This window comes from Ptychodera flava, chromosome 5 (assembly GCF_041260155.1).
Source record: "Ptychodera flava strain L36383 chromosome 5, AS_Pfla_20210202, whole genome shotgun sequence".
Taxonomy (NCBI): Eukaryota; Metazoa; Hemichordata; class Enteropneusta; family Ptychoderidae; genus Ptychodera; species Ptychodera flava.
The window spans coordinates 14,823,785-14,963,133 of record NC_091932.1 but is presented as its reverse complement, the minus strand read 5'-3'; the positions used below and the strand labels follow the sequence as shown (position 1 = coordinate 14,963,133).

At 38.5% G+C, this 139,349-nt stretch overlaps 3 protein-coding genes across 4 annotated transcripts; all 3 read right to left on the bottom strand.

Annotated features, from left to right (window-relative positions):
- Positions 1-78,926: 78,926 nt before the first annotated feature.
- On the bottom strand, positions 78,927-94,158 carry LOC139133107 (fibroblast growth factor receptor-like 1). The gene is made up of 6 exons (XM_070699528.1): positions 93,632-94,158; positions 90,032-90,218; positions 86,507-86,875; positions 85,766-86,128; positions 80,031-80,414; positions 78,927-79,494 (listed from the first exon to the last, which is right to left on the bottom strand). The coding sequence occupies exons 1-6, from the start codon at positions 93,689-93,691 to the stop codon at positions 79,331-79,333; spliced, it is 1,527 nt and encodes a 508-aa protein (XP_070555629.1). The 5' UTR covers positions 93,692-94,158; the 3' UTR covers positions 78,927-79,330.
- A 1,365-nt stretch (positions 94,159-95,523) lies between these two features.
- LOC139133109 (uncharacterized) lies at positions 95,524-109,625 on the bottom strand. Its single transcript, XM_070699529.1, has 5 exons — positions 109,393-109,625; positions 108,376-108,605; positions 98,128-98,157; positions 97,139-97,229; positions 95,524-96,384 (listed from the first exon to the last, which is right to left on the bottom strand). The coding sequence occupies exons 2-5, from the start codon at positions 108,440-108,442 to the stop codon at positions 95,883-95,885; spliced, it is 690 nt and encodes a 229-aa protein (XP_070555630.1). The 5' UTR covers positions 108,443-108,605; positions 109,393-109,625; the 3' UTR covers positions 95,524-95,882.
- A 7,788-nt stretch (positions 109,626-117,413) lies between these two features.
- LOC139133106 (protein TsetseEP-like) lies at positions 117,414-134,393 on the bottom strand. 2 transcript variants are annotated; one of them, XM_070699526.1, is made up of 6 exons: positions 134,108-134,393; positions 125,108-125,167; positions 124,743-124,808; positions 123,121-123,168; positions 121,038-121,391; positions 117,414-119,155 (listed from the first exon to the last, which is right to left on the bottom strand). In XM_070699526.1, exons 1-6 carry the CDS (start codon positions 134,223-134,225, stop codon positions 119,121-119,123), a joined length of 681 nt encoding a protein of 226 aa, XP_070555627.1. In that variant the 5' UTR covers positions 134,226-134,393; the 3' UTR covers positions 117,414-119,120. The 2 variants fall into 2 exon arrangements, with proteins under 2 accessions (XP_070555627.1, XP_070555628.1); XM_070699527.1 differs by lacking the exon at positions 124,743-124,808 and having other exon boundaries at positions 134,108-134,392.
- Between the last annotated feature and the right edge of the window lie 4,956 nt (positions 134,394-139,349).

Sequence of the window (139,349 nt, the reverse complement as noted above, 5' to 3'; positions counted from 1 at the left end):
TATGTTTTCAATATAAATATCAAAATATTTCAGTAAAATTTAATTTAAATATCTTTTGAATATCTATTTTATATTCTACATTCAAATACCTTTTATTTATATATATCAATCGAAAGTTTAAAAGCATGTTATATATCACATTTGAATACGCATGTAAATTATGCAAATTACGGATTTATGGTTCTACTTAGGAATTCCACATCGTCAATTTTCTTGAAGTAGAGATAATAAGCTTTCAAATGATGTATGATGTGGCTTTATGTAAGGTGGGTACATTAAGTGTGAAACATAGGTGAGCCTGAGTGTGAAACATAGGTGATTCCGTCCTCAGGCTGGTACTAACTTGTGATACACATTCCCTTCTGCATACTTTCTTCGGGTTTCAGCAAATCTAACACATGTTAGCATTTTTCACAGAAGTTCTCCCTCGTTTTACTATCAATGACCTTACTTTTACCCGTCACATCGTTCTATATCAATCTATTGGTGGAAAGTAACGCTTTCGTCTCCAAGTTTAATTTTTATCTCGTCAGTCATGTCATTTCCACTGCAAGGATGGCATTTCGCACAACCAGAAAAAATACGTTTAGCAGTCCATCAGATTTCGCACTGGAAATCTTCAAACATGTTTGCGATCAAGAATTCACCTTGAATATAAATAATTCGTAATACAGCAAGGCTTCAGTTTTGGTCCACTGTTGTTCACATTCTATGTAGATGATCTACCTTTTACTTTATGTATACAGATGTGAACATAATTAAAGACCTTTGAATGCAGATTTAGAATACCCCACCTTGGTCGTTGACAGGTACTTCACATTCTGATGGTAATATATCAGGGTGACATTGGTTTTTGGCAAGTATAAATCAAAACATCCTCTCAAAGTCTCAAAGAAGATGAGCACAGTGTATAAAAGTTGAAACCAACTTCGTAATTGTATGGCACTATCTAAGACACTCTACAAGTCTGTCGTGCTCTACAGTCCTCGGGCTCAGACGACGCTAATTAAATAATAACACATGAGAGCGAGGGCAAGATCACGATTTATTGCCTGCCCAAGGGATGGTGGTCATGATCGAAATATTGATGATGCCCGAGCCGTAATTACGGCGAGGGCATCATCAATATTTCGATCATGACCACCAGCCCGAGGGCAGGCAAATAATCGTGATCTTGCCCTAGCTCTCATGTGTTATTATTTTTATTACACCTAACAAACTTCTTCGAGTACAGTTCGCCTTTCTGCATGAGCCCGGACCTCAGCGCAAAATGTTGTCAGTGCCAAGTCTCAGGTTGCCGCTGAAAGTTTGCCGATCTCATCGGTGGCGTATCCAAATTTGTCGCTTGCATAGTCGCTGAACACAGAAATTGCATTCCGTGTTGCTATTTTCGTTCGTTTGATGTTTACTTGCATCAAAATATCGTCTAACTGTGCCCGGTGACAGCTCTGCATGACGTTTCGCAGCCATAGCTGCCGACTGCAAGTAGGCCTACAAGCGAACGACAATTTGTTACGCGCAGAAAGGTTGCGCAGTAAGTAAACTGACGTCATCCATGTAATTTCAAATGCAGAGGGCATCATCAAGTTCGCAGAGGGCATCATCACGTCCTTTTACATGTCACGTGAGTCATGTTTAACCAATGGCAGTGCACGCTGAATGAGTGAGGTGTAATAAAGTAGTATTTTGCCTAGGCGCTGCAAAACATACGTCCGCTACAACAATTATGATAACTGTTCGAGAACATCTGTTCAAGAACATAATAAATATCCTCAACAAGAAGCAATTGACTCTCGACATTTCTTTTCCTGATTAAAACGCTTACACAGTCCGGCTGAAGATGAAGAAAATTTACAAGTAGACTCTCTTAAGACACCTAACACTTCAGAAACTACCAAGAGCATCCTCCTGTACGAATCAATATCCTTGAATTTGACAGCAAACACGGGAAAGTATGTGACAGATGCCCCTGCTCCATCCTCAATGTCAGTCCTCAACATCAATAAGGAGCAATATGTCTCCGATTGTGGCGTAAAACGCGAGTGCCCGAGAATTTCTGAGACAATAAACGAAAATAAGTCATTTGACTGTGCCATAGAGGAAAATCCAATTATATATAATGTTCTCGTTTGGAACCCTCCCTCAACAAAAAGAATGAGTGTACACGCAACTAACCACGTTGCGTTACAGTTAATTTGTCATTAGCGTGATTAAGACAAGATATGTACTTGAAAGAGAGGACTTGGGAGAGTCTCTGCAATTGTTGAGCGTCCACGATTCGTGATGATCACCACGACAGTTGCTGATTCTCTTATACGTTTTAAGTAACTAGTCGATGACTTTGAAATATTATTCGAAACATTACTGCTTGAGCCATATGGTTAAAGCATTACAATTACGAAAAGCAATAGACGAATATCAACACACGGAGATACTACAAACATCACTCTCCGTATCATTACGCCGTAAGTTGTATGACATTATTAAAGAATAGATGTCGTTTTACGATAACATATATTCGTTAGAAGTTGGTATGCAAGAAATGTCATGAAAAAAGATACTACAGCCAAATTGTACTTTTACTTCAGGAGTACAGATGATGACAACTAGTGGGTAACTAATTAAGTAAAGGAAGATACAAATCGATGACTGTATGAATTGAAAATAAAGTCTGAAATGTCCTTTGATTAACGACGCATATGCTACCATGATATTCTTAATATTCAGGACGGTGACAGTAATTTGGAAAATATTTAGAATTCTTATCACAAAATCTCCTCTAAGCGTGCCAATAACCTGACAGTATTTAAAGGGCGTTTCTTAGATTTTTGCGTACACGTCACTGGAATGAACTTACAATTTACAGTGGATGCGTACTTTTAACATTAAACCCAACACAATATAGTTGTCATTACTGGCTAATAAAATGTTTACAAATTTTTAAACATTGGTCACGCATGACCTCAGCATATAATGTGGACAATGGCACTGATATAGCGTAAAAACTGTTACAAGCAATTTTGGAATAGAGTGCAGTCTAAAAAATCTCCCCTTGAGCTAGTATAGAGGTAGAACTGTTAATTTCTGCATAATGTTGGTAATGATTGCCTTTCAAATTCAATTTTAATGTTCATTGGAACAAAAGTGATATTTCATTTCTTTCAAAGTCAAATTGATGTGTTACTTGACTAATGTGAAATCGGCAATAAATATAATTTATTAGGTCCGAATAAAATCAATTGAAGCTTAACAAAAAAGTTGAACATTATGACTCTCGAAGCCGATGTATTCTGAAGTCAAGCCTAGCTATACGAAGAAGGAAGGCGAATACAAATAAATATTCATTAAGAAAAAAGAACGATATACACACATGACGGGTTGAGCTAGCCAATTGCTTGAGCCAGCTCAGGTGGTTCTTCCTTGAGTAAAAGCCGTTGACTTTCAAGGGTATCACGTGACATTAGGTTTTCACATGGCCTATGTAAGTCAGATAGATTTACGTCCCAATAAATGCGCCAGATGTCCACAACTTCCGAAGCGACAGGTGAATAACTGCCTTTACCAAACTGGGTGAGAATATCAGCTTACAAAGAAGGGTAAGTTACCTTAAGCAGTGTGTTATCTTACTGCAGAATATGAGGAAAGAAAAACTGTTCGTTTTTGTAAGCACATTTTGTACATCGGAGTATTCGCATTTCCATAAAAATGCATATGTCTACTGTTCAAGAAACCTTACCATCAATAATGGAAGTGTTAAGTATGTAGAGAGCTTAAGTTTTAGTAATGTCAGCTTATCTTTTCTAAACATGTAGTTTGCTTAAGAGCTGCCGGTTTGGAGACTGATACAATCATGTCTCTTGATACATGCAACAATGTAGCTTTACAGTTTTCATGATAACAACTGAATGTTTTATACCTGAATTTAACAATTTAAATGATTTGAAATTTCTGAATTTTTAGAGTGTTGTCTTCTAGAGCAACAAAACCAGAATAGTCTTGCGTCTTCCTTGTTACAAGTTTTGCCATTGCGAGCTTGATTTTACAAGATCATTAGCTGTATTTCGTGTCACTGGAGCAAATTTGACGGAACACGGGTGTCGGATATTTATCTTCCGGGACATATATGAGACTATGCCAAAACCCAGTAGCTCGGTGACAATTCTATGACATTTTTGCTCTTCACGTGTTTTTGAAAGCGATTATACCACAACAGGAGAATCACGGGCATCGCCGCTGTTGCACTGGAATTCACCTCATCTGATTCTAATAATTGAACTCGTATCTTACAACGCCATCCTTCTAGCTCTTTAAATTTGCTTTTTGTGTTTTGCGCTATAGTAAACAAATCGCCAACAATTGCGTAAAACATTACGGTGAGGATTAGTACAATTGAATTACAATCCTCAATAGTGTATTTCGTTTTGTTTGTATCAGAGACAAATGCGATCGTTATTCCCTACCGTCCGTCGCCTTTCGCTTCCTATATTACATTGTATAAAATATCAAAATATTGATTACAATAGCAGTCTATGCCAACTTGTGCTTGTTCTGTCCCTACCTTATTCGCTCGGATATCCGTGTAGCTTCGGACAATGATTGACTTACATATCTAGTCCGTGTGACAAACTTTAACTGTACGAATAGTATGTTTGGCATACGGTGTTTGATATGATCCTATACATGAAAGTAATTTTACTTATTTGCATAATACTGGGATTGTGAACCTCTTTTCTCGCAGTCTAGAAAAATCCTAAATCTTTGGACAAGCAGATAAGAAAAAAAGTGGTATGATTAGGGTGGATTAATATATAATTTTACAAACATTGCATATTTTGACGTCATCATCAGTTTGTTTAGTAGACTGTTCTTAGCTCAAAGTTTGTGACTCCATCACAAACGTTTCTGTCAAATTGACGACGGCAAGCTAGCATATGACAGAATTAATTTCATTTGATAATGTACTGGCATTTATTTCGATGTAAAACTGTATTTTGATTCTTGCTTGGTGTTGGAAATACAGGATGAAGGCCGTGTGGTGTTTCCTGTGCATTGTCATGATTCACTATGGAAAGGAAAGAATGATTGTGTGGAGTGACGTCACCACCACTCGGAAGACCTCCAAGTCTAGGGAAGAGTTTCCAATCTCCCAGTGTCTCTAGAAGAGGCCACGAACGGAGACGAAAAACTCGAGATTCTGCCTTGCATCAGCCAACTGCGTCATTTCAAACCAACTCATTCGAGAGACCAGCGACTACGTGGCCGCCGCCCAGAATACCTAACAATCCGACGACTTTGCAGTGCCGTACCATGTACACAGACCGACTGATCGCCTCATGTTTATCCTACAATGCCATAAACTGCGTGTCGGATGTACAAGTACGTGCAATCATCGAAACCATGACTATGTGCAGCTGCAGGCCTGAGTGCGTCATTTATGGCGGCTGCTGCCGCGACTACCAAGAAGTGTGCCCCGGCAAATCGAAGGAGTTTGAAAATCTTGCTGACACTAAGCGGTGCATGGAATCTGGTTCGAAATATAGTGGCATGATGGTGACTTACAGATGTCCAAAAGATTGGCATGATGACGTCGTGAGATCTAAATGTGAAGATAGTACAGGTAAGAACAATTTATATTCCTATGTGTTTTTTCAAACATAAACTGTTCCGGATGATCTGCTCTTCCAAACAAAATAGTAGAAACTGAACCACAGGAATGGGGAATAACTTAGTGAAGAAGCGATTTTATCCTAGTCCGGTTTGTACGTTAATAAATGGTACAATTCGCTTTCATCTAAGTGTGAAAGGAATGTCATGTAGGTCATACATTTTAAATTATAAAACTGACAGTATACTTCAAGCTAATGTCAATGTATGGCGCGCAGCTATTACTGTAAGTATACGGGAACATTGATATCGCGCAACAAATAACACTTGCCAATTGTAAATATATATATATATATATATATATATATATATATATATATATATATATATATATATATATATATATATATATATATATATATATATATATATGCTGACATTGTTTTGTGATGCGACTCTAATGGGAGAAATATGGAAGTCAAGGCAGCAGCTTATTATATATTATGAAAATAAAGATGGTAACACTTGGGTAAAATCACAATAAAGGCTTTCAAAGATTGCCTTGCCGTATTCGTTTTCATTACTATTTTATTGCCTTAGTATTGCAACTTACATTTTTTCTAATTCTGATAACGTGTAGTGTACCATCATGTCCTGTCTCTACGTACTACCTTTGCGTTAGTATGACGGATGTAATGAGTTCCTGTAAATAAACATATAGTTTTTATATTGAATCAGCATAGAGATTTGACTGCAACCTTTTGGAGATATCTAACAGGCACATTGCATAATGTTTTCCTTATTACAGGCGAGACCATTCTTGGAGCAACTTTAGCAGTCAAGGCCGACGGAAGTGACAAAGCATTATACAGGAACATCTACTGTGGTATTTGCCATGGGGTCAACGTGACTGATTTATGGTTCGGAGAACTTAAAGCCCCCGTTCAATTATCAGATTTATCTAATATAAATATTATTTCCTTGATAAAATATTCAATGGAAAACAAAAGAATGACAATTTGAAACTGTTAATGGGCTGTTGACACATTCGCAAATGCGAGAACCTGGGATTGAGAAGGGCGCCTTTAAGTGGGAGTGTCTACCGGATGTGCAAAATGTTATACACTTTTCTTAAACAGATATTAATAGTGTAATTTCAAAATTAAGAGCATTGCCTTCTTGCAAACTGTTACCTGTATTACCCGAGTCACATGATAAAATCAATTTCTATTGCCAGTATTACGTAAATACTTGCCCAGAGGGTAGTGACGGTACCCTCGTAAAGCTTTGTCAAAATCACACAGCGAAGGTTTCACGGTTTAGCGTCAGACGTAATGTGTTTTATAAAAATATATATTGTGCTTTGTGCAATAATCTCGACTTTAACAAGGATTTATGTTTTTTGGGGTTCCTCAGTCTTTGGAAATTCCAATAAGACTTTTTACATTTGACGTGGTGCTTGATATTGTTGTACAAGGTAATTATAATATGACAGTAGATGGGACACTCTCGAGACATCAATTCATCAATAAAGTATTTGATGTCTTTACGGAGAATTGTATTTCTGTCGATCCACTACGCCCTCAGCAAAGCAACCTAACACGACCAATACAAACAAATGACACCGGTGTTTTGTCTGCATCATAGAGTTTTCATCGCCAAACAACTTTTTGCCAATTGGCAAGTTGGAGTCGAGCGCAGAAATGATTATCAATATCCTATACCAAAATTCAACAATCAGTCTTGCAATGCTTGAACTTAAAATGTTGCCATCATCCTCCGGTACTTGGGTAGCATTATTAGAATATTCTGTTCTTGTCGACTCTGTAACAATAGGGGTAATTCTACGGGACACATGCGCAGAGACATGGCAAGAAATAGCGTCCTCGTTTCTCGAACTGCAAATCACTGCCATGGGCATTTCTCTCAAGCAAGAATGGAGTAATCTATGTAACGATAAGAGGGACCAAATTGTACTGAATACAACAAATGTGATTCACTACAACGGGACCTTTCTTACAAGTCCTCGTTCAAACTTCTCTCAGCAATCGCCATATAACCATAGACAATTGAAATATGGGGCCTGTCATTATGAAGAAGCCGGTGGTGGTCTAGTAAGTATCACGTCTACATTAAAGCTATGTTCAAGTATTCATTCGAATATGAATTTTCCAAAAGGCGTGATTATTAAAGTGAGAAAACAAGATTTGCAAATAGTTGGTGAGGACATTGTTTACAGGTCATTACGGTACATCACGAAGGAATACTTTCTCTCTGAAGAGGGCCTCCATGCGTTTCTATGTCATATTGACAAGAAGCGCTCATTTCTTTGGGATGTAAACATCAAGACATATCCTAAGAAGCTATTGGTATTCAGCAGTTTTGTGCTGTCAATCGGATGCTTACTTGCAACCACAGTTGTCATTGCGCTGTGTAAGGATATGAGAGATAGTGCCGGAAAGATCAGTATACTGAACCTGACAATTGCTCTGTTGATTGCACATGTCATGTTCATAACTGTTGTTGACCTTGCCAAATTTAAGGCGATATGTTACGCAGCATCGATCTTGTCACATTATATCTGGCTAGTGGCATTCTGTTGGGTGGGTGTTCTGTCATTTGATCTTGCATACCTAACAAAACAGCAAACGGCAAAGAAAAGTGATCGGGGAAAGACGTTTAAAAGTTGTTCAACGTCCTGTGCAATGGAATTCTTGTAGTAGTGTCAAAGTAATTGAATGATAACAAATTTTGGAATTTTTACAAAAGTCCTTTATTGATACGGACGTCCTCTACGTACTCCAATGTTCATACTTTGTAAGAAACATTTTCCCGTAAACTACGAAAAAGCCCGGAAATAATGGCATCGACATCTCGTTTTCAAATAAACGAAGAGAAGTACGCTTTGCTCAGTTAGCAAATATTTCTTCTGACACAAGCATAGATTTTTGAAATTTATTATGGAAAACAATATCTGGAGTTTCACTGATAAAAGAATAAGGAATATGTTAAAATTTGCTAAATATGATTACACGATTTCATTTTGAATCAAAGATACCTGAGAAAGTATAGTTTAAAGAGTTATACATGTATCTAATCTTGAAGAGACATTTTCGCTCTGTAACGAGTTGAATCGAAAAGGTCAAGCTCAGAAAATTGATATTTTGCCAAAGTAATAGGGGTGTTTGCTGATTTTTACCATTAATTGGTATTTTATTTCAAATGCTTGGGCCTCAGCCCTTCGCAAAATATGTATACATCTGAACAGAGAGATGGGGGGAAAATATCACTAGTGAACAATTCCTAATTTGTATCAGTCTTAAGAAGAAACTCTTCTCGCACTTTAAAAGATCTATGCACATACAGAGACAATTTGTTCTGAACAGAATGATTTTTTGAAGATAACAAAGCAATAAATTTATCGTGAGTGGGATACAGTCGAAATTTTTCTGGTATCAATTCTATTCTGTGTTGCTGATACAAAGGGCAGAACAATACAAAATGACACTCATCCTCCAAAATTTCAATACATTTACTCTTACAGAAAGTACATAATCTTTGCACAACTGGAACGACTGGTTTACTGTGACGACCTGTTTCAATTGCTAAATTATGGTTTGATGTACGAAGTTTTGCCAAGTCGGATTTAAATTTCATAATAGTAATTGAAGATAAATACATTTCAGGTTCTAGTAAAGATTTGAATTTCACATAAGAACAAAGTCTACGAGATTGATGTACAGCAGTTGACCATTCTTGTCTTTAGCAGTCTTGAAGTCTTGTTTGAAACAAAAGTAAAAACGCCTTTTTATCGCCAACCTGCTGTTCAATCCACACAGAACCGAAGCCATATTTGTAAAGTAAATTTTCACCTTTGTTACCCATGTCATCCTTCCTACTTCATCTAATCTTTTTAACATAAAGTAACAAACCCAATTTCTTTATAACTACTTTTATTTGATGCAATGCCTTTTTCTCTTTCGTGACTAGTTGATGTTTGGCAGGTGACCAAGACAGCCTTGATGACAGTAAAATCCCTTGATAATTGTAATGTTTTACTGTTTTAACCTCCGCTCCATTATAGCTCCACCGTTCATAACTCTTCGGAATACCACCATTTCTAAAAACGATGACTTTGGTTTTCTCGAGATTGACAGACATGCACCAATGCTTACAGAAACGCTCAAGATGGTTTAGCTTTCTTTGCAATTTTATGGGTAAATCGGCCACATCGGTCACATCATCAGCATACATTAACATTCCTATATTAGGAATGTCGTTATTTACAAAAATACCACTGTTACAATCTCTATCCATATATGAAGCTAATTGATTAACAAATAAGGAAAATAAAAAGGGGCTCAACATGCATCCCTGCCTTGTGCCTACAGTACAATCAAAATAGTCTGTTAAGCCACCATTACATAAAACACATGATTGTAAGTTATTGTACATTGAACGTAGTACTGTTAAAACTCTACCGTGTAACCCATACGAAATAAGTCTATGCCACAGATAACTATGGTTTACTCTGTCGAAGGCTTTTGAAAAGTCAATGAATACACAGTACATCCTGCCTTTCTTTTGTGAAAGATATTTCTGAACAAGCGACTGAAGGGAAAAAATGTTGTCAATAGTACTATAGTGTTTACGAAAACCAGCTTGCGCTTCGACAATGATACCAGAGTTATCTGCCCATCTCACAAGCCTATTATTTATAATTTTGGTGAATACTTTACTCATTGTTGAGAGCAAAGAAATCCCCCTGAAGTTATTTACCTCAGAACCTGACCCTTTTTTATGTAACGGACATATTATCCCTTTACACCAGCTCTGTGGAAAGACTCCATTTCTCAGAACGAGGTTGAATAAATCGCACAAACATTTATGGATTACATCACCACCATTTTGAAACATTTCATTAACAAGTCAATCTGGACCAGGCGACTTATTCTTTTTAAGATGTCTGATACAATCAACAACTTCTTGAAGAGTTATCTCCTCATTTACAGAGATTGGCGTACCATCTTGACACTGTTCACAATTTAAATCGTGATTTTCCAAATCTCTTAAAATTTTACAATCAAAGTCGCTATCAACAGAAATACACTGAACATTTAGTAATTCTTTAAAATAAAGATACCATTCAATAGACGGAATGTTGTTATTGTAAGTAATTACCTTCCTCGTCTTAATCAATACTCCAAAAGTTACAGGGATTATTCACAATCTCTAGTAAGATATTACGTTGTTTCATCTTAAAATCTTTACATTTAATGTCACATTTCTTAAATTGATATCTACAATGTTTATAATTTTGCAGATCATCCACACTGTTTGAAGCTCGGAATTTATTGAGATACTCAAATTTTCTTTTTCTACAGTTAAAACATTCATCGTCCCACCAGGGTTTAGTAGTTTCTCTATAGGACTTTCTGTCTAATTTTGCTCAAATTTTCATTTTTTTAGCTGCTCTACGAAGGACATTACTCAAAATTTCTACCGCATTGTTGATATCATTGTGTTGAACTGAACACAAAAAATCATCAACTCCTTTCTGTGAGACATCATCACATAAATAGCAAGTAAATTCAGGCAAAAGATTCTGCTTCCATCTATACTTTTCCCATGTGTTTAGGTCAATTGAGTCAACACTTTCCATATTACCATTTACAATATCACCTTTGACACACAATGTACAGTAAATCGGGGATTGATCTGACAAATCATTGGAGCCTACAGTAAAATCACATATGTATTCAAATAATGAAGTGCTAACTATTATATAATCGACTACACTTGCCCCGTTATTTGTGCAACAGGTGAAATTACCATCACTGTCACTTTGGAAACGTCCATTTAGAAGATGTAAGTACGAATGGCAACAGAAATCAATTAAAGTTCGACCAAAATTATTTACAATACTATCTCGAGACTTTCTGCTCATACAAAAATCGTCAATCTCATAATCAAGATGATGTATTTTATTCTCTTCTGATGATTCTACAGAGTAATCACATAAGTTACCCGTTCTAGCGTTAAAGTCACCCACTCGTATGAAATCGGGATTGAGATACCTTGCTTTAAGCTCTGTAAAATAATTTTCCAAACGGACAATACCATTAGATTCATCATTATAAGTTGATGCGCCCTCAGGGGGTACATATATACTTCCAAAAATGATGTCATTTGGTGTATGAAATGCTTCTTTTCTGATTTGAAGAAATACTGCATCATCAAAATCACCATGAACTCTTGTAATATAATTGTTTAGGTTATGTGACACAAAAATACATATTCCACCAGAGTACCTACCACTTTTACGGATTCTTTTTCTAACATTGGAATAAGCTTTATGAGTGGGTTCAAGCCAATTGGTGAAATCACTAGTTGTCTTAGCCCACGTTTCGCAAATACTGACAATAGAAAATGTGGAAAAATAACGTTTCAATGAGCAATTTTGAATGTGCGACTTTAAACCTCTGGCGTTCCATGTTACTATAGTATAGGAAACATTTTGGTTAATACTGATACCTGGATTTTCTCTCTGAATATTATACAGTTGCCGGGCCTGGCCACACCTCTATATGCCCACCAAGTTGTTAGTTTCAGCATTGTATTTGTACTTTTTGCCGTCAATAACTAGTTTATCATAACTTAAATATGATTGTTTTTCTTCTTTACGCGCTTTTATCATGAACGGAATCAAGTTCTTTCTTGTGCGACGAACTGTAGGCGGAAAGTCTTCCGTAATGAAAAGACCCGATTCTTTAGTCAAAATCTGACGCGCGAGTTGTAGAATTCTCGTACGAGCTTTAAACGACAAAAAATTAACAATAATCGGGCGCGGAGTTCCAGCCTTGGGTCTAAACTCGAGTCGATGAGCTCTCTCTATTTGTATTTCACGCTCGAGTTCTCCGTCAGATACATGGAGCTTTGCCTTTAAGACCTCGCGCACAGCCGTTTCGCACTCTTCCCAAGTTTCATTTTGCTGCTCCCGAATACCTCAAAATATCAAATTGTTCCGCCAGGTCTGTGAACGAAGACCGACTGCTTCTCTTTCCACCACTTCGATTCTTTCCGTTAACTTTTTATTTTCTCTTACCAGCTCGTCCTGTGTTTTCTGTATACTTTCAGCAGTTTTTGTAACGTGTCTCATTTCTTTCTTCAAGTCTTTCATGTCCACCTGTATTGCCTTTAAAATTGGTAGAACTAATTTCGTACCCTCTTCTTCTTGTTCTTCGATGTTTGCTGATTTTAATATAATAGATGTAAATTTTAGATATATATATATACAGATTATGTGAAATGTGATAGTGTCTAAGTAATGCAACATCACAATCGATACATACCTATTCGTTTGTTTTTTACCTGAATTTCTAATTTCCAATGTTTTTATCCATGTTAGGCAGAAATCTTAATTTTCCTTGTGAAGTCATCAATATTTTAACTGTCTTGTAAAAAAGGTAGTATCGCTTAAGAAGATTCTGTACATTAGTAGAAACAAGAGCCAAAGTGAAAGACAACGGGTTTGATTCACTGTATCGCTTATTGCCTTATTTCTTTCTTTATTTGGGTTATTTCTTCAAAGGATGACATTTTAAAATAAATGAGCATATCCCATTTTCTCTAGTCTTTTGAAATTTAAAGACAGTTTACTGTAGCACTTACTTTCATTTATAATATGTATGAATGCATTTGTACAAGTTGAAAACTACAAATTTACATGAAAGATCAAAATTTTCGAAGTAAACATGGGATATATTATGTATGTATGTATGTATGTATGTATGTATGTATGTATGTATGTATGTATGTATGTATGTATGTATGTATGTATGTATGTATGTATGTATATATGTATGTATGTATGTATGTATGTATATATGTATGTATGTATGTATGTATGTATGTATGTATATATATATATATATATATATATATATATATATATATATATATATATATATATATATATATATATATAATATGTATATATATATATGTAAGTATATTTCATTAGAACAAGACGACCTGTCCTCTTTTAGGTGAATACGTCATCAACGTACAAATTCAAGTTTACATGATCAGAGATCTCTTATCAACATTTGTATTCACTGCGCTTATTCTTATTCTGTGACATGTCGGCAACGTATGCAGTGTATTTTAAAACATTATCGATGACCTTAGAGATAAATTGTGATGTGTTTTAAAAACAAAATGACGTTACATTTTAAATATGCTATTAAATAAATGTTACTGATGTATGATGTGCAAAGTAGTTGGTTATTACTTTAAAGCATGAGTGTACGTATACTACTGGTGCAGCATGCAGCTGTTGCCTTATACTCCACATATCATTTGATATTTGCAACTACTTCCGTTAAGGCTGCACATTTTCTTGAAATCGTTCACAATTATAAAAAACATAAGCGTACAGACAACGAAAAGTGAAGAATAAGGAACAACACAGCTATAATATCAGAATTTCGTTCAGCATCTATAATGAAATGTGTTTGTGACATCACGCTCTTATACCTTTAAGATTTTTAGGGAAAAACTAAGTTCTTATACCATACCATGCAAATAAATAATCAATGTCAACAAGAGCTAGACTGCGGCCGCTAACCGTGACAATATCTTCTCGCACTAACATTCGCATTTATTTGGAATCATGATTGTTTCATATTGATCGAAGCTTATCGTCCCATTGTTTTATAACCTCAATGGCCATTCATCTTCAGGATAATTTTAATTGTGTCTTGCGTATCTTGTATAAGGCATTGTGTATGTGCTGAAGTATTTTCGAACGCCCTTCCCAACATCAATTGGTGCTCATCTGCTTCTTGCGTAGGCATATTGTGCATCCTGTGAAGTAAATCTGATTTTCACTCTGTTTTTTTGCCAAAAAAAACAAACTTTAAACCTTCCATCAAGTTAACAAGGGTGTAGCGGCCATTTAGAATGTTAAACGTTTATTATCGGTGACTTTTAGTCAGCTTTCTGTTATCATAGCCGGGGTAGACATTGAATTCTCCCTGCACCTCAGTCAAAATAACAGAACCCCGCGCACTCAAAACAAATTTGATGACCCCTTAGAAGTTAATGAGGATTTGATGATCCCTCCCGCCATTGATTGAGGAAATTTGATATTTTGATATTTCAATATTGCTGTTCTTTGCGTAAAAGCTGCAGTAACTATAACATTTGGCAGTTTCTAAACACTTTTTTCAATATTTCTTCTACCTTTTCTTGGTCTACTTCCAATAGCATTTTGTTAGTGAAATTTGTCAGTGTGCCATGTGCATCGCTTGTTATGGTTGAAAACTAATACTTCAGTCTATAACTGCATTTGATTGACATCACTAACAGCGCAAGGCACATATATAGAGTCAATGTCAACTAGGTGAGTAATTGGTATTTCAATATGCTAATTAGTGCACCTAGAAACTGTTTCTGACTCATGCAGCAAAAGCCTTGAAAACAATAAATTGTCAAAAGTTGCAGTTACAAGGCCTTCAATTGCACACATGTTGCAACGAGAATTATTTGGTGTGGAATCACAATCTGTGAATATATTTATTTATTTACAGTTTATTGTATATAGTATTGCCTGAATACATGGGTTTAAGTGACAGAGCAGGTTATAATTTGTCGGACACCAGGAGGGCAAATTGTCTCCTGCTGCGAGGGCACATAAACCCATGTATTCAGGCGATAGTATTTTTATTACATTCCTCTTCACTGTTAACGCTTCTTTGACATTTAGTTATATGCAGGACATTCTCAAACAACTTTGCTATTATTGACCAGCATCAAACCAATTTATCAAAAGTCAAAATAGCTTTGCGCACATGGATATTTTACATCTGGCGTTAAGGGTCTATCTACGGCGCGCCAAATGTTTCAAAAATATTTATAGATTCAGTGCAAAAATAAACTGTCTTTCTCTATTGAAATAAAAATTCGGTGTCATTAGGAAGGAAATAAATAAAAAAAGTATAATTAAAAATCGAAAGAGAGAAATGTCATTTAATACTTCATTTTAACTTAAGAATATTCTTTAAAGCGTAATTAGGAAATAAACAATTTTAACGATTTGAAAAAGTCATACATCCATACTTATCGACATACATACACGTATAATAGTTCGCGGAAAAGGTGCAATGAGTGCTGATTTTACAAAACAAAAACGTAAAATATGTTATACAGTGGTACGTATACAAAAATCACAAGAAAATCACTAAAAACCACTACTACCACTCGGAAAAAAATTACAAAAAATTATAATGTGAACCTCATACAGAAAATCATTATAAAAGAATGAGACAAAAAAGCCATGCATACATCAAATTATTCATGTACTTAAGAAAATTAAAAAGCAGTACATCTCATAAAAAACGTATTATAGATAATCAAAAATATAATTTGAAGCACCAGCCCCTTTGTCAATAAAGAGAGAAAATCAGAGAAAAAATTCGGCAGTGATGGCTCTAGACAAAAGTGGACATCATCTACCAAAAAAAATAAAATAAAATAGAATAAAAATAAAAGTAAAAAAATGCCATGAACACAGCAAATACAAAAAAAGCGTGGGCCTGTGGAAAGATAAAACAAATGAGCACTCGCCACAGCAAAAAAAAAAAAAAAAAAAAAAAAAAGAAAAAAAAAGAAAAAACGAGCACTCGCCACAGAAAAAAAAACAAAACGCGCGAAATTACAATTAATTTATTCAAAAGACTCATGGTTCACGTTTCCTTCGATCGATGAATCCCCAACAGCTGGGAATCCGATCACCACATACTCCAATGTTTGACGAAATATTAATTGAGCATTTCAGTGATAACTTTGACATCTTGAAACCTAGCTCTGTTTGGCTGGGCCCTGCCAAGCAGAGCTACTTGAAACCGTACTTGATGAAGTGAAGTGGGCAATATCACCTAAAGAACGTCCAGGTTAACAGTGAATAATTCCAGAGAGTCAAGTTAACTGAGCCAATTTCAGGCAGTCCACAGTTAAGATCACGGGCGAGACGTACAACCCATGACCCTTCATAGCAACACTGCGAACATATGGATGCCTTAGGCCACAGTCCCTCCACAAGGGACCGTGCTTAGGCGCGGTATGACAAGGGTGGGGGCACTGCAGGCCTTCCACCGAACCGCTCTGTCATCGCCGTTACATGATTTCTTACACAGTTACGTGTGATCGATACATCGCGTTCAAATACCATGATAATAAACCACCTCGTTGTTTGGTATAATTCCTCGTCTATCCTCAAAGATCACCCAAATCATGATAAAATGAATAGTTTTGAAGAAATCTGCAGCGTGTAGAGAGAATGTCCATCGTTTTCCATGGTCGTGACATGACGAGCGACGCAATGCAACCGCGATCCGTCAGGATCGGCACAAGCCTTACGAGTATGGCGAGAGTGTCCGGCCTTCGCAACGCCAGACAATCTCACTATACTCGCAGGGCTCGACCGGCACATACAAGACATGTCGATCCTCATTGCTGAAAACTTTATATTCACACAGTCTAATATATGGAGCTACGATATTTCTGTGGTAGCCTATATAGTCAGGTGGCTTAACAAAAATATCGTTACACGGATGACAAAAGTGCCAAATTTGCTACAGATGTTCGCATATATGTGTAAATCAATATTAGCTATTGCTCCAAAAATTTTGGCCACCGGAAAGGCTCGATGACGTCATAAATTCAAAATGGCTGCCATTATAACGCTTAAAAATGGTAAAATACGTCTAATTCAGGCAGTTTTCAATATTTTTTGAATAAACCGACACAAACATCCCAAATTACAAATACAACATAAAACTGATGCAAATCTATTGTTATGAAGACGTCACAAAGCCAAAAGGCTGACCAAATTCAAAATATCCCCCATATTATCGTCTGATAATGTTCAAATACTGTTAATTAAGCCCGTTTCCAGCATTTTATCACCTGTACTGAAATTAACACCCCAAATTATAGACAAAACATATAATTGATACAAATTCATTATTGTGATGACGTCATAAAAGCAAAATGGCGACTGAAAATCACAAAATGACCTATTATGAAGTTCACTGTGCTTAGTAATAGCCAATTAACGTGACAAAATAATACTTCAAAGGTAATCTACAATTTGTCTTGATAATCCATAAACTCAAAATAAATGATAAATGTACTAAAACTTAGCCAATAAGCCGAAAACAAATTACAAACTATCATGAAATTATTTATTTTTAACAATGACCTCTGTCTGAAAAACTGAACCAATATAAAGGAAATAAAGGTATCTTTACCCATCGGTTCTACCATTGAAAGTGTTACGTTATAGTGAGTAGATCAATAGTGATGTAATTTCATGACAACGAAAAACATAGCGAGAAACCGGTGAATAAATCATGCCTTGACCCTGGTCATGTGACCTTGGCCCCTGTATAAAGGTTTTATGTTTGTGATTTTGGTCTTTTGCTTCCTTTGTTTCAGAAGCCTTTTTCGTTTGAATTTTCTAGGATATTTATGTCTCGATGCGTGGTGACATAGTTTTGTGCTACAGTTACTGTAGTTCTCTGTTTGGAGGATGTGCCGGCCTGAAAAAGATCGTTTGGTCAGGGTTTTATGAAGAAAAAGAAGACAATTTTTTGCTTTTTGAATCTAGCTTAGCTTACGTTTTTGCAGCTTTCGTGAATTTTATGAAAAGCGTCTTTGCCTTTCGTTGTTCACTTACCAGACTGGTTAGGAATTCAAAGATGAAGGAAACTGCAAAAAACGTGACCAGACGAGTTTTGCTGTTTGGAAACCCAAAACATAAAAACATAAGTAAACACCAGGAAGAACATAAGCAGAAATGGAAGGTTAAACAAAGATAAGAACTCAGAAAGATTCTCAGATTCATCAACAATCTTGCAAATCAAACCTTAATCAAAGCATTAAGTAAAGGCTTGAAATTTATTCCCACTCCGGAGTGTCTAGAAAAATTGTCGTATGAGATATCAACAAATTTATTCGCATCATAAGATTATGCGATATCATGAAAAACAATGAACCAATCAATCAATCAGACATCTGTTCTAAGATAAGTATATGTTCAACACTAGTAACCGCGGAAAACCAAAAAATTGTAAAACTCTCTCGAAGCAACTTAGATCGATAGAGGAAATTCCGTTCGCAACCCACTTCAGAAAGAATATGACTCTGGCAGAAAAGACTGCCCTGAACAATCTGTCTAAAACAAATACATCTTAATGAAACCCACCAATAAAGGATGAGGCACAGCAATTGTGGAAAAAGATAAATGACATTAAAGAAAGTTATAGACAGCTGCGAATTGAAAAATGTTCACTAATACATTTGGTGACATTGACTATACAGCGGATATTGTATACGAAATCATTTATCTGCGACAAGAAGATCATTGACGAGGTGATTTACAGTTTCCCCATTTCCATAAGTAAAATAATTTGTACACCACGATGGTATCTCCTGCCAAAAATACACAAAACCAATGCAGAAGAAACAATCATCACCCAACGTCTCAATAGAAATGGCTGCTCGAGCCTAATAAAACAAATGTCGGAATTTCTAGACCTTGTCATAAAACTAATCGTCCAAAACGACATATATATATTCTCTAGTAAGAACCAATTAGAAAAACAAGCAAACTCTATTCTGGTAACATTAGACATGATATCAATGTAGAAAAACATGCCAAAAATGAAGCCATAAATGCAGCGATTGTTGCGTTGGACTCTGAAACAGTACTGCCAACTGGTATGATACAAAAACCCACCATCAATGTACATGAAAGCCTTAAATATCGATTATTCTGAAACGCAACATATCTTAATTCAACTGAGAAAAATACAAACGAATCTATGGATGCAGTATGGGCTCACCAGAAATAGCTGATATCATATACCATGAATCAGAGAAAGTTATATTAAATCCCAAATCCGTTCAAATATGCGTATGGAAATTTAAAAAGTGACATGTTCATGGTTTACACAGGAATCGAACATAAACTTTTAACATTCAGAACATTGTCGAGGAGTGCAACACCCTGTACTCTACGTTCAACTTGGGAATTCATAATTGAACATTCTATCGACAAAATCTCATACCTTGACGCAATTGAGAGAGATGGCTCGATTTTAAAACCCACACAAAACCATCTGACGATATTTATCTGCCAACGACTTTCAAATGCTTCATTGAAGGAGAATTACTCAGATATATACTTGCAACAACAATATGGACTTCATAAAAAGGTCAATTTTTCAACGCAAAATCTTCAACGAAGAGATTACAAAAAGAAAGACATGGCTTGTATAAAAATAGACATCAAATCAGGTCCAATGTAACAAAACGTTAGCCATCCTTCATCAACAAAAGTAAGAGTAATGATGTAACAAAATACTAGTCAGCACAACCTCATCAAAACCAGGCCTAATCAAACAATGTGATAAGAATCTGGAAAATTATGAAGGGCGATTAAACGCTGGCCATAGTTTTCCATAAAACCTACAATAACGTATAAAAGGAAGAAAAACATACAATATATACTCCTTCAAGCCAAATTCAAACACAAGGAGAGTACAAATGAACGGTCTGAGCAACAATTCACGCAAAATTCTGACCAAAACATAATGATTTTAACATCTCTCTTTGATGAACAATGGCTACCATTAAAATGAGCATGTGGGAATACAAAACCATTCAAGTGACTGAAGAAGGGACCCCACTTTGGCCCGAAACGCCGCTAGGAGGAATAACCAACATAAAACCTTATTTCCGGGACCAAGGTCACATTACGAGGGTCAAAGCACTATCGATTCACTGGTTTCTCACCATTTTCCCTTATCACCAAACCACATTGATCTACTCACTATACCGTATCACAAGCAAAGGTAGAACCAGTGTGTGAAGTTGCCTTCATTTCCTTTATTTCGATTCGATTTTTCAAACACAAACCATTTTTAGTAATCAATAATCTCATAAAAGTTTTTTACTTATGTTAAACTTATTGGCTTAGTTTTGATACATTTATCTTTTATTTTAAGTTTATGGATTATTAATACAAATTGTACATTACTTTTTTTCTATCGTTTTGTAATGTAAATGGGTTATTGTACCAAGCATAGTAAACTTCATAATCGTCCATTTTGTAACTTTCGGTTGCCATTTTGGTTTTATGACGTCATCTTAATAATTAATTTGCATCAATTATCTGTTTTGTCTGTAATTTGGGGTGTTCATTTCAGTTCAGGTGATAAAATGCTGAAAACAGGCTTCATTAACAGTGTTTTAACATTTTTAGACAATGTTATGGCGGACATTTTGAATTTGGTCGGCCATTTTGGCTTTATGACGTTATCATAATGATTAATTTGCATCAATTCAATGTTTTATTTATAATTGAGAATGTTTGAGTCAGTTTATTTACAAGAATAGTGAAAACTGGCTGAATAAACTATATTTTACCATTTTTAAGCGTTATAATGGCGGCCATTTTGAATTTATGACGTCATCTAGCCTTTCCGGTGGCCCAAATTTTTTTGGAGCAATAGTCAATTTTGATCTACACACATATCTGAACCTCTGTAGCAAATTTGGCACTTTTGTCATCCGTGTAACGATCTTGCTGTTTTTTGTTGCTAAGCCACCTGACTAATATACATAGCTCTGGGTGGCGGGGCTGTGAGTAGCCCTGCGTACAGGTCTGTGTGTTCCCGGCATCCACCACAGTAGTGGAGGCCGTATAACTCCGGGAACACACCGACATGTACGCAGGACTAGGCTGTGCGCTACCGGCGTTATACGGCCTGGCCGTATAACTCCGGTAACTCACAGCCCTGCCACCCGGGCGCGTTTGCTTTCTACATGCACTTGTGAAAACGTTGCCTCGAATCTAAACAGAGAATTATAGCCTGAGTATTTTTGCCTTTGTCACACTCCATTTTAGAGGCTAAACCCACGGTTACGTGTGGTTCGATGCATAGCGGCCGCTGCGTGGTATGCAATTTTACTATGCATACCCACACGGCGGCCGCTATGTATCGAACCACACGTAACCGTGGGCTAGTGGCTAGCCATCGTTTTGTTGGGATAGGACTCCATGGTTTTTGGGCCTAGACTGTCTATGGTTTTGGAGAGGCGGTCCTACACTGTACAGCGAGGGGATCGCTGGTTGCCGGTGTGTAGGCCTACTGTACCGCCGGCCGCTGGCTTACCATCTCGCACGCTCGAGTGTAAGGGGGGGGGGGCCTATATTGAGGCACGCCATGAGCAAGGGGACCGCTGGCAGCCGACTAACCACCACGAGTGTTTTGTCCACTTGTACCTGTGTAATATAGAATGGGACGTGTCGGTAACTTGGACGTCCATGAGATGATATTGAAGACTAGAAGCTGAGAGTTATCGCTGAAATATCCAAATTATCTTGCCCGACATCCGAGTCTGATGATTCAAAACCCTCTGGCATTAAACTGCAACAATCATGACGTTGACAATTATTCAATTTTCATGTTGGTCGTTTTCTGCGGGGTGTCCCACTCTGTTTTCTTTTCTCGAACGGGCCTCTTTTTTTTCTACTGAGGTTTTTTTTTTTTTTTTTTTTTTGTAACCTCGGGTTTTTTTTGGTTTTTTTTTGTAACCTCATTTTGGTTTTTTTCCAAGCTGACCTCGTTTTGGTTTCTTTTCAGCCTCAACGCCGGCGCGATCTCGGTCGACTTTTCAATTGTGATTCTCTTTCTTTTTTTTGTCAGACCTGATGGTGATTCATTTTGTTTTTTGGTAATAGTGCAAGTACTATTTGTGGTTTGTTTTTTAATTATTTCAATATTTTGTGTGTGTGTGTGCTTGATTTTGTTTCTTTTTTCCCTTATAATCAGCATTCATTGCACCTTTATATCAAATACACGTGTATGTGTACGTCAATAAGTATGGGAGTACGGCGCGCCAAAAGTTTCAAAAAAATTTATCGTCATAGAGTAAAAATAAACTGTCAAATTTTCTTTCTAAAAAAGTCTTAAACGTGTATGAATAATAAAGAAAAATGTTCTTTCGTCCATATCATTGCATTTTATTAATGTACCTTTTCATAAAAATAGCATTCATTTGAAAATACGTGTCATTAAATATTTGAATGTGCCTGTACAGATAAAAATGACGTGCAACCGTAATTCTTGATTGAAATAAAAATTCGATGGAATTACGGAAGAGAATAAACGAGAAAAGTATTATTGCAAAAAAGGGTAGAATGTTATGTAATGCTTAATTGTAAAATATTCTTTAAACCGTAATGAGAAGATAAACTTTTCAAAAATTTGGAAATACCACACTCCCATACTTATTGACGTAAACATGCACGTGTATTTGATATAAAGGTGCAATGAATGCTGATTATAAGGGAAAAAAGAAAAAAAAATCAAGCACACACACAAAACATGTTGAAATGATTAAAAACAAAACCACAAATAGTACTTGCACCACTACCAAAAAACAAAACGAACCACCATCAGGTCTGACTAAAAAAAGAAAGAGAATCACAATTGAAAAGTCCACCGAGATCGCGCCGGCGTTGAGGCTGTAAAGAAACCAAAACGAGGTCAGCTTGGAAAAAAAAACCAAAGCGAGGTTACAAAAAAAAACCAAACCCCGAGGTTACAAAAAAAAAAAAAAAAAAAAAAAAAAAAAAAACTCAGTAGAAAAAAAAGAGGCCCGTTCGAGAAAAGAAAACAGAGTGGGACACCCCGCAGAAAAAGCCCAACATGAAAATTGAATAATTGTCAACGTCTTGACTGTTACAGTTTAATGTCAGAGGGTTTTGGTTCATCGCACTCGGATGTTGGACATGATATTTGGGGTATTTCAGCGATAACTCTGAGCTTCTAGTCTTCAATATCATCTCATGGACGTCCAAGTTACCGACACTTCGCATTCTATATTAAACAGTTACCAGTTTTGGTTAAAAGTGGACAAAACACTCGTGGTGGTTCGTCGGCTGCCAGCAGTCCCCTCGCTCCAATGTACACTCGAGGTGGTAAGCCAGCGGCCGGCAGTCCCGTCGCAAGTACAGTAGGCCTACACGCCGGCAACCAGCGATCCCCTTGCTGTAAAGTGTAGGGCCGCCGCTCTCAAATCATAGACAGTCTGTGCCCAAACCCCAACAAAACGATGGCTTGCCGCTAGCCCACGGTTACGTGTGGTTCGATACACAGCGGCCGCCGTGTGGGTATGCATAGTAAAATTGCATACCACGCAGCGCGCTGCGGCCTAGTTCTGCATGGCAGGCTGTGTGTTACCGGCGTGACACGGCCTCCCGTATAACGCCGGTAACACAGCCCTGCCATGCAAAGCTAGCAGCGGCCGCTATGTATCGAACCACACACGTATCCCGTGGGTTTAGCCTCTAAACGGAGTGTGGCAAAGGCAAAATACTCGGGCTGAAACACTCCGTTTAAATTCGAGGCAACGTTTTCACTAGTAGGCCTACCTGTAGAACGCGAACGCGCCCGACTTGACAAACACTGATCAAGCAGCCGCTATTTCTCTGTACACTGCAGCACTGTAGCTCAACACAACCAGCAAAGGAAGTGGTAGGGCTACGGAACCGCAGCAAGGCCGGGCTGTGAGTTACCGGATACGGCCAGGCAGGCCGTATAACACCAGCGTATAACGCCGGTAACTCACAGCGCTGCCCTGCCACCCAGAGCTATGTATAGGCCACTACACAAATATCGTAGCTCCATATATTGGACTGTGTGGATATCAAGATTTTTTCAGTGGGGATCGACATGTCGTGTATGTGCCGGTCTAGCCCTGCGAGTATAGTGAGTCTCTGGTGTTGCGAAGGCCTGACACTCTCGCCATACTCGTAGTCGTAAGGCTTGTACAGTTGCGTCACTCGTCTTGTCGAACACGGAAAACGATGGACGTTCTCTCAACAAGCGGCAGATTTCTTCAAAACTATTCATTTTATCATGATTTGGGTGATCTTTGAGGATAGACGAGGAATTAGCAAACAACGAGGTGGTTTATTATCATGGTATTTGAACCCGATGTATCGAACCATACATATAAAACTGTGTAGAAATCATGTAGGCCAAACGGCGATGACAGTGCGGCTCGGTGGAAGGCCTACAGTGGGCTCCCTGCCATACCGCGCCTAAGGCATCGATATGTTCGCAGTGTTGCTATGAAGGGTCATGGGTTGTACGTCTCGCTCGTTATCTGGACCTGTGGACTGCCTGAAATTGGCTCAGTTAACTTGACTCTCTGGAACTATTCACTGATAGCTTGGACGTTCTTTAGGTGATATTGCCCACTTCATTTCATCAAGTATGGTTTTAAGTAGAGCAGGGCCCAGCAAAACAGAGCTAGGTTTCAAGATGTCACGTTATCACTGAAATGCTCAATTAATATTTCGTCAAACATTGGAGTATGTGGTGATCGGATTCCCCGCTGTTGGGGATTCATCGATCGAAGGAAACGTGAACCATGAGTTTTTTGAATAAAATAATTGTAATTTCGGGCTTGTTGTTTTTTTTTCTGTGGCGAGTGCTCGTTTTTTTTCTTTTTTTTTCTTTTTTTTTTTGCTGTGGCGAGTCCTCATTTATTTTTTCTTTTCCACAGGCCCACGCGTTTTTTTTGTATCTCTGTTAATGGCATTTTTTTTCGTTTTTATTTTATTTTATTTTATTATTTTGTAGATGAGATCCACTTTTGTCTAGAGCCATCACTGCCGAATTTTTTCACCGATTTTCTCTCTTGACTGTCAAAGCGGCTAGTGATTCATATAATATTTTTGATTATCTATAATACGTTTATTATGAGACGTAGTGCTTTTTAATTTTCTTAAGTACAAAAATAATTTTATGTATGCATGGCTTTCTTTGTCTGATTCTTTTATAATTATTTTCTGTATGTGGTTCACGTTTTTATTTTTTGTACTATTTTTCCAAGTGGTAGTAGTGATTTTTAGTGATTTTCTTGTGAATGTTGTGGACGTATCATTGTATAACATATTTTTCTTTTTTTTTGTAAAATCAGCACTCATTGCACCTTTTTCGCGAACTATTATACGTGTACGTATGTCGATAAGTATGGATGTATGACCTTTTCAAATCGTTGAAAATTGTTCATTTCCTAATTACGCTTAAAAGATTTTTTCTCAAGTTAAAATGACATTACTGTTTTTTGTTTTTTAATTATACTTTTCTTACTTATTTTCTGCCTAATGAGACCGAATTTTTATTTCTTATTCAAAGTTGGTACAAGTACATCGACCTATGTTATGCATATGCACATTGATTTGTTTTAATATCATTTTATTGTCCGTAACCATAACTCGTGCATGTATCAAGCGAATTTATTCAAAGTTGGTACAAGGACATTGAATTATGTTATACATCCTGTATGTACGTCGATTTGTTTCAAGATATGATCCAATATGGCCACATGGTAGCCATTTTGTTATGTTTTTTTTTTCATTTCGAAAGCCATAACTCTGGCAAGTCTCAAGCGATTTTATTCAAAGTTGGTACATGGACATTGACTTATGTCATACACATGCGTGTTGGTTTTTTAGACAGTAAGATCAAATATGGCTGCGTAGCGATTTTTCATGTACATAGCCATAACTTAGACATATTTCCACCAGTATCATTCAAAGTTAGTACAAGGACATTGACCTATTTCATACATATGCTCGTCAATTTGATTCACGGCATGTAGCAGTATCATGTCATTTACTGAAGTTTCGTAAGTAGGCTGATATGTCAAGAAATACTGCATCAAATTTCATGAAACTTGGTACAGATGTTAAGCTCACATTGCTTTAACAGTGAAAAAGACATTTATCAGTGTCATTTTAATTAATTTGTAATTACATATGTAATGAACTTTCCTAATTACAGTGATAGATCCACAAATCCTGCGTCAAATTTGATGAAACTTGATGCAGGTGTTGATCTCATAGTGTTGTTAATAACTGAATCAAACTTTATGAAACGGGGCACCGGTGATGATCTGTTAGTGTTAGGATAGTATGCAAAAATGTGTGGCAACATCCTGTCGATTAATTCCCAGTTGACTCATTTAATGACTTTTTGTAATAAGAATGGAGGCCTACATTGGTTTTATGTTTTCACCACCATGGAACTCATTCTTGGCCATTGAGCGCCATCTGTATCAAAGTATTTTTATCACAGATCTAATTAATAAAGAGTGAACTCTATCTTCTCTGAGGACTTGTAATTAAACTACCCATTAACAAGAGGGGACTTTGTCATCAACTATGACTTGTTAAAATCAAATTGGTATTTTTCGAAAATCCAATATGGTGGCCAAGGTCACGTGGTCGAACGCGATTTTGTTTCCTAAATTCTCAACACCTAAAGTCATGATTACTCTACAAAAAAATTCAAGTGACCACACCCCTAGGTCATCAGGAGAAACCATTTTTAGGTTTTAGAAAATTCAATATAGTCGCCAGGTCACGTGACCAATCGATATCTGTCGGGTCGGTTGCACGAGGACTCAGAGTGCCTATTAGCCCTTCGAGTTTGAGAAGCTTAGCGAAAGCGGTTTTTGAATTCCAGGTTACTGAAAGCTGCAGAAGAATATTGAACTGCTACAAAATTAATAGGTGTGTGTAATTTTCCAAAAGGACATCTGTGTACTATCTGGGGCCAGTTCATACACGACTCTACCAGTAATCACCATGCGCACAATAAAGAAACAGCCAAAATATCGCATACCGCCTCTGTTATGACTGATAAATTGTGATTTGCAATATTTATTCTTCAAATATCATTATATCGGCCGGAGAGTCGTCGATAGGTTGGATTTACTGAATCGTGATGTTTCTATTTCCTTTTGGGGAAAATATGGCTTTAAAACAAGGACAAGCTAAATTGTACTCTCTGGCATACTGTTTGGGTATCGGCGATGAGATGGTAAAATAGTTGTAAATACACACTAATTTCAAGAACATTTGAATGAAATATTACCATGGCAATATGAATATTACAAATTGTGTCATTTTCTCTTACAATTGGCATTGTTGCTCTTCAAATCAAAAGACAGCGAATGTAAAAACAGCTTGCTGTCCTCCCGACACTTCAGAAATTGACCTTCATTCTATCGCATTCGCTTGATTAGTTATAAACTAGTGTATTGTTATTGGTAGAAGTGTGCATTGAGGTTGGCAAAAGAAAAAAAAATAACCATATTTTTTCGCTATTTGAGAAGCATTGCATTTTTGACAGCAGTTACTTAGTTCTCATAGTTTTGTCACTTTCTAAAATCATACTTGGGTAGCTTGTCTACATTAGCAAAATTAAGTGAGCCCAGAGATCATATGCAATGAGATGACGGCGGTACTTACCTTCTGTCTGGAATGAAATTTGAAGGATATTTATTGTTGAAGCAATAATACGTGCACAGAAGGTTGTTTTAAACAATGTTTAAATTCGCACAAAATATCGTTAATAATAATACAGCAATCTGCCTAAGTGGCATTAATATGATGTACCAACTGTTTCACAAACATTTCATCATACAGGCTGCACGCAATCCTGATATATCTATGGAACTATGCTTTTGATTTCATAACCGTGAACTGTTTCAAGAAAATGTGTAGCCTTAATGGAAGTAATTGCAAATATCAAATGAAATATGCAATATAAGGCAACAGCTGCAGGCTGCACCAGTTGTATACGTACACTCATGCTTTGAAGTAATGACCAACTACTTTGCACATTATACATCAGTAACATTTATTTAATAGCATATTTAAAATGTAACATCATTTTGTTTTTCAAACACATTACAATTTATCTCTAAGGTCATCGATTATGTTTTAAAATCCACTGCAAACGTTGGCGACATGTCACAGAATAAAGATAAGCAGAGTAAATATACATGTTTATCAGAGATCTCTGATCATTTGAATGAACTTATATATATATATATATATATATATATATATATATATATATATATATATATATATATATATATATATCATGTTTACGTTGACAATTTTGATGTTTCATTTAAATGTGTAGTCAGCTTGTACAAACGTATATATGTGTGTTATAAATGAAAGTAAATGCTAGTATATACTGTCGATAAACTTGCGAAAAGCAAGAAAAAAGGGATATGATCATTTACAGTGAATTTCAAAACAGCTTGGAATTACAACGTGCTTGGGCGATAAGAAAAACGTTCCTGGTGATTGAAAATGACGCCACCTGCATTCATTACAAACGGTCTACTGCGATGAAGTTTGTAACAATTTAACCCAAAACGACGTTCACTGTGCCGCAGTCAACATCGTTTGTGTTGTCGCGCTCCTACTGAAAAACTCACCCGTCAATGACTGCTTGAACATTCTAATATTGCCTTTATCACATTTCCCGGCGATGAAACTGCACAGAACGCTAACGATAGGTTTTTCTCGGTACAGTGTGTACGGGTCGGTACAACGATTGGCATTTCCTACACTCATCATATAGGTTAAATTGTTGCAAAATCTACCAAAGGAGAACGTTTGCAATAGATGCAGTTGGCGTTATTTTGAAATTAACTGTATTTTGAACTTTCATGTTCTGAAGCAAACCACTCACGGACAAGGAGCGACAAAACGAATCAAACTTATCGTCTTCCACTTTAGCTGTTGTTCCTAACAATAAACTGAATCTTCTGAAGCGACACCAAATTTTTTACAAGTTAAAATATTGATTACTTCCTACGGAAAACTAAGATCTCTGCCTAACATGAATAAACATGAATAAAAACATTGATAATACAGATACTGGTAAAGAACAAGCGAGTAGGTATGTAACGATTGTGATGTAGCATTACTTAGACAGCATCACATTTCACATAATCTGTATATTTCTCAGGAAATGTATACATATCTGAAAAATTACATCTAAATCATCAAACACTTGTACGACTTCGGCAAAATATCAATTTTCTGAGCTTGAGGACTTTGATTAAAATGTCTCTTCAAGATTAAATACATGGTATTTATGTATGGAACTTGAAATTATATTTTTTCCAGTTTCTTCGATTCAGAATAAAATCGTGTAATTACATATATAAGCAAAATTAAATTGAACTGGCATTTTTCACACATTCCTTATTCTTTTATCAGTAAAACTCCAGATATTGTTTTAATAATATTTTTCAAAAATCTATGCTGGTGCTAGTACAAGTATCTGCTGACTGAGCGAAACACACTTCTCTTCGTTTATTTGAAAACGGGATGTCGATGTCCTTATTTTCGGGCTTTGTCGTATTTTACGGGAAAATTTTTCTATACAAAGTATGAACATTGGAGTACGTAGAGGACGTCCGTATCAATAAAGGACTTTTGTAAAAATTCAAAAAATTTGCTATCCATCAATTACTTTGACACTACTACAAGAATTCCATTGCACAGGACGTTGAACAACTTTTGAACATTTTCCCCCAAATTTACAATTTTCAATGCATCATAGTCGAATTCAACTGAATCAAATACAGTCATTAAAGACAAACCGGTCCTCAGGCTGGTAAAGTGCATTTGAAAGTATCAGATAAATGCCTTCAATCAATGTTAATCCTTCATCAGCTTATGTTCCTTTCATAGCACCCACTTGATTGCAATCTATAAATGATGGTCAACGAGATTTCAATCTATTGGCTAAACGGTGAGATAATCGTTAATATTTGTACCCAGGAGGCTTACAGGATATCTGTTCTTCAGTAGATCTAGTTCGTCATTCTTTACGTTATACAGTTACCTCTCCTCTTTTGTGAAATTGTTCCTGTACCTTCCTTAAAACACTCAGAACAGCATTCTACAAGTAGGCTGCAATTATTGACAACGCTTGTTATAAAATTCTACCATTGCACCATTGAAATCAGGTGCCTGATTCACTTCCATGCCCTACAGATCGTCAACTCACTCTTTTTTCTTTTAATCCAACACATAACAACCTGTGCTGCTCAAGTTCATGTAGAGTATGTATATTAACTTCGTGTAAAGCCGGCTACAATTGAGAACACTGTTGTAAACATCTTAGCGACTGAGTGTTACGACATCTACACCCTCAAATTTCTTTGAAAAAGCGTAAGACAAGAAACACCGTTAAAAAAACAAAAAAACATATGTATATATTGATTGCAATTTCGGATGAAGCATTTAAATGTTATATTATAGAAATAACGGGCGACACACTGATCATTAACGTTTATTTCGGGGCAAGGGCGAGAGGAAAGCCAAAAATTAACCAGCGAGGCTTGCGAGCACGTTAATGTGTGCTTTCCTCGAGCCCGCGCCCATTAATAAACGTTAATGGTTAGGGCGGAGTCTGTTATTTCCATTATATTATCAACGAACCCATGAAAACCGTCAAAATTTGCGAAAAGTTTACAAGCGAACGACAACTGGGCCCCAGAAGTGAGCAATACATTACGTACTGTCATGCGCGCTGTAAAAATTTGGCATATCAGGAAATGTTTTCAGAAAAAAGTATCTCATCTTGGCCCACAAGTGCTCCATTTTATTTTGTGATTGATTATAATTTACGTTTCAGCTTTTAAGTCACGATACTTTGAGTTGTTAATCTTATTATTCATATTACCTGGTATGCTAGGTATGCAAACAAACCATTACTGTGTATTTGTGGTCAGTCACGTGGGCAGGGCAGGGCATGGTAAGGGACTGGTCAGTTTCTTCGGCCTGGGGAGAGGGGCGGTGGATTATTTTTTGCCGACGTCAAACAGTGGCTGATCCCCCTATTCCAAATTTTGAAAACAGGTTGACCCCCCATTCCAAATTTCGAAAATAGGGTGACCCCCCCGGGGCGTGACATAGGTAAAACAAAAGTTGGACATAAATTATATATATATATATATATTATATATATATATATATATATATATATATATATATATATATATATATATATATATATATATATACACACACATATATATATATATATATATATATATATGTGTGTGTGTGTGTGTGTGTGTGTGTGTGTGTTTACATATATTTATATTTTAAATAGTCATTCTATGTTTTAATGAAATTGTTGACATGTCAGTTGTAAGATAGGAATTTCAAAGTGTCAATCTTAAAGTTTGAATACAGTACATTTTGAATGAGCTGTATTTTGAATGAGCTGTGAATGTATTTCACACTTTCTATGCTTAACCAGATGTCCTGAACTGTTGTACAGAAATGGATGTCAATCATTAATATCAAAGAGGAAAAAGCAGTGAATCAAAAACTTTGATGGGTGTTAAGACTTGCCAACCATCCAATTAAATCTCCTGAGGAGCCATAGAGAGCTTTTTTAGCAAAATCTGATGTGTACAGTGTCTGAGAGGACCTTTTCTTGTAACATTGAAACCATAAAAGCACAGCTAATAATGACAAAAACTGCCTTTTTAACTCTTATTTTGTTCATAAAAAAGCATCTTTCTACAGAAAACCTGTGAAACAAAGGAAAATAATTGCATCAATGAGAAGGAAAGATATCTTGTCATTTTTCTATCTCTAAAATAAGTCACTGTATTAAATATCTATTGTGAAATAGTTGTGTATGTTGCTTTCTCATACTGAATTCTCATAGAGAGAACAGAAAAGTATCAGGAATTTGTCATCCTTTTCATATGAAATGCAGATTTCATAATGGTACACTTTCACTTAGCAAACATCAAGATATCTCTGATTTATTAAAGTGTGGCGCCCGAAGGGCGCGCCGAAAAATATGAAACATCCTGATATCTCTGATATATAGGCCTTGTATATTAAAGTCATGCACCTGAAGGGCATGCTGGAAAATGTCTGATATATTAAAGTAATGAGCTTGAAGAGCACGCTGAAAAATATTGAACATACAGATATCTCTGATGTATGTATGCTTGATATTAAAGTTGGGCGTGCTGAAAAATATGACTGATTATTAAAGTTACGCGCCCGAAGGGCGCGCCGAAAAATACAACTGAATGATGAAATTTGTGGCTGACACTAGCATTTTAGGCAATGATGAGCCTGTGTCAAAATTCAAAAACACACTGACTCCCCCTATTGGGCATTTCAAAAACATGGTGACCCCCTATTACCAAAGTCAAAAACAGGGTGACCCCCCCCCATGAATCCCCGGCCCCCAGGCTGAAGAAACTGACCAGTCCCTAATATAATCCTAATTATGTCATAAGAGTATATTGATGGCGTAAAAATGTTAATTGAACTGGTCAAAATCTCGTGGTAAACCGTCGCTGAGTGTTCTTTATTGCTTACGTATAATATCATTAGATTCATGCGAATGCCTTTTTTGCGATTACATTTAATTTGATATCATTTCATTGCTAACTTAAATTCCATTTCAACAGCATAGCAAAGCTGAGCCTTGCAGGACTTATCACTTCTCAATGGTTGGCACATTTACAACACGTTTCGCGCAGTAACTGAAATGTGCGCCTATTGAGCACGATCGCCACAAAAATTGACAGCCCTTGGAGACCGTTTAGAGGGATGTAGACAAAATCCAAAAGATCTGATTGAATGAAACTGTCAACTAAACCGAGAGTCCATGCTAGACCCATGATTGTTGTCATTTCCATGGCAAAGACGACATCGTGAGTGGTGAATGACTTGGAACGGTGCTTTCTCAATTGTACTTCAGATTTACATAGCACGGTGATCGTCAACACAAAGCAAATGACATTAAACAAGAGTATCAGGGCAACAGGAGCAACAAATACAACAATCAGGGGTATCGGTCTGCTTATCCAACACACTTGGCCTTCGCTGTACCCAATCTTGAAGTCATACGGCCCTATCATGTCTATTAATACACATCCACCAACGAACAAAAAAGGTAATAACCACGCGAACAAACAGTAAATCCAAACTAACCGATCATTTTTCTTTGCCGTAAGCTGTTTTGTGTGGTATGCAAGGTCAAATGACACAACACTCAGCCAACAGAAGGCGACCAGCCAGATATAATGCGACAAGATCGATGCTGCGTTACATATCGCCTTAAATTTGACAAGGTGAACAACAGTTATGAACATGACCTGTGCAATCAACAGAGCAATCGCCAGGTTCAGTATACCAATCTTTCTGGCACTATCTCTCACATCCTTTAACATCGCGATGACAACAATGGTTGCAAGTAAGCACCCAATTGACAGCAGAAAACTGCTGAATACCAATAGCTTCTTAGGATATGTCTTGATGTTTACATCCCACAGAAAGTAGCGCTTCTTGTCAATATGACATAGAAAGGCATGGAGGCCCTCTTCAGATAGAAAATATTCCTTTGGGGTGTACCGTAATGACCTGTAAACAATGTCCCCACCAACTATTTGAAAATCTTGTCGTCTTACTTTAATGATGACGCCTTCTGGACAACTCATATTCGAATGATTAGTTGAACACAGCCCTAATGTAGACGTAATACTTAATAGACCACCACCCACTTCTTCATAATGACAGGCCCTATATTTCAATTGCTGATGGTTATATGGCGATTGCTGAGAGAAGTTTGAAGGAGGACAAGTAAGAAATGTCCCGTTGTAGTGAATCACATTTGTTGTATTCAGTACAATTTGGTCCCTCTTATCGTTACACAGATTACTCCAGGTTTGCTTGAAAGAAATACCTGTGGCAGTGATTTGCAGTTCGAGAAACGCGGACGCTAATTCCTGCCATGTCTCTGCGCACGTTTTCCGTAGAATCTTCCGTAATGTTACAGAGTCGACAAGAACGGAATATTCCAATAATGCTACCCCAGTACCGGAGGATGATGGCAACATTTTAAGTTCAAGCATTGCAATTGCGCTTGCTGCACTTTGGTATAGGATATTGACAATAAATTCGGCACTCGACTCCAACTTTCCAATTGGCAAAAAGTTGTTGGGCGATGAAAACTCTATATGCAATGTCAGCAATGATGCGGACAAAACACCGGTGGCATTTCTTTGTATGGGTCGTGTTTGGTTGCTTTGCTGAGGGCGTAGTGGATCGACAAAAATACAATTCTCTGTAAAGACATCAAATACTTTACCGTCGTCGCAAGTGAAATGATGTCTCGAGGGTGTGCCATCTATCGTCATATTATAATTACCTTGAACATCAAAATCAATCACCACGTCCAATGTGAAAAATCTTATCGGAATTTGCAAAGACTGAGGAACCCCACAAAACATAAAATCCTTGTTAAGGTCGAGATCATTGCACAATGCACAGTGCACATTCTTATAAAACACTGTACGTCTGATGCTAAACTGTGAAACCTTCGCTGTGTGATTTTGACAAAGCTCTAGGAGGGTACCGTCAGTCCCTTCTGGGCAAGTATCTACGTAATATTGGCAATAGAAATTGATGTTGTCATGTGACTCTGGTAATACAGGTAACAGTTTGCAAGAAGGCAATGCTCTTAACCTTGAAATTACACCTATAATGTCTGTCTCAGAAAAGTGTATAACATTTTGCACATCCGGTGGACACTCCCACTTAAGTTTCCCGAACCATAAATCAGTCATGTTGACCCCATGGCAAATACCACAATAGATGTTCCTGTATAATGATTGGTCACTTCCGTTGGCCTTGACCGCTAAAGTTGCTCCAAGAATGGTCTCGCCTGTAATAAGGAAAACATTATGCAATGTGCCTGTAAGATATCACCAAAAGGTTGCAGTCAAATCCCTATGCTGATTCATTATAAAAACTATATGTTTATTTACAGGAACGCCTCATCCGTCATACTGACGCAAAGGTAGTACACGTAGAGACAGGATATGATGGTAAACCACGGGCACTCTGTTGTTCTGAATTGATAGTCTGAATAAACTAAGCAGCTTATATGTAACTGCGTAAGAAATTTATAACATAATGCCGTTCAGATTGAAATCGACTTATTTACAAAACCAAGTGAAGGTCGGACGTGTCTACATGAACGTCACAAGCGATCACATCGACGGCATTCTTTCGATGCTAAACGCCGCGGCGGAACGACACACGCATATATACGCGTACTACAGGTACGCTTGCGCGACCTGCGCTGTGTCGTTTCACATGATGATATATATACACAAGGGTGTGCAAATCATTTCTGAACGACATTATTTACCGATGAAGTGAGTCGAATTCCGTCTCGAAAACGACGTATGAAATTTGAAATGGCATCGTAGCACACATCAAGTTATAAAAATGACAGACATGAAGTAGATATTCGAAATATGACCGAGAATAAATGCATCGCTAATCCTGACTATGTGCGTTACAAATTGCCGTTATTCGGTAGCGACTTTGGATGTTCCGAACGTCGCAAAATACGCTAATATAGCAAATACCGTTCTGTGGTTTCGTCATGCGCAGAAGAAAGGATATATTTTTTATTTCTCTTCGTAGTAAAAACCTTCCAATATAATATTCCAAAGAAGAACATTTTTTTTTTCAGTTTTAGTGAAAGCCTTTCAATAGAACCCGAAAGATTTTTTCAAATGTGCATTTCTTTTTGCACAGTCTGTTTCGGTCGTACGGAACGTGAACAAGCCTGGCAGCTCAAGGGTTACATTTTCACATTTTTTCTTTGTTTTCATTCAATATTTTACTTTCTTTCGTCAGTGAGTTACATTGCAAATATAAAAAAATTGTTTACCTTTTGCGGACGTTTTAGAGGGTAATAGTCCCCCCTGTCCCACCATTTTTGTAACGCACATCGTCAGGTTCCATGTTCATATGAGCATACCCCTGTATATATATACATTTCTGAGGCCGGGACACACAGGGACGCGTTATTTTCCCAGCTGTGTCATGCGCATGCTGCAACCTCTTGCGACTTTGGGTACTATGAATAGTTGTACACACACTCTTACTCATAAGAAATCCAAGGGTGGACACCGAACTAGACCGTTTGGGAAAATCTACATTGTAACGGGTTATATGCCAACAAAACCAATAGTTATGGCCATTTCTTACGTCAAATAAATAATTTTTCCGGTAACATTACCAAATAGTGCGTTTGTCATTTGAAACGGAGTGTAATTTCGCTGCTTGAACGAAGGGAAAACTGCTCTGTATGCAAATTACAGGTCGCGATGTCACAATGGATTTCTCGAGTGCTGATTGGCTATGAAGTGCCGGCTTTCCTATGACGTAAGTATGTGCAAATACAAAGATTGCAAACGACGTCCCAGTGTTTCAACCCGGAAGTATGGATCTCGCGTGGCACAGTTTTCGACTGTTTCATGGCATTAAAGTAAGACATATGCGTACAACTAATTAAACCTAGTGCCTGTCTAACAATATGTGAAGTGTGGAATATCTTTTGGGTCATTTTTTTCATATTTCAGTGATTTTTACTAAGGTTCGAGCGCGAGTCGTACATGGTAACGTACAGACCGTACGCGTTCCGATGAACCACGCGCCACCTGTCCAATGACAGTTTCCGTTTGAAATGATTGACGTACAGAGCAGTTTTCTTTAAGGTGTCCGGTTTGTATTACCCCTATTTGTAACAATCAACCCTATTTGTAACAAAATTTAATTTTCAAAAAAACTTTGCCATATATGTTGAAATATTAATAAATATGCATATTTGTATGTTTGAGGGCAATTTTCTTTTTTTTTTCCTTGTCAAACTCATTTTTTCCGAAACTGCTTTTGTTACAAATTGGGTTGATTGTTACAAATAGGGGTGACACGTATCACCCCTATTTGTAACAATCAACCCTATTTGTAACAAAATTTAATTTTCAAAAAAACTTTGCCATATATGTTGAAATATTAATGAAATATGCATATTTGTATGTTTGAGGGCAGTTTTCTTATTTTTTTTCCTTTTCAAAACTCATTTTTCCGAAACTGCTTTTGTTACAAATGGGTTGATTGTTACAAATAGGGGTGACATGTGTCAACCCTATTTGTAACAATCAACCCTATTTGTAACAAAACCTAAATTTCAAAGAAACTTGGCCGTATTTGATGAAATCTTGATGAAATATACATATAAGTATGTTCGGGGGCAATTTTCTTTGTTTTCCTTGTTGAAACTCATTTTTACGAAAATGCTCGTGAGATTAAATTTCGTGTGTGCAGTTTCCTAGGGATAAGAGCCCTACTCGTAAGATATAATCAAGTCGTGCAGATACATGCCAAAGGTTTGTTTCGGGGCAATTTTCACCATTTTCGGTCAAAAATGTTAAAAATCTTGTTTTCTGACCGAAATCATACTAAACCTATATGGGGTTAACTTTTGTTACAAATTGGGTTGATTGTTACAAATAGGGTTGACGTGTCAACCCTATTTGTAACAATCAACCCTATTTGTAACAAAATTTAACCAACTTGAAACAAAACCTAATTTTCTAAAAAACTTGGCCGTATTTGATGATATCTGGATGAAATGTACATATTAGTATGTTTTGGGGCAATTTTTATTTTTTCCTTGTCGAAACTCATTTTTTCCGAAAATACCCATTAGATTAACTTTCGTTGTGCAGGTTGCCTAGTATAAGAGGCCTATTCGTAAGATATAATCAAGTTGTGCAGATAGGTTTTTTCGGGGCAATTTTCCCCAATTTCGGTCAAAAATGTTAAAAATCTTGTTTTCTGACAGAAATCATACTGAACCTATATTGGGTTAACTTTTGTTACAAATTGGGTTGATTGTTACAAATAGGGTTGACGTGTCAACCCTATTTGTAACAATCAACCCTATTTGTAACAATCAACCCTATTTGTAACAAAATTTAACCAACTTGAAACAAAACCTAATTTTCTAAAAAACTTGGCCGTATTTGATGAAATCTTGATGAAATATACATATTAGTATATTTTGGGGCAGTTTTTATTTTTTCTTTGTCGAAACTTATTTTTTCCGAAAATGCCCGTTAGATTAACTTTCGTTGTGCAGGTTGCCTAGTATAACAGGCCTACTCGTAACATATAATCGAGTTGTGCAGATACATGCCAAAGGTTTTTTCGGGGCACTTTTCCCCAATTTCGGTCGAAAATGTTAAAAATCTTGTTTTCTGACCGAAATCATACTAAACCTATGTTGGGTTAACTTTTGTTACAAATTGGGTTGATTGTTACAAATAGGGTTGACGTGCAACCCTATTTGTAACAATCAACCCTATTTGTACAGTAAGAAACAACCCTACTTGTAACAAAATTTAATAATTTTGTAACAAAACCTAATTTTCAAAAAAAATGGCCGTATTTGATGAAATCTTGATGAAATATGCGTATTTAGGTCTATATTTTGGGGAAATATGTCGTTTTTGAAAAAAATATGTTTTCTAAAATTGCGAGGTGGTTTGTTTTGAAATTTGGTATACAGGTTTCTGGAGATAATTCTTTCAAGACGTATTGAATTGTGCTGATCTATGCACGACTCTTTTTCGGCAATTTCGCCATTTTTGCTAAAAAAGCAGGTCAAAAATCTTCTTCTTAGAATCTACTCGTCCAATTGCTTTGACATTTTGTATGAAGGTTCCTTGTGGTGACGTTTTACCTAATTTTCAGATAATTCATCACAGATACGGCCTTGGCATTTGTTTGGATTCATTTGAACCCTCAATGCCGCTGCTTTAATTTTATACACTTGTTTTTATAGTAGGCTCTTGTTGGTTGTTTCGGCAAAGGGTTTTAATTGCTTCCCACTTATCAAGTTCTTCCAAATATTTTGACGGGCTTTCTTTTTTTATCCTTTGTTTTGATATGTGTTGAGCCTAAATGTTGTTGTGAAGATCAAGTCATTTTATGTTGTGAATGTTTGATTGTTTGTTTTTCTATTTACTTTTTTGAGTATGGTTTCTGTTTGGTTTATGTTGCCGTGCATATTGTGTCTCTCAATTTGCATGTGAAGAATTCTACTTTTTTCTTGAAATCGATTGGGTATTGCATGTAGGCGAGTATCTAAGAATTTCGCCTTTGATGGGTCCCTTAAAGGTTGTTTTTGGGTGATCCTCTGAGCAGGCATTGGAACGTTCCGGTTGGTTTTGCATTTGTTTTAATATCAAGAATGATTTCTTAGTTTTGCTTTGAGCCCTGAAATATTTCAACGTCGGAATATGTTGTTTTTTTAGGTATTTCTCAACTGTAAATTTAAATGTTGAATGCATTTCCAGTGTCAGTAGTGTCATGAAGTCTACCACCATTTTAATATCCAAATTGAATATTCGTCAGTTTGTATAACCTGCTGTAGGGAGATTTTCACTGACAATTAACTGGGAGACAGAGACACAAGGGTAATTTCCCACTCGATGTTGCTGCCGAGCGCTGATGGATAAGTAACCCTATGACCTTTGATGAAGGGATGAGTCAAGTGCATGGCATATTTCGTATCATAAACCTCAAGAGGTAGACTATCATAAACGATGTTATTATCTGCATCGGCCGCACCACTTCTTAGATTCGGAGATTTTCGTTCTGAATACTCTTCAGAATCACGTTTCATCTCTACTTTTTATGTTCATAGGGATCACGATAACATTCAATAAAATTATGATTACTCACTTCCAAGAGTATCTGTCCCTCGAATTCTAAAACAATGCACTTGATTATATTTTTTGTGATATTCTAAACTACTCGGTTATTTGGGTGACCGATACTATAAGGTCAAATACCAGATCGAAGGTATCTGGAACATAAACGACTCCACTATCTAGCTTTGGACACCATATGTGTAGTGTCTCACCTATCTGTGCCTGGCTTGGATTATGAGTAACTACATGATGGGTCCTTTCTGCCTTAATTCCATGTGGTTTTCGGCTGCTGAAGCTTGATAAAATTATCGATTTTACGGCATTGCCATTGCTGTACGGCATTATTATTGAGGTAATATTGAGAAAAATACGACTGAAGGAGGAAAATATCGAACTCAAGGCCGACGTGATTGAAAGTTTTTTAAAATTTAAAGTTTGATGATGATTTAAGATACTATGAAGCATCCTTTACAGAGGCCGACCAAAGTCTCGGTGGCCTGCAGATGGATAGGATAGGCAAAAGAAAAAAGTTGTCGTGTTCCGATAACCCGACCTACCCTATTTTTTTGCCTGCGACCCAAAACTTTTTAGCAACGTAAACACGGAAGTAACAAAAAGACAGAAAACCCCCCGTAAAATCACGTGTTCGTCACCTGATATTTGATTTTTGCTTGGGACGTCGACGTCTTTTATGTATTTAGTCCTTTAATATGTATGATACGCTTTTTCTGGAAATGTTGTGGTAAGTATTAGATCGCCCTGGACCCCTGAAAAGTGCATATTTAAAAGAAAATATAGGGGAAAAAAACCAGCCGACCTACCTGCCCTGTTTTGAAACCATGTTATTGGAAGAGCAAAATGTTTTTTTTGGTTTTACGAATTACAAATAGCGTTAACTTTTGATACAAATAGGGTTAGTATGACTTCTGTCAGTAAAGAAGATTTGTTTTGCATTTTTGACCAAAATTAGTGACTGATGCCACCCACCAAATTTTGGCATGTATCTGAAAAACATGATTACCTGTTAGATGGAGGCCTTTATCCCTAAAAACCTGCGAGCCGAAAATTTTATCTAATGAGTGGTTAAATGAGTTTCGACATGGAAAAAACAAAGAAAATTGCCCCCGAAAGTACTAATATGTATATTTCATCAAGATTTCATCAAATACGGCCGAGTTTTTTTGAAAATTAGCTTTTGTCACAAATTGGTTAAACTTTGTTACAAATAGGGTTGATTGTTACAAATAGGGTTGATTGTTACAAGTAGGGTTGACACGTCAACCCTATTTGTAACAATCAACCCAATTTGTAACAAAAGTTAACCCCATATAGGTTTAGTATGATTTCGGTCAGAAAACAAGATTTTTAACATTTTTGACCGAAATTGGTGAAAATTGCCCCGAAACAAACCTTTGGCATGTATCTGCACAACTTGATTATATCTTACGAGTAGGCCTCTTATACTAGGCAACCTACACAACGAAAGTTAATCTAACGAGCATTTTCGGAAAAAATGAGTTTCGACAAGGAAAATTAAAATTTGCCCCAAAACATACTAATATGTATATGTCATCAAGATTTCATCAAATACGGCCAAGTTTTTTTGAAAATTAGGTTTTGTTTCAAGTTGGTTAAATTTTGTTACAAATTTGTAACAAAAGTTAACCCCATATAGGTTTAGTATGATTTCGGTCAGAAAACAAGTTTTATTAACATTTTCGACCGAAATTGGGGAAAATTGCGCCGAAACAAACCTATCTGCACAACTCGATTATATCTTACGAGTAGGCCTCTTATACTAGGCAACCTACACAACGAAAGTTAATCTAACGAGCATTTTCGGAAAAAATGAGTTTCGACAAGGAAAATTAAAATTTGCCCAAAACATACTAATATGTACATTTCATCAAGATTTCATCAAATACGGCCAAGTTTTGTAGAAAATTAGGTCTTGTTTCAAGTTGGTTAAATTTTGTTACAAATAGGGTTGATTGTTACAAATAGGGTTGACACGTCAACCCTATTTGGAACAATCAACCCAATTTGTAACAAAAGTTAACCCCGTATAGGTTTAGTATGATTTCGGTCAGAAAACAAGATTTTTAACATTTTTGACCGAAATTTGGGAAAAGTGCCCCAAAAAAACCTATCTGCACAACTTGATTATATCTTACGAATAGGCCTCTTATACTAGGCAACCTGCACAACGAAAGTTAATCTAACGAGCATTTTCGGAAAAAATGAGTTTCGACAAGGAAAAAAAAAATTGCCCCAAAACATACTAATATATACATTTCATCAAGATTTCATCAAATACGGCCAAGTTTTGTAGAAAATGAGGTTTTGTTTCAAGTTGGTTAAATTTTGTTACAAATAGGGTTGATTGTTACAAATAGGGTTGATTGTTACAAATAGGGTTGACACGTCAACCCTATTTGTAACAATCAACCCAATTTGTAACAAAAGTTAACCCCATATAGGTTTAGTATGATTTCGGTCAGAAAACAAGATTTTTAACATTTTTGACCGAAATTGGTGAAAATTGCCCCGAAACAAACCTTTGGCATGTATCTGCACAACTTGATTATATCTTACGAGTAGGCCTCTTATACTAGCAACCTACACAACGAAAGTTAATCTAACGAGCATTTTCGGAAAAAATGAGTTTCGACAAGGAAAATTAAAATTTGCCCAACAACATACTAATATGTATATGTCATCAAGATTTCATCAAATACGGCCAAGTTTTTTTGAAAATTAGGTTTTGTTTCAAGTTGGTTAAATTTTGTTACAAATAGGGTTGATTGTTACAAATAGGGTTGACGTGTCAACCCTATTTGTAACAATCAACCCAATTTGTAACAAAAGTTAGCCCCATATAGGTTTAGTATGATTTCGGTCAGAAAACAAGATTTTTAACATTTTTGACCGAAATTGGGGAAAATTGCCCCGAAAAAACCTTTGGCATGTATCTGCACAACTCGATAATATGTTACGAGTAGGCCTCTTATACTAGGCCACCTGCACAACGAAAGTTAATCTAACGAGCATTTTCGGAAAAAATAAGTTTCTACAAGGAAAAAATAAAAATTGCCCCAAAACATACTAATATGTATATTTCATCAAGATTTCATCAAATACGGCCAAGTTTTTTTGAAAATTAGGTTTTCTTTCAAATTGGTATAAATTTTGTTACAAGTAGGGTTGATTGTTACAAATAGGGTTGATTGTTACAAATAGGGTTGACACGTCAACCCTATTTGTAACAATCAACCCAATTTGTAACAAAAGTTAACCAAATATAGGTTTAGTATGATTTCTGTCAGAAAACAAGATTTTTAACATTTTTGACCGAAATTGGGGAAAAGTGCCCCGAAAAAACCTATCTGCACAACTTGATTATATCTTACGAATAGGCCTCTTATACTAGGCAACCTGCACAACGAAAGTTAATCTAACGAGCATTTTCGGAAAAAATGAGTTTCGACAAGGAAAAAATAAAAATTGCCCCAAAACATACTAATATATACATTTCATCAAGATTTCATCAAATACGGCCAAGTTTTGTAGAAAATGAGGTTTTGTTTCAAGTTGGTTAAATTTTGTTACAAATAGGGTTGATTGTTACAAATAGGGTTGATTGTTACAAATAGGGTTGACACGTCAACCCTATTTGTAACAATCAACCCAATTTGTAACAAAAGTTAACCCCATATAGGTTTAGTATGATTTCGGTCAGAAAACAAGATTTTTAACATTTTTGACCGAAATTGGTGAAAATTGCCCCGAAACAAACCTTTGGCATGTATCTGCACAACTTGATTATATCTTACGAGTAGGCCTCTTATACTAGGCAACCTACACAACGAAAGTTAATCTAACGAGCATTTTCGGAAAAAATGAGTTTCGACAAGGAAAATTAAAATTTGCCCCACAACATACTAATATGTATATGTCATCAAGATTTCATCAAATACGGCCAAGTTTTTTTGAAAATTAGGTTTTGTTTCAAGTTGGTTAAATTTTGTTACAAATAGGGTTGATTGTTACAAATAGGGTTGACGTGTCAACCCTATTTGTAACAATCAACCCAATTTGTAACAAAAGTTAACCCCATATAGGTTTAGTATGATTTCGGTCAGAAAACAAGATTTTTAACATTTTTGACCGAAAATGGTGAAAATTGCCCCGAAACAAACCTTTGGCATGTATCTGCACGACTTGATTATATCTTACGAGTAGGGCTCTTATCCCTAGGAACCTGCACAACGAAATTTAATCTCACGAGCATTTTCGGAAAAATGAGTTTCAACAAGGAAAACAAAGAAAATTGCCCCCAAACATACTAATATGTATATTTCATCAAGATTTCATCAAATACGGCCAAGTTTCATTGAAATTTAGGTTTTGTTACAAATAGGGTTGATTGTTACAAATAGGGTTGACACATGTCACCCCTATTTGTAACAATCAACCCAATTTGTAACAAAAGCAGTTTCGGAAAAATGAGTTTTGACAAGGAAAAAAAAAGAAAATTGTCCTCAAACATACAAATATGCATATTTTATTAATATTTCAACATATACGGCAAAGTTTTTTTGAAAATTAAATTTTGTTACAAATAGGGTTGATTGTTACAAATAGGGGTAATACACGGTTTGTGTCCACCCTTGGTGTTTTATATAAGAACTGTGGCAAAGCACTTAATCTTGAAAATACTATTTTTATAATCAGACGGAAATAAAAATATTCATTAATAATTGATATGTTATTGTGAACAAACAAACACGGAAAACAAATGTTGTAAAAGATCGAGTCATAATTATATATAATCCCATGGTATTTTTCTCTGTTTGACGTCATCGTATACGAGTGTTTTTCGCTGAGCCGTACAACTTCGAGCCGAAGGCGAGAAGTTGTGCGGCTCCGCGAAAAACACGAGTATACGATGACGTCAAACAGAGAAAAATACCATGGGATTATATATTTATCACATGAACAGTCTTCTTATTTTTCTTTTGACGTGAATGGATCAAAATTATGGTAACAAATAGCATGAATTTCGTCGCGATATGTGTTTTACTTACGCGGATTACTTTCATTTAAAGAGTAAAGCGGCCCGTCACCCAGGAGATACTTTCATTCATAAACCCCATCAAGCTGAAATTTGCTACATCAAATGGTATCTCCACCAACCAGATGTACGCATTCGGTCACGTGAACCTGTCAATCATTGTCTCGCGCTGTACCGATGCCAAGGCAAGTCAGCCATCGGTATAGTGGACATAACTTTCATCGTGCTAGCGACGGATAGCCATAGTATTCAGAGTTATTCAGAATATTTACAAATAGATTAATGAAGTAAATGCAACGACACGATCGAAACAGTAATTCTCATTCTCAGAGATTCCGTGGCATTTCAAAATATCTCACAAGTTTACGACCGTGGCGAGCGCGAAAGATTCCGTTCGATGACACACAGAGTGTACCTCATTGCATGTTCATGCCCACAACGCTGCTGTCACCGGTCTCTGCCATGCCGGTGTCAACTCGTTAATCCCGATCTCGGTCGTCAATGTTTTCGTCGTAAGGACTTTGATGTTTGCAGTGACATATATCTCACCCATAGATACATCCTAATTTTACCTGACGGAAACTCTGTTTTTAGTGTTTTCTGAGTCAACTTGCGAAGTACATCGGATTCCAAAGCGCTGCATATACAGCTCAACAGTTGATGTCTTCGCTATGTAGCGAAGACAGCCTTCCACCGCGCTACTGGTTTGATTCCGAGCAAGAATTACGGAATTTTTTGTATGATGAAGGAAATTTATCGTTGTTAGTCGAATGACTTTATGCTTGTGCCTGTATGTCGCTTTTCCGAAGATTATACTGTACTCATTTATTCAGTTGAACTTCCGTTGAGGTGAAGATTTCAGGTTTATCGCCAACGGGATCGCCAGGTACGACGTCCACATTGACTCATTGAGCCTTACGAGGCGACTCGACTGGATCGGCGGTATCCCCATTCGATTCTCGGGAACAGCTATAGTTTTAGCGACTCGAAATTTCGCTGGACATACCGTCTGTGTTTCCATGTGTGGATTTATCGGGTCACCTTTTTCAAAAAAGTGTAATGAGAGCACGGCATCGATCAGGACAAATCGGTCTATGTTCACGTCGCGACTCGCATATGTGAACGGCACCGTGCAAGAAAAAAGGTCCGGTTGATGACGTACAACAGGGGTAATTCGGATTTCTTATCCGTCCTGTTCTACGTCACACAGGTGAGAATTCGGGCCAGTTCATGTGATAATTATATATAATCCCATGGTATTTTTCTCTGTTTGACGTCATCGTATACGAGTGTTTTTCGCGGAGCCGTACAACTTCGAGCCGAAGGCGAGAAGTTGTGCGGCTCCGCGAATAACACGAGTATACGATGACGTCAAACAGAGAAAAATACCATGGGATTATATATTTATCACATGAACAGTCTTCTTATTTTTCTTTTGACGTAGATGGATCAAAATTATCGTAACAAATTGCATGAATTTCGTCGCGATTTGTGTTTTGCTTACGCGGATTACTTTCATTTAAAGAGAAAAGCGGCCCGTCACCCAGGAGATACTTTCATTCATAAATCCCATCAAGCTGAAATTTGCTACATTCAAGGGTATCTCCACCAACCAGACGTACGGATTCGGTCACTTGAACGTGTCAATCATTGTCTCGCGCTGTACCGATGCCAAGGCAAGTTGGCCATCGGCGGACATAGCTTTCACATTGCTAGCGACGGATAACCATGGTATTCAGAGTTACTTAGAATATTTACAATTATATTTATGAAGTAAATGAGACGACACGATCGAAACAGTAATTCTCATTCTCAGAGATGCAGTGGCTTTCAAAATATCACACAAGTTTGCGACCTTTGCGAGCGCCAAAGATTCCGTTCGATGACACACTCATTGCATGTCTGTGCCCACAACGTTGCCGTCACCGGTCTCTGCCGCGCCGGTGTCAACTCGTCAATCTCGATCTCGGTCATCAATGTTTTCGTCTTACGAACTTTGATGTTTGCATTGACACAGATCTCGTCCATGTATACATCCTAATTTTGTTGACGCAAACTCTGTTTTGAGTGTTGTCTGAGTCAACTTTCGAAGTACATGGGATATCCACAGCGCTGCACACAGCTTGACAGCTTGTCTTCGTTACAGCATTTTGCCGAGCAGCAAGTTTGATTCCGAGCGAGACTTTACGGAGTTTTTGTGTGATTAAGGAAATTGATCGTTGTTAGTCGAATGACTTTAGGCTTGTGCCTCCTATGTCGCTTTCCCGAAGATTATACTATACTCATTTATTCAGTTAGAGGTGTAGGTTTCGGTTTTATCGCCAACCGGGATCGCCAGGTACGACGTCCACACGACTCGAGCCATTAAAATATAAAACGATCGTCGGTATCTCCATTCGATTCTCGGGAAAGCTATTGCTTTAGCGACTTGAAATTTCGTTGGACAAATATGGTTTCTATGTTTCCATTTCTGGATTTATCGGGTCACCTTTTTGTAAAAATAACGTGCGAGCTAGCACGGCATCGATCACAACAAATCTGTTCATGTTGCGACGCCTGCATGTATGAACGGTACCAATGCTACCATGAAAGAAAAAAGTTAATTATCACATGAACTGGCCCGAATTCCCACCTGTGTGACGTAGAACAGGACGGATAAGAAATCCGAATTACCCCTGTTGTACGTCATCAACCGGAACTTTTTTCGTTCATGGTACCGTTCATACATGCAGGTCGCGACACGAACAGATTTGTTGTGATCGATGCCGTGCTAGCTCGAACGTTATTTTTACAAAAAGGTGACCCTCTAAATCCAGACATGGAAACATAGAAGGCATATTTGTCCAACGAAATTTCAAGTCGCTAAAACAATAGCTTTTCCCGAGAACCGAATGGAGATACCGACGATCGTTACTTTAATGGCTCAGTAACGTCTCGGCTCCAGTCGAGTCGTGTGGACGTCGAACCTGGCGATCCCGGTTGGCGATAAAACCGAAACCTACACCTCAAACTGAATAAATGAGTATAGTATAATCTTCGGGAAAGCGACATAGGAGGCACAAGCCTAAACGCATTCGACTAACAACGATCAATTTCCTTAATCACACAAAAACTCCGTAAAGTCTGGCTCGGAATCAAACTTGCAGCGTGGCATAATGCTGTAGCGAAGACGTAAGCTGTCAAGCTGTGTGCAGCGCTGTGGAATTCCATGTACTTCGAAAGTTGATCAGACAACACTCAAAACAGAGTTTCCGTCAACAAAATTAGGGTGTATCCATGGACGAGATATGTGTCATTGCAAACATCAAAGTTCGTAAGATGAAAACATTGATGACCGAGATCGGGATTGACGAGTTGCCGGACGAGTTGACACCGGCAGAGACCGGTGACGGCAACGTTGTGGGCACAGACATGCAATGAGTGTGTCATCGAACGAATCTTTCGCGCTCGCAAAGGTCGTGAACTTGTGTGATATTTTGAAAGCCACGGCATCTCTGAGATTGAGAATTACTGTTTCGATCGTGTCGTCTCATTTACTTCATAAATATAATTGTAAATATTCTAAGTAACTCTGAATACTATGATTATCCGTCGCTGGCACGGTGAAAGCTATGTCCGCCGATGGCCAACTTGCCTTGGCATCTGTATACAGCGCGAGACAATGATTGACACGTTCACGTGACCGAATCCGTACGTCTGGTTGGTGGAGATACCCTTTAGTGTAGCAAATTTCAGCTTGATGGGATTTATGAATGAAAGTATCTCCTGGGTGACGGGCCGCTTTACTCTTTAAATGAAAGTAATCCGCGTAAGTAAAACACAAATCGCGGCGAAATTCATGCAATTTGTTACGATAATTTTGATCCATCTACGTCAAAAGAAAAATAAGAAGACTGTTCATGTGATAAATATATAATCCCATGGTATTTTTCTCTGTTTGACGTCATCGTATACGAGTGTTTTTCGCGGAGCCGTACAACTTCGAGCCGAAGGCGAGAAGTTGTGCGGCTCCGCGAAAAACACGAGTGAGTGATAATGTTCGAAAATGGGTACTCATAGTACCAACATTCGTCATTCGAAAGATAACGCGTCCCTGTGCGGGGACAGCAGTTCGCTGATCACTGCGTCTCACGTGACTAGATGCAGCACGTGCTTTGTGCTTGTCACTGAGGCAGGGACCAGCCAAGAACAGCACAGACAACAGTTCAGAGGCGCTCGAGTGCATAGCTGTCGTCGCGTGCACGTTCCATTCGAGCCACTGCGCTCATGTACACGGCAGTCATAGCAACGTACCATCGTCATTCTCCGCCGCACTTACAATACGCGCTTCATGATTGCGGTAAATACGCGCTTGTAAGAACTCTGCCGTGCATGCCGCGGTGCAGAATGACCAGGTGTGAGAGAAAGAATAATCAATTGGGTGAACAAGCAGAATGCAACTGTTTCTTTTGTATTAATAATACCTCATTTTTGTTGAGGCTTTTATTTTTTTAAATCAAGATGTAAGTTCTCCGGCGGCAAACGCAAACTAAAATACGAAATCATGTGTACACGCTTATACACCATCATTTAAGAACAACAGAATGCCCGTGGGTAAACTACACATTATTAGAATTAGAAAAAATGTAAGTCGCAATACTAAGGCAACAAAAAAGGAATGAAACCGAATCCGACAAGGCAAACTTTGAAAGCGTTAATTTCGAGTTTACCGAAGTGTTACAACCTTCATTTATATAGTAAATAATAAGCGGCTGTTCGACGTCCATACATTTTCTATTAGTGTCCCATCACAAAACAATGTCAGCATATACATATATATATATATATATATATATATATATATACATATATATATAAAACATATATAGAACATATATAGAACATATATATATATATATATATATATATATATATATATATATAATCCCATGGTATTTTTCTCTGTTTGATGTAGAGTGTTTTTCGCGGAGCCTTACAACTTCGAGCCGAAGGCGAGAAGTTGTGCGGCTCCGCGAAAAACATGAGTATACGATGACGTCAAACAGAGAAAAATTCCATGGGATTATATATTTGTCACATGAAAAGTCTTCTTATTTTTCTTTGATGTGGATGGATCAAAATTATTGTAAAAAATTGCATGATCTTTATCGCGATTTTGTGTTCTATTTACGCGGATTACTTTCATTTAATGAGTAAAGCGGCCCGTCACCCAGGAGATGTGCAAATGTTTACAGGTATACTTTCATTCATAAATCCGATTAAGCTGAAATTTGATACATCGAATTGTATCTCCACAAATAAGACATACCGATTCGGTCATGTGCGCGTGTCAATCATTGTCTCGCGCTGGACCGATGCAAAGGCAAGTCTGCCATCGGCGGACATAGCTTCCACCTCCAGCGACGGATAACCATAGTATTTTGAGTTATTTAGAATATTTACAATTATATTTATGAAGCTAATGCAACGACACGATCGAAACAGTAGTTATCATTCTTAGAGATGCTGTGGCTTTTAAAATATCACAAGTTTACGACCTTGGCGAGCCCGAAAGATTCTGATCGGTGACACACAGTGTACGCTTGTAGTTGGCACTGCCGTCACCGGTCTCCGCCGGTGGCCATCTCGGTCGTCAGTTTTTCGTCTTACGGACTTTGATGTTTGCTGTGACACATATATCGCCCGTAGGTATATCCCATTTTTGTTACTTGACGGGAAGTCTGTTCTGTTGTGAGTGTTGTCCGAGTCAACTTTCGAAAGACATCGAATTCTACAGCGCTGCACTACAGACTTAAGGCTACAGCTTGACAGCTTATGTCTTCACTACAGCCTTACGCTTTAATAGGTTTGATTCCGATCAAGAAACAACGGAATAATTTTTGTGATGAAGGAAATTTATCGTTGTTCGTCGAATGACTTAATGCCTGTGCCTTCTATGTCGCTTTCCAGAAGAATATACGGTACTCATTTATTAAGTTGAACTTTCGTTGAGGTATATCTTTCGGGTTTATCGGCAAGCGGGATCGCCAGGTACGACGACGTCCACATTGAGCCTTACGACTGGAGCCGTGACGTTACTGAGCCATTAAAACGATCGACGGTATCCTCATTCGATTCTTGGGAATAAATAAAACTTTAGCGACTCGAAATTGCGTTGGACATGCCTTCTATGTTTCTATATCTGGATTCATCGGGTCACCTTTTTGTCAAAATGTCACGAGAGCACAGCATCGATCACGACAATCGGTGTGTGTCGCAACGTGCATGTACGAACGGTACCATTGCAGGAAAAAGTTCCGGTTGATGACATACAACAGGGGTAATATGGATTTCTTATCTGTGCTGGTGTACGTCACACAGGTGGAGATACGGGCCAGTTCATATGTGATATTTATATTTATTACACCTCACTCATTCAGCGTGCACTGTCATTGGTTAAACACGACTCACGTGACATGTAAAAGAACGTGACGATGCCCTCTGCGAAGGTGATGATGCCCTCTGCGAACTTGATGATGCCCTCTGCATTTGATATTACATGGATGACGTCATTTTACTTACTGCGCTTCCTTTCTGCGCATAACAAATTGTCGTTCGCTTGGCGCTTGTACTTGCAACCGACAACGATGGCTGCCAAACGTCATGCAGAGCTTCCACCGGCAAAGATAAACGATATTTTGATGCAAGTAAACAGCAAGCGAACGAAAATGGCAACAGGGAATGCAATTTATGTGTTCAGCGACGAAGCAAGCAAAAAATAGCAAATTTGGATACGCCGTGCACCGAGGAGGGCAAACTTTCAGCGGCAACCCTAGACTCGGCAATGACAACATCTAAGCTTACGCTGAGGTCCAGACTCAGAAAGGCGAACTGTACTCGAAGAAGTCTTTGTGTTTTTTGTGTCTTTGCATGTATGTTTGCTTGTTCGGTGTAATAAAAATATTAACACATGAGAGCTAGGGCAATATCACGATTTTTTGCCTGCCCTCGGGCTGGTGGTCATGATCGAAATACTGATGATGCCCTCGCCCACGGCTCGGGCATCATCAATATTTCGATCATGACCACCATCCCTTGGGCAGGCAATAAATCGTGATATTGCCTTCGCTCTCATGTGTTATTATTTAATACGGCGAGGGGGGATACGGCCGCTACACGTGGAATCACTCGTCCGCGACGCAGACACACGAGTGAGGAATACGGGGGGATTATATATTTATCACATGCATAGACCCAGTTTTCCGTGAATAAACCTTTCAGGAATGATAATTACTGTGAAATAAGGAGAGGGAGTATTTTACAAGAATTCATATGCTTGTGTTATGCGGTCGTCCCTTGGTCACAGCTGACTTGACTGCGCTCAGCTGTACATGTCGAGGTTAACTTCGAGCACGCCGAAGCTGCTCCCATGGATAATTAGCATCTCTAGTAGGGCTTTTTCTGTGCGAATCAAGCGGAAATAGGAAAGACTATGGATTTTTAATAAAAGGTATTTATTTGGTAATTACTATAACATTGGCTACCACGGCAGCATTGCTCGTGATGTTGAACTTGAAACCCGTCAATGTTGCTTCAGTAAACATTCTTACTGCTGCAGGGATGATTGGTACGTGTCTTGGGTTATCGGCTATGCTAATCATGTTGTTTGATGGACATCGACAGGGGCTCTTTTGACGAGGTAGACAACACAAAATGCCGGTAACATAGCGTATTAAATGTCAGTGGTGTACAAATCAAACGTTTCAATCGCAAATCAACGACGAAGAAACACAAATTCATAAACATTCTAGTATCGACGGTATTTTGTATTCTACACATATATTTTAATACTCTATATTTCCTTGTGCTTCATTACCCTCCCACTGTTGCATTTCATATATATATATATATATATATATATATATATATATATATATATATATATATATATATATATATATATATATATATATATTATGGCTGTTGCTCGATATCAATATTCCCGTATACTTACAGTAATAGCTGCGCGCCGTAAATTGACATTAGCTTGAAGTATAGGGTTTTATAATGTACAATATATGTGACCTACAGGACATTCCTTTCACACTTAGATGAAAGCAAATTGTACCATTTATTATTGTACAAACCAGACTACGATCCAATTGCTTCTTCACTAAGTTATTCCATATTTCTGTGGTTCAGTTTCTACTAATTTTGAAATTTTGTTTGAAGTAAATAGTTGTTTGGAAGAGCAGATCATCCGAAACAGCTTATGTTTGGAAAAACACATAGGAATGTATATTATTCTTACCTGTAGTATCTTCGCATTTAGATCTCACGACGTCATCATGCCAATCTTTTGGACATCTGTAAGTCACCATCATGCCACTATATTTCGAACCAGATTCCATGCACCGCTTAGTGTCATCAAGATTTTCAAACTCCTTCGATTTACCGGGACACACTTCTTGGTAGTCGTGACAGCAGTCGCCATAAATGACGCACTCAGGCCTGCAGCTGCACATAGTCATGGTTTCCATGATTGCACGTACTTGTACATCCATCACGCAGTTTATGCTATTGTGGGATAAACATGAGGCGATCAGTCGGTCTGTGTAAATGGTACGGCACTGCAAAGTGGTCGGATTGATAGGCATTCTGGGCGGCGGCCACTTATGGATTGTAGTTAGAGAACCAGAAGTCGTTGTTCTCTCGAATGAGTTGGTTTGAAATGACGCAGGTGGCTGATGCAAAGTAGAATCTCGAGTTCGTCGTCTCCGTTCTTGGCCGCTTCCAGACACACTGGGAGGTTTGAAACTCTTCCCTAGACTTTGAGGTATTCCAAGTGGTGGTGAAGTCACGTTACTCCACACAATCATTCTTTCCTTTCCATAATGAAACATGACAATGCACAGGAAACACCACACGGCTTTCATCCTGTATTTCCAACACCTAGCAAGAATTAAACTACAGTTAACATGGAAGTAAATGCCAGTACATTATCAAATGAAATTAATGCTGTCATATGCTAGCTTCCGTCGTCAATCGGACAGAAACGTTTGTGAAGGAGTCACAAACTTTTAGCTAAGAGCAGTCTACTAATCAAGCTTATGATGACGTCAAAATATGCAATGTGTGTAAAATTATACATTAATCCACCCTAATCATACAACTTTTTTCTTTCGCTGCTTGTCCAAAGATTAAGGTTATCATACAACTTTTTTCTTTCGCTGCTTGTCCAAAGATTAAGGTTTTTTCTAGACTGCGAGAAAAGAGGTCCACAATCCCAGTATTATGCAAATAAGTAAACATTACTTTCATGTATAGGATCAGATCAAACACCGTATGCCAAGCATACTATTCGTACAGTTAAAGTTTGTCACACGAACTAGATAAGCAAGTCAATCATTTTCCCAAGCTACCCGGATGTCCGAGCGAATAAGGTAGGGACAGAACAAGCACAAGTTGAGGCACAGACCGCTATTATAATCAATATTTTGATATTTTATACAATGTAATGTAGGAAGCAAAGGCGACGATAGGGAATAAAGATCGCATTTGTCTTGGATACATCAGTATTTTTAGAAATACGGTTTGGAGGATTCTAATTCGATTGTACTAATCCCCGCCCTATAAATGTTTTACGCAATTGTTGGCGATTTCTTTACTATAGCGCAAAACACAAAAGCAAATTGAAAAATCTAGAAGGATGGCGTTGTAAGATACGAGTTAAATTATTAAAATCAAATGACGTGAATTCCTGTGCAACCGCGGCGATGCCCGTGATTCCCCTGTTGTGGGTTAATTGCTTTTACAAACAGGTGAAGAGCTAAATGTCATAGAATTGTTACCGAGCTACTTGGTTTTGGCATATTCTCATATTTGTCCTGGAAGATAAATATCGACACACGTGTTCCTTAAAGTTTGCTCTAGTGGCATGAAATACAGCTAACAATCTTGCAAAGTCAAGCTCGCAAAGGCAAAACTTGTAACAAGGGCGACGCAAGACTATTCTGGTTTTGTTGCTCTAGAAGACAACACTCTAAAAATTCATAAATTTCAAATCATGTTAAATTGTTAAATTCAGGTATAAAACATTCAGTTGTTATCATGAAAGCTATAAAGCTACATTCTTGCATGTATCAACATGATTGTATCAGTCTCCAAAACGTCCGCTCGTACGCAAACCACATGTTTAGAAAAGAGAAGCTGACATTCCTAAAACTTAAGCTCTCTGCAAATTTAACACTGCCATTATTGATGGTAAGGTTTTTTTGAACAGTAGAAATATGCACTTTTATGTAAATGTGAATGCTCCAATGTTCAAAATGTGCTTTACGAAAATGAACAGTTTTGCTTTCCTCATTTTCTGCAGTAAGATAACACACTGCTTAAGGTAACTTACCCTTTTCTGTTAGCTGATATTCTAACCAAGTTTTGTAAAGGCAGTTATTCCCCTGTCGCTTCGCACGTTGTGAATATTTGGCGTATTTATTGGGACTTAAATCTATCTGACTTACATAGGCCATGTAAAAACCTAATGTCACGTGATATCCTTGAAAGTCAACTGCTTTACAGAAGGAGGAACCACCTGAGCTGGCTAAAGCAATTGGCTAGCTCAACCCGTCACGTGTGTGTATCGTCCTTATTTCTCAATTAATATTTTTTTCTATTCGCCTTCCTTCTTTGTATAGCTAGGCTTGAGTTCAGAATACATCAGCTTAGACAGTCATAATTTTCAACTTTTTTGTTCAGCGTCAATTGATTTTATTTGGAACTGATAAATTATATTTATTGCCCCCTTCACAGTAATATTAGTCAAGTAACACGTCAATTTGACTACAGCAAAGTTGAATTTGAAAGTCAAACACTATTTGTGCCCAAAGACCAACATTATGCAAAAATTACAAGTTCTGCCTCTATGAAGCTTTTTTGAAAGAAATGATGTGATGAGAGTTATTGGGTTGATATTGTGATTTCGAGATGTAGAGACACAACTTTACTTTATGGATATACCAGTGAATAAAGGAGCTTGGCAGATTCTAGCACGTAACACTTCAGAATCATCACACATTAACATGAGTATTACCTTCCTTCAATCGCTTTTACCAGCGTTGGGATGTAGGCGAGTATCTTTGGTTTGCAGATCGGGTAAGAACTTAACCGAAGATTGTGAAAACGTAACAAAACCCCACAGTCCACATTAGCTCAAAGACAGATTTTCTAGACTGCACTCTATTCCAAAATTGCTTGTAACATTTTTCCGCTTTATCAGTACCATTGTCCACATTACATGCTGAGGTCGTGGGTGACCAATAGTTTAAAATTTGAACACATATTATTAGCCAGTAACGACAACTATTGTGTTGGTTTTAATGTTAAAAGTACGCATCCGCTGTAAATTGTAAGTTCATTCCAGTGACGTGTACGCAAAAATCTAAGAAATGCCTTTTAAATCCTGTCAGGTTCATGGCACGCTTAGAGCAGATTTTGTGACAATAAGAATTTTTAAGAATTTTTCCAAATGTACTGTCACCGTCCTTGATATTAAGAATATCATGGTAACATACGTCGTTAATCAGTGTCATTTTCAAAGGACATTTCAGAATCTTTATTTCAATTGATACAGTCATCGATTTGTATCTTCCTTTACTTAATTAGTTACCAACTAGTTTTCAAACATCTGTATACCTAAAACAAAAGTAACTTTTTTGGCTGATAGCATCTTTTTTCATGACATTTCCTGCATATCAACTTCTAACAAACTTTCGTTATTGTAAGACGACAACTATTTGATTTATTATACAATGTCATACAACTCACGGCGTAATGATATGGAGAATGGTGTTTGTGTCTCCTGGTGACACTCGTCGATGGAGGACAAATGGGGCAGATATGGAAGTTGGCCTGTGGTTCTGCAGGTGGTTGTCCGCGGCAGGTTTAGCAAGATCATTACATAGCCTTCAAGTTAGTGCCCTTAATAGAAAAATAGAGTTTATTCGTGTTGTGGACTATGGGACAACCTTGTTCATAAAACTTTATGACTACAGACGTAAATTATTTATATTTTCACATACCTACACATTTGAATATCACCGTGTGTCAATGCTTTTCGTAATTGTAATGCTTTAGCCCTATTGCTCAAGCAGTAATGTTTCGAATAATATTTCAAAGTCGTCGACTAGTTACTTCAAACGTACAAGAGAATCAGCAACTGTGTCGTAATGATAATCACGAATCGTAGGCGCTCAACAATTGCAGAGATTCTCCCAAGTCCTGTCTTTCGAGTACATTGCTTGTCTAAATCACGGTAATGTCAAATTTGAGTGCTTCACGAACTCTACAACGTGTGGAGCGGTCTCAGTCAGAAAAATGTAACAACTTGGCCGGCTATTGAACCACTCTTTTTTGGGAGTGGAGATTTAGCCGAGCGGTTCTCTCTGTGGCCTCTCCGCTAGGCGACTGATGCCGTATGTTGTGGGTTCGAACCCGATTGAAAACTAGCTGTATTCCCTGTAGAGCATCCTACGTGGTTGGTCGCTTGCACACTCATTCTTTTTTTTGAAGGATGATCCCAAACGAGAACTTTATGAATAATTGGCTTTTGCTCTATGGCACAGTCCAGCGACTTATTTTGTTTATTGTCTGAGACATTCTCGGGAACTCGAAATGTAAGACACAATTGGAGACATATTGCTCCTTATTGATGTTGAGGACTGACATTGAGGATGGAGCAGGGGCATCAGTCACATATTTTCCCCGTGTTTGCTGTCAATTCAAGGATATTGATTCGTACAGGAGGATGCTCTTAGCAGTTGCTGTAGTGTTAGGTGTCTTTAGAGAGCTTACTTGTAAGTTTTCTTCATCTTCAACCTGACTCTACAAGCTTTTTTATCAGGGAGAAAAGATGTCGAGAGTCAATAGCTTCTTGTTGAGGATATGTATTGATGTTCTTGAGTACTAAACAGTTATGTGATGTTTTCTAAGTTTTACTTCATCTTTCTGCTGCGTTTGATACCGTGAATCACGGTATTCTATTAAATCGTCTGAAGGACCATCTTGGTATTTCAGGTAATGTCCTCAGCTGGTTTCAATCTTATCTTTCCAATCGCACTGAATGTATTGTTGTTAATTCTACCAAATCATTGTACTATCTACTTGAAACTGGGGTACCCCAAGGATCAGTTCTTGGCCCCATACTTTTTAATGTATACACATCTCCTTTAGGAGAATTGGTTTCTAGTCATGGATGTCTATATAGTTTTTATGCTGATGATTCCTCCCTTTAAATGTCCTTCAACATTGACAAGGCTGCAAGGGTAGCTAGTAGTCTTGAATAATGTATCTCAGAGGTTAGGTTCCAGATGTCAGAAAATTGTCTCTGCTTTAATGATGAGAAAACTGAATTTGTAACCTTCTCTGCCATTACCGGTAATCAGCCTGAGAACGGGATCAGAGAAATCAGGGTTGGTAATACTTTGATTCCTGTTCACTTTCAGGCCAAAAGCCTAGGAGCCACTCTCGAATCTAGCCTCACAATGAAGTCCCATATTGGTCAGATCTGCCGTTCAGCCATTTTCCATTTACGTCGCATTTCACTTATTCGGAAGTATCTTTCTAAATCTGCCACAGAGCAATTAATCCATGCATTTGTTACTCTCTTGAAACTCTCTTTTATTAGGATTTCCCAAGTACTTAATTAATCGTGTTCAAATTGCTGCCAGAATTGTCACTCGTTCTAAACCCACTTCATATATCACTCCTGTACTTAAGTAATTACATTGGTTACCTGTTTCTCAACGCATAATTTTTAAGATTTTAACTCTGCTGGCAGACAGAATTGTCCCCGAGGTTATCGTTTGCCCAGTTAAAGCGATGAAATTCGTTTCTTCGCCTCGATAAAGTTTGTATGTGCGATGTAAGATAGTGAGCATGCGTGCGGTAGTGCTTCACAAACTCTACAACGTGTGGAGCGGTCTCAGTCAGAAAATGTAACAACTTAGCCGGCTATTGAACCACTCTTTTTTGGGAGTGGAGATTTAGCCGAGCGGTTCTCTCTGTGGCCTCTCTGCTAGGCGACTGATGCCGTATGTTGTGGGTTCGAACCCGATTGAAAACTAGCCGTGTTTTCTACCCTGGGTTGGTAACTCTGCTGGTGGACAGAATTGTCCCCGAGGTTATCGTTCGCCCAGTTAAAGCGATGAAATTCGTTTCTTCGCCTCGATAAAGTTTGTATGTGCGATGTGTGATAGTGAGCATGCGTGCGTGAGTGCTTCACGAACTCTACAATGTGTGGAGCGGTCTCAGTCAGAAAATGTAACAACTTAGCCGGCTATTGAACCACTCTTTTTTGGGAGTGGAGATTTAGCCGAGCGGTTCTCTCTGTGGCCTCTCTGCTAGGCGACTGATGCCGTATGTTGTGGGTTCGAACCCGATTGAAAACTAGACGTGTTTTCTACCCTGGGTTGGTAACTCTGCTGGTGGTCCCCGAGGTTATCGTTTGCCCAGTTAAAGCGATGAAATTCGTTTCTTCGCCTCGATAAAGTTTGTATGTGCGATGTGTGATAGTGAGCATGCGTGCGTGAGTGCTTCACGAACTCTACAACGTGTGGAGCAGTCTCAGTCAGAAAATGTAACAACTTAGCCGGCTATTGAACCACTCTTTTTTGGGGGTGGAGATTTAGCCGAGCGGTTCTCTCTGTGGCCTCTCTGCTAGGCGACTGATGCCGTGTGTTGTGGGTTTGAACCCGATTGAAAACTAGCCGTGTTACAAATGTGTCCATTCCATTGCTCCAGACTGCTTATGTGACATGATTTCTTTATATGTTCCGAATCGTAATTTGAGATCTGCTGATCAGTTTGAACTCTGCCAAAATACCTCACGTACTAAGAAATATGGGGATCGTGCTTTCAGTGTTGCGGCACCCGTTATTTGGAACAATCTTCCACTCGAGATCCGATGCTCCCCTACTCTCTCTTCTTTTAAATCAAACCTTAAGACTCACCTTTTTATGTAGCCTTTAGTTAATATTTTATGTCCTCTTTTGGTGATTTAAGGTTACCAAATGAGTTGTTGTGCAATGTGTTTTTCTTGTTGAATTTTAAATTTTTATAACTTGTATAATTTTCTTTAAGTTGTTAACATTTCTCATTTTACTTGCTTTAAATGCATATTTTACATTTTTAAAATAGCAGTGTAATTCTATAGCGTCTTTGATCACTTTTTTTAGCACAGTGGATATAGACGCTTTATAAATATATAATAATAACAATAACAATAACAATAACAATAATAATAATAATAATAATAATAATAATTATTATTATTATTTATTATTATTATTATTTTTACAAGTTCAGGGGCTATAAGTATTATATAGAAGTCTAATAACAGTTCATTGAAGCTGTGGAAATTCTAAAAAAGTGTGTTGTTTATTTTAATTTTGTCAATAGGGGTGACTTCTAATTGTCGTACGTGCAGCGCAGAATTATGCATCATACTGTACGGAGAGAGGAGGGGGATATCATTAAGCCAAAGGGTAATGCTTGTCGGAAAAGTGACACTAAGCAGTTTAAGCGATACCAGCAGGTATTGACGCGACGCGAATTGCGACGCGATCCCAGGGTCTGGACGTTCTTGCAAGCGACCGGTCGGATTTCAGCCTGATCCGGATACTTTATGGAACTCCACACATCCGTTAATCAAAACATAGGGCCAAAGTCCCTGAAGCTACTATAGACATGGATACAAAATTAAGTATTTCCTGACTGTATGAAATTATCTCACTAAGGTCATCCTAGGGACATGTAAACCAAATATTAAAGCTGTCTGACCAGCAGTTTTGAAAAAAACAAGCGACTCAACAGTTGACAGAGCTCTGCTGTGTTATGTAGAGAATAACCTTTTGTGACACATGTATTGATGAAGTGGGTGGATATCTTTGATAGCTCATTTCAGGATGGCCTGACCAAAAATGGAAAAAAATTCCATAAAAATACAGATTTGCATATTTCATCAGACTATATTAGTCTATAATAGCAAATAAAAGAGAGTTAATTACATTCTAATTAAAGTAAACAAGACTTGCTTAAATCAAGATTTACGTCATAAAAAACAGCATATCTGTCAGGTTATAAAGAATCTTGAGCTGGTTATCTTTTAACATATTATTTTCATCCTATTAACCAAGCACATTTTAACTTTCAAATTAACTTGTAAGTTCTGTTGAATAAGTTGAGACTGTACGTACTCAGAGAAAGCACACTGAAGAGACAAATTTTTGAAACTTAAGAAGTTCAAGGTCATCAAAAGCATTATAAGGAATCATGTTACACTTTCATTGCACTGTTTACACAGATTGCATAAGTGCTATAAATAGCACATGAGGAATCTTACAGCCCAGCTTTACCATAAAAACCCCATCACTTTGACCACTCTTTTAATTGACCACTCTGTTTTTTTTCCTCAAAAAGTAATCTTATTTATCCTTACCAAGTCAACCATAAATGGAAATTAGAACTTTCTCTATCTCTATTTATTTGACCACCCTATCATGACAACTATTATGAGCAATTCCTTTTAGGTAACATAAATGGTGGTTCAGAATATATCAAAGTTGGGATTCAGAAAGTTGCCTTTACATGTTTTCATCCTCCAAGATGGTAAGCATTTCACTATGAACTGTCAAAAAAAGTTGAACTTTCTGATAATTCCTCACTAAAATTATTTTGGCTTTGATGATTTCCTAATTAATTCAATTATTTAAAATCATATTAATTCTTTTTTTCTGGGTGAATTGATAGGTTTTATACAGTACAAGAATTACATACAATGTAAGTCAAATTTTGACCAAAAATGACAAAAAAATTCCTTAAAAATACACATTTGCATATTTCATCACAATTTGAACAAATCTAAGTTGGGTTATCCCTAGGGACCCGTATACCAAATAACAAAGCTGTCTGAGCAGCGGTTATGAAGAAGAAGATTTTTTACCAAAAACACCTTTTTTTGGCATTAATTTGCCTATTTTCAACAATATCAAAAAATTAAAAAAAATAGTTTCTCAAAATCATATTTTTCATCTACACAACAAATATCAAATCAGTAAGTACTGTGGTTCTCAAGATATTTGAGTGGACGGACGCCTCACAAACGGACATACATACATACATACATACATACATACATACATACATACATACATACATACATACATACATACATACAGACTGACGACGGACGCCGGACGGATACCCATCCCAATAGCTTCTATAGACTATAGTCTATAGTAGCTAAAAAAATGACAAGTATCATAGCCAAATAAAATTAAAAATGAAAAATAAAAACATACCGCGTATTAATAGGTCTACCAGCTAGTATATATTCTCTCCGCCCAGTTAGATAGGTGTTTCTTTTGACGTCACTACCCTTATGAATATTCATATACTTGCAAAAACCGAAGGTCGCTGTGTCTGGCAGCTCACATGCACAGCGTAGCATGACAGGCCCATCGGCGCGCGCACAAAACAAGGTACAGCGCTAGCGACTGTGGAGAGTCTATGCCTTATGCCAGTGCAGCTGACAATATGAGCATGCGCAATTGAGTGTACGTATATGCGCGTGAACGTGCAGTCTGGAACTTCTTCGTCTCGTGCGAGTCGTTGAGCTTTAAAATGTTGTGCAAGTTGACAGAAACTGGAATTACTGCAGAAAATACTTTTCAGGACAACACATGTGAGTCTCTAAGGTAACAAGTAGGACGTTTAGGAAATCCTTTCAGAAAGTTCATGCCGCCTGTAGCCATTTTGTGGAGTATAAGCTTATACCGTACCTGGAGCGTTTACAGTATTTCTACTGTACATATTGCCGGATAATATGCGATGGAATTTTGCGTTTCACGTCGTTCAATCATTCAGATGGAAACGTCGCCCTTCTCCAAACTTAAAAAAACGGGGTGATAGACTTTTGAATGCTAACTCTTGTATAACAATTTAATGAGAAGACATTTGTATTTGAGCACGGCTACAGTTTTTGATTCGAGAACTCTCATCATGGACCGTGGTTATATTAAACAATCGAGAGGCTAGGGCGAGTCGAACTTTTTCCTATGTCCATGTAGCACTTGTGCAAAAATAAGCGAATCCACAGGCCTTTGGCGAATCAATAAATGCGTTTTTCACCAAGTTGAAAGGTGGAAAGATTAATTATTTTTGCCGCATGTCAATAGTTTGATATGACTATCGCCTTTTACAATAATACTGGCTATTCCATTGTGCTATAGGCCCCAGGTTGACACACATGTGTAGAGATTTTTATAGAAACTATTCCGTAGCTATTTACATTTCTTTATCGCTTTTTGCGGTTTTGCAGTTTCCTGTTTTTTGTTAGCCGATTAGCCGGCACGCGCCAAAACGACTAGTCTTTGCAGTTTTCTATAAGTGAGTTGGCACACGCACACGGCAAAACGACTAGTCTATTGCGCGTGTATTTCTTGGCACGTTTAGTCTCATTGTTCACCTCTGGTAGGTTAGGAACCGCAGTTAAATTGACAGCCGATTCTTTATATTAGGGTAAATTGTTGCAATAAGTGTTTCCTACGACGTTCGCACAAGTGAGAAATAGGGCAAAATTCATTGAGAGTTGGTGTTAGTTTAATTTTCTTTACAACCAGGGCAGTATTAAACACGAAACATTTAACTTGTAATATTTCCCCCTTGTCTTGGCCTGCTGGGTTTTAAAAAAGTGTTTAAAGGTATACAGGCACTATGTTCAAATTTAGCCGTTGCTACCATGGAAAGGGGAGATCTAGCTAATCATAGAGTTTATGGGGTCACGCCAGGTCACACAAAAAATAATGCACCACTACATGGTCATAATTTTACTTTAGTTAAACAATCAGAAATAATTTGTCTTCATTATTCTTCCTGGAATGAGGCAAAGAAATCATAATAAATGATTTTAAAATGAATATTAATACGTCGTTAATTATGAATCCATAAAATAAATATGTACCAGTGAATCATGTTTTAAATTTTAAAAAAAATGTGCGCTACTGTTACTGCTTGTGATAAATAATGGTACATTGGGTGCTAAGGGGAATTGGGTTCATAAAATTAATTTGAGATACTAGTAGAATTATTTTAGCACGTAAAATTAATTTGAAGGCATAAACTTAATTCAATGAATGCATAATAAGTTAATACTATACTATATAACACTTATTTAGGTTGACTGCATGAAACAAAATTAAAAATGCTTGAAAAATTATTTCTGGTCTATATAAAATTAATTCTAACACACTAAAATTAACGAAAAGCATAATTTTGACCAGAATGGCCCCAGTATACATTATCTTTATTATTCTTCCTAGCTGAAGGCAAAGAAATTACAATTATTATTATTATTATTATTATAGAACAAATGTTAAAAGTTGTTACTTAGAAATCAATGAAATAAATAAACAAATGTTAAAAGTTGTTACTTAGAAATCAATGAAATAAATAAAAAACAGTGAATTATGGTTTAAATAAAAAATTGTTACCATGGCAACATAAAACAAAAATGAACGATGGCGTTCATGCTTTGATAAATACACTTAGGAGAGCATTTGCATAGTAACTGGGATAATATTAATGGAATTTGGAAAAAAATTGAAATTTTAAAACATAAATAGGTTACTATGGAAACACAGGGCAGTAAAATTGGATATCATATTATATCTTTCTAACCCAAAATAACCGTTTGTTATAATATTTCTTTTGATTACTGGATTTTTACACTGGATATTTAGTCTTTCTAACCCAAAATATCCCTTTGATATAACACTTTCTGTTGATTACTGGATTTTAGGTGGAATCTTTGAAAAACTGGTAATTTTTACTCCTGAATGGTTGCCATGGAAACATCTCACCTTTAAATCGTGTGATTTTTTGGTGTGCTAATCAGAAAAACCCTTATGATCAATTTTTTACATCAATCAATAGTTATTTAATAGGAATTAGGGAAAAAGTCACATTTTCAATCCCAAAATTGTTACCATGGCAACTTGAAACATTAAAATTAGTCTGGTTTTTGTGTTCTCTTACCCGAACTCCCCAAGTAAATAATTTTCATATCAATCAAAGTAATTTTTCATGAGATATTAGAAAAACTGAAATTTTCAACCCCTAAAATGGTTACCATGGAAACATGGGGCAGTGAAATCGATATCATATTTGGTCTTTTCGACCCAAAATACCCTATGGTGAAATTTTCAGGGAAATTGAACCTATTATTATTCGCATTATTATTTCTATATAATACTTATATTAATTATTATTATTTTTACAAGTTCAGGGGCTATAAGTATTATATAGAAGTCTAATAACAGTTTATTGAAGCTGTGGGAATTCTGAAAAAGAGGTGTTCGAATGCAGGCCCATCGTGGCAGTCGTGGGCGCGCACAAAACAAGGCACAGCGACTGTGGAGAGTCTATGCCTGTGTATTTGCTGCAAATATACCTTCACGCATGCGCACTCGTTTGCCAGTGTAGTCTGCCAATATGAGCATGCGCAATTGAGTTTACCTGCGGGTGAATGTGAAGTCTGTACACTACGTCTCGTGCTATAATCTTGTCGTTGAGCTCTGCATGTTGACAGAAACTGGAATTACTGCAGAGAATACTTTTCAGGACATTACAAGTGAGTCCCTGAGGTAACAAGTAGGACGTTTAATAAATCCTTTCAGGAAGTTCACGCCGCCTGTGGCCATTTTGTGGAGTATAAGCTTATACGTACCTGGAGCGACGGTATACAGTATTTCTACTGTACATATTGCCAGATAATATGCGATGGAATTTTGCGTTTCACGTCGTTCAGTCATTCAGATGGAAATGCCGGCCTTCTCCAAACTTTGAAAAAATCAGGGTGACAGACTTTGGAATGCTAACTCTTGTATAACAATGACGTAATTTAATGAGAAGACATTTGTATTCGAGCTCGGCAGCATTTTTTGATTTGGGAACTCTCATCATGGCGGATTCACTGAAACAGTGAGTATTCAACAACTTTTTCCTATGTCCATGTAGCACTTGTGCAAAAATAAGCGAGTCCACAGGCCTTTGGCGAATCAATAAATGCTTTTTTCACAAAGCTGAAAGGTTGAAAGATGCGTCCGTCACTTTGGGATGAGCTAGATAAATGCAGTCAAACCCAGCTGGGCATAGAAATTGGCCATAGTGTGACTTTGTTCTGGAGACGACCGGTCCTGCGGTGGAACTTTGCAACAAAGTTTTCATATCTGAACTGACGTACTTGAATGACAGGCACAGGAAACGATGGCCAATAAAAACGCATTCTCGTTGCATTTTGATAATAATGTATCAATCACAGTGACACGGAAATTATGCCTCCTCCCAACAGAAGGGCCATGGTCTATTTTTAGCCCTGCTACAGTATGTCTCAGTGCTAAAAAGGTCATATTGTTGTTTATAGGTCACAAAACGTTTGAATCCCACTGTCGTCCATTACACCCGTTTCCTTGGGCATTGAAGGTGTGCAAGTATACACATCAAAAGACTAGAAAATTCACTTCATGGGCAGAACCTTGTAAAATAGCCCTTTCTTGTCTGGTGAACGAAAAAAGACACCCCTGATCTAAAATATGCATGGGCTACCAGCCAGTGTCATGGGGCTACCAACTTCAGAATATGGTTGCCCAAGTGGACTACCAGGGGAAAAAGTTAATTTCGAGCCCTGGGCAATATTAAACATGAAACATTTAACTTGTAATATTTCCCCTTGTCTTCGCCTGCTGGTTTAAAAAGAAATGTTTAAAGGTATACATGGACCATGTTCAAATTTAGCCATTGCTACCATGGAAAGGTGAGATCTAGCTAATCATCAAAATCATAGAGTTTATGGGGTCACGCCAGGTCACACAAAAAATAATGCACCACTACATGGCCATAATTTTACTTTAGTGAAACAATCAGAAATAATTTGTCTTTATTATTCTTCCTGAAATGAGACAAAGAAATCAAAATAAATTATTATAAAATGAACATTATTATACGCTGTTAATTATAAATCAATAAAATAAATAAGTACCAATGAATAATGTTTTAAATAAACAAAAAAACTACTGTTACTGCTTGTGATAAATATAATGGTACATTGGGTGATAAGGAGGATTGGGTTCGGATACTAGGAGAATTAATTTCAGCACATTAAATTAATTTGAAGGCATAAACTTACATCGATACATGCATAATAAGTTAGTAATATACTATATAATGATGACTTCATGAAACACAATTAAAAATGCTTGAAAAATCATTTCTATGTAAAATTAATTCTAACACATTAAAATTAACGGAAAACATAATTTTGACCAAAATGGCCCCAATATAAATTATCTTTTTTTATTCTTTCTAGAATGAAGGCTTAGAAATTACAATTATTATTATTACTATTATAGAACAGATGTTAAAAGTTGTTACTTAAAAATCCATAAAATAAATAAAAACCAGTGAATTACATTTTAACACAGACCCTCTCGAGGGTCTATGGTTTTAAAAAAAAAACTGTGGTTACCAAAATGGTTACTATGGCAACATAAAACAAAAATGAACATGGAGTTCATGCTGTTATAAATACACTTAGGAGGGTATTTGCATAGTAACTGGGATTACTTTTAATTGACTTAGAAAAAAAATTGAAATTTTAAAACGCAAATAGGTTACTATGGAAACACAGGGCAGTAAAAATGGATATCATATTTTGTCTTTCTAACCCGAAGTAACCCTTTGGTATAATATTTCTGTTGATTACTGGATTTTTACACTGGATATTTGGTCTTTCTAGCCCAAAATATCCCTTTGATATAACACATTCCGTTGATTCCTTGATTTTACATGGAATCTTTGAAAAACTGGTAATTTTTACTCCTGAATGGTTGCCATGGAAACATCTCACATTAAAATGAGTGTGATTTTTTTTGTGAGCTAACCAGAAAAACCCTTATTATCAATTTTACATCAATCAATAGTTCTTTAATAGGAATTAGGGAAAAAGTAACATTTTCAATCCAAGAATAGTTACCATGGCAACTCAAAACTTTCAAAGAAGTCTGGTTTTTGTGTTCTCTGACCCGAACTCCCCCCGCTAGATAATTTTCATATCAATCAAAGTAATTTTTCTTTGGATATTAGAAAAAACTGAAATTTTCAACCTCTAAAATTGTTACCATGGAAACATGGGGCAGTGAAATCGATATCATATTTGGTCTTTTCGACCCAAAATATGCTTATAGTGAAATTTTCACGGAAATTTAACCTATTATTATTTGCGTTATTATTTCTGTAGGGTTGGAAGCAGTGGCCGACTGGTTTTGTGTGAGGCCTTTCAGCTAGGCGATGTTGCCGTGAGTGTGTGGGTGTTCGAATCCCGTTTGGGTTATAGTAAAAAATTTACATTATTAACAAAATACTGGGATTTATGTCCTCGTACATCGTACGCTACGGTATTGTCCTCGACGCTACGCGTCTCGGACAATACCGTAGCGTACGATGTACGAGGACATAAATCCCGGTATTTTGTTAATAACCTTATTATTATACACCTTTTTAGTCCAACTTTACTTTAAAAAGTCGAAATTTAGGCGTTTTTTGGATGCTTCTGCACTGAGCGATCGCGAGCAGACTTGAAACGCGTTCAGCGCGTCCGCTAAGCGCACACTGAACGAAATTTCAACCCGCGCTGCGCAGTGCGCGTGGTAGAAATTTTACGTCAGCAGCATCATTTCACTCAAATTCACCGGTTTTGGACTGACCATGATTTGCTTTGTAAAGTACTGAATGTTAAGAAGTATATATTGTTGTAAAAATGTAAAATATTCTCTTCTTTTTCCTCGCGTTGACGTAAAGGTGTTTTGAGGTAAAAGGTCAAATAGCGTCCAATAACACCTAAAGTTATGTTACTCCGCGTCAAAGTTATTGGACTCCGAGGCCTCTGATACCGAAACTTACTGTACGACGAAACTTTATAGGTTACAGACGTAGGTGTATAATAATATTTATTATTAATATATTGATTATTAGTGTCATTATTATTATTATAATATCATAGTGGTTGAAGAAGACAGACTTGTAGAGTGTCTTAGATAGTGCCATACAATTACGAAGTTGATTTTAGTTTTTATACTCTGGGAACATCTTCTTTGAGATTTGGAGAGGGTATTTTTTTTCTTGCCAAAAATCAATGCCATCCTAATATATTACCATCAGAATGTGAAGTACCTGTCAACCACCAAGGTGGGATATTCTAAATCTGCATTCAAAAATCTTTCATTATGTTCACATCTGTATACATAGAGTAAAAGGTAGATCATCTACATAGAATGTGAACAACAGTATTATGAATTATTTAGTATATTCAAGGTGAATTCTTGATCGCAAACATGTTTGAAGATTTCCAGTGCAAAATCTGATTGAACTAGTAAACTTATTTCTTCTGACGATGTGAATGACAATATTTGCAGTAGAAATGAGAGAAGAGATACAAATTAAATTTGTATAAGTGATGATTTACTCCCTCGGCGTTAAGGTAGGATACGCTTCTAAAGTGAAGGACAAACTTAAGCTCAAACTTTCCTCATTGAAAGTTTCAACCATATAAATACCAAATCAAGAATAATAATCTGGGGTCACAGTGCAAATTTTTGTATCAGGGAAACAAATCCCCCAAGATTTACTGATATTTGAAATTCAAAATTGCAGCGCCGCCACGCTCGTATTAACTCTATTGGGAAAATAAAAATTACGATTTTCAAACAACTTTAAGACGGTGAAATTTCTTACTTCAAGACCTTTAAAATGAGCTCCACCAATGGCGCAGATCAAAAAAGAATTGTAAAATTTTGGGAGTCTCGATATCTGTCCCCGAGGGGCATTCTGCCTTGAGTCTTTTCAGCACTGTGATAGATGTGGTCAATTTAGAATCTGAACAATTTAGGAATTTTAAGGGCGCAGTCGGGAAAGAACGGCCCAGAATTTGAAAAGAGATCCATGCATGATGCATACAAGAGGCGTGAATCTCGATCGCTATAATATAATAATTACGGCACGCAGTATTTTTAGACTCAGGATGCATAGACTATGATAATCCGCATGATATATAAGACAAGCAAAGGTATGTTTTATCAACGATAAGAGAACCTGAGTCAGCTGTTATTTAAAGCCCCACTAGCTGTATCTTTTAGCATTATTTTTATGATTTTACTTTCAAGCTAAAATAAGTTTGTGGAAATGTACTAATTTAGGTGTGTGTGTGTATGCACTTATTATTAACTAACCTCTGGGACTGTATATGCAATTTTGAACAAGATAAGATTAAACTGCGATTAAATGTTTGCCGAAACATTAAATCGTAGCCCCATGCTGGAAAGCAAAAACCATGGATACTGTGCATATCTGCACTGAAATCTTCACTCAGAGTAGTCCAATGTAATGTACAGGGGTGAATGTTTTCAACTGTGACATTGTATGTTGTTTCCTTTGTAATATTATCAATTTTTGAAAATTTTTGAATTTACTTGTCAAATGTTTCACAAAGGAATGGTTTCCTAATGTAGTAAAAGCCAATATCCCTTCAAACGGTAAAATTAAGAGAAACCCAGGAGAGAATAGGAAGATATTTTGAGGTCAACAAATGTCAAGAGTTACAGTTATTTTTGCTTTAAAACTGTGCCTCGAAAGTGAAAGACTTAAACATTTGCTCAATTTTTCCATAAGGAATCTTTCAACAATGCTCTTTCAAAATCAAGAATCAAAATCGGGGGTCACCGTGCAAATCTTGGTACTGTGAAACAAATATCCCAAGATTTACCGATATTTGAATGTCAAAACGGCCGCCATTTCTGTGTTAACTCCAAGGAGGAGAAATAAAATTCTCGATTTTCGAAAAACTAAGACGGGGAAAGTTTTTCTTTCTCCAATAGCCTCAACGGGAGCACCCACAATCAGTGGTAGATCAGAAAAGAATTGTAAAAGTTTAAGAGTCCAAATATCTGTCCCTGAGGGGCGATCTACCTTAAAGTGTACCGAAACTATTTATATTTCTAGCCGTATACATGAGCTCTAATCACTCCCTGACAACGACATCACACACCAGAGCCCTCCTCAGCTGAATTCATTCCGTTAAGGTAGAATACGCCACGGAGACAGTTATTCTGACCATCAAAGTTTTACTATTAGGCTACCACTTGCCGAGTCTGAGTTCGAACTTGGAGTAAACAGCTAGATTTCATCGGCTTATATTCGGACATTGTTGTGAAAATCGAATATTGGATTTTCCCCCTTGAGGTAACACAGGCAAGGCGGCCTTTTTTAATTTGCAAGTGTCGGTAAATATTTTGTCAATTGTTTCTCTGGTAACAAATTTTGCACGGTGATCGCTGATTTCGAAAAAGAATGATTGTTACTGTTGATTTTGAGAGGGAAAGAAGTTACTTTATAGCGTAAGCCCCAAAGAATAACGGCACGTCACGTCGTTTCATGCGTAAACGTAAGCGTTCAACTGGCCGAGCGATGCACGATCACTGCTGCATCGCTGTATTCCCTCTGCCCGTAAATGTCTTTCTCCGTTGCGCATTGAACAAATAATATTGCAAGCATTGACAGCGAGATTGCTGAATTAACCCACAGTAAATTCAAACACGTAAAACACTGTTTATGTGGTATTAAAATATTATATTCTGGGCAAAAACGCGCACCAAAATGACAGAGAGAATCCCCGAAGAAAATTAATTTAAAGTTATCTTATGTCAGTAGTTATTAAGCTGGAGCTAAACTCAATCCCGGCGATAATAAACTGAAACGTAAATACTTTATTTCAGTATTTCAGTTATCAAAATGTAGAGCCAACTTGTAAATTAGATTAAATGCTGTACAAATATGTTAGTATGGTCGTCAATAAAAGCGAATTTGACTGTCCTTTCTGGGCCTATCGAGTCGAAGACTCGGAGATTCCGGTTATCGTAAACCAGTAGCGACGTCTAGTTTCTTCATTAACCGAAGAAGTTCAAGTTTATCCGTTCTAACAATGCACTGACTCTGATGAACGAACATCCCTCGCGTGAGCGCAAGACTACACCAGCGTCAGCGGTCAACTCACTAGGAAAATCATGAATGCAGTCCGGTTATACAGTATATAGTAATCTGAAATCATTCCGCCTCCTTGCAAGCACACGACACATTCATGATGGAGAATAATAATTATCGTCTTCCAAAGCTGTACCCTATGAGATGTATATTTGTCCATCTGTCGTTTGTATAATTGCAGCTGTAACAGCACACCCTTCTAAACAGGCTCAGGTAACAGATATTGATATTGTCGATGGTAGTCTTGCAGTAGGATGACTGGTCCCTGCAGTCGGCCGCTGTAATGAAGTATGAGGTAAAACTGAGCACAAATAGACATTCAGGTATTTGTATTTTGTCTTGTGAACTTCGAGACGTTGAAGGAAATACAGCAAATCATGCACGACCGTCAAAGTTACAAGTTCAATACTGTGCTCGGCTACTTTAACTATCAAGCCTGCCTACAACAGCCTTAACGATTTCGCGTATAAACCACTGTATATAAAGGTTATTTCGATAAGTTACGATGAGTTAGGCCTGATGGGGTTAATTGAGAAAAGTGTTTACGCATTCCACTTTTATTTGCTGATAAACTTCTGACCTTGAAGATTATCTTGAATCAACAAATTCTCCATTTTGTTCAGATCTTTTGCAAGCCGTTTTTCATGACATTTCTTGCATACAAACTTCTAACGAACGTACGTTATTGTACGACGACAGCTATTTGATTTCTTTTACAACCTCAGAAAACTCATGGCGTAATGATATGGAGAATGGTGTTTGTATTGTCTTCTGGTGACACTCGTCGATGGAGGACAAATGGGGCAGATATGGAAGTTGGCCTGTGGTTCTGCAGGTGGTTGTCCGCGGCAGGTTTAGCAAGATCATTACATAGCCTTCAAGTTAGTGCCCTTAATAGAAAAATAGAGTTTATTCGTGTTGTGAAATATGGGAAAACCTTGTTCATAAAACTTTATGACTACAGACGTATATTATTTACATTTTCACATACCTACACATTTGAATATCACCATGTGCCAATGCTTTTCGTAATTGTAATGCTTTAGCCCTATTGCTCAAGCAGTAATGTTTCGAATTATATTTCAAAGTCGTCGACTAGTTACTTCAAACGTACAAGAGAATCAGCAACTGTGTCGTGATGATCATGATCTCGAATCGTGGGCGCTCAACAATTGCAGAGATTCTCCCAAGTCCTGTCTTTCGAGTACATTGCTTGTCTAAATCACGGTAATGTCAAATTCCCTGTAGAGCATCCTACGTGGTTGGTCGCTTGCACACTCATTCCTTTTTTTTGAAGGAGGATCCCAAACGAGAACTTTATGAATAATTGGCTTTTGCTCTATGGCACAGTCCAGCGACTTATTTGTGTTTATTTTCTAAGACATTCTCGGGAACTCGCAATGTAAGACACAATTGGAGACATATTGCTCCTTATTGATGTTGAGGACTGACATTGAGGATGGAGCAGGGACATCAGTCACATATTTTCCCCGTGTTTGCTGTCAATTCAAGGATATTGATTCGTACAGGAGTATGCTCTTAGCAGTTGCTGTAGTGTCAGGTGTCTTTAGAGAGCTTACTTGTAAGTTTTCTTCATCTTCAACCCGACTCTACAAGCTTTTTTATCAGGGAGAAAAGATGTCGAGAGTCAATAGCTTCTTGTTGAGGCTATGTATTGATGTTCTTGAGTACCAAACAGTTATGTGATGTTTTCTAAGTTTTACTTCATCTTTCTGCTGCGTTTGATACCGTGAATCACGGTATTCTATTAAATCGTCTGAGGGACCATCTTGGTATTTCAGGTAATGTCCTCACCTGGTTTCAATCTTATCTTTCCAATCGCACTGAATGTATTGTTGTTAATTCTACCAAATCATTGTACTATCTACTTGAAACTGGGGTACCCCAAGGATCAGTTCTTGGCCCCATACTTTTTAATGTATACTTATCTCCTTTAGGAGAATTGGTTTCTAGTCATGGATGTCTATATAGTTTTTATGCTGATGATTTATCCCTTTACATGTCTTTCAACATTGACAAGGCTGCAAGTGTAGCCAGTAGTCTTGAATTATGTATCTCAGAGGTTAGGTCCCGGATATCAGAAACTTTTCTCTGCTTAAATGATGAGAAAACTGAATTTGTAACCTTCTCTGCCATTACTGGTAATCAGCCTGAGAACGGGATCAGAGAAATTAGGGTTGGTAACACTTTGATTCCTGTTCACTTTCAGGCCAAAAGCCTGGGAGCCACTCTCGACTCTTAGCCTCACAATGAAGTCCCATATTGGTCAGATCTGCCGTTCAGCCATTTTCCATTTACGTCGCATTTCACTTATTCGGAAGTATCTTTCTAAATCTGCCACAGAGCAATTAATCCATGCATTTGTTACTCTCTTGAAACTCTCTTTTATTAGGATTTCCCAAGTACTTAATTAATCGTGTTCAAATTGCTGCCAGAATTGTCACTCGTTCTAAACCCACTTCATATATCACTCCTGTTCTTAAGCAATTACATTGGTTACCTGATTCTCAACGCATAATTTTTAAGATTTCAATAGTCACTTACAAATGTGTCCATTCCATTGCTCCAAACTGCTTATGTGACATGATTTCTTTAAATGTTTCGAATCGTAATTTGAGATCTGCTGATCAGTTTAAACTCTGCCAAAATACCTCACGTACTAAGAAATATGGGGATCGTGCTTTCAGTGTTGCCGTCCCCGTTGTTTGGAACGCTCTTTAGATAAACGTAAAGATGTAATTTTGATTTTACTCGACCTTTCTTCTGCTTTCGATACGATTGACCATGCCATTCTGTTACACAGGCTGCGTCATCGGTTTGGCATCACAGGTGTTGTTTTTGACTGGTTCAGTTCTTACATTACGGGGCGTACACAGTCTGTTTGCGTCAAGTCAATCCTGTCGAAGAACAGTCGTTGTTTTGTGGTGTTCCTCAGGGTTCTGTCCTTGGACCAATTCTCTTTAGTCTCTATGTGGCACCCCTGGAGGACATTATTAACAAATATGATTTAGATTACATGATGTATGCTGACGACACCCAATCCTATATTACATGCGACGGTAACCAGGTTCCCATTGCCACGATCGAGTCGTGTTTAGACGAGATTCGGGGATGGATGAGGGTCAATATGCTTGCACTCAATGACGGTAAGACAGAGGTTGTACATTTTTCCTCAAAATTTGGGATTGAGGAACTGTCCCTCGTAATTTTCGGATTGATGATGTCAGTGTATATCCATCTGAATCAGTTCGCAATCTAGGTGTTACAATGGACTCTGCCTGCACCATGTCAGACCATGTTACAAATATTTGTAGATCAGCATCACATGCGATTTGGAGGTTAGGAAAGATTCGTGATCTTCTCGACCAACGTACCACGGAGAAACTTGTTCATGCCTTTATTACATCACGTTTGGATTACTGCAACAGTCTTCTTTTTGGTCTTCCGAATTTTGAAATACGTAAACTCCAGGCTATTCAAATTCAGCCGCCCGGCTTGTTAGCAGAAAGAAGAAAAGGACCACATAACACCAGTACTACAAAATTTACATTGGCTTCCAGTCCAGAAACGAATTGATTTTAAAATTCTTTGTTTCACTTACAAAATTCTAACAGGCCAAGCCCCCGACTATCTAGAAGAAATGCTAACAGTACGTCATACTGGTCGTACACTTAGGTCCCAGTCTAGTGGTGCGATCATTTTGCATCAGCCTGTTTGCAACACGGCTTTTTATGGCAATAGAGCCTTTTCTGTATGTGCTCCCCATTTGTGGAATGCTTTACCATTTGAGATAAGGCTTGCTAATTCTTTTAACAATTTTAGAAGTCAGTTAAAAACTTATCTTTTTAGATCATTTTATTCCTAGACACTTTTTAAAATTTTACCTCTTTGCATTTTATTGGTGTTTTCTCGTAATTTTTATTTATAATTTACCTCAGCTCTTTTTTAGTGTTGTGTAAAGCGCATTGAGATTTTTATAATGTAATGCGCTCTATAAGAAATAAATATTATTATTATATTATTATTATCTTCCACTCGAGATCCGATGCTCCCCTACTCTCTTCTTTTAAATCAATCCTTAAGACGCACCTTTTGAAATTAGCGTTTAGTTAATAGTCGTTCCAGCGGCTTACTGACTACGCATGCGCATATTATAATATACTATGCGAGTAACCGGAAGTGTACCCCACTTTCATGGGCGCCGCCATGCTTTTTGAGTACTCGTAAATAAACAAATACGAAAAGTGCAAATTATCATTTCATGACATGCCATTTATAAAATATATGTCTTTATTAGCCAGTAAGTGTTATTATCCACTTTGTCGCTGATACAAAATATCGTTAATATCACGCATAAAAACTGGAAAGAGGGAGAAAACTGTCGTGCATATGAACGGGGGGGGGGCATACGCAAAGAATGCTGGGATTGAATTTAGAAAAGCGCCCCCTGTGTCAATAGCTAGACTCAAAAATTGCCAGTTTTCAAACGGAACGCTATAGTTTTCAGCTTGCAAGTGGAAGGTGGGCAGTGCGGTTACCATTGCAATGATAATGGTGGTATAATACGTCCCTTGTTTGATACAATAGGCTGTTATCATAGTAAAAATTGCCCATTTTTGTCCAACATTTTTACACATTACAGAAAATCTATACCTGCACTGCTGCAGGGTTTGACGTCCTGTACGTACGTGAACTGCTTTCATCAGAGGGAAACTGGGCATAGTTGTCATACAAATGTATAACAAGTAACATTTAATTCTATTTTATCATGAATCAATACAAATAACATTGCAAATCTTAACCCCTGGCGCGACACCAAGGGCTGAGCCCTATATAATATTATTTTTATGTCCGTTTTTGGTGATTTAAGGTTACCACATGAGTTGTTGTGCAATGTGTTGTTTTTGTTTAATTTTAAATTTTTATTACTTGTACATTTTTCTTTAGTTGTGAACTTTTCTCATTTTACTTGCATATTTTACATTTTTAAAATAGTAGTGTAATTTTATAGCGTCTTTGATCACTTTTTATCACAGTGGATATAGACACTTTATAAATAAATGATGATGATGATGATGATGATGATGATGATGATGATGATGATGATTATTATTAAATTGGTTGTAGCGGACAGGCTTGTAGAGTGTCTGAGAAAGTGCCATACAATTACAAAGTTGGTTTTAGTTTTTATACACTGGGAACATCTTCTTTGAGAATTGGAGAGGGTATTTTGATTTATATTTGCCAAAAATCAATTCCATCCTGCTATGTTACCATCAGAGTGTGAAGTACCTGTCAACAACTACGATGGGGTATTCTAAATCTGCATTCAAAGGTCTTTAATTGTGTTCACACCTGTATACATAAAGTAAAAGGTAGATCATCTACATAGAATGTGAACAACAGTGGACCCAAACTGAAGCCTTGCTGCACAATGAATTATTTATATTCAAGGTGAATTCTTGCTCGCAAACATGTTTGAAGATTTCAAGTGCGAAATCTGATGGACTGCTAAACTTATTTCTTCTGTCGATGTGAATGGGAATATTTGCAGTAGAAATTACATGAGTGAAGAGATACAAATTAAATTTGAAAACGAAAGCATTACTTTTCAGCAATAGATAGATAAAGAGCGACGTAAAGGGTAAGAGTAAGGTCATTGATAGTAAAACGAGGGACAATATCTGTGACAAATGCTAATACGTGTTAGATTTGCTGAAACTCGAGGAAAGTATGCAGAAGGGAATGCGTATTTCAAGTTAGTACCAGGACGGAATCCTGCTGTGTTTAGAAACTTCTCTGATATATATGTAAAATGCATCACATTCCACTGTAGTTTCCCTTTTTGTATTTGAGAATAATGCTATGGCAAGTTTTGATGATTAAAAGAGTGGAATGTGGCAATCTCTCCGGACAGTGTCAAAATAATCCTTGAGGTGAGTTTCATGGCAAATAGCAACAACATATTGATAAATTACTCCTTTATCCTTTTTTGCAGAAAATGAAGGTTTGATGGAATCGGACATTATTGTGTAAATCGAGTATTGGATTTTCTCCGTAGAGGTAACGTAGGAAAGGCGGCCCTTTAATTTCCAAGTGTCGGTAAATATTCGGTCATTCGTTTCTCTGGTAACAAATTTTGCACGGTGATCGCTGATTTCGAAAAGGAATTATTGTTATTATTGATTTCGAGAGGGAAAGAAGTTACTTTATAGCGGTAGCCCCAAAGAATAACAGCACGTCACGTCGCTTCATGCATAAACGTAAGCGTTGAACTGGCCGAGCGATGGCGCTGTGCCCTCTATGCACGATCACTGCTGCGTCACTGATATTCCCTGGACCCGTAAATGTGTTTCTCCGTTACGCATTGAACAAATAATATTGCAAGCGTTGACAGCGAGATTGCTTAACCCATAGTAAATTCAAATTGACGCAAAACACTGTTTATGTGGCATTAAAATATTATATTCTGGGCAAAAAAACCGCACCGAAATGACAGAGAGAAACCCCGAAGAAAATTAATTTAAAGTTATCTTATGTAAGTAGTTATTTAACATGGAGCTAAACTCAATCCCAGCGATAATAAACTGAAACGTAAACACTTTATTTCAATATTTCAGTTATCAAAATGTAGAGCCCACTTGTAAATTAGATTAAATGCTGTATAAAAATGTTAGTATGGTCGTCCATAAAAGTGAATTTGACTGTCCTTTTTGGACCTATCGAGTAGGAGACTCGGAGACTCCGGTTATCGTAAACCAGTAGCGACGTCTTATTTCTTCATTAACCGAAGTAGTTCAAGTTTACCCGTTCAAATAATGCACTGACCCTGATGAATAAACATCCCTCGCGCGCAAGACTACATCAGAGTCAGCGGTCAACTCGCGAGGAAACTCATGAATGCGAGTCCGGTTTTACATTACAGTAATCTGCAATCATTCCGCCTCCAAGCAAGCACACGACACATTCATGATGGAGAATAATAGTTTATAGTCTTCCAAAGCTGTAACCTATGAGATGTATATTTGTCCATCTGTCGTTTCTGTAACTGCAGCTGTAACAGCACACCCTTCTGAACAGGCTCAGGTAACAGATATTGATATTGTCGATGGTGGTCTTGCAGTAGGATGACTGGTCCCTGCAGTCGGCCGCTGTAATGAAGTATGAGGTAAAACTGAGCACAAGTAGACATTCAGGTATTTGCATTTCGTCTTGTGAACTTCGAGACGTTGAAGGAAATACAGCAAATCATGCAAGGCAGTAAATGTTACACGTTTAACACTGTGCTCGGCTACTTTAACTATCAAGCCGGCTACAACAGCCTTAACGCTTTCGCGTATAAACCACTGTATATAAGGACAATTTCGATAAGTTACTGTATAAGGTACTGGTTAATTAGACCTGGTGGGGTAATATGAGAAACATATTTACGCATTTCACTTTTATTTGCTGATCAACTTCTAACCTTGAAGATTCTCTTGATCCAACAAATTCTCCATCGTATTCTGATCTTTTTCAAGCCGTGTGTGTTTTGTTTTGTGTGTGTATGTGTGTGTTTGTTTGACAGTGATAGAAGCCGACACGATGATGCAACAATTCAAACGTTTTCATGAAGTTGAAATATGTTCGGTATTTTGACAACATACTTTCCGTTGATTGAAAGAAACGAGCAAACTGGTATACGTACCTTTGTTTTTTTGCTTGTTGTGAACTCTCGAACGCCGGTGAGACATTCCCTTCCTCGTTGGTATCACCGTGAGATTAAGCCGCCCCTTCTTGTTTCTCACGGCACATGTATACACGGCTGAATCATCCAGTCTAACGTTTCGCAGTTGCAGTTTGCCGTCCGGGCGTATCTCGGCTCCGCGCTGTCGGCCGATAAAGTCGGCGTGGTTTTTCTGCCATTTGAGCACACCGATAGCCTTATGTATTGGACATCTGATGAGTACAGTGGAGTCTTGGTGAACCGTCCTTGAACCCCCATCTGCGACTAGCCTAATTTTGTCTTCGCCATCTTTCGCCCTGTCGTCAGTTTTGTCAGCTTCTTTCTCCGAGCTTGGTTCACTCTTATCTGTAGCATTTTTATGATCAGAGTAAATTTTTACGGAGAAAGAACAGAGAAGATTTATTTTCATTTCAGCATCTCATACTTTTAGTCGTGATTCGACCGTTTTTCTAGTACGTTGAAGATATTGCACAGAGAAACTGCAATATTCATGAAAAGAGCTGCAATTCAAGTAATTAAATGTTAATAGTCACTCGCACTTTAATTGCGTGAAGTCTATCATTACGCTTTCAAGAAATTGAAAACGTTAAATACTCTTGTGTCGATGCTGTGACAACAGTGATGATGATGAAGATGACGACGACGATGATGAAGATGATGATGATGATGATGATGATGATGATGATGATGATGATGATGATGATGATGATGATTGTGTTGATGACATTATAATGATGATGATGATGATTGGTGCGTTGTTGCTGTTGTTTATGATGTAGTTTGTTGCTATTTTGAAATGCTCCCTCGTCTTTTAAAGTGTTAACAGTAGAATGTTATTTAGCTGTTGGGCTTTTTTACGAGATCAAGAAGAATATTTTCATTTAGCTCTCACAGAAAACATGACGACAGAGACAATAAAGGCAGGAAACAGTTCGCAAACAGATTTTCTATGTTATATGATCAGCGTCTGAAAATAAATATGTTATTTATCATTTCAAGAGGCACCAACATCGGTTAACATTCTGAAAGCTTAAAGGATATACACCTTGGTAACGTATGCAAATAGCCACTTCTACCCTAGTCTCGCATGCCAGACCTCGAACCTGCATGCGACGCGAGCGGCGAAGCCGCGAGCAGCGAGTAACCGCAGGTTACGAGGTCTGGCAAGAACCAACTACTCAGGAATGTGATGACGTCAAAAGTGGGCTGTCTTTCCTATGCTAATAAGTATAACTTTGGACCACTGCGTACAGACGGCTGACTCGCAGCGTGCCATAAACGCATTTTCACTGTACTTGTCCACCACGTTTCACATATCTGCGCAGAAAAAACACTCAAGCAAAAATCTACGGCGAGAATTTATTTGTAAGGCCATTTACCACCAGCTCATCGGCAGTTGAATGGGGCCAAAATCTGAGCTTCGTTTGAACGCAGAAAAATGAAAAAGCAAACTCCATAGAGGATGTCGACGATCAACAAAATGCATTCGCAAGCATTGAAGCAAGGCCGGAGCAATCTTGTCGGCAAATTCACGGAAACGTCGTCTCCTTCCAGATAATCTGTCATGGCTACCTCCTGCTTCGGTTTCAGGCTGTCCATCACCACTTTCTTCAACGGCATAGATCATTTTGCAGATTGTTTTCATCATGGTTACTGGGGATAGCGTAACCGTGATTTCATGAAGTGAAGGCCGTACTGTTTGAGGTCAACGTAAGGCAGTTTACTTCGAATGAAACATTTCTGGATGAATGACACAATCATTCAGTCAAATTCAAAAGGCTATTTTTAGACGCTCCACCTACATTCATGAATAAACAACAGATGTACTCTTTCATCCAGCCGATTTTCGAAGCATTCTATTGGACAGTATATATAGCACGTCGGTTCTAGCCAGACCTCGTAACCTGCGGTTACTCGCTGCTCGCGGCTTCGCCGCTCGCGCCGCACGCAGGTTTCGAGGTCTGGCATGCGAGAAGCTACTTCTACCCGTATGCTCACTTCGTAACATTTTCCACCCAAGGGACCGTCTCAGATTGTCGCATAATTTCAAAAAAGCGAAATTTATTCGTTTACGGGAGAGGGGGTTTGACCTCCATTCAATTAGTGAACTTCACTTGCGCACTTTTATTCTTTGATTACAAGTTCTCTTTACATTGTGTGTACAAATTAAGAAAAACTTCACACTCGTACGAACAAATTTTTTGTAACCATTTCTAACTCGTTCGTGTCATACTGACGGCGGTTAGTACTCAAATTTGATCGATTACTTGACGATGTAATGTGGTCAGGGGAAAAATATTCTTCAGTAGCTATAGCAAAATGCTACATTGTACTCTCCGGCAGGCATCAACATTTCGCACTTTTGAACTTTCGTTAAGGGTGGGTGATGTAAACGAAGGAATTTCGTTTCATGAACTTATGCGATAAGTTGAGACGGTCCCTAAGATATAGCACAAACAGCAGGTGCCGCCAACCAGGTGTACGTGTTTTTCAGCGAGCGGCCAATTTAAAAACTTATCAGCGGGCAGGGAGACAAAAATCGATATTTTCTGTGGGCGGGCAAGAAATTCCCTTTTTTTCAGTGGGCGGGGAGAAAATTTTGGCAGTGGGTACCGGAAAATACGTAGTGGGAGGGGAATGTCGTGGTTGATAAAACTTGAGAGGAGATTAAGCGACCAATTTAGAAGGGAGCAATGTTCCAAGGTTGAAATGATAAGTAGAACTCTACTGCTCGCACGGTTTTGCCTTGCTCTCAGTTGCCACACAACTTCACAAATACGCACGTCTGCAGTCTGATCCAAATCTGCCATAGATAGGTATGTGTCTGATATTCTAAGGTTAAAAAATAAATTGTGCTGTTCCGATAACATTGTTTTCAAAGATAGGGTAGGTAGGTCGGCAGGGATTTTTTTCCAAAATATTTTTATTTTTAAATATGCATATTTCAGGGGTTCAGGGTGATTGAACACTGGCCACAACATTTCCAGAAAAATGTATCATACATATAAAAGGTAAAAAAAACATAAAAGACATCCTCGTTCAAGCAAAAGTCAAATGCCAAGTGACAAATGTATGATTTTACGGATAGATGAATTTTAAATAGTCTGAAATAAGTTTGATAGCTGAATAATGGCTCTGTGATTGGTTGTAGGGTTGATGAAAGTCTGCAATAATGTACAGAGAGTCAGCCTATGGGTGAGATAAACCTCGAAAGGTGCTTGTTTTGAATTGAAATGTATGTTTCCATCCTCCACATCGCAGCCACGGTAAGCATTGTTATGTATTTCATTTCTCTCATAATTGTTTTGGTCAGCTAAGTCCATTTGTCCGAGTCATTTACAGTGAATTTCAAATAGCTTGGAATTACAATGTGCTAGGGTGATCAGAAAAACGTTTCTGGCGATAGAAAGTAAACTCCAACTGCATTCATTGCAAACGTTCCCTTTTGATAGATTTTGCAACAATTTAACCAAATACGACGTCCACTGTTGTCACTCACAAAACACGTTGGGTGTAGGGAACACCAATCGTTGTACGATCCGTACAAACTTTACAGCGAAAAAATCCTATCATTAGCGTTCTGTGCAATTTCATCGACGGGAACTGTGATAAAGGCAAAATAAAAATGTTCAAACAGTCAGTGTAAGGGTGAGTTTTTCAATTGAAGCGCAGCAACACTGACGATTTTGACTGTGGCACAGTGAACGTCGTATTGGGTTAAATTGTTGCAAACTTTGTGGAAGTAAAACGTTTGTAATGAATACAGGTGGCGTTATTTTCTATCGCCAGAAACGTTTTTCTTATCACCCAAGCACGTTGTAATTCCAAGCTATTTTGAAATTCACTGTAATTTTGGGGAAATGTTTTGTATTGATTTAGTCAAAGAGTCTTTCAATAAGCCAATCCTCATATTAATTTGAAATTTGGTAGGTTAGTTCCCAGGGGTCACATAAAGAAAATTTGTTCAAATGATGGTAAAATTTGCACACTTGTACTTTCTTGGCAATTTGTCTCATTCTTTGGTCAAATAATCTTCTCAGAAACAGCATTTACAATTGTCTTGAAATTTGGTATACAAATTCCTTGTTATGTAATTGGTTTTAGTCAAATAGTGATCACCTTTCATCATGGCTTATTCACATTGACAAAATAAGAATACATGTTTATCACAGCAGAGCCACTCCCATCTTTATTTATTTCTGGCTTTCAAGATGGAGTGTACTATGTGAAGCTAGAATACATCTTACAGACCTACTTTTCAAAACAAACTCTCTAATTTCATCAAGTCTTGGCTCTATTCAGTCGGTTTTTGAAGCATTTATAAAACTGAAAATAAACAAGAGTGTTTATTGAGAAAGATTTTTTTCCGTGTGTTAACAGTATGACAGAGAATTTACAATATTGGTAAATTTGAAAAAATGTGGTTCTCTCATGAAATACTTTTTTATTTTTTTTATTGACATGGTCAGGTGAAAGTGTCCATGGGTAACTTTCGAAAACAGAGTGACCTCCCATTCAAACTCGCCCCCCGCAACAAAGGTGAAACAAAAGGTGAAATATAAATTATACATTCAGTCATTCTGTGTTTTAATGAAATTGTTGGCATATCAGTTGTAAGATGGGAATTTCAAAAGTTAAATTTTAACGCTTGAAGTTTGCGTACAGTATTTTGAATAAGCTGTGAATGTATTTCACACTTGCTATGCATAACCAGATCTCAAGAACTATTGTATGTAAACGGATGTCAATAATGAATATCAAAGAGAGAACAGCAGTACATTAAAAACTTTGATGGGTGTTTAGCCAGCCATTCAATTAGATCTGCAGGGAAGCCATAGAGAGCTACAGAGTGAATACTACTGTGCATATGGCTATACCCTTTGTATGCCAAGGCCTCTTCCAAATTTAAGCCAATCATCTTAAAACTCTGCATTTGTCGACTACACTTATCCGGTTCCATAGAATAATGATGCTGAAGAGTCTATTTCGACTTTGTTGTAGGTTGCCCTTGCTTCACATCGTACCAAATAGGGCGCTCTTCCATCACTTGCTTCTTAAAAAGGTGAGTCAGCGCCCCGATTCAATAGGCGCATAGCCATGGCTATAAATCAAAAACGAGTAAATTATTTACATCACTTTACTCGAGAAGACTGTCGTGTATGTAGGATGGTCTGAACACGATGGCCCATAGTAACTTGGCCAGCCTGCAACTGTTGCATATGCCCGATAAAAGCCAAGCTTTTAATACTGGCTGAATACGAATATGTCACAGAACAAACGCAACCTGGGTGATAGATAAATGGTTGCGTAAACGAAATGTACCTGTGGGAATATTTACCTCTAGTGGGCAATAGAAAATTTCAGAAGTGGGGAAAGGGGAGTTGGGAGCTTAAATTGCTGTGGGGAGTGGGAGAGGGCAGACCATCATAAGTGGAGGGCAGTGGGCATCATAATTTCAGTTTGAGGGCAAGTTTCCGCGTATGCCAGTGGGAGGGCAGTTACGAACAGCTCAACTTTCCCGTTCAAAATTTAGGTCACGGTCGAAAATACCTAAAAATCAGTACATCTACCTTCGAAACATGTTTTGTGATGGTTTTGTGAAATTGATGAAATTTACCAGTTGGCGGCACTTGAAACAGGGCGATTCAAAACAAGCGACAGAAAGCGTAGAGAAACGTAACAGCCTTTTCACTTACGTCTGTCATCGTCTTTCGTTGTACGTTCCTCTGAGACTGTCAGATGAAAGTCTTCGCTTGCGGACCCGACCACACAGGTGTATGTTCCTGTAGAAGTTTTCGTGTTCACTTTGTGTATTTTCAGCGTTCCGTCTTTCTTCTTAATCTGCATACCGCCCTCACCGTCGACAATACTCATGTTGTCCTTCTTCCATCTGATGTCGTGCTTCCCTTTATTTGTCACCGGACACTCGATGAAGACGGTTACACTTCGGTGCACGATGGCACTGCCTCCGATGACGAAGTTGAACTTTTTGCTGTGCTCGGTCTGAGTGTAACGTGACATCTTCCCGTTTATGACAGGTCCCGAAACCTTCGGTGGTTCTGTTTCATTGCGATAAGCAAAAAAAACCGAGTCATAGGGTAGTTGATCTGTGACGTTTTCTCAAAACAAACATAACGATTTACGATCACATTTGCGAAAGTTCTGCCTTTTCAGAGATGCCCTGTCGATGCGCTAGGGGGTTTCTGTAGATAGAATTACTTAAAATATGGAATAAAAAGTTACGACGAGGCGTACCGAGGCTGGCTAGAATGTAAGCCCCTATTCCCTAAATATTTATTCCCATAAACCCTTTTCATAACATATTTTGTGATTGTTTTGTGTAATTGATGAAATTTACCAGTTGGCGGCACCTGAAACAGGACGATTCAAAACAAGCGACAGAAAGCGTAGAGAAACGTAACAGCCTTTTCACTTACGTCTGTCATCGTCTTTCGTTGTACGTTCCTCTGAGACTGTCAGATGAAAGTCTTCGCTTGCGGATCCGACCACACAGGTGTATGTTCCCGTAAAAGTTTTCGTGTTCACTTTAGTAATGCGTATTTTCAGCGTTCCGCCTTTCTTCTTAATCTGCATACCGCCCTCACCGTCGACAATACTCATGTTGTCCTTCTTCCATCTGATGTCGTGCTTCCCTTTATTTGTCACCGGACACTCGATGAAGACGGTTACACGTCGGTGCACGGTGGCACTGCCTCCGATGACGAAATTCAACTTTTTGCTGTGCTCGGTCTGAGTGTAATGTGACATCTTCCCGTTTATGACAGGTCCCGAAACCTTCGGTGGTTCTGTTTCATTGCGATAAGCAAAAAATAACGAGTCATAGGGTAGTTGATCTATGACGTTTTCTCAAAACAAACATAACGATTTACGATCACATTTGCGAAAGTTCTGCCCTTTCAGAGATGCCCTGTCGATGCGCTAGGCGGTTTCTGTAGATAGAATAATCACTTAAAATATGGAGTAAAAAGTTACGACGAGGCGTACCGAGGCTGGCTAGAATGTATGCCCCTATTCCCCATATATTTATTCCCATAGACCCTTTTCATAAGTCTAGCATATATATATATATATATATATATAATATATATATATATATATATATATATATATATATATATATATATATATATATATATATATACACACACACACAAACTAGTGCCAGGAACAATTTCATGCTTTCTATGGCAAAGTGAAATAGTCAATAATTGCGCTTAACGACATGTACTGTGCCAGGCAAAACAGACTGTAAATGGCGTTGCTTTCCCGTAGTCTCTTTATCAACAGAACCAAAATACCATTAGGTATTTCATTTGTAAGACTGAACAAATTCAGCAATATTGTGGTGCACGGCACTGCTACTTTACACAGTGAGATTGCCTCTATGGTGCTGTATCTTCAGTTCAGCTGAGATATGCGACCCTTCACTGAAAGTACCTGTTATGAAGACTTTATTCTATTCAAACGGCTAACAGTAATAACGTCGCGGAACAAACCAAGGGGCAAAGAATCCGTAATATCACAAATCATTGATTGTGCTGAAGGTAGAATGCGCATCGGGGGAACATGTTTGGACTTTCAAATTTGTATAATTCTTTTGTTGTCTACTGCCCGTGTGAGCTCATTTTAAAGATACTGGGGTAAGAAACATTTCCACCGTTTTCATTTTTTGGGGGAAATAGAGAATTTAATTTTTTCCCTTAACAAAGCGATGGCGGCCATTTTAAATTTTTTAATATCGGTAAATGTCAGGTAATTTGTTTCTCTGGTACCAAACTTTGCACGGCGGACCCCTGATTTTTATATTCTTTTTTCGACAAGCGAATGATTGAAGTCTTTATTGAGGGAAATTTGAGCAAAAGTTTGATTTGAAGTATTTCACTTTCAAGGCGCATGCTACCTTAAAACAGAAGAGGGGCGTAACAGATGTATAAGTTAGCGTAAGTAGAGACCAGGATAGAAGGTCCCGCAACCTTTAAACTCTTCAAATGAACACGCCCTTTTAAATATCCACCTAGACTGCAGAGGATACCGATGGCCATATTTGTATTACATAACTTACGGCCCTAGTATCGACGTCTTTGTTACTTTTCCTGTAATAATTAATCTTTGAATAATTTTGATCCCACAGGCTGACACAACAATGTTCTGAAACAAATGCTGGACTTTATGTCATGTGAAAGTAACGGGCAAATTAAAATTCTACCTACAATTTCAACATCTGTCCATTGATTAGAACTACTGTGTTTTGATTACGTAATAGATACAAAAAGGAGCTGAGTTTATTGCCGTGTTGGTAAAGTGAATACAGACTTCACAAGGCCATGCATGTAATATCTGACTTTGTAGGGAGCTGTGTATTTGCGGAACATTCTGGGGTATCACATCAAATATTAATATTACTGGCTCATTAGACTTGAAATTTAGCCTGTACAGTACCTTTTATGGGTGTAATACAAAGTAGACGTGCCCCTCAAGGAGTACGACAACAACTTAGACAGACTGTTTTGTTTGAAAACAAAATCATGAAGAACTACGTACTGTGGAAATACTTGGATATAGGGACTTTCGCCATCGGTTGTAAATAAACAAAAAGGGACAAAGTCGGCCATTTTTCATGAATTTTGTTTGATACGAGATACTACTTATATTGTTTGACATGTTGAAAGATACTGAATGAATGGGTGACCATGCATATATTTGACCCCGGTTTTAAACCAATTAAATGAAACCATCGCGAAAATGAATTAATGGTCATGGCCATATTCATTTTTGCGATGGTTTCATGTATCGTGTCTAAAACCGGGGTCGAATATATACATGGTCAACCATTCATTCAGTATCTTTCAACATGTCAAACAATATGAGTAGTATCTCGTATCAAACAAAATTCATGAAAAATGGCCGACTTTTTCTTTTAAAGGGAAAATACCTTGTTGTGACGTATTTGATAGGTAGTATCAAATACAAGAAACGTTTATAATTTATTTCAGTGTGTCAAACCTTCTAATAATCGTCGGAGCAGCAAGTAACTTTTTGGAAGTAGATCACAATAAGCACGTCTTTCCCCTCCAGCAATGCAAATCGCAATTGTCCGGTGTTGACGCGTGTCCCCGATAATTTGACTGCATTGAGCATTCGTAATGGTTTGTTTGCGTTTAGTGGCAAAGCTACGAATCCGATCGATGACAGACAAATAATATTTATTTACAAAATAGTCTGGTGGATGGTACAAAAATGCTCGAGGCAAGTCAAGGGAAGGAATGAAAGCGTGAACAGATATTGCTCCCCCAGAAGAGCAACGCAGTGGCATGCCATTGGGCCAAACCTGTGATAGAAAACCGAAATTCTATTACATGTCCATGCACATAATAGGCATGCTCGATAACTTTAATTTGTTTCCTTAATATTTCCCCTAACCCTCCCCGTTATTAACACTGTTCCGTCCCTAATCAAACTCTTGTGATAACCAAGCTTGTGGCTATGATTTCGTTGTCCTATTCGTTACACAGTCTAGCTATCCGTTTCAAGTTTACACGACTGCACATATAGTTTAGAAAGCCTTAGAGCGTGCATGGAGACCACCTACCGAATCCATGAGTCAGTGTCTGTCTGTTTAGTTGTAAATTATCTAGTCTATCTGTTAGTCACCTGTGCTATCTCTCACTGTTTGCACTGTCACATGCATTTTGTCTTGACGGCTGCCATCACGTCCGCTGCCCTTTTATTATTTATCGATCTAGCGGTGGTTGAGCCAAAGCATGCACACACATCCCACCAACCTACACGCCCCTCCGTCTATAACCATTCATTCCTCATTCTGTGCGTGTCAATGCCATCTTTCCTCTATCCGGCCGAGAACGCGTTCTCCTTTCTTTTCCCTTAAAGATTATTCTTAATTACGAAATGCACCCGTTATGACAGTTAACTAAATAACCCACCTGCAGTCGACGGTGGCAAACCAGTCTGTGAGCATTGCGGTGAGACACAATTTGGCGCCCCCGGCGGACACGGAAGACACAGCTCTGGCAGTTGTTTGCACCTTGCACACTTCAACAGCACTTTCTCCGCCATTCGTCTCTCCGTTGGGGGAAACCTGTACACTTGATTTTCCTTTAGCCCCTCAACCTATGGAATTAGAAAGGGGTAAAAAGTACTTTCTATTTATTTCCACTCTTATAATGAAAGTTTGCTTTACAACCCTGCATTGTTAACTTGATGTAACAGCCAATACAAACAGCCATTCCTGTGAAGTACCGGCTTCGCTGATTGATCAGTTTAGTTAAGTATACATGAACAGCCGCTGCCTTTTCACAAGAATGCTAAACCGCTGCGGTAAGACGGAATCTGACCTTTGGTAATAGCATTATTCCGCCGAATTTAGCTTCTGGGATTCCCCGCATTGCAAATTATCACGCCTGTTTTGTCGCTTTGAATGGAACATGATATGGCGTTCGTCTCATAATCATACGGAAGAAATCACGCAGAAAGGGAGAGTTTACGCTGGTAGCTACCGCACGTCCGTGGAGAATTCAACCAATTTTGGAGTCTCCATGAGCTCGAAATTTGATTAAATTGTCCCTGTTACCTGTCTGAAGCATCCGACGCCCCCTTCCCAAGCAGCCCACGGGGAATGCTCTTTGCGCTGTTTTCTTTTCAGCGCGTGAAATTCACTAACCAAAGTGAAAGGAGACTTTCATTGTTCGACAAATTCAATATCCAAACTGAAAAAGTTCTAGCGCAGGTAGGTCGCATGCAGAGTAACTGAAAAGAGTGTATCTCCCGCCGTTTTGACGGTAAACGAGGACCTACGTCCACTTGCTGTGAATGAGACAAGGGGTAATTTTGAAGCTTTTGTGAAATCAGTTTGTCGGGTCAGACTTTCTCGAGGGAGTGTGGAAAGGTCGGGCTATTTTCAAATAGGTAATTAGCTATTGTTGATTTGCTAATGGGAATCTACCGATTCACCGACTCGGCATACTTCGGATAACTTCTTAAAATTGTCACCGTTGTCATGGTGAAGGCCAACATGAGCTTCTCAATGGTCGTATTACGCTCTCTTTAATCCGTGCTCAATTGGAAAAAAAACACCATCAACTAATCGCATCACGACCGTGGACTCGCTCGGCATTTACGGAACAATTGACCGAATTTAGGGCAGGAAACTGTTAGAAAGAATGCCGAACCGACTACAATTCCATTCATTATTTTATTTCGCAATGAAAACGACAGAGCTCTCATCTCTGACAGATTGCAGTACGTTTCCTTTGTATCTCTGTACCTGCGTACCTGCGTCTCTCCGTCTCTGTCTCTCTCTGTTTTCCTGGCTCTTTACTTTTGTTATTTATGCGAAAAATCGCATTATCATGACATGCTCAAGAATCGTGGATATTGTTGTGCTGAATGCACACTTCCCACATGTAATTGTGTTTGTCTGTTAATTGACTGTTGCGGCCTATAATCATTCTAAGATCTAAAATGACATGATCAGTTAACCAGCACCAGCACCACCCCGACAATCAGCATCACCATTATCACCACCACCACCAAATGAATTATTCTAATACTCATGCTGATGATGACAACTACGACGACGATGATTATGACGATCGTGATCATCATCACCATCATAATCTCCACCACCACCACCACCACCATCATCATCATCATCGTCGTCGTCGTCGTCGTCGTCAACCCCACCACAACCATCACCATCTTTATCATCATCACCATCATAATTATCATCGTAATCATCATCATCATCATCATCATCATTGTCATCACACCACCACCAAACATCATCATCATCATCATCATCATCATCGTCACCACCACCACCACCATCACCAACCATCATCATCATCATCATCATCATCATCATTGTCATCACCACCACCACCACCAATCATCATCATCATCACCAAGAGTCATCATCATCATCATCATCATCATTGTCATCACCACCACCAACCATCATCATCATCATAATCATCATCATCATCATCGTCATCATCATCATCATCATCATCATCATCATCATCATCATCATCATCATCATCATCATCTACTTTCGTTTCCCAAAGTTTAAATTTGGCAGTTCATTTAATTCCAGTCTGTGTATAAAAGTGGTAACATAATCTTGTCACTGTGTACACTTTATAACATGGCCAACACGCTTATATAGCAATCACTACAAGATAGACGTACTAAAACGTACGTACCATGTTACAGCCGCAAAAGATACGGACGACTTGCCATAACAATTACATGAAATGTAATAACTTTTGGATTTCTTTCATTCATTCACTGAATAACAATAATCTGCATATGTCAAACTGTTGCGAAGAAAATTCCATATTACGCAACTGAGATAGAAACGAGCTGTCTTTGTTTAAGGACCCTTTATCGGAAAGTCCGTTGCACCTTCGTCTTTTCTCAGTGTAATCTCCAATCAATGAGTCCGATTAAAGGGACCTATGCCTATAAGAATGACTCAATGTTTTTATAACATAAAGGAAGTTTAATGTTGATCGACAATCGTTTGTTTCAGGGTAGTAATGTTTTGAGAGTTACACTTTAGTGGTATACTAAACCTTTCATTTGTACAGGTGTTGCGTGGAATGAGCTCTTGTGACTTCAACATTCGAAAATGCTTGTCTAGGTAAAAAATCATTCACCCGGGAACACGTTCTCTCTGTTTGTCTCTTTGTCTCTGGGTCTCTCAAGGAGAGAGAGAGAGAGAGAGAGAGAGAGAGAGAGAGAGAGAGAGAGAGAGAGAGAGAGAGTACATAAACGAAATAGATTGCACACAAGGAAAAAGCATGCCTCTTTTTTATAATGTCTATTGTTTTAGTACGCAGGGGTGGTGCACCCGATCAGTCATGGATATCTTGGAAACTAATATACATTGTGTGCGCAACATCTGAACTGTCAATGACAGGTTTTACAGTGTGTTGATGAAACCCACGTAGGATGCACCTGTCGACTGTTTGTTCAACGTTTCAACGCGCAGTGTAACCTGATACCAATGGGCTCTACCGTTGAGTCGTTTGACACACATTGATGATGCATGGCACTTTCACCCTGGCATATTTCTACACAGGCCAAACATAACGTCAATTTGAGGTTGGCAGTTAACTTATGTCATACTATTTGAGTTTTCACCTTGGGGATCGGAGAAGGCCACGCTGTTCATGTCAGCTGGCTGTTAGGGTGAGATTCCTTCCTTTGACTTTGTCGAGAGGGGATAGAGAAAGACAAACCATTGGCAAATGCTTTTCAGAATACGTACACGTTTGAAATCCTGAACTTTGACTCTTTACCAGCGAGCCACGCTCCCTGCCGTAAAAAAATATCTGCCTCTCGATCGCCCCGTCCAATTAACAGTGTGACATTTACAGATTTAGAAATCTCATTCGGTTACCCGCTTGTAAAGATTAGCGCCGCTGCTAGAAGTGAGCGATAGGTATGAATCAAACGCATTAAAAATGAAAATGTGAAATATGAGTTTGTTTACAAGATCATAGCCTGGGCGTACTTACCGCTGTGAGAAGCTGAAGAGCTATAAATACTAGTGCTGCAGTGGGTGAGGTAGCAGCCATTGCTGTGCGTTGGCGACCTACTATTGACAGTATTGACGAGATATATAGTGCACCGTGTAGCGATGACGGCAAGACCGCTGGCTTTGAAAATCTAACCCCGTCCTTATCTTCCAGTGCAGACTCTGCCCTTTGCACTCAAGAACACGCACGCATAGCGCTTGAAACAAACGTATTTTTTTCCGCAATGGTACCGAAAAAAAGCATATTAAGTCCAAACGGGAACTACATGAATGAAACTGACATGCGCACCATAAAATTTGAGTGTTACACGCCGCTCAGATTTGAACTTCTCCAGCCTACTTAGGGGGTCGAACGAAACAGGACATCAAAAACACACGTGTACTTGAAGCAAGGAGTCAAGTTTGTCGTCACGTGATTTTCGAATTAGTGTCGTTTTGTATTTGCATGGAACACTTTGTTTTCTCGCTAGTTTATCACCACCATTGTGCAGATTGGAATTTTCTGCGGCTCCCCTTTAAACCCCAATTGTTTCACCACACTGTCATTCTGCCCTCACATTCATTGACGCACACATCCATTTTTTTTTAAAGACCGCCATAAATTCACGGTACATACATAGTTCAGCTGTCGAGGAGTAACTTGGATATCTGGGGATGTCTTTAAAAGTAATTGTAAATATACACGACTCCTTCACTTCAAGCATGTTCTAAGAAAATCACCGTTCAGTTTATTGTCAGCATTAAGTCCAGAAAATCTGTGACGGTTCCATTCCGTTTTGTTTGAGAAAAATGAAATTTTTCAGATATATTCCCGACTTCGAAAAATTCAGAATGATTGAGAAATAAACTACGTCGAGAATAGAGTCGTCACCTTCTTCAGAATGCGTGTTTTTTTTTTTCATTCCAAATATGAAATGGCGAGGTAAGCGACGCTGTTGAGCGGTTATAGCAGTAGGCTACGGTGTTCTCATTTAGGCAGTAGTCTGTGTATTACGACATGTATTTAGTGTTCAGAAGCTAAGCTTAAAGTTATTTTATTCGACGAGGATGATGTTCCCCACTTCTCACTGAGACACAATCAAGCTGTGAGGAGTAAAGTGCCGTGCTCAAGGGGCATAGCTCTCTATTGTATGATATCCGAGGGACTTGGAGGCTGTTGTAATACATCCAGTTCGTAATGTCTCTTTGCGCATGTGGACGTTCCTCCACGTCCAAGACAATGCGGAATCGAAACAACAACAAAATCACAATGTATTCGGGATGTCCGTTACTCTAGTTTCACGCTCTAAGGCAACCGTCAGAGATAATTATGTTTAGAGAAACGAAAAGGAAACGTGAGTAAGCGTTTTACGAAAATGCATAAAAAGAATATTTATAGTACTAGGCCTAAGTAATTATATCTGTTCATCAGACAGGATGAATGAAACAGATATACTTACTTTGTAATTGAAGCAATTTGCGTTATTATTTACAACGCTTAACTTTTAGCATCAAGCGATGTAATTTCCCACGACTATATCTGTACACACACACACACACACACACACACACATATATATATATATATATATATATATATATATATATATATATATATATATATATATATATATATATAATAGTACTTTGTACTTGAAGTAATTATGTTATTGTTATTGTTATGTATTGTTATTGTTTAATACATACATATATAAGGATAGACGTAAACTATTATATATATATATATATATATATATATATATATATATATATATATATATATATATATATATATATATATATATATATATATCCACCGCATATAGAATGATCAAAGTCTTAAAATTTTTACAGCCACACAACAAAGCCTGGAAGAGGGTATGCCAATCAGTGTTGTGTTTGTGATGACATAAGACCACGCAATGCATTTTTTTACTAATATTTCAAGATGTATGTTCAAACGCAAATGAACACAGAATAAAGAAAGTGTCCCTTTTCATCTTGAATAAATGTCGTCTCATGACTTGACAAGTGTCCTCAAGTCAATCGTGACTTTGTCCTTGATCTCCGAATAACTCCGATGACGTCAACCGTTCTTCATATTACCCCCCTGGGGTAGGTTTAACAATTTTTTTCTTTCACAGTATCCTATGTACCATATTCCATTCGCTACACTTGCACTCAAAGTCAACGGATAAGTAACACTGTTTATCTCTGCCTCGAACAAAATGAATGGAGTGCGTTACGGTGGATCAGACTTCCTCGTCCCGAAGATCAAGCTCCGTCATATCAAACTCAAACTGTGCGATAACTTTGTCCAGGGTAGCGATTGCGGAAATTGGATGCATTTCTGAAATGACGTCATCATTTTGCGGAATTTGTACCGTCAACTTTGGCTTTCTGTCGTCCCTTTGATCAATTGCACTTTGGGTTTTGTTAGGCAAGCCTTTCGTTAAATCTACAGTGTTATTTAAAAGCGCGCCGCCAACGTTTGCCATGTTGTTATTCCTTCGCCGTGGGTCGTCCTCAATCGGCTGAGCAGTGTCTGTCCTGGGGTTAGTCGCGAGTTTATCGTTGTCGTCGTTGCTATGCAACGAGCTGGTCGTTGTGCGTCCAACTGATGTCAAATCGTCGTCTATCTCCCGCTCTTGAATGTAAGATGAACGTTTCTGTAAGACGTCTTCGTTTGAAAACACGTCTTGGTAAGTCTCCGCCCTTTTTGATTCGGCCGCCTTCTGATCAGCGAGTTTCCGTCTGAGAGAGAGAGAGAGAGAGAGAGAGAGAGAGAGAGAGAGAGAGAGAGAGAGTCAGACAGACAGACAGACAGACAGAGACAGAAGGAGACAAAAAGATAGAAGCAGAGTTAGAGATAGATGTAACAATCGGCCCGGAAGGAAAGAGAAGACAGATTGTGAGATGGTGAGACATGCAGAGAGAGAAAAACGAAGAAAGAGGCAGTGTCTTTAGTATTATGTTCAGTAATACGTCACTTAGGGTTTTAAAATGTTAATCATATAGATTAACAAACGATTAAGTCAATAAACCAACAATAAATAAAATAAATCATGGGCCACATAATTATAGTGGAAACACAACTCTAACAAGTGATAATATACTTTGTTGGCCGCGCGGATTTCAGAACTCCGAGTATTCCGAGATAATGACGTAATCCAGAAAAAGAGTTGGTCAAGACACGGTGTCATATACATTTGTACACCACGACATCTTTATTTATATTTATTCCTCTTTGTATGTACGTATTATACATTTGGGGAAGGGTACACTTTTACAACTTTTGCTAAAGAGAATCGCAAAAGCAATGACATCAATCGGATACGGGAAGGAAGATTCGTCGTTTGAGGGCGCTTCAATTATGTAGCGGATTGAACATTCAAGTAGGTCAGGAAGGACCAACACGAAACCAGACAACTAGACACGAAATGGGTTGCGTCTTTTGAAACCGTTCGATATTGTGTGGTTCGAGATACAAATCTAGTATCGCACTTACCTCGTTTTGATCAGGACTATCGCAACAGCAAGGAGAGCGGAAGAGCTGATGACTAATAGTGTTCCTAAGACGATTGTTACGATGATTATTCCTTGAGATATGAAAAAAAAGATCGAAATTTTAGTTTTAACACAGACCAATGGAGTGACAGCCGCCATACCTTGTAAAAATCATTGTACATTTTTTCGTTATTCGTTTCTTTAAAAATCTTAGCTATGTGTTCAGAATGTAAACTGTAACCTTAGAAGTGTTTAGTCTATTGTCATTTCATTTTATCTGCTACGCTTGTTTTCGGTCTCAGCAGCTACTCTATAAAAATGTCATCGTTGGTAAATTAATACTGAAAAATGATTGCCACCGATAACAATGCATATCACACTCATAAAGGCTAACGTTATCGGGACGAAAAGTGATATTTCACAACCTTTTAGAGGACATACCAAAAAATCTACTTGATATCACAGGAAAGGACTTGTGAAAAAAACCCCAAAAGTTAAATTAGAGCTATCGAGCACTGACGCATTCACAATCTTCGCCGAGAGATACGTTCTCCGCAGTCTGCGTTTGTCATGACATATAAATGTAACTAAGTGTATACGAACCAATGAACACGACACTTCAAGTATAGGACAATGCCAAACACTGTGTTTGCGCGCGATAATTGTCAGCAAAGCTAAACGGTTACTGACATGTCAACATGTTTCATGCACAGAAGTAACATCATATTCTTACGAAACAAAAGGAAGCAGACTAAGCACAATAAGCACCGCGTTTATAGGTTTAACTTTTTCCATATAATATGTTGATCAAATGCGGACTTTTCTGGAGTTCTGGGTTTCGGGGCGACCACTCCCCGAGCCATACATTTTCCCAGATGGAGGGTGTACAGTTCATCAGTGTATACATGCACCATAAAAGGACACGGCTTGACACACTGCATTGAATCTATATCCTCTGAGACTAATTTGTGAAATAAATTAAACACTCACCGTCGCAGGAGCTGGAACAGCCACCAGGCGCTGGGTATCGAACGAAATAAACTTGATGTTAATAAAATGATGGTTTTATGGTTTACACAGTGCAACAACCGTGAAATGTCGGCGAGCCAAAGACAAGCTTGCCTAGTAGCTTTGTCTGTGCATGCCTATGCCTTGCAATCAACTGAGAGAATGCAGGATTACGGACACAATCAAGGTCAGTATATGACGTTCATGAACACAATTCACCTTCCTTCCTCCGACAAATCGCTCAGGCGATAAGCAAATTGACTGGATAATTACGAGTACTAAAAATAATGTCACCACCGTGGGTGGGCAGTAATAATCGCCAGCAATCTTCGAACAGATCTATAACGTTTTCTCTTGTTTTTCACTCATTTATAAGGTCGGGAGTACCATTATACAGCGATCTTAGGTAGTGTTGAAATTCGGTAGTAAATAATCAAGATTTATTTCGAATTCGGTGGCGACATTTTAAAACCAACTCAGAGCGTTTGCTTAACAGCGTAGATTTACTGGCATTGATTATTGACTAAATGTAGCTCTTCTGATAGTATATATACTATCATATGTATATATATTTTGTTACGTGCAGAGAAAACGAACAAAAGGGTGAACTCAGCAGTTTCCGTTTAAACAAAATTTATTACGAAAACAAAACTAATTGCTAAGTTAGGGACAGAGTACAAGCTTTAAAAGTGTACAGACTACTTATCTCAGCTGGGACGGCAAAGCTCCAGTCTCAGAGTTGTAACAGTCAGTCGGATGAATGAACAGTCCTTTGGCTTGCAGGCTTGAAGCTGCACAAAGACCACAGTATAAATCCAGCGTTGACAGTGAAGGTCTTGAAAAGTCTTGAGAATGACTACTGCTGGAGTTTAGTAACACACAAGAGACACGATCCCAAAAGTCTGACTGGAAGCTGTGCACGTCCCTTTTATAAAGGCATATAAGAACAATCTAGAACTTTTATTGACATGCTAATTACTGTTCTAAAATTATCTCTCTTACACAACTAATCAACTTTCCAGAACATTCCAAACATGACTAATTGAATTCAAGGTTGTGAGGTCATTAAGGGCAGTGACCTTGAGAATGTTCTAGACTAATTGAACTCTGGTCATGATGAGTGTGGGGTAAATGACCTACATAACACACCCCTCTTCAAAAAAGAAAATTTTTCAAAGAAAAATCTTTCTTTTACAAATGTAATCTTGAAAAGGATTTAAGTACTCAAATTTTGTTTTACTCTAAAGTAAATTCCTTGAAAGTGAACAACAATAAAATTTCTTGAAAGTGAACAACAATAAACTCTAAATACGAGAGAGACAGTCTGCAATTAAATTGTCTCTGCCTTTGATATGTGTAATGTCAAGATTAAACTCCTGTAACATTAAACTCCACCTTAACAATCTCTGATTTTTGCCTTTCAATTTCTGCAGAAAAACAAGAGGGTTGTGATCAGTATAAACCACTATTGGCTGATTTGAAGAAGTAACATAAACTTCAAAATGCTGTAAAGCTAATATCAAAGATAAACACTCTTTTTCAATTGTAGAGTAGTTTCTCTGGGATTTGTTAAATTTACGTGAAAAATAGCAAACAGGATGATCTATCCAATGACTATCCTCTTGCAATAAAACAGCACCAGCAGCCGTATCACTAGCATCTACAGCTAATTTGAATGGCAAAGTGAAATCTGGTGCAGACAACACTGGGGCACTTTGCAGTATGGCTTTAAGTGTGTCAAATGCCTGTTGGCATTGCTCTGACCAAACAAACTTTACTTTCTTTTAAGTAAGTTAGTCAAAGGCTCAGTAATTGTGGAGAAATTTGGACAGAATTTTCTGTAGTAACCAGCCATACCAAGAAAGCGCATCAGTTGTCGTTTGCAGTTTGGTATGGAAAACTTGAAATGGCACTGATTTTGGCATCAACAGGTTTTACCTCACCCTGTCCTACAGTATGTCCGAGGTAAGTCACCCTCGCCCAACCAAACTCAGATTTGGCAAGGTTGACAGTCAACATTGCTTTACTCAGTCTCTCAAAGAACTTCCGCATGAGCTTGATGTGTTCTTCCCAGGTGTCACTATACAGGATGACGTCGTCAACGTAAGCTGCACACCCGTCTAGCCCGGATATGACGTCGTTGATCATCCGTTGGAACGTTGCCGGAGAGTTCTTCATTCCGAATGGCATCACCTTGTACTGGAACAATCCGTCTGGTGTAACAAAGGCGGATATTTCACGAGCACGATCCGTCAGAGGGACTTGCCAAAATCCCTTCAGTAGGTCAAATTTTGTCACATACTTGGCTTTTCCCACTCGGTCGATGCAGTCATCAATCCTCGGGATTGGGAAAGTGTCTGTCTTTGTTAAAGTGTTGACCTTCCTAAAGTCCGTGCACATACGATAACTGTGGTCTGATTTGGGAACAAGTATGCACGGCGAACTCCAGTTACTTTTACTGGGTTCAATAAAGTCATTGTCCAGCAGGTATTTGACTTCTTCCTGGAGATATTTCGCTTTTGTTGGATTCAGTCTGTATGGATGTTGTTTTACAGGCTTACTGTCCCCAACATCAACGTCGTGATAGATGACGTTTGTCCTCGTTGGAACATCTTGAAACAGGTGTTTATATTCATGGAGCAGTTCTTTCACCTGTTGTTGTTGTTCTGGCTGGAGGTGTGCCAACTTTGTAGACTCCAGCTTCTCCAGGATTTCTGAGTTCTGAAGCTTGACCGAGCCCAGCTTTGAGTTTAGAGTATTTTCACTCAAGTCAGTTTCAGTATCACTATCTTCATAATGGTTTGAACTGACTGCACTGACAGGCTGAGTTATAGTAGGATTATCCCTATCCAAATATGGCTTAAGCATATTTATGTGACATAGCTGTTTTTGTTTTCGCCTGTCAGGTGTTATTATGATGTAATTTAAATCACTCAATTTCTTATCAATTAGGTATGGCCCAAAGTAACGAGCATGGAGTGGTTTGCCAGGATTGGAAGTAGAACAAGAACTTTTTGACCTGGTTCAAACTTCCGTTTTGAGGTGCTTTTATCATATTTGGTTTTCATTGACTGTTGAGATGACTCAAGATTTTCTCTGGCTAATTCACATGCTTTAGAGAGTTTTGTACGAAATCTGACACATATTGCAAAATATTCAGACAATCATCATCGTCTGATAGGAATTTCTCTTTAACGAGCTTAAGTGGGCCACGGACTGTATGTCCAAATACAAGCTCAAATGGGCTAAAACCAAGAGACTCCTGAATTGACTCTCTAACAGCAAAGAGCAGAAAATGAATTCCTTCATCCCACTGCTTCTCTGTGTCAAAACAGTAGGTCCTAACCATGTTTTTCAAAGTTTGATGAAATCGCTCAAGAGCACCCTGACTTTCTGGATGATAGGCGGAGGACCTATACTGTTTAATGCCTAGCTGATCCATTACTTGTTGAAAATACCAGACATAAAGTTGGAGCCTTGATCGGACTGGACACATTTAGGGAGGCCAAATAAAGTGAAAAATTTGACTAAAGCTCTCACTATAGTCTTTGTCTTTATGTTTCTCAGTGGTATGGCTTCTGGAACCGAGTTGATGTACACATAATTGTCAACATGTACTCATTTCCTGATCTTGTTTTTGGTAGGGGCCCAACACAGTCTATTAGTATCCTACTAAATGGTTCTTGAAATGCAGGAATTGGCTGTAAAGGGGCCTTTGGAATAGTCTGATTTGGCTTTCCTACCATTTGACATGTGTGACAAGTTTTACAGAAATGTGCTACATCCTGCCTGAGATTAGGCCAATAAAAGTGACTGAGAATTTTATGATAAGTTTTCCTGACTCCTAAGTGACCAGCCCAGGGGGTTTCATGGGCCAGGCGCAATATTTCAGCACGGTAGGGCTTTGGAACCACAATTTGATGTTTTATAGCCAATCGTCATCAACAAGACATCTGGAGGTCTCCATTTACGCATGAGAATACCAGATTTTCTATAATACTAAACAGAGCTATCTGAAGTTTTACCTTCATCATCTACCCTGTCAACAAAGACAAAATATCTGGGTCTTTGTGTTGTTCTGCAATGAGATTTGATCTAGAAAATGTCTGACTTTGGTCAGCAGTTTTACTGGAAGTTTCAAATCCACGAGGGATAACGGAATGATCCGTGTCAAACACCTGACTGAGAAAGGTGTCATTTAAGTCAACATCTGTGACATTATTTTGAGAGTATTTTGATTCTCGGAAGTTTTCTTTGACATGGCTCGAGTAATAGCACATGAAGGAAATAGATCGGGTATCTCTTGTTCAATTGGCTCTGGATCCTGATCTAAACTAGGATTATCAGTCACAAGTGGATTAGTAATGACCTTGTCCCCAGCAAGGTCGTTTCCAAGAAGAAGGTGAATCCCTTCAAAAGGCAAAAAAGGCCTAATACCTAAAGTCACAGGTCCAGAAACAAGTCCGAAGACAAGTAGACATTATGGAGAGGAACAGGAATGTAGTCATTGCAATCTACCCCCTTAATAAGAACTTTAGAACCTGAAAATGACTTTTCAGAAAACGGCAGGGTATCTGCCAACAAAAGAGACTGGGAAGCCCCGGTATCTCTTAGAATTTTGACAGGGGTAGCAGAAGAAAAATCACTAGAAAGTGATATAAACCATCATGAATAAATGGTTCGAAAATACCCATAATGCTATCTTGAGAAGAATTGACCTTGACCTCATTAATTGGGGATAAGAGGGGTTTAACCTCAGAAAATGTGTTGCACACATTATTAGACTCTAATTGAGTTGATGAAGAAATAAAGCCGGTGGGCTTAGATCCACTTTGACCACTTTGACCTTCACGTTTTCTTTTCAATTTGAAACAATCTGACATTAAATGGCCGTCTTTCTTGCAATATTACAAGAAAGTGTACCGAACTGTTTGTCAGAAGGAGATTGAGACTTGGGATTTGATGATGTGGAAGTGTTACTTGAATTTTGTGAACTGTTGTCATTTGATTTTCTACTCTCCTTTGAGAAATTCTTGGACGAAAAGGACGAGTTAAATTTACCTGCATTGTTTCTGTATGAAAAGGACTGGGATGGTTTGCTGAGAAATGAAGATTTGTGGGTCAATGAATAATCATCGGCCAAACGTGCAGCAACCTCCAATGTATCTGCCTTTTGTTCATTGATAAACGTCTTGATGTCACTCCGGATGCACCTTTTGAATTCCTCAATCAAAACGAGCTGTCGTAATTTGTCATAATTCTGACTGACCTTTTCAGAAGAACACCAACGATCAAACAGTTGTTCTTTTGTTCGAGCAAATTCAACATAAGTTTGATCCTTCACCTTCTCACAATCCCTAAATTTCTGACGGTAAGCTTCAGGCACCAACTCATAGCCCTTGAGAATTAATTCCTTCACAGAATCATAATCTGAAGCCTGCTCTACTGACAACTGAATGTAAATTTCTCTGGCTTTACCCACCAAAGCACTCTGCAAAAGCATAGACCAGGACTCCTTAGGCCAATTCAGGCTCTGAGCAATTTTCTCAAAATGGAGGAAATATTTATCAACATCCTTTTCTTGGAAAGGGGGAACTAACCTGAAATGCTTAGTGATGTCAAACTTGTCTGAAGGGAAGAATTTTCCTGACTGTCCAAGCTCTAAACGTTTTATTTCTACCTGTAATCGCTGTTCTTCTAATCGCAATTCTTTTTCTCTCTGTCTTTCTTCCATTTCTAATCTTTCCTGCCTTTCTTTTTCTTTCTGTCTTCTTTTCCATTTCTAACTGCATTCGTATTTTTTCTTTTTCTAATGCCTGTCTCTCTTTTTCCATTTGTAATTCTTTTTCTTTCTGTCTTTCTTCCATTTGTAATTCTAGTTTCTTAATCTCCAAATTTGTCCGCAATTCTAATTCTAATTTTCTGAGTTCAGAGGAAGACTCAGGCTCATAATCATTTAAGGCAGACTCCTCAAAATGGCCAGAATAAACTAAATGTTTTGCAATCTTGAACTGTATTTCTCGCTTGCGCATAGATCTTTTGACATCTACTTTAAGGAAATTTGCCAGTGCTATGAGGTTGTCTTTTCTGAGGGAATTAAATGTGTCCTGATCAAGGTCATCCATAAATTCGTCTGGCTTGAATTCCGCCATGATTGAATTTCGCTGAGTTCACAGTATACAGTAGTTTTGAAAAGGCTGTCAAAATGTTGTCAAACGGCTCAAAATATTCGTCTCCGGACGAGCCCCCAATTTTGTTACGTGCAGAGAAAACGAACAAAAGGGTGAACTCAGCAGTTTCCGTTTAAACAAAATTTATTACGAAAACAAAACTAATTGCTAAGTTAGGGACAGAGTACAAGCTTTAAAAGTGTACAGACTACTTATCTCAGCTGGGACGGCAAAGCTCCAGTCTCAGAGTTGTAACAGTCAGTCGGATGAATGAACAGTCCTTTGGCTTGCAGGCTTGAAGCTGCACAAAGACCACAGTATAAATCCAGCGTTGACAGTGAAGGTCTTGAAAAGTCTTGAGAATGACTACTGCTGGAGTTTAGTAACACACAAGAGACACGATCCCAAAAGTCTGACTGGAAGCTGTGCACGTCCCTTTTATAAAGGCATATAAGAACAATCTAGAACTTTTATTGACATGCTAATTACTGTTCTAAAATTATCTCTCTTACACAACTAATCAACTTTCCAGAACATTCCAAACATGACTAATTGAATTCAAGGTTGTGAGGTCATTAAGGGCAGTGACCTTGAGAATGTTCTAGACTAATTGAACTCTGGTCATGATGAGTGTGGGGTAAATGACCTACATAACAATATATATATATATATATATATATATATATATATATATATATATAACACAAATTACTTCATGTACAAAGTAATGATATCTGTTCATGCATCCTGCAATATATACATAGTACAAACGTACATATATGTGGAGAGAGAGAGAGAGAGAGAGAGAGAGAGAGAGAGAGAGAGAGAGAGAGAGAGAGAGAGAGAGAGAGAGAGAGAGAGACTAAAACGAAACCATGTAGGCCTGTAAATTGTAGGTAGATATTGAGCCTAGATTAACGCATGGAGCTGGGAACGGAAGAATGAAAATAGTGACAATGTCACTGGTCGCTCCCATATAGTTATCAAAACAAGCTAAAATCAAGCTAAAAGATTTTTTTATCAGAAATAGAAACAATTCCCCCAATAAAATAAAATTATGCAAATTTCACCAGAATTTGATCAAATCTTACTGACGTCACCCGTAAAAACCTCTACACTAAGTTTCAACTCAATCGGACGTGTGGTTTCAGAGTTAAAAAAAAAAAATTTTGATCAAAAATGAAAAAATAGCCAAAAAATGCAAATATGCAAAGTTCACCACGATTTGCCCAGATTTGGGAAAGGTCACTCCTATGCACTTCCATACCAAGTTTCAAATCAATCAGACTTGTGGTTTCAGAGAAGATTTTTTGACCAAAAATGGGAGAAAATTACAAAAAAATTCATGAAAAATAGCAAGTCCAAGATACTGACCCAAGATGTGCACAATCATTTCAGGTCAGCCCAAAGTACTTACATGCTAATTTTTCATCTAATCTGCTCAGTGGCTATTGAGATTTTCAATAAAATGTAAACTTGTAAACATATATACATATGGCTATGGGAGCTAACAAGCAACCCAATGGTCGACAGAGCTCTGCTGTGTTATGTAGAGAGCAACATTTTGTGACATATGTATTGATGAAGAAGGTTGATAGCTCATTTCAGGATGGCCTGACCTAAAATGGCAAAATTAGCTGCAAAAATACAAAATTGATGATTTCATCATAATTATGTATAAAAATGTATACCAAATATCAAAGCTATCACATGAGTAACTTTTGAGAAACAAATATTTTGACCAAAAAACGGCAAAAACTGACCCAAAAATACAAAAATTGAAGATTTCATCAAATTTCACTATATCACACTAAGAGAACCCCCAGGAACCTGTATACCAAATATCAAAGGCATCAGACATGTAGTTTTTGAGAAACACATTTTTTGACCAAAAATGGCAAAAATTGCACCAAAAATACAAAATTGCAGATTTCATCATATATTCTGTATCTCATATTTAGTTTATCTGTAGGAACCTGTATACCAAATATCAAAGCTGTCAGACAAGCGGTTTTGATGAAATAAATTTTTGACCAAAAATGACAAAAAAATTCCTTAAAAATAAAGATTTGCTTATTTCATCACAATTTGAACAAATCCAAGTTGGGCTATCCCTAGGGACCTGTATACCAAATATCAAAGCTGTCAGACAAGCGGTTTTGATGAAATAAATTTTTGACCAAAAATGACAAAAAAATTCCTTAAAAATACAGATTTGCTTATTTCATTACAATTTGTTCAAATCCAAGTTGGGTTATCCCTAGGGACCTGTATACCAAATATCAAAGCTGTCAGACAAGCGGTTTTGATGAAATAAATTTTTGACCAAAAATGACAAAAAAATTCCTTAAAAATACAGATTTGCTTATTTCATTACAATTTGAACAAATCCAAGTTGGGTTATCCCTAGGGACCTGTATACCAAATATCAAAGCTGTCAGACAAGCGGTTTTGATGAAATAAATTTTTGACCAAAAATGACAAAAAAATTCCTTAAAAATACAGATTTGCATATTTCATCACAATTTGAAAAAATCCAAGTTGGGTTATCCCTAGGGACCTGTATACCAAATATCAAAGCTGTCTGACCAGTGGTTATGAAGAAGAAGATTTTTTACCAATAACGCCTTTTTTGGCACTAATTTGCATATTTTTGGCAATGACAACTTCATTTGAACAAAATCTCATCTACAGCCCATCATCCATGTACACACCAAATATCAAGATGAAATATGCAGCGGTTTTGGAGTTTTTGATGTTGACGGACAGACATACAGACATACAGACATACAGACATACAGACATACAGACATACAGACATTTCCCTATCCTATAAGAATAGCTTCCATTGCCATATATACATATGGCTATGGGAGCTAATAACACTAGGTCTGTGAACTGAATATCTAAATACAGGATACGTCGTCCTGTATCAGCTTGTCAAATGACTCTGCAAGCACGCAGGTCAGAATGGAACTGTTGTGCATGACCTTTTGACCTTTACATAACGGTTGCCGGCATCCGATGTTTCATTTTACCTGCTTCGAAACACAGCCATGCTATGAGAGTGTACAGGATCAAGGCCCGGGATCAAGGATATTTCCCAAACTATTTGCAGTTTTACGTTTATGTGTATAGTACTACAACACAGCCGCTTTACAAGTAGTTTCTGGTACTCCGGTAAATATTTATTAACCCTATAAATACATTAACCATTAGTGGCTTGCCTTATATAGGTGTGGATGTCGTTACTGACATCGAGCAAATATTTACCGGCGCCAATATTGTACGTGCCAGGCAATATAAGCCCGCGGGTTACTGCTTCGATGCTATTAAAGTCTTGCTACCAATGCGGCGGAAATCGTACGCCATCGAACGTAAAACATAAACTAAAACCCTCGTGGCCGGATTTCTTGAAACACCTCAGCGAGACATTCAAGTGACGGGTATGCTAATAAGTAGGCAAAAGTTGGTATTTTGATCTACGTCGACGCACTATTTTTTGTTCAACTTCTTTTAGGAAGGGTTGGTGCTATCGAATTTGTTAGCCATCTTTCATCCAATGGCATGTTTTCCGTCATCATGTAAATGACGCCCTCAATGTCAACATTGACTGCTTTAATTTAACACATCCACCACTTCGATTACAATGGTACTCCAATATACGTGCAAGGCCTGAAGAGAAGAACTGTATGTCCACAAGATGTACCTTGTATCAAATTTTGTTGTCATGCCTGAAAATAGCGGTTATGTGACGTGTTTTTGTTACTGACCAGACTGGGAGACTATGTCGTCGTGTCGTCAACGCCAGAAATACCATTAACATTCAAGAATACTTTGTACGCTAAGTAGGATCAGCGAACTGAAAAGCCCACGCCTTTCTTTGTTTAGAATGCTGAAGATCAACGTGTGAGGCATTGACGAGTCAATAAGAAAGAAGCTTGGCATAGCGGAGTAAACGACACAAAAGGCAACATAAACTTGTGTTCTACCTGTTAATTTATCTATGCTATTAAAGAGGAGGTAAACTGACCCACCGCGGTCTTGAACGTGAACTTACCCCCGGTCGTTGTGACAGCAAACGACACTGGCGTCATCGATGCGATTGTTGAGGAGTTGTCGGACATTTTGACGGGGTGTGGGACACTTTAATTTGCCACAATTACATCGGAGTGTCCATTGTTGTGTTGGATGGCCTATAAGTTGTGCGTACGGTTCACGTCTTTCTCAGAATTGAATGCTTGGTAGTACACTTCACCGGGTCCAAGCTGTCACGTGATTTCTCTCAATCTGAAAATAGGCAGCAGAGACACAGGAATGATGGTAGCTGAAACGGTACGCGCTACAGTAGCGACAGAGGAATGTTAAAAAGAAGTAATTTTGACCGGCTTTTGAATCGCTGAAAGCCAACCCCACCCACTGGTCGAACCTTCGTTTGCCCCGATCAGTACATGAACTTCCCTTCTTTGTCGACCTACAGACCAAACAGTAGTCTGTCAATAAACGTCCCCAAAATTTTTACGTCGACCAGTACTACAACCCATCCACCTGACTACTCTAACGTATACCTGTGAAAAAAACGGCGACTAGTTTTGCAGCCGCACAACCATAGGAGCATCACGCTCGCTAGCAGCACACGTCTAAATAGCCCCATCAATCGTGTCTGACTTTCCTGTCGAAACGACAGTTCCGCTTTTTATGAGCATGAACTTGATCTCAGTCCTTGATCAGCTAAAATGACAATGACTAATAAAGAACAAACTAGTCGATTACTATTTTCTCCGAAGAAGTAAATGTTTCGGTGACGCTGATTGAGGCCACGGGAACCCTGACTGCCCACGTGCCGTCACTGTACGTACACCAGCCGAGAAATGCTTGGTGATCAGGGGTGTTGAGCCACGGTCCGGGGCCACGGTCTCGCCACATACTGTCGAGAGAATATTGCGCACACCTCCAAAAACAAATACGGTTACACTTCGAACTCTGTGACCGTTTCACGAAAGTGGGTGTACACACCGTGTGTTCAAAATGATTAAAACATGATGTACGGTTTAGATAGACGACCTGTTATTCCTACCTTTCTGTGTCCACGATCATCGGGTATCTTCTCGCCGTTGCCTTCAGTAAGTCGCTATCTGTACGGTAATATGTCGAAGAGCCTGGTTTGAGTCAAAACACACCAGAAAGCTGCTAAAAATTCATACGCCTCAAAGAATTGCTATCATAACAGGTCTGTACGTTGACTGATAGCTGAAACGGCGTGTTTATCATCCGGCCCTCTGGTGACCTTTGCCCCTCTGACAGAGTCACAGAGGGAAATTCAGTTGTTTATAGTGTACATTAATCTCCCGCCCTCAGCTGCATACATTTGCAAAGTCGACGAAATTGCATGTTACGTGCGATTACGTCACAGTATTCTGTAATGGCCGACCGACTGAGCACCTTTCCAATGCCAGCTGTGAGACAGCAGCGAGAATTATGATCGCCCATTTAGACAAATACATTTATGGAATACAATCAATGACCATCGGCACTCAAAAGCAATACATCATTGTGAGCGGTACTGGACGGAATGACGGCATTTAATGCTCGTTAGGATTATTACTCATTTCATGAAGCTGAAAAAGGATCCTCATTTATAGTCGCTCGTGATATAGATCACGTACACGGCGGAAAACCTTTTTCTAAGGTTACTGGGGCCTTCGCCATGTATCTAACCACAAGCGACTGTGATCTGAGTCGCTTTCAATCTTCGCTAAACGACTGATATTATTCGCAGTATTCGTAAAATATCGCCCCTCATATTCGTAATTAAAACAGCAGAACACCATGTAGAACTAGAAGACTAGCGTATTGATCCCCAAGGCTGCGTTTACAATTAATGGTGGGAGGGGCTAGAGGAATCGGGACTGAAATTATTTTCCCCAGAGCCCCTTCAAGCCCCCCCCCCCAAAATTTGTCCTCCGTCTATGTGACGTCTATGTGATCAAAATTTTTCAAGTCCCACCCAAAATATCACATAGTCGCATATTTACTAGGAATGCACGAATAGGAAAAACATAAAATATGTATAGCGTAGTTCTAGTGCCCGCCGATGTTCAACACTACCCTAGTCTTATCAGCAGGTTGTAGAGCCATATTCCTGTAAAGACACGTTCTTGAATTGACTAATTTTAAATGCATCAGTGAGCTTTTTGGATTTATCCATCTAAGCCGATTTAAGTTAATCCAACTCTGGCCAAGTCCGACGCGGGCACAAAAGAGCACACAAAATAAATTATGAGGGAGCATGCAAATCGTGAAGAGCACAGTGACCTACTGATAAATATTTGTTTTCCAAAGTACAAGACATATATGACTTAAATGCTACTTATAAACGTTTTACAAAAAATGGAAAGTTAAAATATGCCATAAAATAAATGTTTAATCGCAGAAATTGTGGCCAGGGCCGAGTGTAATAATGGCATATTTGGTAAAAATTAATAGTTTACATTAGTCATATATTTTTCATTTAAATTAGAGTCTTTACTGTTCAAAGTTTTACTTTTGTGTTATTGGACGATGATAATGTGAACATGCCAGAACCTGAAATTAATGGTATAAATTGATTATAAGTGATTTTCATGAACTTGTGACTTTTCATCGTAGAAATCCAGCATTGTAACCCAATCTTTTTTCTCTAATATTTGATTATTCTCATATGCCAGAATTCAAAATTCCCTGATAATTTTCAAGTCTCCTGGTCTTCCATGTGTTGCTATCCGGCCCTATCTCGTGTACAAGTACTATTCATTGTCATGGGCGTCATATAAGCCAAACTCTTCTTCAACTACATCAGAGTCAGAGCTATCACTGTCACTTCTGGTAAAGTGAAAGTGACACTGCACGTAGGGCAGTTGCTGTATTAACTTTGATAATGTTGACAATATTTTTGTTCAGTCGAAACAACAACTGCGTTCTTGTTCTACTCCCTACAGCATGTTGAGCTGTCTAGAAGCTTGCCATATACAGCCTGTATACGAGTAACTATGCATTTGTATAATTGACAAATGACTTTAAGTCTTGACTCTAATTCAGTTATCACCAGTATTTGTATATGTAGGCTTTGTTGACAAACTGAATATTGTGTTCCACTGTGCTGTAGAGAGATACCAAGATACTGTGTTTGATACATTGCATAAAAACGTTATTGAAAATATTATCAACAATGGCAACTTCTGCCCTTTTACAAGGCAAAGTTGTTTTACGAAATTTAATGGCATTCATACATGTTTAGATTTTTTCGGTTTAGATTTTTTCGGAATAGAAGTCATAAAATTCGACAAAATGGCTTTAGATTTTGTTAAATTATAATTAGTATTAGAACCATTGGCTGACATAGAAATGTTATGAACCGAAATATTTTAAGGCCCCCTATAGGCAGAGCAAAATTTTCAAGTTCTCCTCTACTACCCCCAGAGTTTTCGAATCCCTCCCCCTGAATTCCTCCAGCCCTCCCCCCTTCACCATTTTTGTGAACGCAGCCTAAGATTTGTCAACGTGTTCCCTCAAAGGTCGTGCCACCTGTTTAATGTTATCCGCCCGCCATTTCCTGTATGGAATATCTCCACCCCTGTAGTTTAAGAGAGAAGCCCACATTTTAGAAAAAATCCTTAATCCATTTAATTTATGGCACGGTCATTCCATTGTGTTTATGATCTTTGACGTCGTTGTCGACACATTGCGAAAACAGTAATTTATGTACGTTTACGTTATGTTTCAAAAGTATGTTAATAACGAGAAGCTGTTGCATAATATCAAACCAAACGTCATAGTGGGTCGGATAGGGACACGTGACTAACCTGTTATTCTTCATCTTTGGGTCGTAATATCCTGAATATCCTGTGGATATGTGTTATAATAAAACACACTGGACAACATTCGTAACATACGACCTATGGTATGAACAACGATTCACTTCAATATTTGTATAAATTTATTTATTTACAATTGCATTGTATTTGTTTAGCTGTCCGAATAAGCACGCAGAGGGCGTACACACACAAGTCAGAGCTCTACCGCGAACATTTGCAGTGACCGTACTGGGACGAACTTGGTAGGAAGGCGGTCACGATCATTTGAACCAATTGTTATGTTCAACTTTAATAGTAGTGTCACAGAAGTTGTCGACCTGATCATAATAATGCCAAACAATCTATGTTTGAAAATGGTGAGAAGGCGCGAGTCACGATTCCGTACCCGTCACACAGAGGAGAATCTTGCAGCCTGCAGTGATAGTAGTAACTTGAATAAGAATACAAATCTGAACTTGAAAATGGCTTGTTTTTGTCAGTTTTATCTCTGAGCAATTTGATTATCTGACGACAACTTTCAAAGGCGCATGAAATCATCAAAGAACTTCGATTGCATTCCGGAGTATGGCAGTTACTGGTATGGTAAGCGTTTGGTTTGAACAGCAGCTTTCGGATTCAAATACCTTTTATAAGTTATTGAAAATTCCATGTAAGCCTGTAGATTTCGACGCAGAAAAAAAAACAGTCAGCCGCCATTAGGTGACCTCCAGCACTTACAGAATTATGTAGGATTCGACTCGGAAGCAATTACCTGAGCCAGATTAGAGCTTTTGTGTAAGGAACTTCAAAGTAGACTTGACAAAACTTCGATTTCAAGTCAAGATTTATCTGAATATAGAAAGGACGCCACTATACCAATTCCCATACATCTTGGGATATATCTAATCTACACTGTTAGAAGCCAAGATACCTCGGTCCTGAAGGAGGAATCACGGTTATTTCCCGCTGTTTTTCCCAGACGATGAAGACATGACAGAATTACTAATTACCACAAAAATGTCGTCACCATTTCCAACACTAGCAAAATGTTTCGTTTTAAGGTAGAACGCACCTCGGGGACAGATATTCGGACTCTCAAACTTTTACAATTCTCTTCTGATATACCACATGTGGGGGTTCATTTTAAAGCTCTTTGTGAAAGAAAACTTTTTACCGGCTTAGTTTTTCGAAATTCGAAAATTTTAATCAGGACAGGATTGGTGGACATTTTGAATTTCTAATATCGGTAAATCTTGGGTTAATTTATTTCTCTAGTACCAAAATTGGCACGGTGACCCCTATTTTTATTTTTGATTTTGAAAGAGAATGATTGAAAGATTCCTTGAGGAAAGTAAGAGCAAAAGTTTAAGTCTTTCACTTTCGAGGTGCATACTACCTTAAGGTCTGAGATTATTCAGTGCATATTTACAAATGTCGAGTTTTTGTGGAGAAACTGGACTCCTTTATGGAAGAAATCTAAACTGTTATCGTGTCTTTTCAAAACGTTTTTCTTTCTCAAACTGAATAAATTAATGTTAGTGCGGAAAAATAAACACGTATTACAAATATAGTTCCAATCCCCTTTAGCTCTCATCTACCATTGGATATAATTTTGATGTTTTTCAGGTAGTTGTATTGAAAAGTATGCGTAACATTAATGCTTATACCCAATTGCCGTCTAATGCACACGAGGGGGTCGTCAGAACTGCGGCTGCGCTCAACGGTTGAACCCACACAGCGACAGCGACCAAAGGAAACACTGACGCTCATGATACGCTGGCGATTGATGAAAGGTAAAGCATGTTTGTTATGATGTGCATTGTTTTGAAATGTTGCAGCTTTGTTGACGAGATGCATGTAGACTATATATACTGCATGAAATGCATCGTTTGCTGTGTACAAGAAAGTTGAAGTGGCGCAGTTCCCTTTAAGTTATATAGATCGTATTCAATGGCGACATTTGCCATACATTCAGTGGCTAAGGTAATCCACTTATAATTTTAATCACTACGGGGTATCATCTGCGAAAGTAATATTTATCAGCCTGTCATCGAGACAAGAGACCAATATTGGTAAAAGATAGCTGTTAAGTTGACACCCTTTGAAAGTCAACAAATCTAATTATTGCCATGCGCCACAAAGAAGGTATTAAAAAATCCTTCGTTTTATCTACATGAACCGTCACCGTTTTCACGTACCAATAATAAGTGACTCGGTACAGATATGGTACGATGTATGATGAAACAATAAAGAAACCTGACATTTATTGATATTGTTCATACATCACTTCAAATTCCGTATGTGTGGATGAGCGAGCTTTTGCCAGGCGAATGCTTGTATTAAATGAGACGTGATATAGTGAGAGGCAAAATACTAATAAACAATAAACCATACCAAGCGACGGTATATCATAAGATTTTGACCAGTTAACGACATCATATAGCGAGTACATCATGGAATGAACTGGTCCAAATCTCGTGATATATTCGTTGCTGAGATGGTTTATTGTTATTATATCATAATATTATATTGAAATTCTGGCGAGAAACGTCAAAAATTGAATTTTCTCCAGCTGAGAACACGTGCCTAAGTTCCAACCCTGCTATATTGCGAATATAGCATGGTTATGTTCACGTGTCGACCAATCAGATCGCATACTTGCACCTTCGTTATACCTGTATAATATAATATAATATAATATAATATAATATAATATAATATAATATAATATAATATAATATAATATAATATAATATAATATAATATAATATAATATGGGATATGAAGTGGAATTGGAAAGAAACGTACACGTCTTATCGTTGTCTGTGTGGTGTTGCATCAATCGCTAACATCTCAGACAACTATATCACGTGGTTGACGGGGATTATATTCATGATAAACATCAAAAAACGTCCTATTAACCGCCCTCCCAACAATAAAGGATAAGGCCTGACCGACAAGAATATCACAAGTTGTCTAAAAAAACAAATATAGGACAGTTTGTGGGTTATACCCTGGAAATAATGAAGAAGGAAACGTGAGCGAAAGGACGTTTGTGAACAGTATAACTGATCTCAACCATTCTGGCATGCGCCCTCTAGCATTAGCTTGAAAAAACCTTATTTGCTGTACACTCCCAATTGCTTTTCACACTAGATGTATATTCCATTCATGAAAACAGTGTGTCCCCGTATAGACTGCCTTCCAGGCACAAAGGTAACCCTATCTCAAGTGTTTTAATGTTTGAAGTTCGCACTCAACTCCGAGTGTCAGCGAAATGTTCCATGCGGTATTTTTTTAAACATGTAGGCCTAATGATGTCACTTCGAGTATTCGCTTGATAAAAAAAACCTACATACATTTATATGCACTTTGGCTCGTCGGTTGCGTTTACAAAATATGTTGAACGATCTAACTTGGTTTGCATTCCAACGTATCCAAAATGTCATCAGAATTTTACCTACATACTGTTCGAGCATTGGAACTTCCATAAATACCAATAATGCACGGTATGAAAGATGAAACTCGTTTGAATTCAGTGCGGGGATTGATGACGTCAATCAAACATGTTGTCAGTTGTCCGATAACTACAAAAAAGCTCAAATAGGCCTAATCATCTTTTTCACTTGAGAACACGTAATTTTCAATTTTTCCAGAACAAACAAAACGAAAAAAAACCCCCAAAAACAGTCGCTGTATGCACCGTACTGAAAGTTTTCATTATGATATGTGCCGTATCATACTCTGATGTATGGCTGGCGAGATACTGGAAAATCGACGTATAATTGAGCCGAATTGCAATAAATTTGTCACTTATAGTAAGCCTTGACAGGTGTAATGTGCTCGCAGGATACTCATGATGCGTCCTCTAAGTAGTGAATCCACATGGACCAATTATAATCGTTCTCTTCTCTAGCATGTGTTTCCTGGAGTGTGTGATTTACTTACCTAAGCTCCAACGACGCTAATCGTTTCATGTCATTTTGCAAAATTCATGCCGACATCGTGATCGTGCTTCTGTATATATATATATATATATATATATATATATATATATATATATATATATATATATATATATATATATATATATATATATATATATATATATACTCTTGGCACCTTTTGTGGCAAACCCTTTCTCTCTTCTCTTGTATTTCATTTACGTAGACTGAAATATCGATATATTTATCCCTTACAATGATTGATTTACCTCACGTACGATGTTTAAATTGTTTGGATTGTCAAAACACGGCTAGTATTGAAACAATGGTGGCTGACGTTACATGATATGAATTTCTACGTGGGAGTTATTGTCACGTGTAATATGTAAAGATTCAACCCGGTCTCTGCAAAGGTTTTTGAAATGCAGGTATGACGTCAGATCGTTTTGAATAGTGAGGGGATTTTTGTTACCTGAGTGGAAATTTGACTTGTTCATGACTGAGCCATGAAAATCGAATGAAAAGGATCTCAGGAAGACAGATAGCGAGATCGTTTGTTACTTCTAGCTCGCAGCCGAGCTCTCGCGAACAAAGATTCAGCGTGGTATCCATGGATACGCAGGACGATATACCGACCTCTCTCTTTTTGAAGGTACCGCACCCAGAAGGTTGAAAGGCAGCCTAATATAAAATGCACTACGCATTACCACCCGCAATCATAAACAAGAATTTGCGTGTCATTTCTCTTTGAAAATTTGAAAATCTGTCTCGTGGTGGAGAGGAAAAACTGAGCCTGAAGCAACTTATCTCTGATTTACATTACGTTCCATCCAAATGCTTAGCATAAACCTCCTTACTTCCACCAGAAGGTTAACTGAAATGTCTAGTATATTTCCTTGTATATTAAACGCATCAAATTTGGCTCGTCTGAGCTGCGGCAAAAATATCTCGAGGAACTTACTTCTTTCTCGGTCATATAATACTTCATCCAAACGCCACCTGACTTAGCCTAAGTTCACTTGCTTTACCTAACTAAAGATTAAAATTATCCAATGTCGTCAACGCATCAAAATCGGCTCATCTGAACTGGCGGCAAAAATGTTAACATCTTGGAGCTGAGAAAGTTCTGTAACCTCAACGGCTGTACTCCGTATACATACGTTCAGGATGTTACATCCACTGATGCGATACTATTTCCCCTTGAAATTTCCTTCCCCCTCGGAAATGCTTCCAAAGGTGTACCAGAAATTACTTAACTAAGCCTGGGCTATTTCACACACATCTAATGAAGTGACATTCCAACATAAACAATTCCAACAATGTTTTCTTTTTTATAGAAGATTAAATATTTTATTGCTATTTTGCATATATCATTTCAAACCAAGTGTGCTGTTATGTCAGATTACTAAAGAGAAATTAAATAAGACTCAAACCCCATGTAATGGCACCATAGTGAAATGAAACGTCCAATACAACAGTCTCAAACTTACATCTTACAAGGGTTTTAAGTCACAAATCAAAATAAACAAAAGGTGCGATTTGTTTGAGACAAAAAATTTACAAGTTACAAAATGCAAGTAGCACAGCGTAAAGAATCAAATATCTGAACAAAATCACTTTTATTTTCATTTGTATTTGTGTTTGTTTATATAACTTTACAGGGAATTGTCTGTTTCATTGATAGCATTCTAACTCATCCGGGTGTACTGCAAATGATGCTTTGCTATGAATTTTAATCTAAGCAGTGTAATATCTCTGCCTTAAGTCTAAGAATTTAATTACACAAGTAAAAAAAACTCGGAATGTCGCTGAAAATATTCATCATCTGATATGTTCTCGGTGTGAATGCGAAAAGAATATTAATTACTGATTATTTGACTTGTATTTACAGTAAATACATACATATGTATATTGCATAAAAAACTGGGGGCAACATGCTACAGTTAAAAAAAGCTAAAACTATGTGATTGGAAAAGAATAACGAGATAATTTGAGTTGCAAAATCGTGAACCGAGGTGAACCTATGTGAAATATTGAAAATAGTCTACTTGGTGTTTTAAATAGTATTCGGAACTAAACTATTTACAGGGGTTGACAACCCCTTCCATGTCAACTGAAATTTTCGCTCTTGGACAGATATGATGAGGTTGCTTAATCAGAAAAGGGATAGATAATTGAGCTAATTTACAATCTTAGAAAAATGAAGGTTGCCTGGTTCGAGGTTGAAGTGCCCGGATAGTAGGAGATAGGTCTACAAAAGCAGGTTTTTTTTTCAGCAAGACACGTTTTCAAAGCTTCTGGCAAAGTGCCTGAGTGGACGGAATAACAACTAGAAATTTTATACAAAATAGGCAAAAATTTGAGATATTTTGTTCATGTAGCACAATCTATTAAGGCACTGGCACAATATCGTCAACGACGGGAAAAGAGTTTTCACCCCGCAAACCTCTTGCCCGCGTTACTGGTTGGCAAGGAGTCGTGGTGCAGGTAAATTAGCGGGAAAATGTTCGTGCATGTCACTGTCACAGATTAAAAAAAATGAATGATACTTATTGTTACAAATATAACACCTTTTTGACGAGAAATCGAACACTTATTGACAAAAACTTGAAAACTTCTTTCATATTGCACTTTTTACGATGCAATTTAAAAGTGTTCCGCATATTTGGCTCGTGTAGAGGCGATCCGGTATCTTCTTGTAATTTCGATAATCATCTCAATTTAGGGTTATTTCATGTGTTACAATTTGCTTTGAAAAAAAAAGAATGTTGAACTTGTCTTTCTTGATTCACTTGACAATTGAGGATCTGGAAGCTCGGGGCACTTGAGCCGACGAGCGCCCCCACGAGACAATCGTCCAGTTAACTGTCCAACTGAAAAGAATCCCCTCGAACGAGGATGTGCCATCCAGTATCCGGAACAAGAACAATTCATTTTCTTAAAAATATATTTTTCATTTTCATCGGAAGAAGGAATTTTCTATATACAGGGGGGATTAGTGTGTGGCAGTTGATGGTCGATGGCGCCCTCTATTCTGCAGCCTGTTCCTCTGCTTCCGGTTGATCTGTAAGAAGAACAATACAAGCAACCGTGAGTGTGCATTGTCAAGAGATTTTTTCAGACCATCCAGAGGATCAACTATCTTGATATAATGATGTATTTTTTACAGTTATAGCTAAAAGAATAGGGGTGACATCACATAAGAAGTGAACGGTACAATTCACTCATGACACTACACCATTGAACAAGAGAAAACTTCAGTTTCTACATACAATAAACACAGAATGACGGTGATGAAATCGGAAAACGACAGAAATGGAGTGGAGAGACAAAACACAACTCTAGTTAGTACACACAATAAACAAAACAAACAATAAGTCCTACCCCGATACAATAATTGATAAAAAACTCCTCATAAACAAAACAAAAAATAACGGCAAACGTGAGTCTCACTGTGACGCATCATCTTACCGGAAGCTGAAAATAGTTGACTGTGTTGAAAACGAGTCGAATGTGAATGGAAGGGATCTCAGCCACCCTTCCATAGGTCGGCGACTAACGCGAAACCTTTGGCGAGGTTTTTCTGTACACACTATAAAAATATCGTCTTTTCATGTACGTTGGTAACTATGAACAGCAAACGACCCGGCGCTGGCGGCGCTCTCAAATGGAAACGAGATCGATCGGCATATTTGTATCTTATAATTAAAACACGTGACGGCGTCAAACATGTTGTTTGCCCAACTAGAGAGTAATTCAGAACACAGTTCAGATATCGATAATGAAAGAGAGAGTGAAAACTCTATTGTCCTCTTCTTGTATTAAAAGGTACTAACAGCATAAAAATATCGTCTGTTGCAGCTTATCAGTACAAAATACACTGTATATTCAAAAGGCTAAAAGAATTACTGATAAAATTTGACAATTGAAAGAATGTATCTTTGTCCATGAATTGATTATATTGAAATGAAAAATACCCTGTACTTAACAGTTGAAACAATTATGAAAAAATGATGAAAAAAAATCCGTCGATGAGACTAATCGTCGGTGACATTGTCGGAGTTCTTCGGAGACAGGACTCGGGGTTGTTGCAGGTAAGACGGTTTGTGAAAGTGACGTGAGCACTGGATCACGTGATTCTAGGGAGGGTGTGGTGACATGCATGCATTGATCTATTTTATCAGTGTTACCATGGTAACATCCAATGACGACACTTTACTCTTCGTCACAAGTAGTGTGGCAATATTTAATGGGATTGTTGGCTTTCTTGCAGTCCGTGTGAGTATAGGTTTGTGTTAGCGTTGCACTTGCATATTGTTGCATAGCTTTAGCATAGCTTGGTGTTACTTGAATTAACGAGGCAAAATGCCGCTTTTGCAAATTTTATGTTAGTACAGCTTGAAAAAAACATTAGTTTCTACCGATTGCAAACCCATCCATATAAAGCACCGATAAAGCTATACGTTGTTAAACAGGCAAGGTAAGGAGAGAGTTTTGGCGGCCGATTTTGACAGGCAAGCCACGGCCGTGCATGGAAGACATGCGCAAACCGCTCAGCTTCAACAAACCAGTGATGGCAGATTTCAACGGGGAGAGCGGGAAGGCGGGGAGAGCAAGAAGTTTTCTTGGGTGGGCATTGAAGCAAGCTTTAAGGTATGTAAGTGGCAGAATAGGCAGAACACATACGGACTGCAAGAAAGTAACAACGTTCCTCTCACTAAGACGTCCTTATTTCTGGCCAACGAGCATGCGAGAAGACGGAACCACGGTCCCGCTGGGGCCGTGACGGAACCACAGACAACATGAAACAAAGAGACACACGTGCGGACACAACATGATGATTAATTATTGCAAGTTAGCGAGACAAGCACAACAAGCGATAAAACAGGCCCTTCAAGGTGCGTCTCAGTGAGAGGAACACACAAACGCTCTGGCAAACATGTCACCTTCTGTTGCATTGTCTGTTGTGGGTTCTGCAGTACTGTCTGCTGTATTGTCCTCTGCGTCGCCCGCTGCGTCTGTCGCTATCGTTGGCTCGGCTTCAGCGGCAGGCTCCTTCTCCTCGGGAGCCGCCGTCGCTTCGGGCTCGGGCTCTGCGGCCGGTTCTGCTGCCGGCTCGGGCGCTGCCTCGGGTTCGGGCGCCGGCTCAGGCTCGGGTTCAGCTTGTGGTTCGGGCTCTGGTTCGGGTTGTGATTCGGGTTGGGGCTCAGGCGTGGGCTCTTTCTCTGGTTCGGGTTTGGGTTCAGGTACTGGTGTCGGCACTTTCTCTACAGGTGCCGGCGTCTCTGCTGGAGCCGGTGCTTCATTTTGACGTTTAGTTGATAGAAAGGGCAAGTCAGGTTCATGGAAGTAAAGTCAGACAATTGTCAAAGGGAGAAGACGCAATATTCTATCCTTGATCCAGTTACTTCTTGATATGAGAGAATCCGTCTACATTTACTTAAATTATTTTAATTTTTCACATTTCAAGTGACTTGAAACGAACGTGGAATTTCAGTAACATAGTCCCTTCATTTGTCGATCAATAACCTTCACGTTTTATCCGCACAACCTTTTACCCATAATTCTTAACTTGTACCATGGATTCTGCTAGTTTAATGAATACTTTAACATGGGCGTTACAAACACATAGACGATAGAACATTATAGACGAAAGTACACAATACGACACAAAATCGCCATGGTGTCAAGTTGGCCCTGCGTGTCGCTCAGAATGGTAAGTTTAATCTTCAAGAATAGGACTCTTTGTCTTCTCAGGACATCTTATAAGAAAATTGCTTGACTACGAAGACTTTTTTCATTTTACAAACCGCTTTCCTTCAGTCGTCTCATGTTTTGCAGGTGAGTTTCGCTTTCAAGCACAAGGAGCGTGTCTGCTATCTAGTTTCACAGCGCTATCTATTACCACCATCTTTGAAGAACGTCTTCATCGGGCAAATCTGTAGGACTTTACTGTTGGCCGTGAAATCAACAATGCCATGTGACTGAGTGAGGAAAGTTGAAGATTGCCGGAAAGTTGGTTCGACGTTCTCTATATAACACAAAATTAAATGGGGCACAAAACTTCGTGTCGCTGATACAATTGTTCCGTGTAAACGAACATTATTTCTGAACGACTGCGGTAGGTGAAAGAACATTGGGACAATGTTCAATACTCCGTGATTTGGTATTTTGTACATCATACTTGATCGAGAAATTCTCTAACGATCCCCTAAATTCGGACAGCTGTCTAATTTACACCATGGATGCGTTTAGAGATGTTGCAGCGGAGGGCGAACAAAATTCCGAGCGTCACGCAGGGCCATCTTGGGGGTACAAGACCCGCAACACAACGTTGAACATAGTATTCCGAGTAGAAAGTTCCTTAATTTATACCCAAGGAGATTTACAACATGAATGAGTTATAGTCCCTTAAAACGCCCATCGTATTTCAATATTTCGAAAAACCCTACATGTTACGTTCTCGTTGATTGACAAGTACATGCCTGCTACCAGACTGGAAGATCTGTCGGTCGAGGGAGCTCTCTACGCTCCCCCTCTCAGAGGGGAGAGTAGAGAGCGCCCTCAGGCGACGGATATTTCAGTCTAGTCGGCTACCCACTGTTCTGGTAGTTCTGGTTGCCATGACCACGCGGCTAGCGAGGTTAGAGAGACGGAGAGCCTTACTCGGCAATGCTTCTCGCCGAGAGCGAATAAGGAAGGCTAGCAGCTGCTGATTTGCAGAAAGAATTGTGATTAGGCAGATGAGATTTGCTTCAATAATTGATAATCTAGTGGCTGCCATGGTGTTGGATATAGGGAAGACGGCTGGGATTAGAGCAGCGTTTGTTTTGAGTGCAGGATGAATATATATATATATATATATATAATATATATATATATATATATATATATATATGGCGATACAAAATATGGTGATACAAAATTGAGTTAGCATCAGACGTTCATGGCGATCAAGAACTGACGACAGAAACTGGGGGTATCGATATATACTTGTGTAGATAGAACCTTCACAGGTCTGCGTGTTACCTTCCGTCTCTGCTGGTTTTTCTGCCTCCGCACTCGCCGCTGGTTCATCTATTTAAGTGAAATGGAATCGACCAGGTGTTACATTTGTTGCTGGAGTGCGACTGTTTACATAGGAGTCGCCTCCGTGCACGGTGCGCGCTGGTTGGAAAACCAATCACGACACCGGCGTACCTTCTTAGGGGGTAAACATATGCGGTATTTCCGCGTTCGGAGGATAAAACTCATTACAAGAACATAAAAAATATTACACAACTGACAGATACTAGGAAGATACTTTCTAACGTTCAACAGGGGACAGATAACAGGAACCAGAAATGATAGAGCTTGCCTAAGACATTATCACATATAGGCCTACTATAAAGAACAGTATTCTCAATGGAGAAAACAAAAAAGTGTACGGTGACCGTCATGCATGGAAGGGTTCTAACTAATAATTTAAAACACTATGAATATTTATACAAAACTACATTAGAATTACGGACATGGCAAAGCCACAGCACGATGTTGTCAGGTTCTGCGTTATATCACATTTTCATAGTTCAATCGAGTTTTCCTTGTTACCGGAATCCGAATTTTAAATCTCCACGAAATACAGCATGCATGAAGTAAAACCCATCTGCTTCAACAGTGACATTTGCGCTATCCGAACAACAATCGTGTTCAGTTGCTTGCCATGAAGAGATGTAAATAATGACAACGTCTTCCATGAGGAAAAAAACAAGCTTCGGAAAAACGAGAATGTACTAGAGATTCGTATTCTTAGGTTAACGTGAAATCTAACTTACAGATTCACTAAAGAAATATCAGGAATACTGGCGTTGAAACATAAACATGCAATTAAGAAACTATACTACAATGAAGGGATTTAGATCGCTTAACGGTCGTCGCACGAATGCAGCCTCACTGTGAATGATGTTTGTTTGAAAGCTTACTAACTTCGAAAATAAATGAGTTGTTCAACAGAAATAAATCCATGTATGTCTTTTGTTGAGCGAAATGGCCGATATTCATTGAGCGAACCATGGAACCGAGGGACTATTGCGAAACCAAGTTTGCCCGAGTAGTTGTTTTCGGGGAATTCGTTTTCATGACGTGTTTGTAAGTAGAGAAGTAAAGAGAATTAGATTCGATGAAAATGAAAGTATATCGAGATCAGAACACGGAATGAACATGAAAAGTTATGTATGTATGTATGTATGTATGTATGTATGTATGTATGTATGTATGTATGTATGTATGTATGTATGTATGTATGTATGTATGTATGTATGTATGTATGTATGTATGTATGTATGTATGTAGGCATGCATGCATGCATGTATGTATGTAGGCATACATACATACATACATACATACATACATACATAAATACATACATACATACGGAAGGATACAAAAAACTATACATAAATAGATAAATAATAAATAAATAAATTATAAATAACTATGTAAATAAATAATAAGTCAATGAAATAAATAAATAAATTGCAATAAAGTTACAAAATTCCCGGTCCAGTATTTGCCGATGATATAAAGCTAATTACAGCTAAAATGCATATTTTAAAGACAGCGGAGGCTGGATTCGCGCAATAATTTAATTTCGTCCTCGCTTTGACCGTTACCTTCTGTAGTGTCTGCTGCTGGTTCTGTTGTTTCTGCTTGCGTTTGTTCGGCGGGTTCTGCTTCACCTGTTTTAAAACATAATCGACCAGAGGCTGCTATATGTCGTCTGCGGAGACTTTGAAAGTGAAACAACAGACAGTGAAGTACCCCTCTGTCTCTAGTTCCACGGGAGTTCAATGTTATTGACAAATTCGCGTGCAAGCAGCGTATATTTCATCATACAGGGTCTACGATTTGGTATTAGTTCGTACTTTTGGAATTCACCCCTAAATATTCTGAATACTTTTGCCGAGCGTGATCGACAATCACTAGGTGGCGCTGTTACTATGCAGTGCCACTGACGGTAAAGGCCCTGACGACTTACCCTCCGGTTTCTGTTCGTCTTGTTTCTCTTCCCCGCCTTCTTCAGCGTCTTTCGGTGACTCTGAGAAAATATAACAAGAATTCCAACAACATTAAAAATAATCGTTATACCTGAACTCTTTGTCTGACATCCATTTCCTTACGGAAATATAGTTAGTTAAGAAATATATATGTTCATTTTCGAATAAGATAAGTTTTGTTGACTGTCGTAAATCATGCGGTAAATAAAGGGACTTTGAAAAGCCAATGTGATATAAATCAACTGTGAATGCCCCCGGGGCGGAGTGTTGTAAAATATCGCCATTGAAGGTGGTGGCTCGATCGATGGTTGCGATGGTAGTACGTCTGAAAATAGTCAACAGAAAGACTATTTGTGAAAATTGCAATGGTTAGCCGAATTGGCCAATCGGAGAAAAAGTTACGGACAGGCAGTCACGAAGCAATCGGAGACGATCATGTATACTGTTAACACGGGCAATGAAACGTAATTGGTAAAGGATACCCCGTTATCTATCCATTATTTTATTCTCTCCTTCATCACACAAACCAATGGCAACCCATCCTTCGTGAGAAACACAAACGGCTCCGTGGACTTGCAAGGTGCCCGGCCCCCGCTCATTCAATATTGTATTTCGCATTTTGTTACAAGGCACTAACCACACACATTAACTTGATGCAACAAACACTTGTCAAGTTTACGATGGCTAATTGTTTACCCTAGGCAGTCAGCGGTAACGGATACAATGCTGTCCTGCCGAACCCTTTATTGGTTAATTCTTTCAGTTGTTTGCTCAAGTAGGGGGGATTGCCCGCTCGTATTCCTTTGTCCCTTTGAAAAAATGTAAATTTCTGTGTATAATATCTTTGGAATTATTGAATGACTAGCGTTGGAGGCAAATTGCAGCTCAGACAGTCGCCATGGCGACCGCACCGCTGAAGCGGCGGGCTGAGCAAAGAGTACCGTCAAACATCGTCATGGCGTGTGACTTGAGTCGAGGAGACCGAGGCAATGTTTTTGTCTGTTTTGGTTACTGTTGCTACGACCTGATCATAACCATGTCGGAGCACAATTTATAGTCTGCACTTTATGATGGAGATAGTTTGCCCCGGCGTACGTCGTTACCAGCAACGTGGTAACGGTCCCCGATTACAAGTTTATCAGCAGAGCACACACATCTATAATACATTATACAAGCATAGAGGCAGTACAGGATCAGAGAGATTTTATGGCAAATTTAGAAAACATACACATATGTTTTTCTTATGTACAGTGACGATTAGACTGAAATCAAGGGATTTCAAGGTGCGCAATCAAATCCTCACGCTAATTCAGAGCTTGGGTCAAGAAATCATAGTGATTTAAAAATCCTATTTCAACCGCGCTACATCCGAACCGTCTCGTTGTCTTGGAAACCAGCGGTCGGTTGCGTTGCAGTCGGGAAATGGCAGTGTCCATTTACAGCCGGAGAGAGAACGTGACCGGCATGAAAAGCAGGGAGAATCGAGAACGGTGGACCGCAGCGGTACAATTGTAGTCGGGAGTGAGATTACTGGTCTGACAAGGGCAATCTTTGATCGATTGTCCGGCTGTGAATGGGAAGATGGCACACGGCTCCAGGGGACAGCGATTACGTTTGAGGTTTATATAACTATGGACTGTTCAATGAATTATGTAACTTCAAGCACGGAGTATAGTATCAGTACACTTTGACAGAACGATACAAAACGTGCTAGTAGTGAGCCCATAAACTCTGCCAATTGCTTACAGCAAGGCACTGCGCACGGTCAATGGCCGCTGCCGTGTGAAACTCGAAATTAAATTTTGCAAATTAATTTCTTTTGTACAACATTTGTGAGAAGACGTATTTTAAGAAATGGCGAAATGGATTCCATGTGGGCCTTTTTACTACCTCACAACGTTTGGAAGACATTCGGCCTTCTTCGGGAACAAGTTTCAGCCCTGCTCTCACTGTATCGCAAAACCAGCCTATATACACTGATAGCAGTTTTACAATCGTCGAGTTATGAACTTCAGGCTTTGGAGGTGCCATGCGCAAGAAAAGCTAGCTTGCAGCAACTCAATAGATGTCGTATTCCATCAGCGCCGTCGACTATTTCTGTTTACACGGAATTGATGGAAATGAAATTTGTGGGAATCAATGACGTTCACCGTGAAAATTTCTTCGGGCTGGTACGTTTTGATAAGACTAGATCATGTTTCCCGTAAATAAAATAGACGCATTATCAAATGCTGACGTCAAATTATTTTTAGAATTTCCAAGTAGCTGACGAACATGCCGCTGTCAATTTCAAAATAAAACTCCGCGTGACACGACAAGATTTGTTTCTTATTGGCTCTGACAGTAACAAACGTCACTGACAAAAAGGAGACATTCATTTTACCCTGATGACCCTAAGCTAAGGGTACTTTCATATACGTGTGATGGAAACAAATATATCGGGTTCATGGTCTTGCCTCCCGTGACTTGTACAGCGTTTTAACTTGCTTGCATTCTCAGATTTGGAGCTGGAGAGACGAGGTTTACGAGTTTGTCAACGCTGCATTCCTGACAGCTAACTACCGGACCAATGAGTGGGAAAAGCAGGATGAGTGTTCTTAATTTTCAGTTGCAAACACGGTGCTCATAATACCAGTAATTTTGACAGAAACCAAATCGATTTTTGCCTTGTGAGGTACTGCTGTACCTTAGGGGTCAAGGGTTAAACCTCAACTGTACCAAAAAACTGCAGCTATAAACTATCAGCGCGAGACGGAATTTAAAGACTTTGAACTGAGAATTAGCGTGTTCATCCAAATTCTATGCCATCAGTAAGAATCTTTGTTACCGTGGCAACTATTACAACTTACCGTCCCCGGTATTTTGAATGTTACAGTGACTTAGCTAACGGGTACATACAAACTACAGTTCCTATGCCGCTACGCCGCAAACTACAGTTCCTACGCCGCTATTCGCTCTTTTCTGTAACTATTAATCTCGAAGTTAAAATCTTGAAACCGCTACCGGCCGTTTCTTGAGCTCATCTGAAAGGTATTCATCAGCTGATTTTATTTTTAGGCTTCAGTATTAAAGAGCATTTTTTTCCTTCGGCTGCTCAGCGAGGCGGGGACAGATCGATTGAATTTGTCAAAGCAAATCACAGTCCTGTTTGGCTTGTTTGCCTGCCTATCGGTCTGCCTAGCGCCTGTCTGTCTTTTTAACCAGTCTGCAAGCATCTCTGTCGCTCTATACGTTTATTAACCGTAGCACTGTACACGTGATTAGTGTGATTTTTGCTTTTCAAGATCTCTTGCTGACGAATTCTGGGTAAAAAAAAATTGGATGGACTGTCACTCTGGCAAAGTTTAGCGAGAATTTTTTGAAACGTTCTAAAACATTTCGCGGCTGAATCCCAGCTAACGCTGGTTAAGTTTATGTGACCTTGGGAAAGCTGACTCGAGAACCCCGGATCATATAGAGAATTGTCGGGTAAAAACAACTTCTCCCTTGGCGAGTCACATCGATCTTGTCTCTATAACTGCATTGACAAACCGATTAAACGTCACACATGTACTTCTATTACAGCTAATGCCGAAGTTGCTGTGTACCTGTCGAAGATTGACACGATTACGACTTGTAATCACTCAGCAAAGAGCACAGCCACTGAAGCGAGCTACTCGACGTTCGGCTGGGAACACCGAAGTTATCATTTCTTTCTCAGGGTGCTATTGACGGGTTTAGATCTCCTTTCGTCCATCAATATCCTGCTGAAGTGGGTCTGGGTGACGAGTTTTTCCTTCCTGTCTTCGCAGACAGCTTTAATGTAAGATTACATCGATCGGAGAGCGCTCCGGTGGCGCAAACCAAAGAACTGAAGGAGGTTGAGTACATATATAAATGAAGGGACTCTTTTGATCGACTTTGGCTCTACAACACGAGGCAATGAGTGACGGATAAAGTCCAACACCGTGTTTTGATCTGTTTGTTTACATTGTCATGGCGACGAAGTGGGGTCACGACTCGACATGCCAAGCGTATCGTGTTGCTACAGTGCGCTTATCTGGGCACGGGAACTCACGACTATCAAAAAACACGGAAAGGAGGAAAATATCAAATATATAAGCTGAACTCTTGAAATAAAACGACTCCCCCAGTCAGGTTGCCTAGTAATTCGAAAATAGCCGAACCGCCGTTGAAAACTCCAACTTTGCACCGCTTGTGCCGCTTGACTTCCCATGAACTCGGCGGCTCACGAATAAAATGTTCATGACGGACAATAATGCCCCGAACAAAGGATATTAAAAAAAGTTTGGACAAGCTCGCTTGCCTAATGCCCTTGCTAAGTGTAGCATTCTCTCACGGCCGGCCGGAAAGTGGTGCTTTTTGCCCTCGGTCAACAGAATCTCACAAAGCAGCGAACACCTATAATATTTGATCGCGGCTCACAAGTATTTGCGCGCTTTGTGTGCTTTTCTTTGTAACGGCTCAAGAAAAGACACCGATAAGCATTTCTTGAGCATATAAAAGCGTCTTTGATTTACACAGCTCAACCACTTGGCTAGTTAATTACAACTCAAAAAACAAGAACGAACACATGTTGAAGCCTCTCAATATATCATGTTTACAACCCATAGCGTGACTTCTAGGTTTCTTATCAACTATGGAAATCAAGTTTTCTTCCTGAAGGACACAGCCCTACCGTGACAAACAGATTCATTTGTGTCAGCGAAATGAGTGAACAACCTCACTGCAGGCGGTGCCGGATATTTGCTATTTAGTACCTTCATATATATATATATATATATATATATATATATATATATATATATATATATATATATATATATATATATATATATATATATATATATATATATATATGTATGTATGTATGAATATTAAAACCTAGTTCTCACATTGTCACATTTTTTATACTTTGCATCTGTGCTTCTATTTTCAATGCACAACGTGTGATCACAAAAATGAAGTAGACAAACAGTATTTGGGATTTTCTTCGATGCAATACTGTATTATCTGCTCTATCGCAGCTTCCTTTTCTCCGCGATTTCAATCGATTCCAACCCGATTCCAGTGTTGATGGTTTCCAAGAAATCAGTGACAAACAACAGCTTTTGCATTTTCGTCCATCCTTGTGAAAAAAAGCTCTGCTTTCGGCGCCGGGTCTATTGATTATTATGAATGAAAATTTCTCCTTTTTGCCAAGACCTATCTCTTTGGTGCAGCCGTACACTTACATTTCTCATTTCAAAACAGATTCAAGTTCTTTTCATGAGGCAGGTGTTAGGCACGTTTCAATCGTCTGTTATTGTGCGTTGCCAAGGCGATCCTGTCTTTAAGCACTTTTCAGAAACACCGTTTTGAGTTCTTGTACGTTATGTATCGGTGAATCCTATCAATATAAGAGAAAAAATTTCGCACCTGAAGCCTTCTATACATCGATTGTTTTGCCTCGATGTCCAAGGGGCGACACGGGTGGCCTTTGTGTCGCTGTCTGAACGACATTCTTCAAAATATCGAACCGGAGCCTTGTAAATTATGAGTATTAATTGCGATATGTGTTGTTATCGATCGCACGCGAACTGATACAAGTATCGAGTCGCACAGTATGTTTGTATGTATGTTTGTAGGTAGGTAGGTGGATGGTTAGGTAGGTAGGTGTTACGTACGCAGTTAGGTAGGTATGCATGCATACGCGCACGCACGCATGCACGTACGTATGTGTATGTATGAATGGATGGATGGATGGATATGCGAATGAGAGAATGTTGTATCTTCGTATGAATATATATATTTATTTACAACGAAGTGCGTTCCATATTACATACTTTTTTATCGTAAATGAGAATTGACTGGGAGCCGTTGAGGTTTTCATGTCTCTATCCTTCCATAAAAGTCATATTTCACCGTTGCAAGTCACGTGGGTGCGACAGTGATGCATTTAAAAGTTTCAACAGGTGGGGCTTGTTTGTTTTATCGACCGGTTTTAAATTCTCACTGAGTGCAACGAGGGCACGGATGTTTTTGACGTCTACCTACCTTCGGCATTGCAATTGCTAGCTTTGATTTCCGCGTCATTTACTTTTCAACGCGTGTCCAGGACGAAAGGTGAAAACTCTTACAAAACGTGCTGGCAAAATCGAAAGGCGTGCATCCCGAACTGTCGGGGAAAATACTGACAAGTTAATTTATTAATGGTGGTTCTGCAAGGTGGACCCGGCTCTACACAGGATAAACAAATTACAACCGAGTCTGCGAAGAACACCTGACAACTACCCGGCCCTCAACCTTGCGCAGGTCTCAGACATGCTCGAGTATTAAACTCCACATACATGTCCCAAACATGACAGACTACGCGCTGTCCATACTGGTCTTTTTTTAATTCTGAGTAGCGGATCAAAGCAAGTCCCTGTTCCCCATCAGTGACGACATCAATCTATTAAATCTGGCCAAGGACGCCACTTTTATTGTTCATCGGTTATCATGCGTGCGATTTACAATTTTTACTGCAGTTCACTGGACTCATAGAGATATTTTGAAAAAAAGGCCGAACGGGCTCCGCTACAGTTGTAGACATGCGCATAAAAATATATATACAATCAGCAATAATTTCTTTACTGTGCTATGATCAGAATATCTTTCTCCCGCTGACCGAGATAAATTTTTCAGGGGAAGCTGCAAAGTATAGCGTCAATACGTCAATATGAGTAATTTTGGCTCAGAGTTGTACTGAATCCGTGACTGCATTGTCACCATGGCAACCGTAGCGCGTGAGAAACCGTATATAATGCCCCTCATAGCACTTCCTTTGAATTCAATTTAGGACATAGGTAACATTCTGTTAGGGCTGGGGGAGGGATATCGATTTACCAAAACCAGGACGCAGTGTCTCGCCACGACAGTATTTATGGACTGAGTAATGGGGCAGGAACAAGCGAGCACAGAAGACATACTCCGAATCCATACAGTGGCTGCTAGAACGCTTTCCTTCTCGAAGTTCCACCCGCTGTCTTGATTATCAACGTCAGCACATGAAGATCAAATGGCTGTGCAGACTTCTGGCGAGAAAGCGTCCCTGATCTTCGATAGCAATCCATCGTTGTCTCATAAACAGTCTCCCTAATGAATTAAACATTGTCGAAATGCGCTAAAGGCGCACAGACGCCACCTCGTGCAATTCATATTTTAATTTTTTTCAATTTGCTTGGTGGCGTTTTTGAAAGGAGCGTAGTTAACTTCAATCAAAAAGCTCGGCCAGGTGTGAAAATCATCTCGGTTACTGCAACCCAGACGAACTCGATTATTCTATGTGTATTGTGTTACAAGATTTCGAAAAAGACGAGCTGTTGCGAACGGCGGCACGTTCTGATGGACTGTACTCTCGTCACTCGGACACAGTGCTTGATAGGTCGTTCATGCGCCGCTGGCTTGCTGTACGATGTTCGTTTTTGTTTCGTTATATTCTTTAGGAGGGGTATTTTTCATAATTATTCGTGTTACGTACTAATAGTACACATAGAAGCTTACATTCTTAACAGTTGTTCCTCGCCTGCCGCAGTCGTTCTACGCTAATAAACTGCAAGGAGACTGTGTGGTGTTCACCACGCTTGAAGGCACAGATAACTTTTAATTAAACGCAAAACTGTGTCAAGATGGCGTCAAGCGATGATGACCTGCCTTTTTGATTTCGATGAGCCGGACATCCTCGCTCTGTTTGCGGTTGTCATGTTGCACAGTTCAAGTTTTATTTGCGCAATACACAAAACGGTTCAAGGTCAGAGCTCAATGCTGAATAGTAATACAAAAGTGGGTACGGGTGTGGCAGTTCTCCTGTCAGTGCTATCATAATTGCCGTAAACATAGCTATACGAGTATAGCACGGTTACTAATTCCTCAAGGCGAAACGATAGATTCATAGTTAATAGGAATGACAGAACGATATCGGAGATTCTAACGAAACGTACATATATGAGCATTCCCTTCAAATGGAAAAATTTTGGCCTCTGTTCTTGTCTGACCGCTACCTGGCCGTGTTGTCATGGCAGCATTGCTGCCCTGCCGAGCCTCGCGTAATTAGATGCTAATAAGATGGCTATAATAGCTTACGTAATGTTCAAGACGATGAACTTTTCTTACGGAACAGGAGAGACACTGAGCATTTTAGCATATTGGGTCATTTTGAATTAATTTTTCAACAAAATATGAACAGAGATATGCAACAATTCAGACGGCCTTGACTTGGCGGGGATAGTGTAAATGGATTATCAATATAATGAACGGTCTCTGCGGACTTGTCCCCAGTGTGAGAATAAGTACATACATGCTACCTACATATTTCCTACCCAATGCTGTTTATTTTCTTCAGCGTTAGTTTCTACCTCATTATTTTGCAAGATGGTAGGATTCGAAACAGATGCAGATAAGACGCGGCTCGCCAACATGGAGAAAAGCGAAGCCTTGTCAATGAGCGAGAAAGAATGGTTGCGTAATCACATCTTTATTCATTCTCACACGCTGAGGCTGGATAGCAACCAAGATTGCTTCATGCTACAGCCAAGCGCGAGGGGAAGAACAGCCGCGAGTATGCAGACATTTTTACAGGGACATTGTAAACCAGACGTTGAGTCAATACATCCATTCATACGCTCTTACGGGATTCAAAAGACGCCATATTGACCTGCCATTGATGTAAACACTTGATATTTCACAGAGCGTGACATTTGGACGTGTTTTTCCTTTGACAGAGTACACAACTCGATGTTTTTACTTTCCGCGTTCAACGTGTGTCTCGCCTTTCGCAAACACCAGCCTAGGCTATGAGCGAGAAGATGCGCCTAGATCTCGCCGGATTGGGCCATTTCTAGTATAAAGCGTTAATCCCGCTTTCGCACCAGACACGCTCTCCCGGTCGCTGGGGCCGGTACGGTGTCACCGCTGAGAATTGCCCCCATAGCGATTACGGCCACAGTTGACGCCTTCCTTACCTTGTTCCGCCTGCTCTTCCGTCGCCTTGTTGTCAACCTGGGGCTCTTCTTTTGGTTGCTCTTTTGGAGTGGTGTCGGCGGTAGCCGCGGAGTTACCAGAACTTGATGCGCAACCCATCTTGCCTGTGTTCAAAAGTGTTCTGTTCTGTTCGAGCGGTGTAAAATGTCTTACAAGCGGCGATGAGACCTACACGAGTTTATTCTTGGTTTAACGCGGACGTTGACACACAGTCCTCCCTCGATGTGTTACCAGCTAGGATCTGATTAGTGATTTGTTTGTCCATTGTCCTGCTACATTTATACTGTTTATTTGTTGTGCTTGTTGTCATGGTGATCATTTGCATATACCCTTGAGCCACTCAGTTCTTGTCGCTCTTTCCTTCACAGTCGCTGGATTTCACACAACAGACTCTCTGTAATTTTTTTCTATTATTCATTGATGTTTATCGACGATTACAACACGGGCATGGACGGACAACGCGGAAATTGCACCTTTTTGTACATGATGTAGCTTATCTCAGTTCAATTTTGTCCAGCGATGTTCAACAATGAGCTCTTTTAAGGTTGTATTTTTCCCATCTCATTTTTTTCCCGTTCTTTAGAAGACAAAATAATGGGGGTAATGTTCTGTAAACGAAAATATTTTGCACATACGTCTAGAGACTTACCCCGGAGTCGCGAGTGATTATTGCGGTGTATCGACTTGGCGACCCTTGACCCTCTAATAATAATTTAACAAACACAGCACCATTCAGTACGGCCCAATCGCATTCAGCAACAAGCTGCCGGTGAATGACGACAATAAACGCGTACTGGCTCCTAGATCAAACCTGAAGCCTAAGAGATGTATTTGGGTGATACTCAGAGGTAGAGCGTTGATAGAGAGAGTAAGAAACACGCTATATGCACCGTGTTATTGAATTTCATAAATACGGTCATGTGGCACGCTGTTCGTCAGACACATATTGTCGTAAATCAAAGCTATAATTTATAGTAATGAGAAAATGATGAACCTTAATGCTTTAATGTTAAGAGACACAGCAGCTCTTAAAAACGCGTCAGATTAGGAACAGAGAACAATACTATGACAACACAATTATCCGACTGACGCGTTGCGTCTCCTTTTTGAATAAATTGGAATTTATCGGTGACTGAAAGATGTGGTTACATGTCCATAGCATGAGACAGGTTGCCTTTTAACTCGAAGTTGACATTATTTACTGCCTATGGCCCCCGTATTTCATGTATGAGTATACAACCTGATGTCGAAGTGTGCTGAAATCCGCTTATGAAAAACAAGTGTTTATATTGTCACAAATATGCTGTATGTGAGAGAGTGAATGCACTACACAATACATATATATGCATATATAAACAAAGCAAATATGCTCTGTTACAGAAAATGATCACCATGACAGAGAACGTATGATAAACGAGTTACAGCACACATTTTAAGTTTTCTTCCGACCTGCAGCTGAGTATTTGCATTATCGAATTTCGCCGCATGTTCCTGTACACGAGATCCTTTTAAAACTGAAGGACAACTTTTTGACAGTGTGAAGTTTAACACCTGATAAAAAAAAAAAAAAAACGAAAAAAAACAAAAAAAACCCCCAAAAATCCTGCTGTTTGAATTTGGAGTCGATGTGAACACACCGAACTTTTCTATGCCAGAACTTACACAATCGTACTATAAATACTTTGTAGGGAATTAATACAATATTATATATAATTCTGTGAACATTGTCAGGCAAATCCTCGGGATCCTTACCTGCTAATAGGGAGTTCATATGTATATTGTTATGGTCTGGTATTACGTACTCAGACTCATATAGAGGAAGTGAGTAAAGTATCTGATTGATCGAGATGTGAAAGTGACCTAGCTATATTCGCGATATAGCACGGTTGTGACGCGCAATCTCTTGTCTACAGAAATTTCGTCTTTTCACGTTTCACGTCAGAATTTCAATATACTGATGTGATGTGATACAGTAACAAGAAAACACCCAAGCAACGGGCTATATCACTTTTGACCATTTCAGTCAGTATATTCAGTCGCTATCTTTCGTGCATTTATGTCGTGATGAGCTGGTCAAAATATCGTGGTATACTGTCGCTCGGTGCGGTTTAGTATTGAATGTTATCACAATAGCTCTATCATATGAACGCGTTTTGCACATAAACACACGCAGGAAAGTGTTCCTAGCTTCCGGCAACTTAAAGAGTGTGTGTCGGACTTCCAGGACAATCGGCATTATGGATTTTTTAGATTGCTCTGAAGTGTGGGCAAGCTGTCCGCGATGCTTCGCTGCCTAATCGGCCCGCGGGGTAGTGACATAGTGGTCACTGATGCCACAACATAAGCCACGCTTGTTTGTTTTCACGTCTGTCTTCGCCCCTACCGGGACATGATCGATATTTCAACAACAGGTGTCTAATCATATAACAACACGTATTATCAACATCCTAGCGATTAGTCGCCATGCACACTACCACAAATATTTGTCGCGTTTTATTAATGTTTAAAATTTGTCGAATATAATATTTACTCGAGCATGGGCAACAATAGTAAATATTACCGCGCTCACCGATGGAGGGCGCATAGGAGAGATATTTTTTCTGCTAAAGTCGTTGACCTGTACATTGTTGACATGTCGTTTACGGCGTAGAGGAAATTGAATCAGCGAAGTAAAGTAATTTTTTCAGACATCATCTGCGATAAAATATATCAGATATCGTTTCAAACTCTATATTTATAACTACTGTCAACGTTCGATTATTCGAAAATAACTGCGGTAACGTGGAAAATTCCCACGGTTCAGAAACTCTCGTCATTCCCTCTGGTACGGACATTATCTTTTATTTCATCCGTTGTTATTGGTACTCTCTGATCGCCCTGGACTTCAAGATCAGAATGTGGCTATCGATCACTTGTGTTGTCTATTGCCAAGGTACCCTGTAAACACCAAACATGACGACCCGGAGACAATAAACAATTACAGGACCTTTGTTCGATAAAAAAATGTAAGGACGGTTTCGTAAGGCCCCCTTTTGTTCTGTTCTGTCGGCGTGGGTTGTTTCGCCGCGCGCGGTACAGACCATGGTTCCACCACAGTCCCTCCAGAGGGACTGTGGTTCCACCCATAGATGTACTGAATGTCTCCTGGTAAGCGTACCGAACACCAGTTATGTGGATGAGTCATACCGAGAACGAATGCACGCCCAATTACGACAAATATTGAATTTGACAACAGATGAAGCTGTTTTGGACCATAGTATATTCAACCATGGATGTAAAAAATACATCCATGATTCAACTCCCGTTCGCTTTGAAAACTTCGCTCTCTTCAGATGTAACAGCGCTCTGTATTGTCTCATTGACACGCCAACGGTCACACAACTGGAAGAAGTTATTTCACGAGCTGTGGAGTAAATCAATAGCACCACCCAGACATCATTTACGTTTTACTTCGATCGCCAAACGCTCTCCGCTGTAAGTGTCAAACTCTGATTTCAAAAGAGAACAATGCCTTCAAGGCCGTCGATAGTGCGTCAATCTAGATCCATTGTTACGTTCATGCCATTGTTTTTACCTTCTTTCACGATCACCGAGGGCTCTACATGTAGGGAGGGTTGCCTGCGTTTGAGTGGTACGGTAATCACCATTTAAGCAGCAAAATAGTGTTTTATCTATGTTTTTTGTGACTATAACAATTTTTAACGGTTGGACAGTCATACAGAAAAGAAAAGAACTTTTGTAACTTAGATATGGTGGCGCTTTATCAGACTAAAGGCTGGAGGAATTCACATTCATACTTTGAGAGACTTCACAACATAATAAACAATCTCACAAGCTTCCAGCCACACGGGCACGCTACCATTAAAACGCCGTGGCATTGACGATTCAACAATTATTGTATATTTTGTGATTTTCCACGCTTTGCCTACATTGAGAATAGTCGACCCAATGGAAATGGAGATGAGTTGATGTCACGTGAAGGGATAAAAATCGCTAGGTTGAGGTCATGGGAGGGTTGTTGAAATGGACAAAACGACTGATATCATTGGTATCTCTTCCTCGTTCTTGCTCTCTCAAAACTATTGACATGACCTTGGGAAAATTTATGTGAAGAATTTTGTCACTTTTACATCGAACCTTTCGAGTCACGCCGCGGGTAATAACTTGCCTCCTGGTTGTTTTACCTTTATTACTGTTCATTTCCACATGTCTGACGTACGTTAGCAAGGAAGTTGGGGAACTGGTTCCGCAAGCAATTTAGATAGATCCCGCCATTTATCTCAAAAACGATGAAAAATTAATCCAACATCTCCACGGTAATAAGCAGATAGTTAGGTTTTGGGGTATGGACCATTAGATATTAGGAGGAACTGAGTGTTGTGAAATAAAACAAATAAATGCGAAACGAAACTTTAAAAAGGGCTTCAGCCTTGTAGCGCTAGAAAAAGGCCACAATGTGACAACTATAAGCGAAGGAAGGAAACCGAAACTGCTGTATCTGCATCAAAGACATATGTCAAATCTTGGAAGGGGAAAGTTTTATCCTTCTCTTTCTGACTACCCCTGGATAAAATGGTTTGTTCGTTTACGGAGAGGAAAGTTGAAGCTGCCGTGTTTATCCTGAAACCGGACTTGCATAGCTATTTGTTTTTTTCATTGCGGATTAGATGACCAACAGGATCCATGAATTGAGATTGTTCGCAAGCCATGTTGGAGAGCCTTTCAGCCGTACACAATTGACAAAACTTCGAAACAAAACACTAAAACATGACTGAACAAGTCTAACGACGTAATCGGGTGGACTAAAAAGACACATTTTGCTGAAGTCTTTTCAGTTTGTGACTCACCTAATTCGTTACAATTAAATTAATGAATCATCCAATCCGCTGTGAAGGTAAACTGAAACTTAAACCATGCACACAACTCCACCTTTGACCCTCATTTTGCATGTATCACATGAATAGTAAATATATTGTCATCACTGAGTTTTTCTCTCAACATATTGTTCTGAGACAATGATTTACACTACTGAAGCATCATCAATTGGGGTTAAAGTTGGGAGAAACTGGATTTCAGTTGAATATTTCAGACAACATTAACAATGAGTACGATTTTAGGACTCAAGACTCGGTAAGATTATCACGAAAATGATATAATTTTTTTTTCACCGCGGTACTCTAGTGCTTTCGAAATGGATGACGTGATTTTACAGGGTACATTCTG

Excerpts from the sequence above, each read along its gene's own strand:
- LOC139133109 (XM_070699529.1), bottom strand. The coding sequence starts at position 108,442 with ATGTCCGACAACTCCTCAACAATCGCATCGATGACGCCAGTGTCGTTT. Across the intron at positions 98,158-108,375 it reads TGCTGTCACAACGACCGGGG|CGCCTGGTGGCTGTTCCAGC; the intron begins GTAAGTTCACGT and ends TTCGATACCCAG. Across the intron at positions 97,230-98,127 it reads CTGTTCCAGCTCCTGCGACG|GAATAATCATCGTAACAATC; the intron begins GTGAGTGTTTAA and ends TCATATCTCAAG.
- LOC139133107 (XM_070699528.1), bottom strand. The coding sequence starts at position 93,691 with ATGGCTGCTACCTCACCCACTGCAGCACTAGTATTTATAGCTCTTCAG. Across the intron at positions 86,129-86,506 it reads AACGAAAGACGATGACAGAC|AACCACCGAAGGTTTCGGGA; the intron begins GTAAGTGAAAAG and ends GCAATGAAACAG. Across the intron at positions 79,495-80,030 it reads CAACAAGCAAAAAAACAAAG|CGGCCGACTGCAGGGACCAG; the intron begins GTACGTATACCA and ends ACTTCATTACAG.
- LOC139133106 (XM_070699526.1), bottom strand. The coding sequence starts at position 134,225 with ATGGGTTGCGCATCAAGTTCTGGTAACTCCGCGGCTACCGCCGACACC. Across the intron at positions 124,809-125,107 it reads AGACGAACAGAAACCGGAGG|GTGAAGCAGAACCCGCCGAA; the intron begins GTAAGTCGTCAG and ends GTTTTAAAACAG. Across the intron at positions 123,169-124,742 it reads AGCAGCAGACACTACAGAAG|ATGAACCAGCGGCGAGTGCG; the intron begins GTAACGGTCAAA and ends TCACTTAAATAG.